The sequence below is a fragment of the Clarias gariepinus genome, chromosome 6 (genome assembly GCF_024256425.1).
Source record: "Clarias gariepinus isolate MV-2021 ecotype Netherlands chromosome 6, CGAR_prim_01v2, whole genome shotgun sequence".
Taxonomy (NCBI): domain Eukaryota; kingdom Metazoa; phylum Chordata; class Actinopteri; order Siluriformes; family Clariidae; genus Clarias; species Clarias gariepinus.
Genome location: NC_071105.1, coordinates 32,058,668 through 32,202,846, shown reverse-complemented (window position 1 = coordinate 32,202,846; position 144,179 = coordinate 32,058,668). Strand labels below are relative to the sequence as shown.

The 144,179-nt window shown below is 37.4% G+C and overlaps 7 protein-coding genes and 1 long non-coding RNA gene across 14 annotated transcripts in view; 7 read left to right on the top strand and 1 right to left on the bottom strand.

Moving 5' to 3' along the window:
• Positions 1 to 5,796, top strand: part of LOC128526534 (inactive rhomboid protein 2-like) — a 32,123-nt gene extending 26,327 nt beyond the window's left edge. For 4 of the 6 annotated variants that reach the window (XM_053498473.1, XM_053498471.1, XM_053498472.1 and 1 more), the window contains 3 exons: positions 89 to 189; positions 541 to 694; positions 4,941 to 5,796. In XM_053498473.1, coding sequence (XP_053354448.1) covers positions 89 to 189; positions 541 to 694; positions 4,941 to 5,360 — 675 coding nt within the window. In that variant the 3' untranslated portion in view covers positions 5,361 to 5,796. The other 2 variants (XM_053498476.1, XM_053498474.1) reach the window with 2 other exon arrangements.
• A 4,783-nt stretch (positions 5,797 to 10,579) lies between these two features.
• On the bottom strand, positions 10,580 to 13,454 carry aanat1 (arylalkylamine N-acetyltransferase 1). Its single transcript, XM_053498974.1, has 3 exons — positions 13,181 to 13,454; positions 11,743 to 11,897; positions 10,580 to 11,081 (listed from the first exon to the last, which is right to left on the bottom strand). The coding sequence occupies exons 1-3, from the start codon at positions 13,326 to 13,328 to the stop codon at positions 10,776 to 10,778; spliced, it is 609 nt and encodes a 202-aa protein (XP_053354949.1). The 5' UTR covers positions 13,329 to 13,454; the 3' UTR covers positions 10,580 to 10,775.
• A 5,071-nt stretch (positions 13,455 to 18,525) lies between these two features.
• On the top strand, positions 18,526 to 54,698 carry ube2o (ubiquitin-conjugating enzyme E2O). The gene is made up of 20 exons (XM_053497821.1): positions 18,526 to 19,216; positions 31,260 to 31,319; positions 31,598 to 31,708; positions 31,894 to 31,991; positions 32,336 to 32,399; positions 33,117 to 33,260; positions 33,508 to 33,617; positions 39,077 to 39,227; positions 39,421 to 39,523; positions 40,702 to 41,032; positions 43,193 to 43,347; positions 45,485 to 45,597; positions 45,689 to 45,811; positions 46,285 to 46,374; positions 46,599 to 46,848; positions 49,207 to 49,659; positions 50,236 to 50,372; positions 52,925 to 53,128; positions 53,417 to 53,474; positions 53,904 to 54,698. The coding sequence occupies exons 1-20, from the start codon at positions 18,722 to 18,724 to the stop codon at positions 54,560 to 54,562; spliced, it is 3,909 nt and encodes a 1,302-aa protein (XP_053353796.1). The 5' UTR covers positions 18,526 to 18,721; the 3' UTR covers positions 54,563 to 54,698.
• A 15,025-nt stretch (positions 54,699 to 69,723) lies between these two features.
• LOC128526155 (uncharacterized) lies at positions 69,724 to 72,885 on the top strand. The gene is made up of 4 exons (XR_008360774.1): positions 69,724 to 69,801; positions 71,232 to 71,257; positions 71,389 to 71,455; positions 71,637 to 72,885. It is a non-coding gene; the product is annotated as an uncharacterized LOC128526155 (long non-coding RNA).
• A 3,935-nt stretch (positions 72,886 to 76,820) lies between these two features.
• On the top strand, positions 76,821 to 84,935 carry pnkd (PNKD metallo-beta-lactamase domain containing). The gene is made up of 9 exons (XM_053497835.1): positions 76,821 to 76,984; positions 78,818 to 78,933; positions 81,175 to 81,287; positions 81,542 to 81,600; positions 81,845 to 81,937; positions 82,065 to 82,231; positions 82,966 to 83,052; positions 83,248 to 83,363; positions 83,573 to 84,935. The coding sequence occupies exons 1-9, from the start codon at positions 76,821 to 76,823 to the stop codon at positions 83,744 to 83,746; spliced, it is 1,089 nt and encodes a 362-aa protein (XP_053353810.1). The 3' UTR covers positions 83,747 to 84,935.
• A 1,368-nt stretch (positions 84,936 to 86,303) lies between these two features.
• Positions 86,304 to 93,831, top strand: catip (ciliogenesis associated TTC17 interacting protein). The gene is made up of 9 exons (XM_053499167.1): positions 86,304 to 86,497; positions 87,844 to 88,029; positions 88,570 to 88,625; positions 88,816 to 88,902; positions 89,054 to 89,221; positions 91,228 to 91,352; positions 91,491 to 91,567; positions 91,663 to 91,751; positions 92,278 to 93,831. Exons 1-9 carry the CDS (start codon positions 86,419 to 86,421, stop codon positions 92,482 to 92,484), a joined length of 1,074 nt encoding a protein of 357 aa, XP_053355142.1. The 5' UTR covers positions 86,304 to 86,418; the 3' UTR covers positions 92,485 to 93,831.
• Positions 93,832 to 101,688: 7,857 nt separating this feature from the next.
• Positions 101,689 to 115,885, top strand: LOC128527111 (caspase-8-like). 2 transcript variants are annotated; one of them, XM_053499415.1, is made up of 9 exons: positions 101,689 to 102,028; positions 111,334 to 111,675; positions 112,119 to 112,218; positions 112,318 to 112,578; positions 112,790 to 112,817; positions 112,939 to 113,039; positions 113,140 to 113,257; positions 113,470 to 113,962; positions 114,154 to 115,885. In XM_053499415.1, the coding sequence occupies exons 2-9, from the start codon at positions 111,377 to 111,379 to the stop codon at positions 114,281 to 114,283; spliced, it is 1,530 nt and encodes a 509-aa protein (XP_053355390.1). In that variant the 5' UTR covers positions 101,689 to 102,028; positions 111,334 to 111,376; the 3' UTR covers positions 114,284 to 115,885. The 2 variants fall into 2 exon arrangements, with proteins under 2 accessions (XP_053355390.1, XP_053355391.1); XM_053499416.1 differs by lacking the exon at positions 101,689 to 102,028 and having other exon boundaries at positions 111,335 to 111,473.
• A 4,473-nt stretch (positions 115,886 to 120,358) lies between these two features.
• LOC128526714 (uncharacterized) lies at positions 120,359 to 131,843 on the top strand. The gene is made up of 8 exons (XM_053498847.1): positions 120,359 to 120,410; positions 125,886 to 126,182; positions 126,285 to 126,310; positions 126,761 to 126,875; positions 127,019 to 127,405; positions 128,466 to 128,765; positions 129,335 to 129,575; positions 130,371 to 131,843. The coding sequence occupies exons 2-8, from the start codon at positions 125,888 to 125,890 to the stop codon at positions 130,510 to 130,512; spliced, it is 1,506 nt and encodes a 501-aa protein (XP_053354822.1). The 5' UTR covers positions 120,359 to 120,410; positions 125,886 to 125,887; the 3' UTR covers positions 130,513 to 131,843.
• Positions 131,844 to 144,179: the final 12,336 nt, after the last annotated feature.

Sequence of the window (144,179 nt, the reverse complement as noted above, 5' to 3'; positions counted from 1 at the left end):
TCTATTTTAGTTATTCTAGTTTTTGTTTCTCTTGTCAGAGAGGGGTATCTAAAAATGAATCTGTAATGAATGCAGTGTTCATTTGCAGGTTCATTGTCTGGATGAGGTGTGTGGGCTGTTGCCGTTCCTCAACCCTGACATTCCGGACCAGTTCTACAGGCTCTGGCTCTCTCTCTTCCTACATGCAGGGTATGTGGGCTGCTGATCCCAGAACTGCAATTAAAAGGGGAAAAAAAGTTTATTCCTAGTAGACTGGCAAACATGATTATTCTGTATTTTCTATATCAGTAGCATTAACTTCTACCTCGGTCATTAACAGGTGTGTGTGCTCAGCATTCATATTTTATACCATTAGCGTTGGTATTCACTACATCAGAATCATAAGATTTTATATTTGATAGCTCGGAGTAAAGAGGTTGTGATTGTTGCGATTGGTTTATGGCATTGTTTTAGTTAGTATAAACGTCTTTCTATTGTAAATTTTTGTTATTCATGGTGGTTTATTGTCACGAAAATTGTTGTTTTTTGTGTGTGTTCTAGCCTCCTGCACTGCCTTGTGTCCGTAGTCTTTCAGATGACTATACTGAGAGACCTGGAGAAACTTGCTGGATGGGTGCGCATCTCCATCATCTACATTTTCAGTGGGATCACAGGAAACCTAGCTAGTGCTCTCTTCCTGCCATACAAAGCAGAGGTAATGGCATCGTGCCTACTTTTTAACTTTTAGTTATTTATTTATTTTTTGCTTATATCATATATTGAATAACAGTGGTACACACAGTATCTAGTAAATTTTGGCCACCCATAGACACATAGAGAACAATCTAAAGCCTTTACTTTTTGAGGTATTATTTGACTGATAGTTCATGTGGATTCCAAGCTTTTGCTCCAAAGAGTGCTTATTTAGATTTGAACTTTTTATTACACAATTCCTTTTTCTGCACACACTTTATGCAAACCTCAGACTATTGGTACAGATATAGCCTGATTTTTTTATTTTTTTTTAGGTAGAAAAAAAGATCTTTTTCAGATCTTTGCTGAGCTCCTTGGATATTTCCAAATGTACTGTGCAAAGTCACAGGTCAAACCCCTTTATGAAGGCACAGAAAAGATACCAGCTGTGGTCATCTATGATCACTAGACAAATGATGACATGTCAGGACTTTCAACATAAACATTTTGGTTGAATCTTCAGATGTTGTTTTATAGAAATAACATGCGTAATTAATTATCACTAGCAGATGTAATCATGGTATCAATTGCATATCTAATATGTGCGTATCCACATTAGTTTTTAAAAGGGAAACGGATATACGTAGATTTACATAGATTAAGTCCTTAAGAGTCTGCACGTGTATGCTACTTCATCCCCTAGTTAATCCTGTTCATCTGTTGGCCGATGCGCTGATGGAAAGAAGCATGGATTAGTTAGCATGACTAGAGTTAAAACGGTGTTGCATGCTGAGCAAGCAAATTCTATTATGAGCTAGAACAGGAAGTGAGGTCATTATACCACTCCACCCCCATCCAATTCCCATCCAATAGACCCTTATTTTCAATCAACATGAACAAGTTTCTGAACATTGGTAAAGCATTACAGGCACACTTTTAAGGTTTTGACATTTTCAGATCCAGAGCACTGTACGTGATGAAATGCACAACAGTAACTTCTCCTACTGTGTCATTTCCCTACACGTTTTGTAGTTGAGACGGATTACCCAGTTAGCACGGACCGGTTTAGCCTAATTTGACCTGCTGAGATCCTCTTACTCTCGCCTCTCGTGTTTCCTTCCCATTTATGCAAGTGTTAGGAACTGCTTACCTTGAGAGGAGCCTTGGTACATTTAGGAAACTTCTTAAGTTTCACTTATGAACTGATCTCCATAAATTTGCTTCCTACATAAAATACATAAGTAAGATAATTTTAAGAGAACAAAATTGTGAATTAGCAGGAAAAGTCTTTTATTTTTAAAAGATGTAAGAGTGGCTGTTATTTACTGTTTTATTGTACAGAATTATACCATAGTGCTGTTTAATCATTGAGTCTCTAATTCTCAAAGTTGTTTATATATTTTCCTTAACAGCAGCTCTGATAGCAGTTGTCTGCTATAACTCAGGGTAAAGGTTTTTATTAATTTAAGTAAAGCTAACACACTCAAATATGTTATGGTTTCTATCTTCATATAAGCTGAGACTAGAAGTAAACTAATTAAACAGTTATTTAGCAAATTTCCCCATATCAGCATTAACTTTCAGAAAAACTCTTGTGAGTTGTATTAAGTGAAGCATTTGAATGGTCCAAGCATTTTCTTTTCAACAATATTTTTATTGATTTTAAACAGGGATATAACTGAGTAAACATGTGTTGTATGAATGCATATTTTATAAACCACTTATAAACCCCTGTACTACATTAGTATTAAATAATTATCCTGAAGCAATGATATATAGACCATTTATATCCGTAATAACATAATGATGCTCAAAAGAGATGTTTGGATTAATAAGAATTGAGACGCTTTGGCCTGAAGGGTATGCGACATAAGGCGAGAATCATCAGAACTGCGAATGTGAGTTTCTTGTAAAAGGGCGATTGCAGTGTTAAGTTGTTTAAGGTATGCGAGCACCTTCTTCCTCTTGACCGGCTGGTTTAAACCCTTAACAGTCCAGCTCACAAAGTTTAAAGAACTATTTATTTTCCGTGAGAAAAGATATCGGGAGATAAACATACACTTTTGATTTAAGGCTGACTCTAGGCATTTTAGTATTAAAGATGCACTGTGTACACAGAACTAACATAATACTGGCTTTGGAGATCTCACACCCCTCTACCCCCAAACAAAACAAGATAGCTGCTAATAAACAAAGCAGCAAGCTCTTTCATCCTTTCATTTTTCACCCGACAAATCTTCCTGCCGCTAACCACACAATCTTCAGCTTCGATGCAATTTACATAAACTAAGAATTAAATATATAAATAAAACATTTCAACACTCCAATACTGAAATCTCTTAATGAGAGAAAAACACACAACAACCCTCCCCCCTTGTCACATTGTAATTCTAAAAAACAAACATGTAAATCATGGATGCAGGTATACGGTGGGCTCTATCAATCAATAGGGAGTTCACCTTCAGTAGCTTCTGGAAGACCTAGGATACGCAGACTTTGTCTCCTGCTCCGGCCTTCTAGGTCTACAACTTTGCCCGTTAACTTTGAGTTGTTTTGGGAACTGTACACACATCCATTCAACACCACTTACAGGAACTTTGCTGGGAGTTATTGCCACATCCCCTGTATAATCCTGACCTTGCTCCAAGTCATATCCACATATTTGGGCCATTAAGAAGTTACTTGAAGGCTAACGTTTCAGACGTGAGGCAGGGAGTCTGGTCATGTGTCCGGCATGTGGGTTAAGTGTATACCAGGGGATTGTATAGAGGGAGAATTTACTCACTTATCTTCTATACCGCTTTATTCTGTATTCAGGGTCACGGGGACCTGGAGCCATTTCCAGGAGGCTTGGGGCACAAGGCGGGGTACACCCTGGACAGGGTGGCAGTCCGTCGCAGGGCACTCACATAACCTTTCTTTCATTAGAGAGTGAAAAGGAAACAAGCTGTGATGTAATATAAAGTTCTTGTTAACTCAAGGTCAAAATAAGGAATGATGAAAATAAAGGGAAATAATGAAGGTAAAAAAAAAAGGACCAAAGGAGGAAAGTAACAATAAGAAATATGGGGGAAATGAGGACTGAGGAAAAATGAAGACAAAACAGCAAAGGACAGCAAGAAGGTTTTAAAAAGCAAGTGTTGAAAATAAGGATTAATAGCATCACTAGTGCTGTTTGATTTATGCAGTAGTGGATAAATTTTCCATTAAGCAGATGTTATTTCCATTTGCATGATTAGTGCACATGTCAATTACCTTATGTTCAGATTTTTTTCAATGCCGCCATTTCCATTTGTTTTCATTTTAGGATGTAATTGCTGTTCTGTTTTATCCAGGGGGAAAAAAGCAAATTGACGGTCATCCATTTGACCCTTCAACCCTGTGCACTATCAACAAAAGATTACTGTTTTTTTTTTTGTGTCCCATTTGTGCAGACTTCAGAAATCAACAACCTCTGCATCTGTTTTTTTAATGTAACCCTGTTGGCTTTGTGCTGTTCAATTATCACAAAATACTAACGTTATAAACATTAATGACATAAGCATGATGTCATGGTTATTTGCTTCAACATGCGCACACCTGCAATGTTGTACACAAGGTTTTGTCGGTAATCTTTGAAAAGAAGGAATGAAGAAATAAGAATTTAAAAAAATCAAAGGATGTGAGGACAGTTAAATGATGAGAAGAAGACTAAGAAGGTAGAAGCTAAGGAATATGAGAGATTTAGTAAGGAGGGAAGAGGTGAGGAAGAGTCGAAAGAAGAAAGGAGATGTCTACAGGGAGAAAGGTGGAAGTAGTTATGAAAGAAGAGGAAGGCTGAAGGAGAGGAGGAAGGAGAGGAGGAGAAGGGAAGCAGAGAATGTTTAAAGGAAGTTAAGAATGAGTGAAAGACAGAAGGAGGTTTAAATGAAAGGTGATGAGGAATAAAAAAAGAAGATGGAAGACAAGAAAATTAAGGATGTAAGGAGGGAGAGAAATAGTGAGAAAGCAGATGATAATAGAGAGGAATAAGAGAAAGAACAAGGAGTTCAGAAAAAAAGAAAGTTGGGAGACAAGTAGTTGAGGAAGCGGAGGAATCAATGAAGTAAGGAATTGCACAAAAAATCATGAAAGGAAGTAGATAAAGCAAAGAAGATGAAAATGGAAGAATGGAATAAAGAAAGGCATTGTGAAAGAAAATAATGTGGGGAGAAACAAGAGATATAGAAAGAAAAAAAATACAAAACATCAGGAAATTCTCATTCTCTGTTTATTCCCTTGTAATGCAGGTGGGTCCAGCAGGCTCTCAGTTCGGTCTGCTAGCGTGCCTTTTCGTAGAGCTCTTTCAGGGCTGGCAGATGTTGGAGAAGCCATGGAACGCCTTCCTCAAGCTGCTCGGCCTTGTTCTCTTCCTCTTCCTCTGTGGTCTGCTGCCGTGGATAGACAACATCGCTCACATCTTTGGTTTCCTTAGTGGCTTGCTGCTGTCTTTCGCCTTCCTGCCCTACGTCACCTTTGGCACCTTCGACAAGTACCGCAAGCGCATCCTCATCATGCTGTCACTGCTCGTGTACATGGGGCTTTTCTCCTCACTCATCGTCTGGTTCTACATCTACCCCATCGACTGGACCTGGCTCGAGTATCTTACCTGCATCCCCTTCACCAGCAAGTTCTGCGAGCGCTACGATAATGACCCTATTGGCCACTAACCCGCGAACGTTTTTGCTCATATGATCAGAGGACAACTAACATGTGAGTCCTGGCCACTACAATATTGACTGTGTGGTGCACTGGTTGCCATGTTCTTGTGGTCATGCTAATCCAGCAAATGGTACGAAATAATGCATATCTGAAAGCCAAGTACTGAACTAAGAAGTGATGGGTGAGAAAAGCCGAATGACAAATGCCACATCAAGACTACTGATAAAGTTTTGGGCATTATTGCAGTTCTCTTGGGATTCACTTCTACTGCAAGAGTTTTTAGGTACAATATTTATAATCATGCACAGTTTCATAATGACACTAAATACTACGTCCAGGTTCATCTTGGACAACCTTGCCTTAAGCTAGAATTTTCTTGATTTGGCTTGTGGGTGCCATGTTGTTACACTGTAGATGATAATGAATTTATGCCTTTTGTGTCTATTTTTTCAGGATTCATTCCTGATCTCATGATGGAGATTAAGTTAACACTTCAGGATTATTTAACGTAATCTCTAACAAACCTATATTGAGTTGTTAAGTGGTATTGCATTAATTATGGACTTATCTTCAGTAATGTCTGCTGATTAGGGTCAGGATGAGTTCAGAGGCTATCCCTGGAACACACTCTGTGAGGCAAGTGCACATGAATACATTCTGGTTCATTGGCTGGGGGTCACATCTACATTTATTCATAGTTTTATTTAGAGTTAAGGGATACCAGTCTGTCAGTGAAAAAACTGAAGGCCCACAAGAAACATTTTGTCCATGTGGAGAACAGGTGAAACAGTAACCCAAGTGCAGGATCCAACTGGGTAACCTGGAGATGAGAGGCAGTAATGGGGTGGCACTCTCATTGGTACATCTCTTATACGTAGTTTACTCATTAAAATCCAATTCCAAAACCTGATGTAAGATCCAGTTATATATCTAAAATTGCTTAAAATGTATCCTCCCATAAAAAATAGAAACAAAAGGTACAAAGTATGCACTCTTGAGTGTACAAACTCAGTGACAAGGAAAGTTGCAGAATACTTTGTATGCCTCTTGGACTAGTGGTGGATTTTGGAATTGATCCAAACTACGTCAAGGTCATAGCAAGGAAAAATTCTAATCCATCTATTTGAGATTCTTGTTAGTGTGATATGTTAAGAACAAGCATCTGAAGATTTATATGGAATCATCACTGTAACCTGTGAACTGTGAACTAAACGAGCAAAATCATGACATGGTCTGAAATAAGTGTACTTTTATGTTTGTCATACATTGATATTATTTACATATTAACATTCAGGAACTGAAAGCTTGTCCATGTTGTTGTGAGGTAGAGCCCCTTGCGGTACATGTCAGTGGTCTGAGATTGAATTGAATATGACCAGTGTGTCTATAAGTCACTACTTCCGTGTCAATTGCTTATACTGTACCTATTAGAGTCTTGCCTTTGCATGAACTTCAGCCCAAGAAATGTAAAGATTCTCCTAATAGACATGCCAGTTTATTAGGTACACTACAGTATGTGGTACCAAATGGAGGTTTGTGGACACCTGATTATCAAACTAGTATGCGATCAAATTACAGATTTCAGTTTAGTGGGGTTGAGGTCAGAGTTCTGTCCAGGCCACTAAGCCTTCACTACAACCTTGGCAAATCATGTTCTCATGGTCCTCACTTTGTAGACAGGAACATTATCCTGGAACATGCTTGGTACCATTAGTTCCAATGAAGGGGAATTTTTAGTCTCTTGGTGGAAACAGTCTGAGGAGGAACCAACATATGGGCATGATGGTCAGGTGTTCACATTTTTGGCCAACTAGTACCTTTATAGATAAAAATTACTTATCACAGCCTTTTCCTTGTGAAGCTGATAAGAATTTGTTATGCTGGCTGCATACGTACCCCAAACTAAACATTTCATATTATAGTAATGGTACATTTCCTCAGGTTTTGATATTATCATAGTGATATATTTTATATATATGAAAAAACCTTTGTTTGTTTTCGAAAGTAGCTTTTAAATTGGAAATTAAGCATTCCTTTCAGGATACAGGCTTATTAGCCATCATTATTTAACATGCTGAGTATGAGATTTGTTCATTCCCAATTGTTCCCTAGGTTGTCAGATTAAGTAATAAGGCCTTAAAATGTTCACTTCAATATTATACTTTCCCAGAATTTGCTGAAACTAATGTCAAGCTAATTTTTGACTCAACTCTGACATTAGTTTTGGCTGCTAGGTTTATGTAAATGCTCATGTTCTAATATGCTTATGTTGAACATCCATAGTAAAGACTTACACAGGGAATTGTATGTGGACACACCATACAAATAATAATAAAAGTTGAAGTTTGTTTAATGTTTTGTAAGGAGTCTCCAGAGTCAGCACAAGATTTGATGATTATACTGTTTATTGAAAGAGAAAACAAAGCAAGGTCTGATTAAAACTTCCACGAGTTAAATGTGACTGAGTGGATAAAAAGTAGCACTTGTTGATTATTAATAAATAAAACATTGCTAGCTTGATCAAAACACAATGGGATGTGTTATTAGAAAGTGATCAACATCAGGGTGGTACCACCACATGGCCGTTGATTATTTTCCTTTAACAGCATTCCGAAATCTAGTTAATTCCTAATCAGTTTTGTATATTTAATCATAATTTGACTGAGCTTCAGCAAAATCTTAAAATGATGTTATGATATGAGGGATTCCTAACTCTCAAAGTACTTTATAAAATTTAGTCATTGCAAGCATTTTAGAAATATTATTAGCTGAGCATAGAACATTCTGGACAATATTCTCACTCATGTCTGGTGATGAAATGTTGCGGCTTCAGTATGCGCCTGGCTTAGAAACATAGAATCCATTGACCATAATGAATTATAATCTGATTGTGATGATCCCACAACAGCAGGCTTTGATTAGTCATGTTCAATCACCAGCTCGATGCAGCAAAGCTGGATTAGCGTCTGCTGTTTAACAAATCCGATGACAGAAGACACACTGCGAACATTTCTTTGTCACATGGCCGACATGCACAGCACTGTACTGTATATGAGAACTGGATGCTCCAGCCTGTGTTGTACAGGTTACTAATTATATCTGCAAGTAACGGAATGCCCTCTTTGTGGCCTAACAAGAAGCACTTGACTTCCTGGATGGACACAAATGTTTACATAACTGTGTTTCTATTGTTTTATATGTCTAGTAATCACTTTTGAAAAATATACAAATCAACCCGCTGTTATGTTTTTAGTTTGAAATCATTTTTCTATTTTAGTAAAATTGTACTGTGCCTTATAAATGCATAAAGACAAAAAGAATGGATGTTTTTTTTGTTTTTTGATAACCTGAAAATGTAATGTTGTGCACTAAATGTAATGGACCAAATTTCTGTACTTTATCAACTGATTCATGTAATTTGTCATATTTATATGAACAACTAAACATTAAATTTTCTTAAAATAAATGTCATTCCAATATTTTTCTAAATTACATGTGTGGACATCAAGAATAATCACTAATGCTTAATAATCACATATGATGGTTAGTTAAGAATTACCCACAGTCTGGGTAATGATTTTCTTAAAGAAAATTTTACCTTCCATAGAGTATTGGTCCAAAAAAAACAAATGAACGAATTACTGCAAGCTGCTCTTTTTTTGTGCGAAACACAAGTGGGCCATTCTTTTTTTCTTTACACCACAGTTACAGATGAACTGATCTAACATGTTCACACCTGCACAGCGGTGACTGGGGAGACGGGAGCCTTGAACAAAAAATGCTGGCAAGGGAAAAAGTTTTAATATAACCAGAGTGTAGACTCACCCTTGTAATATTATTTTTTTTAAAAAGTCATGAAATGTTGGAGATTTTATCAGTTTTTTTGGGGGTGAGGGGATTAAGTATTAATTTTATGGGAAGGTTTTGGGGTATTTAATTAAGATATTTTGAGCTAAAAGAAACATTATTTGGCCAGGGTTGTTCACCAGAGGATATAAGAGCCAATCAGGTTTCAGTATGCCAATGAAGGCTTAAATATGTTTACTAAGGAAAGATTATATTTACTAAGGAAAGGGTGTCTAAACTTTCATTTGTGGATCTTTTTATTGTATCTACAGTACATGTCTGGTTTCTATGTACTATGTTGAATAGAGGAAGTTTTTTTAATTTTTCAATATTTCCATTTATTCACTATTCTACAAAATAAAAAAAAGAAAGCAGCAAAAACATTGAAAATCTGTTATTTATTTATTTTTTATATTTACAAAACATTTACAAAATCATAGATGTCTTGATTCAAGACTTCAACGAGGCAAAGGTGGTGGATGTCTACTACAAAAGGCAAAATAATAAAATAAAAAAAATGTTTCATATATATGCACAGCGTGTGTATGTGTGCATGGGTGGGAAGGGGTTAATAAATTCTGTGACTTTTAAATATTGGATCACATAAACAGGCTACCTGAGGTCAAATCCCCTTGTAATGCTCCTTAATGCAGATAAAGCTGTTTACTCTTAATACAATGTATGCATGTGTCCTTCAATCAAAGAATTGCCTGGCATTTCATTTCTTAACTTTTAAACAGAAGTAAATATTAATTAAGTCATTTTTTAGAGTCTTTTAGATGTGAGGAAGGGAAAAATAATACTAAGCAATTCCTATGGGTCTGAAAATATCTTTCATAAGGACAGGATTTGTCCTTTGCAGAGCACATGTTCATTTGTTCAGATCAGTCAATCTTGGTCTCTATTTAGTAGAGATCAGTAAGAGGGTGTCAAGTCAATGCTGCTTTAATACGTCTACAAAACATCTAGAGCAAGCACAAGACATTTAACAACAAGGCTGAATAAACACTACAGGTTAACAATCAAGGGACTGTTTATAACCACACAGGACACTACGTAGGGCAGGGGGACACGACAATACAATACTAATATGGTGATCAATTGTTTTAACTATAATTAAAACCATACCATATCAACCACCCCAATACTGTTTCATTAGATTTCTATTCTGTTTCTTTTTACCAACAGGTTATTTTAAAAAATGTGATAGAAAAATAAAACATAATACTTAAATAAGATAAACATTAACATTTCTAAATGTAAACGACACAAAAACATATTCTTCTGGATAATTTTAAAGATATGAAATGATCAATATGTATTTCACAATATCAAACTTAATCTAGCCTTTACGAAGGTATAATGTATTGATATTTTTTTATTTATCATTTACTTTCATCCTTTCTTTTTTTTATATCAACTTTACATTAATTGCAGACAAACACCTAGTGACACCACAGACGTAACCCACACTTGAAGCAGAAGCCGCAACAAAACTTCCCCAGCAGAATAAGCCTCCTGCTCGACCCTGCTTTGTCATCTGGGGTAAGGAGAGGAATAACGTTAGCCGCTTGAACTCAGCAACCGCTGTTGCGGCGCATGAAGGCATGACCGTGCACGGCATACTGCATCTCCATGAAGGTCAGCGGCCCCACAGTGATCTCACTTGGGCCCTGAACCTTGAAGCCAGATTTCTGGTAAAAGGGCACAAGGAAATCCTCACACATAAGGACAGCACGGCGCACGTATGGAAGACAGCGCAGGTACTGCAAGTAGCGCCACATCAGGATGGAACCTCGGCCCTGCTGCCGGAATGTACGGTGCACCGCAAGCACGTGGATGTGAACCGTGGTGCCATGAGGTTTGTGAAGCGTCAAAGCTTCCTGTAAGAAGCGGGAGACACGAGAGGATATGGTTACTACCTAATAGTATCTTAAGATGAGTGACAGAGTATGTTAACAATGCAAGATGATGTCAGGGTGGTGGACTTGCCTGTATTAATATTAAATGAAAAAACAGCTTGGTCATAAACCAAAAAGTGGAAACATTTGTTACAAATTACTGATACTGGATACTTCTTTTCTAAATGTCCGTAGACATCTTTCCCAAATCATTAATTATGTAAAGTGGCCCAAAAATCTTGTTCCATGGTCATTCTTCCTCATATGGAATTTTATTTCTCAAGACTTAAAATTGTTTCAAAACTAACAAAAGAGGTATGCAAATCAATAATTATTTGTATAGCAAGAGGTTAAAATCAAAAGTCCCAGTTTGACTTGAACATTCCCTGTACACTGCTTAATTCAAAAAGAGACTACCTACAATTTTACTTAAATACAATTCCTCAGTGTTTTTTTTTTTGCATGGTTGGTTCTATGCAGAATCCTTTTGGGAAAGTGAAACCATGACTGATCGAGGCTTAAATTTCTTACCCTGGTCATCTGCAGTGGGTGCTGTAATCCTAAAATGTTCTATTTCTGTTTAAATACAGGCTTGACAGTTTTAAATTTGCTGCTTTTTCCTGTAGTGGGAGTGAGCACTCACTGTGGTAAGACGATCCTGGTCCCAAAGTGAGCCAATGATGAAGGAGACGAGCCTGCCTTCCACGAACCACCCGAGGGACAGCTCTGGGCAGAGGGTGAGAAATTGACGCACCTCGTCCAGATGCAGTGGACACTCACCAGATACTGAGATGAACGCTAAGGAGAGCACATAGCTTAATGAGTGTTTTAGACAGGGAAAAAACACATATGTTTATGTTGTTTGTATCTTGCAGAACAAAAATGTGCTAAGGCAATGTGTTTTGTTTGGTTTAAAAGAATCATTTTTACTTTATTTAAATGTCTTTATTTAGTCAGAAAATTTTGAGAAACTTGATTTTTGGAAGAAAAGATATTTCTGTTTTGCATTTTAAACAACAGGTCGTTTTTACACAAAATAACAAAAAAGCATTTACTTATTTTTGTTATTTCTTGCTCCTTCTCTATACTGTTTCCTGTAGAGGATAATTTATAAATTTATAAATAATTACTTTACACAATTATTCTTGCAGTGGTGGCTCAGTCATTTGAGGCCCTGGTTTTCTGATGGAGGGTCAGGGGTTTGAGCCCGGCCACTACTGGGTTGGCACTGTGATACAAAATCACTCTGCTTTTGCCAGTCCCAGATTATAAATTATTAGGGTTGGGTGTTGGGCTAGCAATTTGACTTTGTAAAAAACACCACTGCTACAGAAAGTATTTATTTATTTTAAAGTATTTGTATAGCTATAAGTATTTACTGTATATAGCAAGTATGTATATACTTGTATAATTTTTTTCATCTCATGCTGTTGAGCACATCGGGCGACAGGTTCCATATATGTTATATGCTTGTTTTTTGTTGTTGTTGTTTTTTTTAAACAAAGCCAGGTTCCCAGTTCCAAACCCCGGGGGGAGAAATGAGGAGGGTTGGTAATTGGGCTAGCAATCTGGCCTTGTTTTAAAAAAATATATATATATATATAGAAATGATGGAAACTGCCGCCTAATGAACTCAACAACATGGATGGGGATCAAAACCAAAACCAAACTAATATATACTTTGTAAAGCGAAAATTTACATTTTTAAAGATATGTGTACTTTTTAAAAAGTTCATACTTTTTATACATTTATACATCCTTTAAATCATATTAAATGCATTACTTAATATATAAAAGCATATTTAAAATGTAATCATGTTTAAATGTGTCTGAAGTGCATTTACTTTTTTTGTTGTACTCAGGTAGATTAAAATATCAATATTTTAAGAAACATTTATTACAGCTATTACAGCATTTTTTTTTTTTTTTACTTAAAATAAAGTTCAATCCTTTAATAACACCTCAGGTTTGTAACTTGGATGAAAAGTAAGATAAATGAGGAAACTGGGTGTAATATATTTAAATGCCTATGAAGCTATAATACTGTGTGTGTATGTGTGTATGTGTGTGGTGTAACTCACCCTCTCTCTCGATCTCGAACACACTGATCGCATCCTCGGTGTTCAGGGAGCGGAACTCGCTGGCCGGAAGTGTGTGACGCCGCTGTCTCGCGGGAGACGCGGACGCGTGGAGGGGCTTGAAGAAAGGCAGCGCGCTCACCGTGGACATGATGTCAACTTGACTCTTCAGCAAGCCTAACTAGTCGTACAAGTTCTCGACGTGTATCGAGTGTTGTTTTTATGTTGTGTCGTATTGCAATCTGTGTTGTATAGTACGGAGATCAGGAGCGCGTGACTTAATTGTCTCGAGCGCCGCGCGTGTTGGAAAGTGAGCTGCGGCGCGGCGCGTGAGCGCATTTATAGCCGCTAAACCGCGCTTAGTCACCGCTAATAGCCGGCTTAGGCTTCCTGGCGCGGCTGTCACATTGTGCGTGGGTGTGCCAAATGTTCGATGCAATTAAAACTGAATAACTAAACAAAACAAACCTTTTTGCTGTATTTTGTCTGTTACATATTTACACTGGTGTGTTTTTTCCCCACTAGGATTATGCTAAATGGTAAAGTGTGTGAAATCTCCTGGCAGGCTTACTGCAAAATGGTTAAATGGATGTGAAATGTTTACGTATAACTATTTACGCATAGTAGAATATTAATATACTATTTTAAAGCACAATGGCTGCCACTTTGTCAATAATGGCATTTGGGATTAATTTTCATTTGTTTAGGCTTTAATTTTCATCCCCAGTACACACATTTACATTATTTGTAGATAGTGAAATTTGTGATGATCATCAGAATATACTGTTCTATACCAGATAGTTTCAACCAAGTAATTTAATTCAATTTACTTCTATTGTATAGTGCTTTTAACAGTTGAATTGTCTAGAGCAGCTTCACAAAATCAAAAGAAAATTAGGGAAATAATAGAGAAAATATGTATCAAAATGATCAAAATGATCAGATTGTCCCTGATGAGTAAGCCAAGGGCAACAGTGGCAAGGAAAAACTCCTTGAGATGGAAATAGCTTAAAAGGATCTAGACTTAACAGGGAAGCCATCCTCATTTGGTTGATAACGGATAGCAGGAATTGTTTTGCAGTCATGGTGTGCGTTTAAGACCTTTAAGTTAAGCCTTTAAGTTTACAGTATATGCACTCCAATTCGTTTTCAAAGGCTCTGGTACAAAACTGGAGGAAATTGCACTTCTAAACTATTGAGCGACTGCAGTCACCAATCCTCAGAGAACAGCTGTCTGCATGAGTCAAGGCCCACTGATTGGACGAGAGGAATTGTTTAATTTTATATGTTTAATTTTATATGTGTATATATATATATATATATATATATATATATATATATATATATATATATAAACTCACATTCAAAACCAGTCACAAAAGCACTTTTAGCAAGAAAACACATCTGACAATGTTATCACCTCAAAACAACACTTCTCATATTTGTAATTGTCTCTGAACCGTTTGTGTTGTATTATTTATTGGCTAAGCCAAGCCACACAGCAAACTACCTTCTGGGTCCCAAATGCATCTGTAACTCCTAATCAAGGGCAGTACCTGGTGTGTTAAACAAGTGATTTTACAGTCTAGTGTACTACCTTTCCATTTAACGCTTTAAACCCCAGAACACAAAAGTTAATGGAATCGATATTCTAAAGCAAAATAAATGCAATATGTTTTGGCTACATAGTACCAGTAAGAATTTAAAACTTCTTTTACCCGTTAATTACACTGACAATCGCAAAATAACTAAATAACTAAATAACGACTGTACTTAAATAAACAAACTCATAGTCTGTTGATATAAATGGTGTTTGTGGACCTGTTGCATGAAAGCAATTTCACACTTGAGGTTTTGCTCAGTTGCTGGTTATCAGCTGTGGTGTCTATGATTGTATCACAGCCGTGCTGACATCCAACAGAGCAGCACTCCGTCTCAAGTGATGTTGCTTAAATATTGTATATACAGTAATCCTGTGTGCTGGCCTAAGTGACAGTCTATGATTAATTTTTAAAAGCAGTATCAATTCATAACCACTTTTTTCTAAAAATCCAGTAATATAATTAAGCAATAACCGCAGTAAAAATATCATATGGAATTAGGTAATTACGTAACAACAAGAAAAACAACAGTTAGTTGTTATTTTAAGACACAGAGGTCAGCCTTTCTGTAATAGTTCTTGCAAGAACAGTATTGTCAAGTGCATTTGCAAAAACTGTCAAGCACCATAATAAAACTGGCTCTCATGAAGGCCATCCCAGGAGAGCAAGACCAAAACCTACCTCTGCCGCAGACGAGAAGTTCATTTAGAGTTATCAGCCTTAAAAATGACCAATTAACAGCACCGCAGATTAGAGGCGTTATGAAGTCTTTACAGAGCATAAGTAGCAGACACATCTCACCATTAACTGTTCAAAGGAGATTAATGCATTTTTTGGACGCCTTCAGCATTCCTTTACAATGTAGAAAGAAATAAAAATCAGGAACCATCATGGAGTTAGAAAGTGTTCTAAAAATTTGAACGGTAATGTATGTCAATATCAATCTATAAATTTAGTTGAACACATTATGCAAAATAGCAATGTCTGCATGAATAGCATGTGTAAGTAGTATTCTATATTTTCCATCTGCTTTATTTCCCTGCTTCTTACGATGCTTTATAAAAGCACAATTTAATGCACATAAAATCCATCACTGCATCATGTGTCACTTCTTGTCCACATCATGTGGCTTCTGGATTACATTGTACTGTACACCCATGCAGTATATGAAGTCACTTTTCCTCATTCCACTCAAGACTGACCCAGACTGTGCAAAATGTGATAATCTGATAAACCTTGAGAATGATTGCATTTTAAACATCTACATGTTTTGGTTATTTTGTTACAGTAATAGATTTTATATATTTCTTCAGCTTTGTTTTTATGAAGGAAGACCAGGAAAGTGGCTTGCTGGTGGCTGTGAGTGGTCTGGTCACGGTTGTCTTTTGATGTCTTTGCATGGTTATTCTGCCTCTTCTCTTCCTTAGTACTGGCTCTACAGGTCATTTGAATGGAGGATACAGCCTGCTGAACAGTGTGTTTCCAGCCCTCATGATTATCAGCTAAAGCAGATCAGTGGCAAAGATTGGTGTAAAAACCATGCATTAAAAAGGTCCTTGAATCTCTTTTTTTCTGTTGGCGGTGCTCTAGAAGCATAAAGGAAGGTGTCAGCGTGACATCATGTACACATTAATCTTGGTGTCTTTGTTGTTCTAGACTAATTTTTTGTTGAAATCGCTAAAAAGACCAATTTACTGTACTTTGGACAGTTTCAATTTCAGTCTTTTTCATTTGTCTTCTGATAACAAGTTTCAAAATGCATTTTACCACTGCCAGTGCAAAGGCAGAGGTGACAGATGAAGTAGGTACATAATTTCCATAAATCCGCCATAAATTTTTGATCTTTTGTTTGCTTTCATCTAAACAGTCTTGATTGTGCTTGAGTGTGAGACCAAAGACTTTTTTGATGTCTGCAGAATAGAAACCTTCAAGAGTTCTTAGGGCAGTTAGAATCATCAAGACCAGACTGTAATGTTTATCAAGAACCCCTTTCCAACTTGTGCTCTACTGGGATGCTCTTTACCTAAATCTTTACCATGCTTCTGCTGGTTTCTATTGAATGATTTGGGCATACACACTACCAAGCATGGCATGTTGATTGTTTAACAGGGCAAGTGACACTGTGACACAGTCAACCTACTTTGCTGCTTGCACATTGCAGAACTTAAATTTAGTTGGAAGAGGGATGTTAATATGTTCTGGACCTAACCTTTGAAACCTCTCTCCATCTGCCTTCCCTAGCAATTTATTTTGCAAGTATATTTTTTAGGAGATGTCATCTACACTGGAATGATGGACTGCTGAAAGACGATGTCCAGGGTTTATTTTTCAGGGTATAATTGTGAACTGTCAACTTTTTGAAAGAAATGTGTTTAAAAAAAAAAAAAAAAAAAAAAAAAAAATTATCATAAATGGTGCATTTCATAAATAAATTTAAAGTGAGCCCATTGCCACACAACTCATTTTCCCACACAAACTGGTCTTAATCAAAGTTATATGCACTCGAACAAAATCTTAGCATAAGCAACTTGTGATCCCTTTGCTGTTACCTTTTACGGAATAAGGGGAAACAATTACAATCTGGCAACTCTAAATTATAACGAGACCAGTACCCGCCGTTATAGCATACTGCTCGTCATGGTGTAACGTTACTGCCACCCAGCGGCCGTGTTGTATCTTCACGGAATAATATTTCTCGATATCCAGAATTAACTGTAAGTGTATTAGTATATTTACTTTGGTCTAAATACCTTTACATTTTTTATTCTTTGAATGTATTGCGTTGACTTATACGGGGGAAATATACTAGAGAATAGGTATGATATAACGTTAGCGTCTGTAAAATCAGCATAGGTTAATAACGTTAAGCAATACATTCAGAAAGATATCTTTAAATATACATATTCGACATTTAACAGTTTTCTACTGTACAAAAAAAAACAAGCAAGAAAATAAAACATTAAACAAACATACAAAAAAAGTAACCTTAACTACTGCGTTGACACTGTTGTTAGGTAAGTTACTCTGTACGTCATAGGCATTAAATCCTAAATTCCTCATTCAAATAAAATATTTTCTATACAGTCGTTCAGAGATTTTCTATTTAAATGTAACAGCTTGTTCCTTTAATATGATAAAATGCTGGGCAGGGAAAAATAAGTTTTTGCTCGAAATCTATTTCTATTCATCATCGTCATCTATACAACTTTATGCTGTATACAGGGTCACGGGAGAGGGGCGGTCAAATGTCCCCTCTCGGGGTGCAGGGCGACAGTGCGAACCACACATTTCTATTCCAAATGATCTGTCTGTCCAAGTTAACCCCTCCAAGATGGTGGATTCGTTAGCGTATCCGTTGTCACCTAACGGGGTTGTGAAAGGTCGGAAGTGTTAACGCCTGCACGAGACGAAACTGACCAATTAGACGCACGTGATTTGTCCAGGGCCGTGTTTAGGAGAAAATCGACCACAAACGTATTACACCTAGCGTTCAAATCAGAAGAGATAGATATGTAATGATATGTATGTGTAATGATAATAATAATAATTATGATAAACGCAAGATAATGATTGTACATTAAAAACAACAAATAACAGCAATACAAGAATAGTAATAATCATGCTAAATCCTACTTTATTGTAAGTATTTTTATGCATTTGTTCGTTTAGGTTCTAACAGTATCTGATGCGAATAAATTACGCTGCGAGTGTTGTGCGCGCGCATCGTGGTGGCGCCGTTGCTTGTTTTGTATTAAAGACGCGTGCCGGCGCGCGCGCCCCCAACGCTCGAGCCTTTACGTATCGGCGTAAACACGTGCCGGTCCCCTGGTTACGGGTTTCTTTTGGCATTTCCCCCCCACAATCACCCATCGATCCTGTTCTCTCTCTCTCTCTCTCTCTCCTCACTCTTTATTCTCAGCCAGTAGCAGCAGCAGAGGCCGTGATGGCGGACCCCGCAGCAGCAGACGCAGCATCCTCTCCATGTCCGACTCCGGGCCTTTCTCCAGCCGTGAGCCCGGGCTCCGAGCCTCCCTCCGCGGCTCTGTCTCCGTCGGCGGGCGGCGCGCAGAGGCTGCTTTTCTCGCATGATCTGGTGTCGGGTCGGCACCGCGGTTCTCTCCGCTTTGGCCTGGTGCGAATGATCCACGGAGAGGAGGACTGGACCGAGGACGAGGATGAGGAGCTTGATGGCGGCGGAGGCAGAGACGGTGGCGGTGGAGACGGCGGTGGTGGCGGCGGCGGCGGCGGCACCACCGGCACCGGCGGTGGTGGAGGAGGAGGAGGAGGTGGAGGAGTCGGGGGAGGCGGCGGCCGCGTCCACGGGAGCTCGGATACTGAGAACGGCGGACCGGAGCCCCGGACATGGCCTCTCGGTAGGGGCTTCGTGCGCGTGCAGTGGTATCCCGAGGGCACGAAGCAGGATGTCCGGGAAACGAAGGTGAAAAAAAAACAAACAAAAAACATCCGATTATTTTATGGTATTGTTTTCATTGTTCGCATTATCGATGCTTTGTTGTTGCTTGGTATCATCATCATTGAAACCACATATATTGGCACCACTTTTAAAATTAACATGCTTTATTTGATTATTTCATGCTTAAATTGAGTAGATTATTAATCTACTCAATTAACGATTAATTCGCAGGCAGGCAGCAAGCAAATCATTTTGCATTTTATTCGACCCACCCTAAGCTGACACTCCCCACCTTATGATGTGACTCAAAGCCCTAGTAGGCACATAGTAGCTGTACGCATTTCAGGCTTGGTAAGGTATCTAAACAAACAAACAACGTGAGAATATTACAGATATATATATATAATCTTTGCCTAGCACACTACAACCTACAAACATTCCAATATAGCTAGCATAATTAGGGTTTACACCTCATAAACTAGATTAGCTCTGGCATGTGGATTTAATTCTTGAATGCGTAAGTAGTGCAAATTGCCCCCCATTGTCTTCCTTTTCTAGAGAACATGCTTTATGTAAAGAAAAAAAGGTTCTTTAACCCTGTTGTTAAGGGGAAAGGTTCAGTAAGTCACCACCCATCCCCACTGTGGGCCTTGGTATTATATTATTGTGATCACACTGTTGGATGGTTCTACCTCCTTCTACATGTTCTGGACATCCAATTCAGTCTAGATTTAGACAATGCAATAGGCAGGTTGTATGTTTTCACAAGCGTTGTGCCTTTTGTGTCCCACACACAATAGGATTGATTATTCAAGGCTAGGCCCGACCAGAAGCCATCCTTGTTTCGGCCACGAGCACACAGCCCATCATTAGCACCGAGGTGCATGGTGCTAAAAGAAATCTGCTTTACTGGTTTATATAAATGTTTAACTATGCCAACAGGGTGCATCATATGTTTGTTATTGTAATATAATTGGCTTTTGCTATGCTCACACGCTAAAAATGCTGCAACATGCAAACCTATCCCTAGACATATTGAACCTGGATTTCTTCATGAGGTTTGCTCACTGCAGCATTATCCGCATGGCAGTCCGGGTTCTGGGTGTTGTCATCTTCGGTCCATGGGGACTTATTTCCTCAGAGCCAGCAGCCTGATTCTCAAATGCTTTGTGACTCACCATGCTGGAAAAATGACGTGCTGAAATTATTGACTGGCTGAGGTTACCATGCAATAGTGTGGAACTATTACGCCAAATCCACAGGCCTGCAAACAAATATTATTTAATTCGACACATTTGGAATTTGTTTGAGCAGAAAATGTAGCAAATGTTATGTGCAGGGGTCTGTAAAGTAGCATGTTTTTTTTTTTTTTTTTTTTTTTTTTGCTGAGTTCACTTGATAAGCTAGATTCCATCTGTCTGCTTAAGAAGCATCACATGATTTTCACAAAATCGTTTGCAGGTTGATCTCTAACTTCGAATATGATAGTTTTCTTTACTGCCATCCTTATAAAATAGTGATAAGAAATCCAAATTGTGCAACATTAAAATGAACTTTTCATCATCTACATAATGAGGATGGCCTTGGGGAGCTGGATGTTGTTCAGCATTGATTACTATTAGCACTGATTATCTCTGATGTCTGATTCATTATACAGTTTCAAGCACTCTGCTTACTAACACAGCATGCTGCAAATATAACATAAAATGCTAAATATGAGAGTGCTGTAATGTACATCTGAGCCCCTTAACCAGTTGATACGTGTTTAATTTTGTGTTGTATTCAGCCTAGGAAAAACTAAGATTATAGAGATTATGGATTGCACACAATCCAGAGATTGTTGCAGATAATGCAGGCCATTTAGGATTCACCAATAGGGCTTTATAAGTGTGATACCGATACTGCGAGCCTTGCAATCACAAGATAGAATTTTGTCCATATTATAACCTCTTGGGTTTTTTTGTCAAACCCGAAGAGTGCCATTATTTTTCATAAAAAAAAAAAAAAAAGATGTTACATTCTGAGTTCTGGGTGTTGAGAGCATTTTCTAACGATTCGTAAAATGCTGCTGCAAATTGTTGAGGTTATGTTCACAGTCGGCATTTTGTTTAAAAAAAGAAAGGGCTGACTGGAGCAGCTTTTTTTGCTGATATAAAAGCTGTTAATTAGGAGTCCAAGCACCAAAAGTGCTTATTATTCTGATGTGTTAGTCTAATGCTACACCAGAACACAAAGACCATGATGAGTTGTCCAAGAAATACCAAATTGTTCAATAACCTTTTTTTTTTTTCTCTCTCTCTCTCTCTCTCTCTCTTTTTTTTACCAGCCTGGTGACGTTAACATTTTTGAAAGTGCATTTATATTTCCCTCTGATTCTTTGGCTAATTCTTGGAAACCAATTAAACCGAAATTAAATACTAGTATACATTGCCCAAAGACACCCGCTCTAAAATTTCATTCAGTCACCTTTGATTACAGCTTTAATTACAGCACACAATATATTTGCCAGTTCATGTAAGAAAGTGATTACTCACTCTTCCAGAACCATTCTTTCACAATTTGAGTCCTGGAATATGCCTGTGCCGTCAGGAAGGGAAAACTCCATAGATGTGATAAGCTGGTCATTCATTACATTCAGGTCAACTGCTGATTTTAATTTTATTGCCATGCAACGTTGTTGAGCCTAAACCTAACCAATTAATTAGTACGTAGCGTCCAAAGGCTTGTACAGTGGCCACTATGCAAGGTTGGTGCAACCTTCTAACTCTCTGGAATAGGGTCGATCTGAACTCATCAGACCACATGACTTTTTTTTTTCCATTGCTCTAAAGTCCAAAGATTCTGTCAACTAGTGACCGAACCAGCAGCTGAATACAAATTTGCATAAGGAGATCTATGCATATTTTATTATTATTTATTTATTTTTTAATTTATTTTATTTTATTTTTTTTTTTACAGCAGATGTGTACAAATGACAGGTTATCAAATAACATTTATAAAACCAAACTATTTTTAATAGTAGTTTTGTGGCCGCACAAATTTTTGTAAACAAAATGTACTTAATTTTTTTTTTATTAAGTAATTAAGTTTTCAAAAAAATTGATAACATACAGTCAGCTTAACACTGTTATTTTTTCATTATTTAAAAAAAATAAGAAAAAAAAATAAATAGTTTGACATCATGTCTGGCCCACAATGCCTTGCATCCATCTAGTGCATTGCATTAGCATCGGCACAGTTATCCTTTTTTTTGTCTGGAGGTCTGTATTTAAGGAATGTAATTACTTTGAAAGTTTCTCATCACAGCCTCATCAAAACACTGCTCTCGAACCTGGAAGTCGTTGGTCAGGCTCAAGGGCAGATGGCGTCTATGCTAATGATGCCACTTTTGTCCTTGAGTGGTGATTAGCTCCTGTGTTATGTTAGCCTCTGTGCACCCAACATCGTGTTCGGTTTCTGAGAGGTAGTTAATTCAGATGTTGTTCATCCTACATTGAGCTGCTCCTTACAGATAGATGAACAGATGTTAACGCTGTATTGTTTGTCTTTGAATTGACCTCTTGTTTGCAAGCTGCACTAAATATAGTAATTGTGCAATTAAGTGATTAATATATGTAACGTGGTGGGATGGATGTCATGCATTGCTCAATTAGTGATCATGTTCAACAGAGGAGGGATAGATGTCATACACTGAAAGCAGGCAAGAGAGTGAGAGAGAGTAATCAGACTGTTATTAGTTTCTTTTTCCTAGGCACAGAGTAGAGATGAGTGGTTAAGGACCCGGCGCCCTGCCCTACACACCACTCTCATGCAACAGTGTCTGAGAGAACATCGACCCGGGTTGTTTGAGACGTGACGATGGCAAGTCAGGCTGTTCTGAACTGCCATGGAGGTCTCCTGTGCTTTTTAAATTAGACAGGAACCAAGAGCGAGCTAGCTCAGGGTCATTGTTTGCTGTGTCATCGCTCCATTGAGCTGTATGTGCACTGAATTACAGACCATCCAAAGCCGACGGATCAGTGTAAACCAGAAATGGTGTGTTGCCCCTGGTTTGTATCTATTAGTATTCAGTGGTATTCAGTTTCTTATTGAGTAGATTTAACTATTGTTTTCTTTAGTTCTTTTAGTAAATTAAACAAATAAACAAGTGCCAGCTTTCAATAAGCCTTACGTATTATTATTATTATTATTATTATATACAGTGAAAATGAGTATGTTAAAAAACAGGTTATATCCAGTGACATAATGAAAAAACAAAATGTTAGATTGATAGTACTATACAAGTACACAATAAATAAGAAGGATGTTCGTAAAAATATTCATATAAATCTTGTGCAGCCTGTACTTTTTAGTATGCTTCCGTCCGTGGCGCTGAGATCATGTGACCTGAGACCTCATTATAACTTTCTTTAAAACAACCATCATGGCGGAGTCAACTCGCAAGAAATAGACGGAATTTTACTACTAATTATTTCTACCAAGAAAAATGTTCACTTGTTTGGATTTCCGACATCTTATTTGTTTTGTCATCTTGTCACATGACAATTTGCACATGTTACATTTGCATACTCATTAATATTCATTAGCACCTGCTCCAAGATAGGTGTGTACACAGGATCAATTATTTTGATCTTTATGTAACACATTGTATTTTCTGTAGTGACTTTTATTCTATAGTGATTTACATTTTATTTCCATATTTTTAACATAGATTCTCACACGTAATATAAATTTTGAGAAGCATGTATGGTCTGTGTCGATCTTTAAAACGGGTAAAATCAACTGTCTGGTAAATTCCTAAAAGGAAAGAAATCTCGTGTTAGCTCTGGAACTCCAGAAAAACCCTGATGGAAACTTCCAACTTCTGCGGATTACACAATAATCCCTTCCCTGGAGAAAAACATCTCCCAGATTCCCAGATCAGAAGGTGGGCGTTTCTATGTTGAATGCAACAATGAAGAGAAGACTTCATTACAAAGGGTTAAACATATTGTGATAAACATCCTGGAATACCATCGTAAGTTGATGGGAAGGGAACAGTATGAAGAAAATGCCCTAATATTTGTGGACCTGACTGTTTTTCTGTCATATTCTTCAGTGATGAAGGTTTGTTACGGAATGGTTATATGATGGTATGGTTAATTCGGTACCTTTTATATAACCTCAGTAATCAGCTGACTTTCAGCAAGGGTTTGTTCTGAAAAAAGTCAAACCCAGGACCAAATTTTATCGCCAGGATCAGACCACAAATGATAGCAAGGTTCACTGAGTAAAGTCCATGGTGTTAAATGAAGTGGAAAAACAAACTACAGTGCTTCAGTCTGGTTCTACAGGAGCTACTGTAGGAGGCATGTAGAGCAGCATAGTCGTTAGAAACGTACTATTCGCCGATGTCAGCGAGCGCTGTTTGGAATATCATATCTTTTAATGGTCTTTAATGGAATTAACTCGTCTGGGCTTCATGTTTTTTGTCTCAAGTTTCTCCTGTCATGTACTTTAATTTAGTTAGATTGAACAAAGTTGAGCAGGTTTGAAGTGACGCACCTACCCAGCTGTGTCAGTACTGTGTGTGTGTGTGAGAGAGAGGTAGAGAGGAAGATATTGAATTTGCGTGCTCCAGAAGCAGATTTTTAATCAGCAGCAGTTGACAGTGATGCGGAGAGAGCTGGGGTGTGTACGTGACCCCCTCTGCAGACCTCATAACCTGTGTGTAAGAGCTCTGCATTTTAACTTGTTAAGCCGGTCAACAAGTGAATGTAGAATGATTGACAGTTGTGTGGATGTTTATCTCCCCGATGTTAAGGCCCCGGCCCCTCCCCACATTATATTCTGCCAGGGTAAAGGGAGAAAGTAATAAGTTAAGTATTCTACCTATAAAATGTCATTTTGACTGAAAAGGGACACTGTTTTTGCTTGAAAAACAGAATATTCATAAAATAAAATTTAAAATAAAATAGATTCGAAAACATTTGAATGGTAGTAATGCATGCTTCTCTCTCTCTCTCTCTCTCTCTCTCTCTCTCTCTCTCTCTCTCTATCTTTCTCGTTCTGTTTGTTCCCCTGTGCGTGGTTGTGTGGCTGAATATCTCTGTGCGTATGTGTGTATGTGTCTGTGCAGGTGTGTGCAGACATCTGTCTCCCACTAGTTACTTCACCTTAGTTCAGACCTTACATAAGACAAAAGAAGAAGCTCGTTGAGGTGTTTGTTGAGTTGCACTACTTGAGTGGATGTAAAATATGAAAACACAATTAGTGTCTTGATTAGCTTGCTAACACAATTAGATTTCTTTCCATGGAAAATGGTGAATTTCCCCCCACTGACTTTGCCACCCGCTTTTGGCTGTGATGTCATTTTCAGGACATCATGTCTCCTAAAACGTCTTTCGTAATAAATATTTCATTTAGTTGTTACCTCCAGCTTGTGCACTTTTAAATGCTCAATTAATACCATGATCATTCCAAACCACAACACCTTTTAAAGTGTGTAATGCAAACATAAAAGCCCCACTCATTTTATCTGTCCAGTACTCAAGCTGTGGACCTGTATATTATTCATGCGTCATATGACTGCACATTGTGTACCATGGTAACAAGTGTTGTGGGTTTTTTTTTTTTTTTTTTTTCTTAAAGGCACATCTTTTGTTTATACCCAGAAATCTGGCTTTTGTTTTTGGATTTTCTTTATTTTTCTTCAAGATTGTAGATTGTTCAAGCCGAAATATTTTAAATATCATGCAATATACCTTTTTTTTTTTCCTCCCGCACATGAGTGTTTACTATGTTGGATTACTTATAGGCACCTCATATGTTAAATGAGGAGACCTAAAGAATTAAAGGAATGGAAATTGGTGTGTGTGTGTGTGGGCGTGTCTGCAGTTTAAGGCGTGCCTCTTCCTCTGCTGCAGTCCACTGCTGCAGCTTCTCCCTCTGCCCCTTGTCTTGCTCAGGGATCTAGGTAGCGCTCTGCTCATTAGCACTAGCGAGTCAAAGCAAACACGATGTCCGAGTAGATCCGTATCGATTCGCTGTAATCAATCCCTGCCTCCTAATTTTGAGCTCAGCCAAGTGAAGGTTGTTGTCCTAAGCTAAAACACTTCACCTCATTCCTCAAAGCAAGGCTTCTACTATTATGCATCACATAGCAGTGATGAAACACGACATTTGTGTGTGTTTTATGCCTTTTGCATCTTTTTGAAGAATGCAGCAGGTGTGGTGTCAAAAGAAAAAATAACAAGCTTAAATCATAAAACCCATGGGTGTGTGTGTGTGAAAGGAAGATGATGTGATGTTTCTGGCGATGCTTAAATTTACCCGACACTGCTGTAAAATGTTATTGTCTATAGCGGCGGTGGGATGTGATATTTTAGATAAATTGATTATATTTAATTACTGTGCAGTTGGAGTGATGCAGCCTGACTTAGTGTTGCCACCTTGACGTTTGTTGTTCATGAAACAAGTTATCACATGCGTCATAATACCTTGCAGGACTGCAGAAATGCAGCATTTTAATTGAGTAAGTTTGTGTGACCGAATTGTGTCATTAGGTCATTGTTGGTTAATTTTGCTTTAAGGATAAAGATACGTTACATGGCAAAAGTTTTAATGCATTTATTGCATTTTAGTGCTTTAAACTGCTTGGTGATGGTAATGGGAGTTGTTGGTGTTATTTTTGTTACTGCATCTATGTTCCATGAAAATTGCCGGATTCTTAAATGTCGGAAAAAAATCTGATTTCCTCTATAGCATGCCATGTTGATGCAGTAATTCGTGCCAAAGAATATATTTTTTTTGTAAATCTTTTTTTTTTTTACTGATTTAAAAAAATATTTAAATATTTTTAGAAACTGGAATTTTCATGAGTTGTAAGCCACGATCATCAAAAAAAGCTTATAAATATTTTAGTTAACATGTAATTAGTCTAGAACATGAAAGCTGTAGTTGTAAAGCTAAAATAAGTGGAATGGCGAAGCTGAAGTCATTCGACAAGAAACAACTGTGACACGATCAGAGTATGAGATCACAGTATACGCCACCTCACAGTCACTCCCGGAGCAAAAGTACTGACTCAACGTACAGTACAAGCACCGTTTGTGACGGAGGATCGCCACCTCAAAGTCTCTACGCCTAAGTAACTATAAGGTAACAAACAGTATGGGGTCAGTGTATAAAAACCTGCATGTAAGTCAAGAATTAAAAAGTGATTCCAGAGTTGATTCTCGTGTCCCCTGTAGTTGGCTAATGGCTTTATCAAGTTTAAAGCAAAAGTTAATGTGCAAATTCCCAGAAAACTCATTACTAGTGCCCAAATTACTACATTAATGTTTTCCTGCTGAGGTGTTGGTGAAGACCAGGTTGCTTTGATAGGAGCCTTCAGCTCATCTGTAAAGGGGACCTAATATCCAAAATTCACTGTTCAGGCCTTTAAGTTGTTCATGTGTAAAATGTTACAACAACAAAAAAAGACAAATCATTCCATGCTTTTTGTCCTTTTTCGATCTTATGTTGTCCTGGGCTTAAACAAGCCAATTAGACTTGCTGAGTTGCTTAGTTCCGTAGTTCCTGGTGGGGTTTGGCCCAGCATGAGTTCATTTACATAGATATTGACATGGAAAATTGGAGGAGGATTGAAATAATGGGAGTTTGCTGTATGAGAACTGCATTATCTGAGGGGGATTTCATCTGGAGGGTTAACAGACGCATTTCGGGAGACCTCTGAGATGTTTGTCAGCCTGTTAAGAAAATAGTAAGATATGAAACCTTTTAGTGCTTTAAATGTCTTGGTTTTTGTATTTAAACCAGAAAAAGACGTGCTAAATCAGTGTTTGACTAAAAAGCTATCGTTGGATTGGTGTTGGCATATCTGTTAAATAATGCCATATCGATCGGTCAAAATTTGAGTTTTTGCTGTGACACTTTTGGGAAGCTCGGATCCGTATCACAGGCCTGCATTACCTAATAGACAAGCAACGGCAAAACAAGCAGAGATTGTTGTGACTGTCCCTTGGGATTTTTACATTTGTTTTCCTGAACCAAACGGACCTTTTTGGACTCTGTATGCTCTCCAGAAATGAGCCATAGACAGTGCGTCTGGGTCACTTCACTCTCACTTCAGTATGATGAGTAACAAACGATACTGTAAGTTATTTAAAGGATGATTACATCATGCACTTTATAAAGAATAAACTTGTATTTGTTCTTAAGTTTAGATACAAATAATGGCAAATAATTTCAGATTTATATATATATATATATATATATATATATATATAAATCTCCTTTGAACAGTTAATGGTGAGATGTTTCTGCTACTTCTGCTCTGTAAAGACTTCATAATGCCTCTAATCTGAGGTGCTGTTAATTGGTCATTTTTCAGGCTGATAACTGTAAATGAACTTCTCGTCTGCGGCAGAGGTAGGTTTTGGTCTCGCCCTCCTGGGATGGCCTTCATGAGTTTCATTATGGTGCTCGACGGATTTTGCAAATGCACTTGACAATACTGTTCTTGCAAGAACTATTACAGAAAGGCTGACCTCTGTGTCTTAAAATAACAACTAACTGTTTTATTTTGTTGTTGTTACGTAATTACCTAATTCCATATGTGTTGTTTTATAGTTTGGAAATCCCCAGTATTGTTGTAGAATGTAGAAAATAAATCACTAAACAAAAACAAGCTACTTGTTACTGTACCACACACCCACCAAGTTTACCTTCGTAATTTATTCCCGTTTCAAAGGTTATTCTTACTCAGAATGAAATTATATGTTCATTAAACTTGTGGTTTAGAAATTTGTGTTATTAAAGTTTAATCCCTATATACAGTGCCTGTTCGAAGGAGATTAGTGTGTCTCCTTGTATCTAATTAATAAAATAAAAACAAATGAACATCAACTTTCTTTGTGTAAATGCTCTTGCAAATGATTTACAAAAAGATTTCTTCAGATCACGTTATAATTAAATGACACCCACAGTTGAGTACTAATCAGGCTGCATCCTAAATACTGTAATAAAAATTTTGGGGGATTCTTAATTAGCAATTTCTTGAGAAAATCGCAGTCTCACACTCCTCCTAAATAGTACACTACTCAGAGATTGCCTGCCTGACTGTCTTACTGCAGATTTAGTTTTAATATCCATGTGGAATTTACCTGATCATCTCATCACTCTTTATTTATTTCTCCTTCTGTTCCGAAAAGTCGTCCTTGTAGGCTTTGTAACTCTCCCCGTCTCCCATGGCAACAGGCTCCTAAGGCCTCCGAGCATAACATATTCAGTTTGGTCGTGGTAACTGATGAAGCAAAAAAAAGGTAGAGCCAGATGAATGAGAGTTTTTTTTTTTTAATCGTGCTGTACAACATTGACCTGAAAGCAAAAGTATGTCAAGGGTGTCAACTGTCCCTGATTCTATCTTTAACTGCTGAGTTAATCTCTTTTTTTCAATCTTAAGCCCTTCTACAGGCTGTTAGGGTGATGTTTTTCCCCTCTAAATAAAGATGGTGTAGTCAAAATTACCTAAAGACTGAGGACTTTTCATTATGTAATGGAGAAAACACGTCAAGGTGTGCTGTTACAGGAAAGCAATTAATAGCAGGATGGTGCGATGTGGCCTGATGTGAAACAAAGTGAGTTTTTACACCTCAGACATGATTGTTTTATTTGAACAGCAGGTTCCAGAATGAGCAATTTGCAAAACTATGATGGTGTGTCTTGAACAATTAGAATATTGTGAAACTTCTTTATTCTAAAGTCATTGCATGTAAAGTAAGATATTTTAAGACATTTTTGCTTTTTGTTTCATGAACACCAAAAATCCAGTGCCGCAAAATATTAGAATATTTCATTTCGTGTTTGAATAAATTACTGTTCATACAGTATAAATCTCTTGGTCTGGTTCAATAAATGCATGAGGAAGACTGCTGACGTAACAGTTGTCCAGAAGATGATCATCGACACCCTCCTCAAGAAGGGAGAACTGTAGAAGAAGCTGTATTGAAGCATATTGATGGAAAGTGTGGTAGGAAAAGGTACACAAGCAGCAGGGATGACCGAAGGCTTAAGAAAATTGTCCAGCAAAGCTGATTGAAGATTTTGGGAGAGCTTCACAAGGAGTGAAACCAGAGACATCAGAAGCGTCTTAACTGGGTTAAGAAGAAAAATAATTGGACCGCTGCTCCATTAAAATAAATTCCCTTATTAAATGAATGTCATTTTTTTATTTCATTTGGAAATCAAGGTCCCAGAGTCTGGAAGAAGAGTGGCGAGGCAAGGAATTCAAGTGTAAATCAAAGCTCGCCTGACCTGATTCTCTCTGGGCTATTGCCAAAAAAATGAGAAACAGATGAGCTGAGGGCTGCTATCAGAGCAACCTGGTTGGTATCCAGGAACGCCTCAGCAGTGCCACAGGCTGAATATCTGCATGCCGTTGGTGCAAGGATCCCCCACTAATATTGCATGCATAAATGAACATTTTTTTTTTCAACATACAGAAATTCTCTACTATAAACCTTTTTTGATATTGATAAGCAGGAAGCCATACTCATTGAGGTAGAACAAAAAAGGCTTAAAATATTTCACTTTGCATGTAATGAATCAAGAATGGGTTTCACTTTTTAAATTCCATTACAAAGTAAAAATCATATTTTAATAATATTTAATTTTTTCAATATGCACTGTACATTTTATAGTTTAGTCACAAGATCTGTTTCGTTCCATTATCAAAATAGTTTCTTCACCAGCCGTTGTTTTCTTCTTCCTTTTAAAAGAAGAATAAGACAAACAATGCAGCGTTTGTGCATTATTGCACAGTGGATGTGCCTTTAAAGTAGCACTTTGTTTCACCTACCAGATTTTCATGATTGGCTTGTAGTACTATCTCATTGTTTTCTGTCATGCGTTTGTGTGTGTGTGACATCATATCCTGTGTATAACAGCAAAGACGTTCCAGGTTCTCGTTTCTTCACTGCTGGTTACGACTGGGAGCCTCACTGAAAAAGATTGTTATTGGTCTAAGTGGACGAGAGGCTGCCTTGTGCAATTATCACTAACTCTACATTCTCTCTCTGTTTCACAGTTGAAACTTGAAGATCGATCCATTGTGCCTCGAGACTTTGTGCGTCGAATGAATTCAAATGTAAGTCGCCCACTTATCGCCTTGGTTTGTTAATTGCACAGTGCACGGTATCCCCCTTCCACCCCTCCCAAGCCTGTGTCAGGTCTGACCTCCCGCTTCACGCTTTATTAATCAAATCGTTCTCAGTTGTCAAATGTTAATAGACCTGATTTAATCCACTTGAGTTGGCGAATAAAATTGCTTGGAACCAATTTGCAGCCGGCTATCGGAGATTAAAGCCTGTGATGGCGCTGGCGCGACAAGGCCGGGAGTAACCATGTGTCGTTTGGGTCCTGCAGGATAAGCAGTGCGGTATAGTGACCAACATTAACACGGAGTGCGCGGTGAAGCTGGTGGGGACCAACTGCTGTCTATATCCTGTAAACAGTCGAGACCTGCAACACATCTGGGTAAGTTTTTCTATATCTCTACAGCATCCTTGCTGCAAAAAAATACATTAAAACATATGTTTTTTTTTTATTAGACCACTACACATCTTTAAAAAGTAATGTGATTTATTTAATGCTTTCTATTATTTAATTCAGTTATTGCCTGCTTTTGATGTTTCTGTTTCCCTCTTCTGATCCCGCTGTAGTCTTTTATGTATGGTGATTACATCGTGTACGACTTCTGGCTGGGGAAGGTGTACGATCTCAGCAACCGCATCATCCTGAAGCTGTCCAATGGAGCACGGTATTCTCGTTTATTCTTTCTCTTTTAGGTGTAAACAGGTGCAGCGATGCCTATAGTTACTGGACGCAAACACTTTATTTCTTTGTCTTGGAGTTAAACCTTTAATGAGCGATTTTTTTTTTATTTTTATTTTTTTTTTCCATGAAAATGCAAATTTGTCTGAACACATTAGTGCAGGTACAAGTCCTCATCCTGTCTGCTCTGTGTATAGACACGTTAATATTCCTTTAATGTGGTCGCTTACTGATTTAAATTAGTGTCAATTAAGCCGTGTTTTCAGTCTTGCGTTAGAGATTAAAGATGTGGCTTTCCGTGTGATCGTTTGCTTTATCATCTTTGTGCAGATGTTCAATGAGTGAAGAAGACGGAGCCAAACTCTACGATGTTTACCCACATGTCAGCGATTCGGTAAGATCTCATCCGGCTCATTTTTCAAAGACAGCATCCTGATGATTTCAGAGTGTTTCATGTAAAGGCATATTCTGCTTTGTCTTTAGACTGAATAGATGGCTCACTGTTTTACATAGAGATGCTTCAGTACCCTTTTTTATTTTTTTTTAAATATGGTGCTGGATTTACATCCAGACTTCTGTCTGCCTATTGACAACCCCTGCTGAAGAACATTATGCTCCCCTAGCAGCTTCCATCCCTTTGTGCTGGTTGAAAAGCATAAGCCATCTGTTGTCATTTCCTCGCTTGCTGTCCTCCAGCCCAAACCATACCTTTAGTCTAATTTTGGCCCTTAAGTTACAAGGATGTGATGTGATATGATGTATATTGGTGTCTCTTGGTCATTTTGTATAAGAATACTTGATTGGGACATTTTAAAATATTTCACCTTGGATGTTTGGATCAAGTGGCCTGTGATCTCAATTTGGTTCAGCTGCAACATTTTAATTCAAGTGTGTTGCAGTTTCTTCTTTTAATTAGTCAACAAGTCAAAATATAATAAATAGACTATGTAGCTATTTTACTCTATTTTGTTTTAAACCAGGGGGAATGTCCACAATTTGTCCATATTTTCTGAACTGGAAAAGATCGAAAGCCTTTGGATTAAGAGAGCTGGTTCGGGTTTAACTCGCTAATCCGTAGCTTTCATCGTTTTCCTCCTTGACTGTGTGACAGGGGCTGTTCTTCGACGAGGCATACGGCTTTTACCCGGGTCAGGTCCTTATCGGTCCAGCTAAAGTCTTCTCCAACGTGCAGTGGCTGTATGGCGTGAAACCCGTCCTGAGCAAAAAGAGCAAATTCAGAGTGGTGGTAGAAGAGGTAGGTCACGTCTGGAGACGTATTCATATGTTCACTTATGAAGGAAGGTACCTGGGATAACGTGCCATTTAACAGCCTTAGTTTTGTTTTTTAACTGGGATCGAGGCCAGATTTAAAGGTTAATATCAAAAACATGAACATTTGTTTTTGCTCGAATCTTGTTAAGGTATGTTGGCTCTTGAGATGAGCATCAGTTTAACTTTAAAGCAGCTAACATTCTTGTATCGTCGTCATTTGTCTTAACCAGGTGCAGGTTGTGGAGCTCAAAGTGACGTGGATCACAAAGAGTTACTCTCCTCAAGGCTCGGACAGCGTCTTTCCCCCTCCATCCACCATCACACAGGAGAACCTCTGCAGGTACGTGTACAGCTTTACATAGTAATACCGTATAACTAATCCGCTAAAGATGTCCAGCAGTGATGGGGGGAAAATCACTGGGATATTATAATGTATGATGAACATGATCTGTCGTTCTTAATTAGCATTAGAGATGGAAATCACCAGGAAGCCCCTGATACTGTAAGATATTATCATGACACCGATGTGCTAAGTCGATTATATTGCAGTTTCATAAATATCTGTCTGATATTAAATATTTCTCAGATTTATTAACATTTTAAACAAACTTTGCAAATAATTTACTCCTTCCACAACAGGATGCTGTGCGGCCTGTCTGTGAGAACAGTTTAGAGTGCACCACCTGTAGGTTCATAGTGGAATTGCAACATATTACCACTTCAAACACGCACACACACAAATCTAAAATAATTTCAAAAAATTTTGAAGCCACATAAAAGAATTCTGATGCAAAACTAAATCGATTTCCTCCGCCCATCTCTAATTAGCAATGTTGGTGTAACACACTTATGTTCATCTGGCAGCTCTAAATAAACCCCTGTTATTGTTGAAAGGCACCATTTTAAATCTTTATTTTTAATTCTCATATTATGCTTCAGTATTATCCTAAATTATAGAAAAGTGTGACATTTACAGAAAAACAGAGCTAGTCTGCATGTCTGTCTATCTATCTGGTATGTAACCGAATATGAATGCATTAATCAGGTTGAACAGATAATGCTTGCAGAAGCGTGTTTCTCTCTGCCTCGCTCCTATTTTTTTTTTCAGCCTTTGTCTATGCCCTTCTCTAGCCGACTCTGAGTCTCTTTCTACCTACATGCTTTTTTGTCTGTTTGTCTATATGTCTTGCTCTTATGTCTGTCTGTCTCTCTCACTCAAGCCCCCTCTCTATCCACCTCCATATTTAGCTCCCTCTCTTTGTTTGTTTGTTGCCTCTGCCCTTCTCTTTAATGTGTCTCTCTGCTTATCTATCCATCTCTCCATCTCTCTATCTATCTATCTATCTATCTATCTATCTATCTATCTATCTATCTATCTACAGTATCTATCTATCTATCTATCTATCTATCTATCTATCTATCTATCTGGTTTTAACTGAATATAAATACATTATTCTGATTTAGTTTTTTGGAGATGTTGTCTCTCCGTGTCTGTCGCTATCTTTGTTTCCTTTTGTCCACCCATATGTTCTCTACCCCCTCTATATTTATCCACATCTTTGTTTGTCTTTCTGTATCTTAGTCCTGATCTGATGTCATTTTATTTCTCTCTATCCCTCTCCTTATTTCTCTGACTGCTGCATTATCTGCCTGTTTCTGTCTCTGTGCTCCTCTCTAGCTCCCTCTCTGTCTGTTCATTTTGTCTGGCTGGTTTTCTATCTTTTGTCCTGTTCGCACAGGACTAGTATTACCTGGGACTGAGCGATTTAAAAAAATGCACACTTAAACAAGATTAGATTTTAACCTGGTGAAATGTAAATGACACCAGGCACGATAACCATATATATATATTTTTTTTTAATCCATCTAACCAGACATCCATAAATTCTGTCTCTGCCTCACAGACAGTCTGCGCACGCACACACACACACGCACACACACGCACACACACGCACGCACACGCACGCACACGCACGCACGCACACGCACGCACACACACACACACACACACACACACACACACACACACACACACACACACACCCCCACCCACCCACCTCTTTTCATCGCAACACACACTTAAGAGACACACTTTGGGATATATACTGTATATGTGAGGGGGATCATTTTTAACGGGTGCACGGATGTTGATTATACAAGTAAGAGACGCGCACTAAGACCCAGCAGGGGAGACGATTACCCACAATTCCGCAGCGCAAGAGAGAGCAAAAACATTGGCTCAGTTGTGATCACGTGATGCTCTGCGTCAAAACAAGAAGCACATGTGTGATACATGATACTCAGTACTCGTAAACCAAGACTTGTTCGTTTTCCAAGTCAAAATTTATTAAAAATCTTTGCTGGTCTTGCGGAACACTAGCAAACCGCATTACTCGCAATCCGAGGTTTCACTGTATGAATGTTATGTTGCATTGATAAGTTTCTGTAAGCTTCCTGTCTGTCTGCTTTTATCCCCTTCTCTCTGTAGCTCTGTCTATCCCCTCTTTCTAGCCATCCTTCTGATGGTCTGTCTGTATTTTCCCATCTCTATCTATCCATCAGTTTATTAGGAATTATCATTATATTTGCAATTTCATGGCAAAGCTTGCTGTGGTGCTCATATAACTGTTGATCAAATATTAACCATAAGGATTAAGTATGATCGTGCTGGTTTTCTCATGCAGAAATAAATTTAGTAATATCTATTGGCAAGTTGTTACTTTAAATGAGCCCTTCAGTAATTATAGCAAAAAAATGCAATTAAAAAAGTGTCAGTCTTCCCCTCACCCTTTAAAGGACTTCACTGTCGGGTTGCATTTCAAAATAATGTTGCTGCTTTGCTGACAAAAAATGCAAATGGAAGCCTTAAATGCAACTAATCGTTCAGAATATTCACAGTTTTGAGGGTTTCTAAATATTTTTTTTAATAATGTAACAAATACAGGGGTAGATGTACAAACTGCACCTTTTAACAAGCTTTATTATCTATTTTTGTAACTTTAGTAATGGTTCTAAAGCAGTGATGAGCAAAACGATTTATTTAAGAAGCGACAACACGGTTGCATTATTGATCATCACTATCGGCCTGCACGTCCAGGGTACGTGGGCCTGATTATTCGGGGGCCGGACCCCGCATCGGGGTCCGTGTGCATGGGGTGCTTGGTGGGTTTTTTCCAGGTTACCTCCCACAGTCCAAAGACATGCAGATTAGGGTCATTGGCATTCCAAAATTGCATGTAGTGTGTGAATGAGCGCAAGTGTGTGCATGTGTGGACCCTGCGATGGATTGGCATCCTATCCAGGGTGTACCACGCCTCATGCCTTAAGTCTCCTGGGATAGACTTCAGGCCCCCCGCAATCCTGAATACAAGATAAAGCTGTATACTCAATGAGTGAGTGAGAGTCTTTGAAATGCATACTTACTATGCTGTGCTTTGCATATTCTTAGTGTCCCACAGTGCACTCTTAGGTTCATCCATTTCTGTATCCGAACGTGCATTGTGCTCTGCAGTGTTGTATTGTTTACAGTAAAGCTCTGGTATTCTGCTGCAAAGTATCTCTCTGCAGCAGTGCAGTAATACGTGATCATCTCTTTGGCATATGGATTTTAGCTATTCAAGACTTTCCACTGCAGTTACCTTTGAGCTGAATACATCACCAACCCCAGAATTGTTACCACCCAGTAATGGGAATAGGGAAATTAAATAAAAATAATAATAATCCACATAATTATTAAACGTTAATTCATCCTAATGAGAAATTTATAATGCAAAGTGTTATTGTATTAACTTGTCGCTAAACCTTTTGATGTTTACATTTTTGGAAAACCAATAAGCACAAAAAAAATGCATATAAATGCAGTAATTTGTTGCAGGTAATGATCTGGGACATTTTAAGTTTTATACCAGTTAATTAATATTCTATGATAAAAAAAAACAATATCTGATGCTATGTACTACCGTATGACTGAAGAACACGTGACACAAGGCGGCAAACTACATGGTGTGAAGGATTTAAGAGGATAACCTTCCTACAATACCAGTAGCATAATTAAACATCTTAATGGTATTTAAAAAAAATCCGTAATAAAAAACACAAGGGCGGCTGACAAATGAATGTGGTTATTTAAAGTGATTGCAAAGTTTAAAAGTGAGCATGCACAGAAACTACACAACATTATAAAGAACACACCTTGTAACTTAAGTAGCTATAATGGCCATTTTAATGGCCACTGGGGAAACATTTGACATGTTTTAAGTAAAATGAACTATGAGGTTGTTCTGTTGGCACTGTTCATTTGAACAAGTGTGAACCTTGTCATCCGAACTGCAGTGAACAGAGACCGCTTCCTAACTAACTCTGGTGCGGTTTGATTGAAATGTGAACGCATCACTGACCATAGATACGGTACGGTATGTATCGAAGTAATTTGCTTTGCTGGCAAATAAGAAAGAAAATTCCTAAAATTATGACATTTTTCTTAGAATTTCCCCCTGAATTTAGGACTAAAGATAAAAATGATTCACGAGACATTTTATCCCAAAAAACAGCTCCTAAGGTAAAAGTTAAGAGTAGAGAGGAGGACTTTTAAGAGGCTTAAGAGTTTCCATAGCAGAGGACAAAACTGCAGAAAGAAGAAATCTTTTCCAAACACTGAACGTAAAGCTAAAAGTAAACACTGCTCTTCGGTCCAATTTGGTTTTCTTGTTCTTTTACTTCCTTCCATCTCTCTTGTATTGTTGGCTACACACCATCCAAAAGTACAGCTTAAACAGACTGTCCTGCAATCATGTAAACTGGTAAAATATGAGACATTTATTTTCACAACAAGCACATTTTAAGACCTTTACAGATTTTTTTATCAACCAATCACAGTTCTTAAATTGCTGCGTCGTCCCTAGCAACGGGGTCAACCACAACCACACCTCCTCACTAAGATAAAGGTTTTTGTACTTTGCTTGCTCAGAGTTGCTCTAAGAAGTTTCCTAAATCACTATTAGTCTAGGACTCCCAGCTAGGACTTTTTAGGCTAGGATAGGAGCTCTCTGAGAGAATTCTAAGAAGCTTTGTGAATGACACCCTTATCCTCCCTAATTGCTTCAATGCTAAGATGGTTACTCATTTCTTTATCAGTCTCATTAAAAACAAGTACCAAAAAAAGACATGTACTAATACTCAGTCTAAATAAAAAAAATAAATAAAAAAAAGTGTGTATGAGTTTACACAGGCTTTGCCAGTTCTTGTTACTCTATGGTCGACGACTCGAGAATTTCCAGCTCACTCTTTCATCATCTCCAAGGCTGCATCAGGTCGCAGTACAGCTAGATGACCTTCAAAGCAAGCAAACTGTTTTCCTTTCTGTGTTCATTCTGTATCATGCTGTTAACTATTAAACTCCACTTTGGGCCAGGTTCATTTGCATTTCATTCCGACAGTTTGACATTGTCTCCTTGGTCTCAGCTAGAATGACCCAGGTGTCATGTTAAATCTTAATTACTTTAAAAGTGAACTCTGCTGAGACGGGACAAAAAAAATCTCACTACTCAGGAATTACTGACGATTGAAAAAAATAAAGCAAAACGATTTCAACAATAAGTATCACTCAGTAATAATCACTCGATTAAACATATGCATCGAAAAAAGACATTTAGATCTGTTTGGTAGCTACTAGGCAGAATGTTTTCCGAAAGGTGCCATACAAGCAACTACCAAGGCTGTAATGTATTTTACAAGAAATGGAATATTAGCAAGGCTAAGGAAAGCTGTGTTTTGTGATCACATGTTGTCTGATATGTTCAGAGTGAAGCGTCTGGGATACTTTGACCACACACAGAGGCAGCTTGGCGAGAGAGCTCTCTACGTCTTTCCTGCTAAAGGAGACGCAACAAGAATCACCTGCGAGGGCCCAGAGGGGGCGCCGGTTTTACCCGAGGACCCAGTTATCCGAAAGGTAAGGTGGCTTGACGAGCACTAATGTTTATCACAAACTTTCCTTAAAGAAACGGTGCAACTTCTCAGTAACAGACTGCCAAATCCGATTTCGACGGCTTCCTGATGCGGCGAGGGTGCGAGTCAAGCATGATCAACACTTTTTGTCCAGAGCATGCTTCAGAGTTAGTAATTTCTCCGCTCCTGTTTTGCAGGTCAAACGAATGTTTAAAAAGCACCCAGGAAAGAAGGCAACAGAGAGCACGGAGTCACAGTGCAACAGTGTGCAGGCATCTGGGAAAACAGATGAAGCTGAAGGTGACTTTGAAAAAAAAAAAAAAAAAAATTATATAATAGTTTTTTATTTAATTTTTTTCTGTATTTGTCTGTGTGGAAATCAGGCTGATGAAGTTTCCCAATTGCTCATATATAACTCTAACTTAACTCTTATTTTTATTTTTATTTATTCTTTTAATCCATCACATTAATTGGCTTGGCAGATACTTTTATATACAGTCATTTAGAAATAAATTGGAGACGAGTCTGTCTAGAGGGTTTTATTCAAAGACCCTAAAGTGGTCTGGGGTTAGAACTCACAACCTTTAGAACGTCTATCCATGACCTATATTGCTTCTTTATTAATCTTTGCTGTGCAAGTTACCATGCACATTATGGGTTTTGACATTTGTGCCAACAAGATGCTGGGATATTATCTGCGTATGAGATTATGCATCTCAATCTTAACACTGCGACTGTGTTTTTTAAAAGCATATATTTTTAAATAAAATATTCCGCCTTTTTTTTTACTTAAACTTGTGAATTCTGTTGCTGTGGGTCATCACATAATTATTCTAAATATAAATGTGCATATAGCTGTACGGGGTTACACAAAATAACAAGTGCTGCATAAATGCCTTAAGCAGCAAGCGGTGCATAAATGCCACATGTTCATGTGACGTTATTCCCGCGCGAGCTTTGTTCCTGCCGTATCTGGAGGAGTGAACACGAAGGTTGAGATCCCACTTGCGGAGAAAACTTAGATTTATTGTGCTGTATATTCGTTTAAATGCTTCAGGGGTGGATGTTTATGTTGGGAAACTAATGAGGGCAGAGCAAATTGGCATGGAGCTGTCTGCATGAGTCACCGAACACCAGTCCTGCAGTCTCCACCATGGCTCATAGCTTCAAATATGGATCTTTTTTTTTCTTTTTTTTCTTTTTTTTTTCCCAGCTGACTTTTTTTTTTTTGTCATTGTTCCTGCTGAAATGAAACTTTGCTAGTAAACTTATGCTTAATAACCCCTGGATGCGCCAAGCGGGTTGCATCAAGAATTTAAAATTATAAACAACCAAGCATACTTTAATGTGTAACTTGTGTACAGTTTGCAAAATTTAAACCCCTTAGGAGTCTGTGATTTCTTTTTGTAATTTTTTAATTATTATTAAAAATGTTATCAAAAACGATTAACATTACTTATATTCTACATTTTTAATAGAGCAACAATCGGTAGCACCTCATGACCATACAGAGGAGCACGCCGTGCCACAGCGCTCGAATAACGGCCCCGTTCCAAATGAGGAAGGGAAGGAGGAAGAGCCGACAGTACCCCAGGCACAATGGCCTCTTCTCGGAGAGCTGGAGTCAGACGAGGACGCCGCAGAGGACACGGACGACACGAGTTCGATCACGTCCTCGGCCAGCTCCACGGCCTCGCTGCACAGTGGTACGAGCAGGAAGAAAAGCATCCCTCTGTCTATCCGCAACCTGAAGAGGAAACACAAGAAAAAGAAGACCAAGTTCTCCCGGGAGTTCAAACCAGGAGACAGGTCAGTAGAGACTTTTTTTTTTTTTCAGGAGATTGGACCGATTCAGGTATACAGATGTGTATCAGTCACGCCTGCTACATCACCACATGTGAACAAAATCTAAGGCTAAAGATGTTCTGCCCAGACGAACCCAAAGCTTTACATGTTAGCCATCGAACTCAAATTAATTAGGCTCAAAGTCACAAACTATTTAATGCACAAGTAAGACAGGCTAATTATGTGCATGAAAACAGCACTTGAATACCTGAGAGGGGTGACTTTATGCAGATAGTGTGTCTGGTAATGAGGCATCATGTTTGTGCCCTCGACTAAGAGGAAACTTCTCTGACCTTTCAGCTACGTGGTGTTCTTTTGTTGCACAGAGAGGCAAAATTTGAGCTCGCATTCTTCATTTTCATTTAATGATTTTAAGTGTGACTGCATGGTGTGCTATCACGTTATTTTCTTCTCCCATTTCTTCACAAGAAACTCATCTCTTTATCCTTAGGATCCACACAAACTAAGGAACAGACACCGTGTCCCTGAGCACAGGCCAAAGAAATGTACAAAACACTTTAACAAAGGAAAAGCTTTTTTTTTTTGTATACGGTGTATATATATTTGTAAAAGCCAGTTGAGTTTTTAATGATTGAAGTTACATTTTTGTGCATATGTATATATTTTTTCTTAATGAGCCTGTTTGTTCCTTGAGCAACTGTAATAAAATGCCCGGGTAAAATGGCAGGGAAGAGCAGGAAGAGCTGTGTGCGCGGAGCGGATGGTCCATTGTGTTGAGCAGACAAAAGAACAATAAAATTTATTAAATTTATTGTTTAATCATTAATTAATTAATTGATTTTGCATACTTGTCACACTTAAATGATTAAGATCATCAGATAAATATTAAAATCCCACAAAGATAACCTGAGTGGCACACACAATCCAATTTTTTAATTATGTACATAATTAAGAGAAAAAGATGTCGGAATGTACTTGGCCCTGTGTGAAAAAGTAATGACCCCCTTTCTAAATCATAAATGATCTGTAATTAAACTATAATTAAAAAGCCGAGCTAATTTCACTTGCCCACACCCAGGCCCTACTGCCAGACCTGTTGAATATAAAAATAAAAAAAAAAACACCTGTCAAAAATAGAACCTGTCTGATAAAGTGAAGCTCAGCACAAGATCTTGAAAAGCAACACATTATGCCGCAATCTTATGATCAGTCAAAAACAGATGAGACTTTTAATGGCACAGTGAGAGCCATTATCCAGAACTTGGAAGAGTGGTGAACCTTCTCAGGAGTGGCTGGCCAAGAGCACAACAAAGATCCAGGAGCTTATAAAAGAACCCAGAACAGCATCTAAAGAACTGCAGGTCCCTCCTACCTCAGTTAAGGTCAGTGGTCATGATTCAACAATAAGAAAAAAGACAAAAATTGGCAGAGCAAAAATGTCATCCGTGGAAGAGTTTCAAGGGCGAAAGCCACTGCTGACTAAGAACAACACAAAGGTGCGTCTCACATTGGCCAGAAAATATCTTGATTATCCCCAAGACTTTAAAGCAGTTTTAGATTTCAATAGTTGAGCTGAACATATTGAAAGGTTTGAATGCGGCGTCCGTGTCTACTTCAGGTTTGTGGTCTTTGAAAGCTGTGGTCTCTCCTCTCTAAACAGTGTGTATTCTCTTCATCAGCTGCAGTCGGGGATATTTAACACCCTGAACACACACACACACACACAGATGTGTTTATTGACTGCTCCGTTGTGTTCTGGGTGTCTTACAATGTCCCTGGCCTTGTTTGAAATATTAGTAAGTGTCTTCACACACACACACGCTCTGCCTGTTTGGGTTTCGGTGTAAAGCAAATCACAGCAAAACGTGCGAATATTTTTGTGTGTCCTTTTTCTGTTTAGTGGTGATCACATTTCCAATGTGTAAACGAAGGTCTAAAAAGAGCACTTGAAATAGAAAGAGACAAAAAAAAATAAAAATAGAAAACCAGCAGCTAGGCCAGAGCCGCTCCTCTTCGTCTGTGCCCCAGATTTCATCTCGGGTCTGTCTCTCGGAGGAGAGGAACTGTCTGCACAGCTATGCTTTATATGGCAGCAAGCGTGGATGGTGTGTGATGACGTGTAGAATCAGCTGTTCTGAAGTTGTTGCAATTTAATGTGTGCAGAGTGGCTGTGGAGGTCGTTTCCACGGTTACCTCAGCTGATGTCATGTGGAAGGACGGTCGTCTGGAGACAGGAATCCGTTCAAACGACCTCATCCCAATCCAACACTTGGACAACCACGAATTCTGCCCTGGAGACTATGTAGTCGACAAACGAAGTGAGTGTTACACTCGGAACATTTATGTCATACCTGTATTTAAGGGAACTACTGATTACTCATAATGTTAGACTGGTGTGACGTTTTCTGCCTTAAAGGCCAAAAAAAAAAGATTCTTGCACAGAAATATATCCTTGCCAATATTATTCAACATTTGAGTTTTATGGTCATATGTACTAGTACAATTAAATTCTTATTTTGTTTACTCCTCACGAGGATGATGCGGGGGAGGGGAGGGGACACATCATTTACAATACAAAATATGTTACAAAAATATAGTATGTACAGTAAAGTGTAATAAACTAGCTAGTGGAGTCTCGCACACAAATTTTATACATATGTGCCTTTTCAGTAATGTCACAAATACTGGTTCAGGACACTTTGATTTACTGTAATCTTAGAAACGTATTCAATTCAATTATTTTTTTTATATAGCGCTTTTAACAATGGTCATTGTCTCAAAGCAGCTTCACAAAAATGAAAGAAATTCATTAAAAAATAATAATTAATAAAAAAAAAATATATATATATATATATATATATATATATATATATATATATATATATATATATAATAAATTGTGTATGTGTGAGAAAAATGTGTCTAGATAATAATGATATGAATGAACGTATAAACATAATGAAAAAACAAAACGTAAAGAAACAGTCCACGTAGTGACTGGCATATTAATTATTATTATTAACACGTGATCCTTCGTGGTATCTATGATTTATTTATTTTTTTTCTTTGTTTAAACTTTTTTGGTCTATTTTCACTTATTTTCACAGTTCGTTAATGCTTTTAGTAGTGAAGTGAAAAAAATACATGACATTTTTATTAATTTATTATAAATTAAACTTGCAAACATTAAAACCTGGGCAAACAGGTTTAAACAGTGGCAAACCTGGCCATAATTCCCTGAACATAGAAATGCACCTAACAGCACAAAGCATTTTTCATGAAATAAATAAGTAAACAAATGCATAAATAAAACATGGCAATATCCAGGCACCTACTGTAGGTGGTAAGTTATTTAAGAATAGTAATAGCTCTATCTATTACAAATATTGCAGGCAATAGATCTTTTAAATAGGGAATATTTTAAGGCTATTTTTCAAACATTATTTGCCCTATTTGCTATAGAAATCTGTAAACCTTTTTTTTTTATCAACAGATTAAATGCGGAGCACGGTTCATATCAGTCCATAAAATACCAAGTTGTGTTCTGTTTTTTAGGGTCTTATTCCCAAATAACATCCGAAACAAAGCTTTTTCCCGGTTTACAAAGTGACATGTAAGCATGTTTTTAGGCAATACATATTTAATCACGTATATAAACATTTTTTATCATGTCAATCACTTTTTTAAAACATATATTCATCAATCAAATACTAAAAAATAACCAAATAACCTACTTCAAGAACTCCTAAGGTTTGCTGCTAAAACTAAAAAAACTAAAAGCGCATATGGGATGAAGTGTAAGACATGAAGGGCTCAAGAAAACAAAGTGCTTACGCACATAAGATCATAGTGAGCACAACACTTACACTGCAGGAGGAGAAAGGGTGGCCTTGGCCGACTCAGATAAGAAATCTACACACTTGAGGAGAGATGCCACGCTGAAGCCTAGTGGGGTGAGGAGAAAGAACTCCGAGTATGAACTCAGCTTGAACTCGCTCGAGAGCAGGGCGATCAACGATTGGTTGATTGAAAGCATGCCAGAGCGAACTGCAGAAGTCTTGGGGGGCGGGAAATAGGGTCAGCACTGCAAATATTGAGTTCTTTTGTAAACTCTTAAACAAATAAATTCAGATAAATCTGGCTATGCAGTTTGATGTTTGAGAAAGGAAATATACATCACTTATTAATTAAAGGTGGAAACCCGTGATTCTGATGAGCGAAATACCACTTGGCATAGATCGCTGAATTATATTTAAAACGAAAGTGTTTGTCTGACTATTTTAAACCCTATAATAAACCCATTACTAGATTAATTACATTAATCTAGTAATGATTACACTGTACTGTTAAACCCTTCGTGCACATAATTGTACTTGTTTATTTCCTTATAAAAGTACGCATGTTTTTAGTTTTTCTCATAATTGTTTTGTTTGGTATAAAATGTTTGATTTGAAGGCCAAGCTCTGCAGGATCCGAGCGTATATGGTGTGATTCAGAGAGGAGACCACAAGGCCAGGACATGCGTGGTGAAGTGGATCAAGCTAAACTCTACAGGAGACGATGTGGAGGTAGAAGCGTTAACCCTCCCAGTCTTTTCTTACTTTCTTCTGTATGTATGTTTTCTATATGAAGGCCTTGTTTTTCTCTCGCGTTCACCAGGTGCTCGGTGTGGAAGAAGATGTCAGTGTTTACGATATATCCGATCACCCCGACTTCCACTTTCACACTACGGATATCGTCATACGGATAGGCAACTCGGGCTCTGAGGAGTTCAATGATGAGGTACAATACCTCCTGTATTTATTCAGCTCTTCAAGCTTTGCTTAAAAGATTAAAGTCTAAACTCCCTCACAGTCTGTTCATAAATCACTATTTGCTGTGCAAATGAGCTGCTTGTTTCTAGAGAGTGATTTTCTGCCCTGCTAGAGGCTTTAGAAAGCTAAAGGAGCCTCGTGTCTGATCTGCTTTATTACTCTTAGAAGGTTTGTTCATGAGATTCTGGTATTTTGTATTAATCCGTGCGTTTTTGCCGACCGTGATGAATGCTGATCTACAATTTTTTACATCATGTTCATTATCTAAATACTTAGATTACCATATTACTGTAAATATCATAAATTTGATCTGAAAAATATTTTAGGGAGACAACAATGCCACACAAAACAAGTTAGCGTTAATATGTTTTCTTTGTCAGTTTACGTACTCGTTTCTGTTATCGTGTATTATACATAACCTGCGTACGTGTGTGTGTACAGAGGACTGTCGGCCAGGTGTGCAGAGTTGATGTCAGCAGTAAAGTGGAGGTGGTCTGGGCTGATAACTCGAAATCTGTTGTCTTGCCTCAGGTATCCATCCACGTTACCCGTTACATTATCTTTATAAGTTGTCAGCAAAACTTTTTTTCTATTTCTATAACACTATATTATGTACTATTACAGTGTCGCTATTACAAACATTTGGTTAACAGTTGCATTCCTTCCCTTTTTTTTCCCTACACTTTACATACTATAATGGTCTTATTACCATCTATGAAGTGCATATAAAACATTTGAATGAATTGAATTTTCAGCATCTGTACAACGTCGAGTCAGAGATTGAGGAGACGTACTACGACTCGGGCGAGGGCAGTACCAGCGGCGCCTCCTCTGAGGAATGGGAGGACGAAAGTGACAGCTGGGAGACTGATAATGGCCAGGTAGAAGAGGAGGCGGGGACAGGAGGAGAAGACTCCACCCCTAAAACAGAAGCTCTGCCTGAGGTCAAACCCATGACGCCTACAGACACACAGGGGACCCCTGCGACACCTGAAATGCCAACAGGTATGAGAATAGAGAATTCACTTTGACATGTTTAGCCTAATCAGGGAGTAAATGTCACATTTATTCTAATATTCCTACTGGTATCTGTGGTACTGGAACAACTGCAGAGAGTAAGACAGATTGAAGTTGGTTCTCTCTTCTGCACAACCTTGCACAACCAACTACAGATGCTGACGGCTTTAGCACTAACTATCGTCATTTCATATAATCTATGTTTTAGTTTTTAATGGAATCCACTGAGGCATAGTTTGTGGCTGTGGATTCAAACTGCAGTCCTGCAGGGCATTGCGTTATTTTTAAGTAACAAATCAAACGGCCAATTAGCATTGGTCTTTTCTAACGCAGGTACTATCAATCCAAAATGTGGTGATGCATTAAATTAAAGTAGTAATCAAGGACATTGCGAGAAGCCTGCTGTGGGTAATGCAGCAATACAACTTTTAGGTCTCCTTTATAAATGCAGCAGCAGCTGCTAAAATTAATTTCTTTTCTTAAATTATTTTTTTTTATTTATAAGCTATTGTGCATCACTTCAATTCATTTGTTACTGCGGTGTGAGCAAAAATGGACATCGCAGTGATTTGTGGTCTGAAGGTGTACCTGGTCATGGCATTTGGACCGACACTCTAAGGAAGGTAAAAGTTTTTTTTAAAGAGAATCATAGACATGGATTTATCACTATGAACCTGAGACTGCGGAGTTTGGAATAGAAACGGTTTAACATGCAAGAGTGTTCATTGCAGTGAGATGATTATTAAAGAGCTGAAGCCTAAATTTCCAGTTAAACATGGATGACTGCTATCCAAGGGTGTTGTGATCCTACATAACAACGCATGTCAAGACCGCACAAATACTGCTTTACGGTGTTAAAGCCTCCTCCCCATAGTCCTGATGTTGCTCTTTAACGTGTTTGTTCCCCTGAACGCAGCCGTATGAGGACAAAGATTCACTTCTGATGAACATAAGACAGCGGTGCATTCGTGGCTCGCAACTCGGCTTTAAAAAATTTTTAATGAAGGAATACGAAAGCTTGTTGACAGATGGACAAGGTTGAACGATGTTAAACGATTATGTATTTGTCTTTTCTAAAAGTTAATTAAATTCCACCACCAGAGTATGGATAACTTTTTTTTTTTTTTTTTTTTTTTAATTAAAGGTTTATTAATTTATTTTTAAACTATACAGAAAAAACTAAAGAGAACACAAAAACAACCCCCCCCAAACACCAGACAAACCCTAGGATGCCATAACAATCAGATGTCCATAAAAAATGAAATAATAATAATAGTACTAAGTAATCTTCCCCACACCCTTCCTTTACAGTACAGTATTATCTGCGTTCACGCCCTCAGCAAAGGTTAAGAAGGACTGCCAAATATTATAAAATGTGCCAGTAGACCCTCTTAACTGTATACCTAATTTCTCCAGTTTAAGGCAGTACATCACTTCCCTTATCCAGTGACTAAATGTTGGTGGATCAGGTCAAAATTAATCTCCTAGCCAAAAGGGAACAGAAGGCCAATATTTTTATTTTCTTTTGATTAAAACTAGTGTTTTCTGGAGGGACACCAAACAATGCAATAAATGGAGTTGACTCTACTGTCTCTCCAAATTTTCCAGAAAAAGTCTAAAAAATATTGGTCCAGAACATGTACATGTTGCAGGAGCCTGCCTGCATCTGTCACATATCAGTATCTATATCAGTTTTAATCTTAGAAATTTCAACTTTTGACCAATGTAGACGATGCACAATCTTAAATTGTATTACAGCATGTCTAAGGCAAATGGATGATGAGAAAATTCCCTATATTATTTTGTGCCAGGTTTCCTCTGAAATTGGTTCACCTAAATCTGTCTCCCATTTATTTCTGAGTAAATCTAAGGGTGTTGAATCATACATATTGAGTAATTCATAAATCCTGCATATAGTTTGTTTTTGGACTGATTTACATTCAAATATTGAATCTAATAAAGAAAGTGGAGGGCATGATGGGAAATTATTAGAATTCAATGCCACAAAGTTCCGAAGCTGCAAGTACCTATAAGAGAGTATGGATTACCTTTTAACTCTCTTTCACATTTAAATGAGCATTAATATAAATGTATATCAATATATCCGTAATTTAGGTTGGTTATACATTTTCAGATTTACTCACGCGTTGTCTGATAATGTACCCAGGTTGTAGATTGAATATTATGATCAATGTATTTTATGAATGGAAAAATGTATTCTATTTCACCAGATGTGCTATTCATGTTCACTCCACTTTCAATTCTAGCACTCTGGCATTATTATAAGGGACCCCATCTGTGCAAGAACAGTTGATGAGAACATTAATCTTTGTTTATTTTTTTGAGGTGGAGCCCCAACAAGTGAGGAAAAGGCCAGCAAGGAGACACCGCGGCTAGCTTTCCGCGAGCTCAAAGAGGCGCTGAAGATTTTGGAAAGCTTGAAGAATATGACAGTGGAGCAGCTGTGGACCGGCTCGCCCACCTCACCCACTGCCGAGCCAACAGGCGCCACTGGCACTGCGCCTCCACCTGATGCCAAGCCCACGAAGGAGAAACGCTTCCTGGATGACATTAAGAAGCTGCAGGAGAACCTGAAGAAAACACTAGACAATGTGGCCATCGTGGAAGAGGAGAAGATGGAAGAGGAGCGGGCGTCAGTCCCAGCTGAGCCCCAGACACCGGTGCGTTCCGAGTGGCCCAGCGATACGCCCGTCCTATGCCAGCAAAGTGGCGGTAAACCTGGGGTCACGTTCACCAGTGCCAAGGGAGAGGTGTTCTCTGTGCTCGAGTGGGCGCCAGGTACGAAGTCAAAAAATGTATTCTTTACAAAATATTGTAGTCTAAAAGAGAAAATGATCAGTTTTGAAAATCTAACTACTTTAAAAATTTGGCATCAATAATGTATTAAATTACACTAATAATCTAAAATATTACATTAATCTATTGAACTGTCTATCCTCCAAATAGTAACTGCGAGATGTTTTTAAATAATCAAAATATACTTTTTATTTGAAATATTTCGTAATTATTCAATGAGTACAATTTATCAAGGAGACAAAGAGCTTTTGCTGAAAAGTAAAATCATTGTTCCACAAGCCAGGTCAAAAAGGAAGTTACAAAGTTATTGTTCATGATGAAAAAGAGCAGCCTCTGGCTTTTAGTTAACACTGTGCTAACTGCACGTCTAATTCATCGGCCACTCACCCGGATCTGAAAAAAAAACTTTATTAATCTGTTTGATGGAAGTGAATACAAGTTAATATCACAGCAGAGGTTTGCACATGTTGAAGCTGTAATCTGCTGTAATATGCCTCAGGGATTTTAATTAAGCTTGGGCCATGCATGAGAAATATTTCCGCCTGTTTTTTTCTGTAGACACTCACACCTTTAAGAAGATGGAGTTCCAGCCGGCTGAAGCGAAGAAGTTCTTCAGTACAGTCAGAAAGGAGATGGCTTTGCTGGCCACGTCGTTGCCTGACGGCATCATGGTCAAGACATTCGAGGACCGCATGGTGAGCGCATCATACCACCATGATACACATCAACCAATAAGAAACCCTTCCTTTTTTTAAATGTTTTTTTTTAGTTATTTATTTATTTTTTACCAGTTTTATTGTGCAAAGAGTATAGTCAAGAATGAAAGAAAGGGTGTTCAAGACAGTGGTGATGTCAGCGATGCTCTACGGCTTAGAGACAGTTGTACTGAAGAAAAGAGAGGCAGAGCTGGAGGGAGCAGAGCTGAAGATGTTGTTGAGGTTCTCTTTGGGAGTGACAAGGATGTATAGAATCACAAATGAGTCCATCAGAGGGACAAACCATGTTAGATGTTTTGGAGATCAGTCAGAAAGGCCCAGATTGAAGAGATCAGAGGAGAGATTGTAAATAAATCAATAGAAGAATGCTGAGGTTGGAACTGCAAGACAGGAGGTCTAGAGGAAGACCAAAGAGGAGATTTATGGATGTAGGACATGAAGTTAGTTGGTGTGATGGAGGAGGATGCAGAGGATAGGGTTAGATGGAGGCAGATAATTAGCTGTGGCGACCACAGAAAGGGATCAACTGAAAGACAAAGAAGATTAATGAGTGAGAATTTAAATGATCTTTTTAAGCATGTCAAGGTGTTCTCTTAAATGTATGCTTTCTAGCTTTGTGCGTTATTTACAGTAGGTATGGCTTTAATGTAAATTAATAATGCTTTTACTGTACCTGTTATACAATAACAGCAGTGGTGTGTATGATGCCCTGGGCGAACTTCCTTTCCAAAAAAAAAAAAGAAACTTAACTTTGTTGCTAATGTTGTATTCATAAATTTAGAACAACATAAATAATCATAACATTTATAACTATATAGAAAAATATTTTTTAGGGCCACTCCTTCATTTCTTCATATTTTGCTTGCAAATAGCCAGACTTTCTTGGTATTTTTTTTTTTGTTGTCTTGAAGACTTCTTCCGCCTTCCTGAATGACTTTTTTGGCTCTCGTTTTCTGTCCAGTCCCTGTACCTGACCAGTATCAGGGGAATGTGTTTTGTTGAAACAAGTATACTGGTATACATTATGCTTGTTAGCCTACCGTGCCACATTTCTAACTTGCATAAGTGTTATACTCGCCTATTTCACTTCATAGCCTACATGAAGAGCTGACATCTGCATACCTTTTTATCCTTAGCCATTTTCTCCTTTTTGTTCCTCTCACCTAATTGCCTTGACCCTTATTGATTCATTTTTATTCGCCGAGCATCAGGACATTACACACCCCTGAAGAGGGGTGTAAACTGGCTATATACTGTTGTTGATACACTAGTTCACATATACTGTTCAGATTGCACAAGTGTTATCATTCTGACCTTTTTTTCTCTTTTCCCAAAACTGATGCCTCCCTGACTGGCTGCTCGCGTCACCCATAATCTAAATCCACCACTGAATAGCAAGTAGCCTAGGTAATTATTATGAGGTATTATAATTAAAATAATATAAAATCCTTTCTTTTGTGACAAATTCTCGGAGGAAAGAAAAATAAATTATTAGTGATTTCTGAGTAAATACTTAAATCACTAGGTAGTTAGTTTTGGAGCCAACACATTGTCTTCCCTGCAGGTTGTGTTTCCCTGTATATCGTTTAAATATCTTATTATTATCCTTCCATTCTCGTCTTGGTGAGGCATTACAGGTTCTCGTGTTTCTTCCCATTGTCCAAAAAAGCATTTTGGCCGGATAGTGACTCAAAATCGCCTCTAGGTATGAATGGTCTGCTATGGATGGGTCTCCATTTCTGCCTTAAGGGTGCATTTCTGCCTTACTCCCACTGTCCACAGAATAGGCACTGGATCCATTACTGACTGGGAAAATGCACACACTAAAGATGATTACAAAATTAAAACTTTATAGATTTATTTTTATTTTGTATGCGTGCATGAGGATTTCCACCACTTGTTTGACTTTTTCTCCCCCTTTTTATTTTATCTTTAAGGTGTTATATTGTCGTCCAACCCCTTCTGTTGCTGTGAAAGCACCTCTTTCATATCACCTCTGGTCTCTGTGGGAGATATTAAGATGCCTGAAGCATTTGCAGGAGGAAGAAAAGGGCGATAAAAGTATCTATTTGAGGCACAGCAGTTTTTAGCTATTTGTAAGGTAGAGCAATGCCCGAGAGCTGGGACAGATACATGGTTCATTACTGATAGAACGTCACCCCGAGGCCAAAAAAAACGGCAGAGGGGATGTAGTCATGCTCATGAAACATGCAGACTTTATTGGTTATGACTGCAGGGAAAAAGGAACGGGCGTGGCTTGTTTCTTCTGCATCATGGTGACGTTTTGGCTCGGCTGATTCTCGTCCTGGTTTTACTAGAGAACTACACCTCCCAGCATGCTCTCTATTCATCATTTCCTTATGATGTGCTGCCACCCGTCACTTTATGAAACTCGTCTTTATTTTTACATCTGCCACTGAGACCTCACTCTGTGTAGCTCATTTCTGCCTTTGTCATTCATTTGACACTTTTTGTAAGGAAAACCTTTTTTTTTTTTCACTGATATCACCCTTCATGTCCTACTTTTTTAGGACCTGTTTTCAGCTCTAATCAAGGGTCCTACACGTACACCATATGAAGATGGTCTGTTCTTATTCGACATCCAGTTGCCCAACATCTACCCTGCTGTGCCACCACTTTTCCGCTATTTGTCACAGTGCAGCGGACGTCTCAACCCAAACCTTTACGACAATGGCAAAGTGTGTGTCAGCCTGTTAGGCACATGGATTGGAAAGGTAAGAGGCATGCCATCTTATCCTGCTTTTCTTTAACAGCAACTAAACATTGCTAAACTAAACACCGCTAGTGTGTAATGCAGTAAGGAACGTGTATTATGATCAATTATGCACACAGTATAGCTACAGCCTCAAGGTGTGGTGGACGCAATTTATCAGATAAAGATTATCAAATCTGTTTTGGGTGAAAGTTTAGTGTTTGACTTTAAAAGAAATAAAACGTATTAAATATGCACCTTGTAATCCTGTTTTAATCTTTAAAAAGCTCATATTTTTTTGCATCCTCAGGGCACGGAGAGGTGGACGAGCAAGTCGAGTCTCCTGCAGGTGCTCATCTCTATTCAAGGTCAGTTACTGCGAGCTGCATTACGCAGTATGAAGTAATCATGCACAGTGTCTATCGACGACTTAGAAATATCCTCAGGAGAAACCAGCATGAACCAGCTCTCTAGTCAGCTTACTAATGTAATGTCTAGACTGTTACAGTGTTGGTGTAAGTTAACTCGATTTGCTTGCATTACATCATCCAAAGCGACGTCATCCTAAATTGCATAGTATGAAACATTGATAATATGGATATTGTAAAACAGCATTAATCCAGTGGAGATGAGCAAGTAGGTGGCGTACACAGTGTTTACATTACATGGTGTAATATGGTACCGGATACCACAGTACATATGAACACAGGATCAGACCCATACCAGCATCAGAGTTATGACCTTGCCAGGTATATTAGATGTTCCACTGAAATTGTTTGAACGATGTTTCACTCCAGGTCTGATTTTGGTCAACGAGCCGTACTATAACGAGGCAGGTTTTGACAGCGACCGCGGCCTGCAGGAGGGCTATGAAAACAGTCGTTGCTACAATGAAATGGCCCTCATCAAGATGGTGCAGTCCATGACGCAGCTCCTGGTGCAGCCCATCGAGGTCTTCCAGCAGGAGATCCGTGAGCACTTCTCCACCAGCGGCTGGAGACTCGTGCAGCGACTCGAGTCCTGGCTAGAGCTGGACTCCGCAGTGACTGAACGCGGTGCTCGGAGCTCCGGCGCCGTGCGGGCCGAGCCACTGGACGAGGAGGTTCCTGAGGTGCTGGCGCACAGCAGCCCTACGGGAAAACCCGAGTCCAGAGGTGAGGAGGAGCTTGAAGACTCCGGTCTCGGTGCCTCCAAGGACCTTAGCTCAGATTTGGACAGCTCCAGGGGGATAGAGTCTACGCAGCAGGCTGGCAAAGCGGCACAGGAGTCTCAGCCATCTGTCAGGCCAAAGAAGCGGAGGCGGAGCTACCGCAGTTTCCTTCCAGAGCGCAGTGGCTACCCGGACATTGGCTTCCCGCTCTTTCCCCTGTCAAAGGGCTTTGTTAAGAGTATGCGCGGCGTCCTCTTTCAGTATCGTGCAGCCCTGAATGCTGCTGGTATCCCTGAAGAGAAATAATCACTTATCCTCTCATCACATCTTCCATTTTTTTTCCTCTTTCCTTCACTCCCATTAAGAGCTGCACTCGAACCCTTTAACCTGCGGGTCTCTAGCAAGGCTGTGCCCCCTTCCCTAGCCAACCACGTGTTTTGACAACCCCCCTTCCCCCCCCACCCCCCCCCCCCCCCCTCCTTTTAATTTAATCTTTAAGGTGTTATTGTCCCCAACCTTTCTATTGCTGTGAAAACACCTCTTTCATATCGACTCTGGTCTCTCAGGGAGATATTGAGATGCCTGAAGCGTTTGAAGGAGGAAGAAAAAGGGCGATAAAAGTATCTATTTGAGGCACAGCATTTACTAATGTGGAATTTTAGCTATTTGGGAGGTAGAGCAATGCCCGAAAGCTGGGACAGATACACCATTTAACACTGAGACCAAACCCGGCGGAGAGGATGTAGTCACGCTCATGTAACATGCAAAGGGTTTTACGCAGAGTTTATTGTTAATGACTGCAGGGCAAAAGGAACGGTCGCGGCTTGTTCTCTTCTGCGCCACGATGATGTTTTGGCTCGGCTGTTTGTCGTCCTGTTTGTCACTGGAGAACTACACTTCCCAGCATGCTCTCCATTCTTTATTTCTTCATGACATTCTGCCGCCCGTCACTTTATCATTGGAGCTCTTTTAACATTAGTGTTGCTTTTGTCATGTTTGTTCTCCCCACCCTACATATGCTCACACACACACACACACACACACACACACATACCCTTACTTGCATACTAAATGTCACAAAACTGCCCAAATGAGGCTGTGAACCTGATAATCAGTCAGTATGTCTGGTTGCCAAATTTACATGCAAAAAACAGACACGGTAAACTCGCAGGAGTTTTTATTTTTACATCTGCCATTGAGACCTCACTCTGTGTAGCTCATTTCTGCCTTTTTGTCTTTCAGCTCACTTCATTCATGTACGATACATTTTACACTTTTTGTAAGGAAAACCAGTTTTGCTACCCAGTCTGTCTTTATAATCTACTATAATATATATAGTTCAGACATGTGGTAGACCTTTCAGAAATAAGCTTTTAAAGATCTGGGCTTGAACAAAGCGCATAGACACGATCCTTATCTCTCTCTCTCTCTTGCTCGCTTGCTTGCTTGCTCTATCTGTTTATCTCTTTCTCCTAGCCATCTTTAAAACCATTATCCAGTTTCTGTAATATACACTGCTCCACTTTAAGATGCCATATGATATGCACTGCACAGTATTCTTAAGAGAAGGAATTATTTTTAGAAGCACAATCGCAAACCTTTGTTTATGCTGTGAAATACTACTAAGTTTACCCAATTTCATCTGTTTTTTTTTTTTTTTTTCTTTTGGATATGACTGCATTTTGCATTTCATTGCATTTATGGAACAACCAGTATTCTGATGTAGCACAAAAAGGGAGGCTAATCTTTTCTAGATGCTCCATCATGACCACCAGGGGGTGACGGAGAACTTTTTAAAGCACAGTGTACATGGCGTGTGTAGAAGTGACCGATAACAGCATGGCTCCGGCCCACGCCGCTTGTCTGTCCGGCTGCTGGGAAACACTGGCTTAAATCTTAAACATGATGGAAGGACTTTGGAAGGGAGAAGGACATTTTTTTTTTCTTCCTTGTTTACACCAGAAGAGCTGTAATTAAAGTTGTAGTAATAGTGTACTCGTAATCTTCTGCTCGAGACTCGGTGCTAACTGCTGCACGGGTTTCCGTCTTGAGTGCTGTAGCAAGCCTGAGCCGACGTCGCACCATATCAAAATCTCTGTACATATCTTCTGGTACATGGCCTGTACATATCCTGTAAGCCCACTTTGAAAGCTGTCATTTATTTCTTCAGTGTTCATCGACTCTTTTCTTTATTGACTTGAATGATCGATCAGCTGCACAGCTTCTAGTCAGACATGACCTGGCTATGCTGAGATCCCTGTGTCTAATTTACAACCAACAGTTTGCATTTTGCCAGCTCTGTTTATGGACACATTTCGATTTTGCATGTAGGCAAATACATTCTAGTATTAATGCGCACAACACAGCACATTCAGCATATTTCCTTTGTTCATTTCTTCTTTTTCTTTATTTGCTAACCTTTCTTCACTTTCTTTGTGAATCTTTGCTGCCTTTTCATTTTTTTTCATCCTGATTTAATATGAATTTGATTCCGACTTGATTTTTCTTCTTCCATTCCTTTATTCTGATCAATACATGAATTGCTCTGATCTCTGTGATTCTGCCCGCTGAGTGAACATGTTTATTTATGGTTGGCGAAAGCTTTACGCAGCTTACACAAATGTATTCGAACTGCATTTCCCTCCCTATCATCCTGAGCATTTTTTTTTTGTCACACTGTACTAGGATGCAATACTAAGATGCCCAGACAAGCACTGTAAGACTGGATAGAACATTTCTGCCATGCATATTTAGGACTTTATCCTCAACATCAGTGATGGAGCATGCTCTTGCTGACCGAGTGCATGTTTTAAGACAAAGACTAAAGGTTTGTTTACACTCCTATGCAGTTGAATCTGATGCGACTAATATTTTGGCCTAAGGTTTGCACAGCGTTTCTGTGTTAAAGCAAGAAAATGCATTCAACTGTCGAACAGAAAACTAAATTTTTCTTAATATAAAGATCATCATCCTCTGACGTTTCCTGCAGTGCATCTTTGCTTCTGCTTGACCTGTGCAGCATTATTTTTTCTTCCCCCCCCCCCCCCATTTATCATATATTTGGGATTTGGTTTAAATGCTGCTTCTTTTCGGCCCTGTGGAACTACACTAATCAGGCCTGGGTTCAGGACGTGGCCCGTGCTATTTAAACGCCTTTTACTGTGACTGTTTCCTTCTGTTATTGTACTGCTTACCTTTAACCGCCAACTCTTTCCATTTTTTTTGCTTCTATAAAAACAAATGTGAAATCAAATCAGACATCAAGCACATGAAGCTCTGATCACTTTTCTCACATCCATGTATAAAATCCACCTTCAGTCCTGTTGATGAGAGACAACAGCCAAAGCATGTAAACATGCCGCTTTAAGCCTTATGGCTGCTCACAAGACTTGACTGTATGATAAAACATTTCCACAGTGGCCTGTATTGGTAAACTAACGAAAAAAGAAAAAAAAAAGAAAGGGAAACACGATTTGTAGCCTGATTTCCTCTGTACAGAAGTCATGACTATATATAAATACATAGATTATATATATATATATATTTAACAAACATGAGTTCAAAGTGATTAATGTGAATGCTTGGGGCATATTAATTGCAGAGTGTGTGTGTGTATTACTGTATTTTCTTTTTGTTCCTTTGTATTTTTTTAACAATTTATTTTGGTTGCATTAAAAATTCAAATGCATAAAGTGAAGCATTAAACTGTTGCCGAGCAAAACAAGTTTCTTTTTCTGTTATTTAAGAGTTTGCACACAAACACACACACACACACACACACACACTACACAAGAATGCAGGTTATGTTTGAACTGTATTTTAGGTTAAAAAAAGTTTAAACCACATTCTAACATCGCTTGTCTATTCCTTTTAGTTTAAAATAATTTCAAACTATAAAATAAAATAAACTAAAGTTATTTAACACTCCCCCACGTTACTTGTCCTGTCATGAATCCTGGTATAAAGTACAAACATATGTACATAAATACTCATACTGGATAAACAATAGCTTGAGAGTAATTCATTTGAGCAATATTGTACTATGAGGGTTTTTTTTTTTTACTGCAATTAGGGCTAGAGCGTCCTGTCATTACCCCACTGCATGTGTCCATGTATGTCTCTACTTTTCCAGTAATGGTAACGGGGGGAAAAATACCAGTGGCAAGCACAACAATGGTGAACATGGCTTTGCAAGCAGTTCTGGTGTCATCATTACTAGAAAGCATTCGAGCAGCCCATTGCATACAGAGTCCATTTTTTAAAAAAGGCAGTCACAAACTTTTAGTTGGTTGTGATAATCTTGGTCTACAGTCCCTGATGTACAGTAGTGTTCAAAATAATAGCAGTCCAACATCAGTAACCAGATCAATAATTGTTTTGGGGAGAAATAATATTTCTTTATGGTAAATATTTTACTTGTAGGTGTAGTGAAGTAATAGAAAACCAACAGACCCAACAGTCATGATTGGATGCACCTGATCCTGTGTAATTAAATCATAAATTGAAAAGGGGCGTGTTCAAAATAATAGCAGTGTGGAGTTCAATTAGAGAGGTAAATTATTCTGTGAAAAACAGGTGTCAAACTAATTCAAGGATAAAAGCAGAAAAGGTTGTCCTGTGCATTTCTTTCTGAAAATAAAACGATTCGTTGCAGACATTGTTCAGAAAAACAGCGTACTTTGATTCAAAAGTTGGTTAGAGATGGGAAAACATACAAAGAAGTGCAGAAAACGATAGGCTGCTCTGCTAAAATGATACCAAATGCTTTAAAATGGAGACCAAAACCACGATTGTCACAGATGTGAAGCAGTTTTCAGAAAGCATGGTTATACAACTAAATATTAGTTCAGAGATGCACAAGAAAGATTAAACTTCAAGCAGTTTAGTTTAAACAGTAAATTCATCACTTTGTAAAGATGAATGATGACACAGCTATTTTTTTAACAGGCTAATATTTGTTTTTCTTCACTTACATTAAACTAATAATCCATTCAGCACATTTTTCTTCATGTTGTGATTCAGAATAGAATATTCAGGCTGATATGTGTGTGATTTAAAAGTTATTATATGGATATGGAGCTTTACTCACTTTTTTCAACAGTGCTATTATTTTGAACACGACTGTATGCAGTTGTTTGTTCTAGCCCAGCAAAGTGTTGGTGTCGCCATGGAACAGTTTTATCTGTCCGATGGTCAGTGCATTGGCTGACTTAAAAAGATAAATAAATAAAAACCTGGAAGCCCTGGAACCGCCTTGGTGGAAAAAGGGTATTAGTGCTAAAGTTATTCCTCAGCCAGAACCTCCCTAAAGGCAGCTTGGGAACACCCCTTCAGCTGTCCTTAGAAATTCCATGGACAACAAGCGGCACATGTGGACTGCATTTGGATATAGAGCAGTAACAGGTAATGAAGATGCTTACGGAAAATGTATCAGCATAAAAGTGCACATTTTTATTTAGGAAATGTGGAGTGAAAATTAAAAGTTGCCAAAAAATAAAGTAGGTCCCCTTAATTTCACCCATTTTGCCCAAATTCTGCATCCTGATATAAAAAGGAAACCAACATAAAACATGCATAACAATACTACTTGATAACCACTTTGTGTTCTATATGAGGACAAAAAGCATAATTTTATAAAGTGATGCTTTTTTTTTTTTTTTTTCTTTTGGGGCCAAAATCATGAATCGATTCCCACTCGGGTATGTGTGTGTGGAGGTTGCATGTTCTCCCCATTCTTGGTGGGTTTCTTGGTGAGTTTGTGAATGAGTGTGTGAGTGTGAATGCATGCCTTGCGATGGATTGGCACCCCATCCAGGGTATACCCTGCCTCGTGCCCAAAGTCTTCTGGGATAGGCTTTAGGCCCATACAGTAAGTGGTATAGAAGATGAATCAATGAATATATAACCCATGTTAAATGTAAAAGTAAATAAGCAATCGATTGTATTGAGCAAAAAGAATTTCAAAATGCATATAAAGACAATAAAACAATAAAAGACCACATTAGGTCACATGTTCTCACCCAAGTACTGAAATTAGGGGGAAACTTCAGGCTCATTAAACTGCACCATACCCACACTTATAAAACTGTGGTAGAGACAAAACACTTTCTACATGCTGTTGCAGACCACTGCTCTTCCAGCTGCAAATGCTCGCAAAGCTCAACAAGGTTGGCCTCCATCCCTACCTTCATATGCAGTCATTTAACATTAACACTATTTAACATTCTACATATGATATTGATTTGTCCCAAGCTCTGTAAACTGTTGGTTTCCAGAAATAAACAATCAATCAATCAATCATAAAACACGCGCCCTATGGGCAATTTGAAAACGTCAATTAGCCTCACGTGCATGTCTTTAGACTGTCGGAGGAAACCGGAGTACCCGGAGAAAACCCACCCAGCATGGGGAGAACTTGCAAATTTGGGAATCATACCCGGACCCTGGATGTGCAAGGCAAGAGTGATAACCACTAACAGATCATCTAATTGTTTTTGAAGCTGTTCAACATAATACTGTACTATACAGTATTTGATCAACTTTGTTCTGTGTAATTCTTCTTGCACACCAGTAGGTGGAGGTAATGCACTAATATGCAGTTTTCACAGTGCCATAAAACAACACGAACAAGAAAGAAAAAGCAGACGCTGTTTTAAAGGAGGTGAGTGTTTGGATAATTTAATATAAACAGTACTGCATGTAATTTGCTTTGTTAATTTCAAGCCATTAATGATTTTTTTGCAGGCTTAATTATGTAGAGCAGATTATGTGCTGTGGCTTGTGGTGGCGAAAACAAAGCTTTCTAACGCAATGAACCTGTTTTTAAAACAGCTCATCTTCAAGCATCTTAACACTGCACATTAGTGGCCTCTGCTGGTCAAAACGATGTAGTGCAGAAAATAATCTGTGATAATGATTAGGTGAACTAATGTGTGTGTAGTAACTTTTTAAAAATGAGTTACTTTGATGTCGTAACGTTCTTTATAAACCTGTTTAATTTTTCATAGTAAGAACCAGACAAAATACACACAATGGTCAAAAACAGTTTTCAGTCACAGTTTTTCTGGCACCTTACAGTATACAGTTAACTTATAACTTATAACTTATTTTTAAGGGGAATATTTATTTAGTTTGTCTTTCCTTACTCTCCAGACAATTGATAGGCCTCCAGTTGACATGTTCTTAATAGGGTAAACTAATTATTTGTATGTTTGTGTGCCCGTGTACTCCAGAAAATTAAGTATGTACTAGTTATTTATTTTTCATACATTATGCTTAAACTCTGTGCATCATTTAAATTCCAGTCTTAAACAAATTCCAGTGGTTCCTCTGCATACAAATTTAATCCGTGTGCCGTTTCCAACACTATACTAAGTAAAATATAAAATAAATAAACATTAAACCTTACTTAACTTTAACTTATAATTCCTCTTGGCACTGGCTGCTTTAAAACATAAACTGAAAGTGGCTCCCCTTTATTCTTGTTACCGTACTTGCTAACATTCTTGGGACCCATGGTGCTATATCTGCACTAAATCTTTTACAAAATGCAAACAAAAAATCCACAAAAAATACATAATCTCACATTGCTTGGCTTTCCACTGAAAAGTTTTTAACGGCTCCCAGACGCGTGCGGAACTTTGGGTGCGCTCAGTTCGTTCGACAAAAATGCTATGCTTGCCAAAGCAAATTTCTTGCAAAATTTCAGTTCTTAAGGTGAAAATTTGTGAGGCGGGGCATTTGTATGCTGAAGTACCACTATATTTCACAATTAGCGGGATTGTTTACCATGTATCTACAAATATGTATGTTTTTCTTTCAGACCTATAGCACCATGTACCCTAAAGAGTAACAGTCTGTGAGTGAGCAGTAGCATGTGGAATAAAGCCCTGTCTAAGCCAGAAAATAAGAAACGACAGAAATGTAAACTGGTTATCTTAACTATGCAGAGTAATTCTGCAAAAATCATTCCGGCATTCTTGTTGATGATTTGTAGCAGATCCTTAGACTAGCTCAGACATAGTGTTTAAAACATTATTCATTTTTGTGACCCCAGGATGGGGAGAAAATCTGATCTAAGCGACTTTGACCGTGGCTTGGTTGTTGGTGCAAGGCGAGCTGGTTTGAGTGTCTCTGAAACCGCCCACCTTCTGGGATTTTCACGCACAACAGTCTCCAGAGTTTACACAGAGTGGCGCAAAAAAGAAAAAACGTCTAGTGAGCGGCATTTCTGTGGGAGAAAACGCCTCGTTACTGAACGAGGTCAGAGGAGATTGGACAGACTGGTGCAAGCTGACAGGACAGCGACAATAACTGAAATAACCATGCGTTATAACAGTGGTGTACAAAAAGGCATCTCTGAAAGCACAACTCGTCGAACCCTGAAGTGGATGGGCTACAGCAAAAGATCATCCACTACTCTTGTAAGGCGGGTTCAGGAAATCCAGGCCTCAGTGGACACAGTGGTATTACAGTCTTCTACATAGCTGTCGAAGGAGAAACTATTACCTATGATTGTGATCCACTTGGCCTCTTGGAGTGAGAGATCTGAGAGAGAGGGAATTTCTTCTAAAGGAAGTCATGAGGTTACATATAGCTATCATCAGCTTAAACACATTTTTATTTTTAATCATGTTTGTTTTTTCTTGTATTGCTGCACTTATGTTATGTAGTATTAAGATAAAAATAGTAATTAAATTGAACATGTTAAGAATATTTAATTATCAGTTATATGCCAACAAAACTACCAAATCAGATGATGTGCACTTTATAGAAACAGAATATGTGATGATGCTTTAACTTCCTAGTTAAATGTATAACCAAGTGAAACACTTTGCACATGTGTAGTTGCAATCAAAGTCACGCTTAACAGAATGTTAAGTAAAATGATAAGTGTAAATGAATTATTTTGGCTGTTTTTACCTGTGTTTTCCTTTTGTCGCTGCTGTTTCTTTTGTCAAAATAGAATTTGTCTGTTTAAATAAAGCGAAATATTTCATTGAATCCAAAATTGAAGAATTCACTAAATGTTATAGGATGGTAAGGGAAGAAAAGTATAAACATGAAGCTTCATTTATGAGCTTAATGTACTGACAGTGTAATTAATATGTACATGTAGCTTCAAGTTATATTGCATGTATGTGCAAATATTTGTGCGTATAACTACCATCTCTAAATATTGGAAAATTAGGTGGAGAACAAAATAACCCTCTGATTAAGTTCTAGCAATTTATTTGTTAGAAGAATGGTAGCTGGAGAGTGGATGGTAGACCCCGATGCAAAGCACCGTTTCTCATACCCTGACAAGTTTAAAGACCTGTTTATATTTTAATAAGCGCTTACAAGCTAAAAACTTTTAACTTCCCGCCGTCCTGAGGAAGAATAGTCACGTGATTGCAATCAACCCGTCAGAAAACTACATAATGAGCGCGGCTCATTATTTTTTTCCTCCAGCCCACTTGGTGGCAGTCAAGCACCCTAATGCTTCTAAATTGAGAAACAGAAGAGCAGTGGTGAGTGTTTGGCTCGTTTAATTTAATGTCAATTCTTATTTATGTACTTTGTGTTGTACGTTTTTAATGTTTAATGATTCATGGTTATGCATAAGTGTGTATCATTTTACCCGACAGACTGTGTAGTGTTCGTGCATCAGTAAAATATGAGTCTGTAATGTGACAGTAGCTGAGGTTGGCGCTAGTCGTCTATGTAGCTCGGAGCAAACGGCGCGTGCGGTACGCAACACGTCAGGGTAGTGGGACGCTGTTACTGACCCCAGGGTTATTATTTTACTCAGACACTCCATATCCGCAGTGTTTCACTTTAATATAAACCACTGGAACTTACCCAGGTTACTTTTCAAACAACAACAGGTTGACACAAGTCTCTCTCTTCCCTGTCTCTAAGTTAATTTTTAAAATATATTAAAATGCAGCGTCATATTACCAAAAAAACCAAAAACTTCTGTCTGAGGTTAAGTGTGTGTTTGTGTATGTGTGTGTGTGTGTGCGCGCGCACCGTGAAGCATTCCGAATTCATGAAAATGTCTAATCTCCTTTATTGGGGAGAGTATGGTCTACAGTTAGTATAGTAATTCCTGTGCAAAATACTTAGAATTTGGCATATCTGTTAATATAAAAATAAACAGACTAAACATCCCAGGATATTGTCGATCACTGAACGATTAAAGTTGTTATATCACACAAACCTGATTTTTAAACATGTAGAGATGTCTAACCCGGTCATGTTATACCTACAGTACATCAGTACTTCTCCAAGAAACCAGATCATCATGAGACCAACAGGTGTTTGGATACAGTCCCTGCACTCCTATCAGAGATGTTGTGTTGAATTTTATTAAATCTGGAGAGATGTATGGTGAGGTGCAAGGAACCGAAGCACAGGGCTTCTGAACCAGCATGCTTCTCAGTAGTGTACCCTGGGAATGCATTGTGCAAAATGATAAAGGATTCTATGACCAGATAGCTGATGCGCAACTTAAATAGCTCTAATAGCTTCACAAATTTAAGATAAATTGCGTTAAACCTTTTTCATTTACATCTTAGTCTGTTTGTCAGTGTATCGGAAATACATATTATAAATTAGAAAACCCTGTATTCATATCAGTCTTAAATCCGCAAAAAGCATGTTTTCTTGCACGTTTACATCATTTGATTTAATTCCTTAATTACAAACTGGTTTAAAAGGCTTACCTCTGAAGGTCCCTTGAATGCCAGCTAGATCTGGAACAGTCCATAGTGGGCTGCCTACCTACGCTGGTAAAGAACCACCTACATCTATGTGATTAAGAATTGCATTTAGGAGTATGATGCAGTCATCAGTGCACAGTGTTCTGGAAATACAACACATGCCCAATAATCAAGTATTTCCATTTCATACCCTGTATGAATGAATTGGTTGTATTACTAAAATATTGACACATTTTTCTTGCACTTTTGTTTGACTTCACTAAAAGCACTGCAAGGTGAAAAACAGCTGCCTGAGCTGCAACTCCATGTCTGTGCAAGGGAAGACTGTGTAGTCCATTATTTGTTACAGTAGTTTGGGTTCGTATTTCTGAAAATCATATCTTTATTAGCTAATGTTATTTTAAATTGTACATTGTTTACACAGCCAATGTTTCACTTTTAATTTAAATATCATAGTTAAGATAAAGTCCAGGTGGGCTCCGATCAGGGTTTTTGGGCCACTAACCGATCACATAAATTTCAATTGGCCAATATCGATCTCTGATCACGGGTGTGTGAGGGTTATTAGGATCTTTGATTTAAAGTGTTCTATTTATTTTGTAGTATTATTGATTTATTTACTGTTCATGGCAGTAAAAAATTACTATTCTAAACAGTAATGCTAAATATGATTAAGATCTGAGAAAGTATCATAAATTTAAGACAATTATTTATTAAAAGGCAACATATTCCATGCTCTTATTTTATGTAGATTATAAAGAAACTGAAACCAATAGACTAAAGAGCATCAGCATCAGGGGGCTCTCACACACGCTAAAATGCTTCTCTACAATGGGACTGGCAGAATATGTGCAGCCATGCTAAATAGTCGCTTACTCCAAGCCCGCATGCATGGAGCGGTAAACCCGGGCTGCCCCAGCCAGAGCTGGGAACCGGTCTTCATTTCCCTTTTAATAATTTTTTTTAGGCTTTTCACTCTCTGCAGAATAAGAGGAGGGTCAACTTTCAAGATTTTGAAGTTGCTGCCTTTGTGGATAACTTTTCATACTTGAATTATTCACACTGCATTGGTCACAACTGGCGAATGAGGCGTGTTGTGTTAACGCTTTTGGCAGACTATCTCCCACGTGGTTTTGCTTTAGAAAAAAAAATGCATATTGCAAATTTTATGTTTTGTAAAGTGACCTGGTAATATCCCAGTCTGGCGATGGCATTGCAAATGTGGCCATCAACTTGTATATTATAGGTCATCACGTCAGTTTGTGATTGGCCAATTGAGAGACAACCTTTTGTAAAGATTTAATAAAAAAATAAAACAGATTTATTTTTAACAGAATTTATCTACTATTTGTAACAAATAATTTTTTTGCTTTCTTTTTCAGTGTACATCACCAGTGCCCTGAAAGGAAACCGACGGAGATGAAGCAGAAGAACATGAAATAAAGATGGAGTTTAATGACTGTATGGATCAAGTCAGATAATGATGCATATTTCAGTCCCTCTGTAAAAGACACAAAAGTCTCCTTTTCATCTCCGTTTAAGGTCCTTGTAAGAAAAACCAGTGATAAATCTGCTGGTTATTTGCACCAGGTCCATTGACTACCCTTCTCAGTATTACTGCTTAATTACTTCTCCATTTTCTGGACTATAAATTTCAGAAGAAAATCATCAAGATGGGCAAGAAATCTGATCTAAGTGCCTTTGATCGTGGCTTGGTTGTTGGTGCCAGGCGAGCTGGTTTAAGTGTCTCTGAAACTGCCGAACTCCTGGGATTTTCACGCACAACAGTCTCCAGAGTTTACACAGAGTGGCGCGAGAAAGAAAAAACATCCAGTGAGCGGCATTTCAGCGGGAGAAAACGCCTCGTTACTGCGCGAGGTCAGAGGAGATTGGACAGACTGGTGCAAGCTGACAGGACAGCGACAATAACTGAAATAACCATGCGTTATAACAGTGGTGTACAGAAAGGCATCTCTGAACGCACAGCACGTCGGACACTAAAGGGGATGGGCTACAGCAAGAGACCAGCAAAAGGGATCAATTGCATCATTGTTGGGTAGCTGTATATGGACAACGTTCAGAATTTTTTCACAAAGTTGTCAGTTATTTTTAAAACTACTTCAAACCACTGATTCCTTAAAGGTTTAGCCTGATGGTTGTGTAACAGTGCAAAGAATGTTTTTTTGTCTTGGACCTTGCAATATGAAATAAGCAAAGTTTTGTTTTTGACAATGTGCTTTTAATGCAGGTTAGCCATTTGCTGGTATGTTTGTTCTCCATCTGGCCTGTAATAAAATCCAACTGCAAATCAATGCACATTTTGTCTATTATATGGCGGTGTACTGTATATACAGTGCATCTTGAAAAATGAAAACAACATAAAGTTAAATTTTGTATTTTTACTTAAAAGGTGAAACTCATTTTTGGTTTATTACATGCAAAGTGAAATTTCAGGGATTTTTATATTTTGATGATTACAGCTCATGAAAATCCCAAAATTTAGTATCTTAAAATATTAGAATAAATATATATATTTTTTAATTTACTGAAAAAAGTTTAAATAGATTATCATTTATACATAAATAGTATAAATACCATCTTTTGGTCTAGTTTGGTATACTTATGGGGAATACTGCTGACTTGACAGTTGTTCAGAAGATAATGATCGATACCTTTTACAAGAAGGGTAAGCCACTTAAGATCATCGAAGAAAGGGCTGGCTGTTCGCAGAGTGTTGTGTTGAAGCATATTCATTGAAGGTTGACTGGATGGGGTGACTGCAGCCTTAAGAAGATTGTTAAGCAAAGCCGATAAAAGGACTCGGATGAGGCTGAAGTCAGTGCATCAAGAGCAAACACCCACGTACATCTGCAGGAAATGGGATAAACTGTTGCCTTCCTGGTATTAAGCCACTCCGGAAACGGAGACATTAGAAGCTTCTCTTACCTTAGGATGAGCTGTGTAAGCCACAATCATCAAAATTAAATCGCAATAGGCTTGGAATATTTCTCTTTACATGTAATGAATTTAGAATATGAGAGGTGCAATTTTTTTATTAAATTACTAAAGAAAATGTACTTTTTTTTATTAAAATTTTTGTAGTGTATGTGTCTTTATTTTTGTGCCTTGTATGCTCCTCTGCTGGTGGTGGAAATGGCATGTTATTTTTCTCTAGGTCCAAACCAAATCCGAATCACATGCCATCTCTACACTCATTGCTCCCATCTTGTTGGAAGGAGCACCTGGAAGAATATATAAACCTCTCCTGTCTGCACTGCCATGGACCTGTGCCTTTGTTTTGCTATGTAGACATGCCACGTATGACCCTTTGCTTGTGCTTTCTGACTGTACTTGTGATTTTTCCCTTTGCCCTGTTTTCTTCTAGATATTTTGTTTACAATCTTTCACATGTTCACGTTGTTTATGGTTTGCTTTTCCCAGTTTGGTTATTTGATCTTTCGTAAAAATGTGTCCTGTACATAACTTGTAAATATTGGTTTGTAGAAAGTTCGCACCATTTGATATATGCATAGTTTTCTCTTGGTTCTAGTTATGCAGTAAGAGATGGTTGCTGTTTTTGGGTTAGTACTTAATTTTAAGAAAAAGTTAGAAGGGAATTTTTGTTTATTTTAGCTTTATCTGCTTTTCAGCTCTCGATTACTTGTGGAAAATTTCAAGTTTACACTGTAAATAAACACCAAAGCGAATAGGCTATTGGTCTCACACCCTTTTTACATTTACATTTGCTCAAAGAACCTAATAAAAATCTCGAAAAAAATTGGAATATCACTGAAAAGTTAATTAATTTCAATAACTAAATTGAAAAAGTTCTTTCAAAAAGCATTTTAATTTTTATTATGGCTTACAGCTGATGAAAGCCCCAAATTCAGTATCTCAGTAAATTACACTTCTTAGAATAATACTTAAAAACCAAAAAAAAAAAATAGTTTAACACTAGTGGACTAGTGCAAAGTATGAACATAGCACTCAATATGTGGTTGGGGCTCTCTTTGCATGAATTACTGCAGCAACGCATCGTGGTATGGAAGCGATCACTCTGTGGCACTGCTAAACTGTTATGGAAGTTGTCACTTTAAAAGTAACCAAGTCAAAAAATATGGACATATGAATTTGCAATCCAAGTGTATACAATTTTCTCCCATTCTTCTTTGCAAAATAGTTCGTCGTCTTCCTCCCTTCTTATCCTGATGCACCAGTCACTCTGAAACAAGGTCAATCTGTGCTCATTAGACCACATGACCTTTTTCCAACGCTCCACAGTCAATTCTTAATGTTCCATAAATTGAAGCCTTTTTTTTTTTCGTCCCTGATAAGCCTCCCTATTAAGAGATTTTCCTGAGGCCACAGAGCTGTTTATTTCCAAGTTCTATTGGCAATGTGTAAAAATGCTCTTGTTTGCTAGTTTGTAATTTTTAAAGCTGGTAACTTTAAATGAAAAACTTCTCTGCAGCAGAGGTAAGTTTTGGTCTTGCTTTTCTGGGAAGGTCTTCATGAGAGCCAGTTTCATAATTGTGCTTAATGGAATTTGCAAATGCATTGACAATACTGTTCTTGCAAGAACTATTCCAGAACAGCTGACCTTGATAACACAATTCCATTGACCTTGACCTTACTTGATAACACAATTCCATACTTTATTTCATCGTTTTCTTTCCATACCGATAGGTGGCGGTAATGCACCTTCATTGCAAATCGGACATCAGCGTCAGGATATTTAATATTTAATAATACTCGTGTACACTCCAGCCCACTTGGTGGCAGTCAAGCACCATAACGCTATTAAAATGAGAAACAGAAGAGCAGTGGTTTTTAGCCGTGGTGAGTGTTTGGCTAAATTAATTTAATGTCAATTATCATTTATATAGTTTGCGTTGTTAGATTTAAAGCGTTATTGTTTAATAGTAATACATAAATGTATAGCATTTTAGCCGATATACTGTGTAGTGTGTGTGTATTAGCAGAATATGAGTATTTAATGTAACAGTAGCTGAGGTTGGCGTTAGCCATCTGTGGAGCTAGGAGTCAAACACGGCGGCGCGTGCGGCACGTAATACGTCAGGGTAGTGGGACGCTGTAACTGCCCCCAGGGTTATTATTTTACTCAGACACTCCATATCAGCAGTGTTTCCCTTTAAAAACACCAAGGTAACGTGGCCACGTGAACAGTTTACATATTAAACAACGACACGTTGACACGACAAGCCTTTCTTTCGCCTGTGTCTAAGTTAATAAGTAAAAATGCAACGTCTTGTTTCTTTTTTTTTGTTTTACTTTAAAGTCCTCGAGCATGAAAACCTCTTCATGTTGGGAAACACGAGATCACATCATTTTCACAAACGGCAGATGACCACCAGGAGTCCTACACATGTGCCATTCTGACTTTCTTCTGCTCTTGAGTTCCCATTAAAACACACAAATATATTTTACAATTTAATCATAAAAAAGTTTAAGTATATATGTGGACGTGAATTGAGTTAATGTCTGCACATTTTAAATACCTTTCCGGATTCATGACAAGTGTGTAATCTCCGTTTCATTGGAAAGAGTCTGATTTTGACTAGTACAAGTCTTAAAACTAATAAAATCACTCCTGTAAATACTTAAAGTTTGGCATGTCTGGTAATAAAAAATAAACAGACTGAACAACCCAGGATATCGTTAATCACTGAACGATTAACTTGTATCATGCAAATCTGGTGTGTAAACATGTAGTGTATGACATGACGGTGTTCGACGTCTCTACATCAGTATGTCTCAAGGAACCAAATCACATGAGACTGACTGGCGTTGGGATATTTACAGTGCATTCTTTTCAGTGTCTGGAGATCTTTCTGTTGATTTTATACTAGGTGTATGGTGAGGTGCAAGCAGCCAAAGCACAGAGGTTGCGGAGCAGCGTGAGACTCTGTAGTGTAGCTTCGGAAATTATTCTATGACTAGATAACTGATTTAGAACTCGAGTAGCTTAACAAAGAGAGAAATTGTCTCAAGGCTTGTTCTTAATTTGTGAATGAAGGGATTTACATTCACAAATCAATATGATCGTCATTCTGGATAAGGACAGCTACGATGCATCAGAGAAAGAGGTTTTGTTTCTCTGCTCTGAAGTCAGGGAATTAATGATCTTATATGATACAAAACAGGTAAAAAAACGCATTATGAAATATAGCACACTTGTCCCACAAGATTTTTATTTTTATTATTGGCTATGATTTTATTTATTTATTATTTTTTATTGTCTTGTCCAGGAGTAAGTTGCAGTCATCAATGCACGGTACGCTGGAAACACAACACGTATGCAAGAATCAGCAGTTTTATTATTACAGCATTTCAGTTTCACACCCAGTGTGTTGTTTTACTTGTATAGTGGATTATTGACTTTTATATTTTTTGTGATCTCTCCAGACATTAAATATAATATCAGTTGACTCCACCAAAAGCTACCTAAGCTGCAACTCCATGCCTGTGCAAGGTAAGACTGTGTACTCTATAATTTGTTACAGTCATTTGTCTGTGTATCCATGAGAATCCTATCTTTATTAGATTTATTGTTATTAAAAAAAAATAAGTTTAATATCACAGTTAAGGTCAGATTTATTTTTTAAAGATTTTCATTAACTGTTTGTAAAAAACAATGTGTTTTGTTTTTTCAGTTTATCACCAGTGCCCCAAAAGAAGACAACAGAAGGCGATGAAGCGAAAGAATGTGAAATAAAGACCTGTCTGGACCAAGTCAGATAATGATGCCATTTCAGAGCCTCTGTAAAAGACAAGTCTGGCGATAAATCTGGTGGCTATTTGCAACAGATCCATGGACTACCTTTTCAGGGTTATTGCTTAATTGTTTTTTTATTTCCTGGACTATTAAAAAAACACCAGGATGGGCAAGAAATCTGATCTAAGTGCCTTTGACCGTGGCTTGGTTGTTGGTGCCAGACGAGCTGGTTTGAGTGTCTCTGAAACTGCCGAACTCCTGGGATTTTCACGCACAACAGTCTCCAGAGTTTACACAGAGTGGCGCGAGAAAGAAAAAACATCCAGTGAGCGGCATTTCTGCGGTCGAAAACGCTTAGTCAGTGAAAAAGGCCAGAGAAGAATGGCCAGACTGGTACAAGCTGACAGGAAGGCTACAGTAACTGAAATAACCATGCGCTATAACAGTGGTGTAGAGAGAAGCATCTCTGAACGCACAGCACGTCGAACCCTTAAGTTGATGGGCTACAGCGGCTCAACTCCTGTAAGCCAAGTACAGGAAATTCAAGCTACAATGGATATGGACTCGCCACCGCTGGATAGCTGTAAGGAAAATGTCACCTCATCGGACAAATCTTAATTTGAAGTGGACCTAAATAACATGGTTAAAGGTTAATGGTTTGCCTGATGTTGGTGCAGTGCATTGGGTAATTGGATGATTTAAAAAAAAAAATTTAACATACCTCTTAATACCAAATTAACTTGATAGCACTGTGCACCACCATCCTCAAAATGCAAATAGTTTAAAATGGACAAAAAAGGACATTATTTATCTCTCAGACACAGTTCCAGAGTTTTGTAGACTTCTATGCCAAGGTGCATTGAAGCTCTTGTGACCCAAAACCTTACTAAAACACCTTTTTGTTATTATTTTCTTTAATTTATGTGAATTTGTGTGTGTATATATACACACACTCAGTTTCCACTTAATTATGTACATCTATGTATCTACGTGCCCTGATTTTTCTAATTCCATAGAATTGTGATAGGAGTAGCCACAAATTATCTGATTGTGGGCATGTAAAAATCCCAGAAATTATGCAGAGCAACAGGTGATCTAATAGTAAGTATTTGTATACTGTATAGGTGAACCATAAAGTAGATAAACCTGGTTTATACTGACAATAAATGCTTGTGCATTATGTACAACGTTTATCATTTAGGTTATAAAATCTGATGGTTTCTGCAGGTTTTGTTATTCAAAAGTAAAATAATGTGACATTAGCAGTAATATAACTTGTAATATTGTACCAATGCAGGAAACAGATAAGAAGTAAAATGGAATATTTTTAACTAGTAATTAACGAGAAAAAAAAACCCTCCATAAACCAAGCCATATATTTCCTTCTAAATTAAATTTTTCTAGGTTTTATGGTGATTTTTTTTTGGACGTATGACATATATACACCGGTATAAATGCGTACATTTCATATGTTTCTCATTCAAAGGATATGCTAAGTTATGGAATATGCAAGAAGAATGACTATTATGGTTTATTATTGATTGGTTCAAATTGACAAATTATGTGAGCAACAGTAAAATAATTAAATTAATACTAAATATGGTTATGTTGTAAAAGTCATATTTATATATTGGCATAATTTCTTAAGTTGGTGGTTTATGCAACCTCGCTCACGCACCGTGTGAGAGGTTACAGCATCACCCGGGGCTCGATTCAGCGATCTCCAGATGATAGGGCGAACACTTTACCACTAGTGATGGGAAGTTTGAATCATTTTAGTGACTTGGTTCTTTAAATCTCGTTCATTAAAATGAACGAATCTTTTTTTGAGTCATTTCGTTCTTTTGATCAGAAATAAATTATGTTAGGTTTTTTTTTTTTTTTATAAAAATACCCCCAATACGTCTACATGCACAAATTTTGGCTATAGTTCCAGTTATGAAAATATTACAATGCAGCCAAGGACATATTATAATAAACAGAATGAGCAGCTCACCTCTCATATCTTCCAATCTGAGTCGTTCGTTCTTTTAAATCTATTGCACTGCATAGCGTCTTTGGGAGACACGTGTCAAAGGAACGAACGACTCGAGACTTGAAGACTCATTGCTGTAGCACGTTGCTGAGAAACGTTCAATACTGTTTCCTGTATATAACATGATATATACAGGAAATAAACGAATCACTCTCCGAAACGACTCATTCATCTGAGTCATGTTAAAGGTTCATTTAAAAAGAACGAATCGTTCATGAACGACCCATCACTATTTACCACTGCGCCAGTCGAAGGCTGAATGCAACCTTGTTTCACACTGTAGTGGGAAACTGTTTAAACTTTCTGTTAAGTGCAAAATAATGTGGCATGTGACATATTGGATAAATTACAACAAGAAAATATAAAAATACCAGTACACTCACTCTCTGAGTCACTCGATCTCAATACTGCTTACCATGTACAGGGCTACAGGAAACCTGAGGCCTTTCGCTGGGAACTTGGAGCACTAAGCTGGGTTTAGCCTGGATGGAGTGCCAATCCATCGCAGGGCACACAAGCGCACACACCTACAAATTCACACCACAGGCAATTTGATAACACCAATTAGCCTAATTAGCATGTCTTTGGGCTACAGGAGGAAAACCACCAAGCACACGGAGAACCGAGTAGAGAATTGGACCCTTGACCCTCGATGTGCAAGGTCACAGTGCCGCCTAAGAAGAGTTTCAATTTTCAGGAATTTAAGTATGTATAGAAAAAGGAAAAACATGTAATCTGTAAATGTAATACAGAAAACAGGCAACAACAGTTATGACTGTCATGACAATGCACAGATATGTCTGTGTTTCATTATATGTGCAAAGAGATAAAGAATTGTTCAGTAACATCGGGTTAAGGTATAGTGGTAGATCACCAACAGACATTTTAAGTTTTATAAACCATTTATACTTGATTTATGATTCTAATAAGTTCCTGAAATTTAATCCTAGTAAATATGCTCTGTCTTAGATCAGTCAGGATCACTACTTTTATTTTAAGAATGTGAAATGTCAGAATAATAGTAAAGAAATATTTTTTCAGCTTTTACTCCTTTTATGATATCCTAGTGGATCGAAGTTTACATATACTTAGTATTCGGCAGCATTGCCTTTAACTGGGTTGACTTTCACAAGTTTCTTACAATAAGTTTGCTGGAATTATGACCCATTCCTTCTGATAGAACTGGTGTAACAAAAACAGGTTTGTTGATCTTGCTTGCACACACTTTCTCATTTCTGCCCACAAATTATCATTGGGTTGAGGTCGGGTCTTTGTGATGGCCACTCCAATACCTCGACTTTGCTGTCCTTAAACCATTTTGCCACAAAGTTGGAAGTATGCTTAAGCTCATTATTCATTTAGAAGACTCATTTGTGACCAAGCTTTAATTTCATGGGTGATGTCATGAGATGTTTCTTCAATAAATTCACATAATGTTGGTTCCTCAAGATGCCATGTATTATGTGAAGTGCACCAATCCCCCTTCCAGTTTTGGAGTTGCTCTGACCCAGTCCTCTAGCCGTCACAATTTGTCCCTTGTCAAAGTCACTTAAATCCTTATGGATAGATACTAAATATTAGGCAGGTGGGCATAATATCATGGCTGATCAGTGTATATATTACATTTATATTTTTAGCAATTTTTTTGGTCTTACATCCGCTTTATGGCAGCTGGTTTCTGAAAGCTACAAAACAAATTTTGCTGTATTACTACAATGACAAAGTCTTTATAATAATGAACACAGGTGTACAGTACTTTTCAGTAGAACTTGAGCACTATGTTGGCTATTTTAATATATTCAAGAGGATTATAATGCAGAACCTAGATGTCTAATTTACCTAACCTTATATCTAATAATCTATACCTGTAGTAGGACTGAACTGGAGTTCATAAGGGAGCTATTGCATTTAATTTATTGTTAGCTTTGTGTAATATGTCAGGTAGAACACCATCCTGAGCTACCAAGCTTCATCACACTTTGTCTACCAAATGAAGGGATGGACGTTACACTCCAAATGACATTGTGCTTTTTACATAAGTGAACTGCGTTATAGCATGGATGGCATTGTGGCTTAGTGATTAGCACTGACGCCTTGCACCTCCAGGGAGTTCAGGTTCAATTCCTGTCTTGGGTCTGTATGCATGGAGTTTACATGTTTTCTCAAGGTTTCCTACGGGTATTTCGGTTTCCTCCCGCAGTCAACACATGCAGATTAGGCTAATTGGCATTCCCAAATTGCCTGTAGTGTGTGAGTGTGTGTGTGCCCTGTGATGGATTGGCACTCTGTTCAGGGTGTACCCTAAGTCTATTGGAATAGGCTCCAGGCCCGCTGTGACCCTGTATAGGATAAAGCGGTATAGACGATAAGTGAGTGAGTGATTACTACAATGAAAATAAAGACTCTTAATATTTTACTGCCACACACTGCATGACCACACAGGTGTACTGTAGAACAGTTTTCAGTAGAATTTAATGCACTATGCTGGCTATTTTGATATATTTTATCTGTAAGATTATAATGCAGACACGATGTCTAATTTACCTGAGCACTCACTCATCGTCTATACCATTTAATCCTGTATTCAGGGTTGCGGGGGGCCAGGAGACTATCGCAGGGCACACACATACACACACTGGGGGCAATTTGGGAACGGCAATTAGCCTAATCTGCATGTCTTTTGATGGTGGGAGGAAACCAGAGTATCCGAAGGGAACGCACCACGCATGAGGAAAACATGCACACATAGGCAAGATCAAACTTAGCGGTGCAGGGCAACAGTGCTAACCACTAAGCCACTGAGCCACTTGTATCTTACCCTGCATTGAATAATCTATGTCTGTAGTAGAACTGAACTGAAGTTTATAAATGAGTTATTGTACATTAGTTTTAATATTATTATTATTATTTTTTTTAAATCGGTGTTGTGTTTGTGGTAGAACAGCATTCAACTAAAAAAAGAAAAAAAAAAGGATTATGGTTTGTGCACAAGTGAACTGAGTAACAGCGCGTGCTCTACTGCTCACTATGTAGTGAGACTTTAGTGTACTTCCGCACAGTGACGTAAGCGAGGCCACGCCCATTATCATGGCGCTTCCGGACTGGACTGTGTGTTTACTTGGTGTTGCTGCCTCGGTTTGTGGAGGTTTTTGCATTTACCGCCTGCTCAGAAGTCCTGCGAGAAGTTCATGGAAGAGAGGTGTTGTTGCGGATTTGATGGCTCGCACGGAGAAACCGCTGTTCTGGATAGCGTGAGTCTGTCTATGTGATGTTTAATTCATTGGCTAATTTTTATTTTTTGTGTGTCACGATTTCTCTCCTCAATAGTAAGAATTCAGGGCGAGTTGCTTTTTTTTCAAATGTTTTAACTATCCTTTGTGTAAATGTTTCGTTATATTATAGCTTTCGTGCGCGCTGGTGTTCGTGGTTTCATTCCTGTGAGCAGTGTTTCCAGAGACAGGCGTGATTTAGTTCACAGCTCACTGCACATCCTTTGTGTTTTAACTCACAGTCGTGCAGGGAGATTTAAGGGTTGATTAGTTTCAGGGGAGAGAGCTCGTACAAACTGGTGATAAAATAAAAATCATAATTAAAAATCAATCATTAAAATGTCTGCACAAGAGCCTTTGGCTGTCCTTGTTAGATTTACAGGTAGATTTATCTAATCTTATCTTATCTAATCTTAATTCTGATCTCAACAAATCACAACAAATGTATAATCATTTTAACAGCAGAACAATAATTAAATATTTTTATCCAGGTAAATCATTTTTATGACATGCTAAATCCACCCAAAAATGTGCTTCAAAATTATTTTTATATTTAAAAAAAACATACAACAAACTGGAGGTTTATCCGGCAGCTCCGCCTACATACATCTCTGTTTTGAGTGCAAAGGAAAGAACAGAATGCGTGGGATATAATGAATTCCCATCGTGTGCATTTTGATTAGCAATGCCTTATTCCACCTAATGTTGATCAGGTGGTAATCAAACGAATTTACAGTGAGCAACACCTGTGATGGAACTACCTGTTGAAACACCAGGCAAATTGAATTTGTGTTTTATATCTTAGACTAATGGGTAACCTGTGGCCCCGCCCAAGTGCAGATCCTGATGTCTGCATGCTACCTTACTCCTCATGCTAATCCAATGTTTCGGCAGCCTGTTGTATTTGCTGAGTGGGTCGCAGCCTTGTCCAATGTTTGTGAAAGTCTAAAATGTCTAAAGTCCGGTACATTGAATGTGTGTGGGGGTGCGGGTGAAAAGAGTCGGCCTCACCGGTTTAACTGAATCGGTCCGGGATCACAATGGTAGGAAATGGCTGTCCTACAAAGCTGCTCTGATGGTGAATAATCTTAATTTTGGAAAATCCTCAAGACAGTGTTCACAGCCCGAAACAGTTCTGAGACAAAATTATGTCCATTCAAGTGCGCTTATGAACGAATCCGATTTACAATTGTTCTCTCGGAACAAAATTGTTCATAAGTCGGAGACTTACTGAATGTATATATATATATATATAGATATGTAGACACACACACACACACATATATAGATATATAGATATGTGTGTGTGTGTGTACATAATGTGTACATTACTATTATTTATTATCCTTTTTTTTTGCCAGCATTTTAGAACGTGTCTTAAAAGTGTACTTGGAGCACCAAACTATTTCAGTCAAATACGTTTTATATGTCAGCAATATATTCATTTTCTACAATACCTTTAAAGTGTCAAAATGTATGTTTATGTTGTATCTCATGTTTACACACAAATCAAGGAAGGTAAAAAAATGATATAATATAAGACAAGTACCCATAAGCTTATGATGATAATGTAAAAAGTACTGGAAGTTACTGGTACAACTAGTAATGTACAGTAGCAAGGGGCAATTTGTTTAAAAAAATGGAGTATTTTTATTTCCGTTCCTACCTTGCCTTTTTAATGACTTTGGTATTCATAGCAAACATAATCTGCATTTCCCAAACTGTTAGCTACTACAGAAAATTTTTAACAACAGTTTTACTAGAAGAATTTTTAACACAGCATTATAGTCATAAAGGTTTGTTTTTTCTCTCCAGTTATTCTCTATACACACGGACCAAACTTGGCTACATGTTCTACAAACGCCAGATGAGAAAAGCAAGAGAGAAATATCCGACTGGCCACTCGAGAACTGAGCCTACAATAATTAACGGTGAGGAGTAGCATCTGTGGCGGCCCATAATTTTCTCAAACTTAATCTCTCTTTCTACTCTACCAGTTAAAGTTTAGAAACACCTTCTTATTCCACTCTCTTGATTTTTTTTTTTTAGATTCCCTGATTTTCTTTCTATATTGTAAAATTATGCTGAAGGCTTCCATAATGTACAATAATCTCCTCTGATCAGTTGATATTGAGTTGTGTCTCCTACTTATGATTTGTTTAGCCTCTAATCTGAGGTGCTGTTTGTTAATTGGTGATTTTTAAGGCTTGTAACTCTAAATGAACTTCTCCTCTGCAGCAGAGGTACGTGGTCTTCATGAGAGCCAGTTTCATCATGATGGGTTTTGGAAATGCACTTGACAATACTGTTCTTACAAGAACTGTTCCAGAACAGCTGACTTTCATGTGCTAAAATAATGGTTTCCTGTTTGTTACTTAATTACCTAATTACATCTGTGTTATTTTATAGTTAATGTCTAGTATAGTAGTATTGTTCTAGAATATAAACATTTATAAAATGAAAAAAAAACAAAAAACATTGACTTAGAAGGTGTGTTCAGACTTTTGACCAGGATAGATAGAAAGATAGATAGATAGATAGATACTGTAGATGGATAGATTGGTTAATTGATTTTGGAAAGATAGCATTTCTTGGCATATGGGGTTTGACAAAAGTGTGGCATTTAGAAATAATGGCTATTTATTAATTTATAGTCATATACACACACATTTTGGGGTTCATAAATGATGGAACAATTGGCTGTCAGATGCATGGACAGATGTGGCCCTCATTACTCTGTGACTATTGAAGCAGATAAAAAGTATACAGCTCGTTTTGAATGTTACATTTGGTAGCTGTTCACGTGAAAAAAAACAGTGGCCAATACGTCATGTTTGGAACATATTTAAAAAGAAGGACTTAAGTGGCACGCTCAGCATCAGCAAAATGCCTGGAAGACAACAAAGGCAACTAAAGTGGATGACTGCAGAATTCTTTCCATGTTGAAGAAGAACCCTTTCGCAACATCTAGCAAAGTCATTATTACCCTTTAGGAGGTAGGCCTGCCATTTTCAACGGCTACAGTTAAGAGACAGCTTTATGAAGTAAAGGTGCAAACCACTAGTAACTGTAAAGAACAGAAAGGCCACATTAGACTTTACCAGATTCTTTGGACTGATGAAACAATTTCATGATCCAAACCATACCACACCATCTGTCAGACATGGTGGAGGCGGTTTTATGACTTAAGCATACAGAGTATGACTGCCAATGGAACCAGGTCACTAGTATTTATTGATGACCTAACTGCTGACAAAAGTAGCAGGATGAATTCGGATGTGTGTAGGGCTATACTTTTTGCTCAGATTTAGCCATGTGCTGCAAAACAGATGGATAATGACCCTAAACATACAGTAAAAGCTCCCTAAGCATTTATCAAGACAAAGAAGTGGGATATTTTTGGCTGACCAAGTCAGTCAATCTGAATAGCATGCTTTTCATTTACTAAAGGCAGAAAGCCCAAAAACAAGGGACAGCTGAAGGGAGCTGCAATTAAGGCCTGACAAAACATCTCGAGGGAGGAATGACTCAGCATTTGGTCATGTCCATTGGTTCCAGATTTCAGGCAGTCGTTGACCGCCAAGGATTTTCATCAAGTATTAAAGGCAGCCTTTAAGTTTGTAATTATATTAGTTTGTTCCATTATTTAGGAGCCCCCAAAATAATGATGTATATGAAAATTGCTGTAATTTCAGAATAGTTTATGCCACACTTTTGTCAAACCTCTTAAATTAGGACAATTAAGTCTTGACTTCATTCACATTATGAGTTTTTCATATCAAATTTAATGTGGTGGTAGAGGCCAAATAACAAAATCTTATTTTGTTTCTTGTGCTCTTCAATTATTTTTAATTAAATTTAATGTTATTGAATGTCCAAGACAGGTAGTTTCCTGACATTATTTACATTACAGCAGAAATCAACTGTTTCCTCATCAGCCCCTTTTTTTTTTCTTTATTAAGTTTAGAAAGAAGTTAGAGAAAGCTTTACCAAATCAACTATTAATGTATTCTCTTTGACAACACCTTTTTAATCCTTTTTTTTCTTATGCTAAGATTACGAGGAGAGTTTGTCATCCAAATCCATGCTAATTGGTTACCAAGGAAACTGTGTATTAGAACGAGAACATTCGTATATTATTTTGATAATATAAGATCCTTTTGTTATCCTAGGTATCAAGATCATTCCATTACCCATCCTGTCTGACAACTACAGCTATGTGATTATAGACAAAGAATCTGATCTTGCCGTGGTAGTGGACCCTGCTGATCCTCTGTCTGTCCAGGTAACTGAAACTCGGTTTGGAATTAAGGTCGCCCGATTTCTCACAATGGTTTTCCTGGTTGATTCAATTCATATGCTTTAATTTTAGTGTTTGGAAGTCCATAATGAAATCACTTTCTCCTTACTTTATTGTAAGCCTGATTAAGTCTTATGGTTTTTCTTTTAAACATTTTTTGATACTCTTTAATGTAGCATAGGCACATAGATGATTTTTTTTATCAGAATTTTGTGATCTGCTGTTTTAAATCCACCCAGAGCTGTCTGGAAGAGGAAGGGGTGACTTTAGAAGCTATTCTTTGCACACACAAACACTGGTGAGTAAAGAAAGGAACCGCTGTCCTTGTATCTGTTTACACAGTGTAGTTTTTAAGTCGCCTTCTAATCTTGGCCATGATAAGCCAATTCAAGGTTGAGGAAATAAATACACATTTCATCTGGCCTTGATGTGCATGTAATACAGTTATGTGGAATGTTAACTGAGGATCTCTCTTACACGCTTACATTTTATATGTGCATGATTAGCTTATGTAAACACCCTGTCGCATGTTTATTTGTCAGGGACCACAGTGGAGGAAACAGAGCTCTGAAAAGGCACCACAGCTCATGTAGGGTGTACGGAAATGCTATGGATAACATCCCTGGTCTTACACAGTAAGTGCATTTCACCAGTGGACTCTGACATTCAGCCTCATACTACTGCTTTAATGATCACCACCAAATTTATAGCGGGCATTAACAATTTATAATGGGCATTAACAATTTTTCCTAAATTGCCTAGCCCTCTGTCAGATAAAGATGTCATAGACGTTGGGACACGGATGCAGTTTAGGGCTTTCTACACCCCTGGCCATACTGTGGGTCACATGATCTACCTCCTGGATGGCAGAACGTTCGGAGGTCCCAGCAGCCTCTTCTCTGGGGACTTGCTCTTCCTCTCAGGATGTGGTAAGTCTGAGGATGTCCAAATACAAACACCCTTGTATTTGGATATACCAAATGGGCCTCATTTATCAACCCTTTAGTACAGTTACATGTAAATATTTATGTAGGCTTAATCTCATTTGGTGACATTCACAAAATTCCACAAAAGGCAAAACACAGAGCTGAAAATGACAAAATTCAAGCAGGACCTGCACTGAATATTCCAGTCATTCCACATACCCTTGCAGCACTTCTCCTACCACCGATACACGCTTACTGACAGCATTTCTGTTGTACTAGTCCTAGTTTGTCGTCTTATTTTTATATATTTTTTTAATCTGAAATGACTATTTTAGAAATAGTTGCATTAAATTACCAGGTGCCTTTAAAACAAACAAACTTAATCTAAAAGCATAATGTGTATATAAAATAGCCTTAACTCACTCCAGTTATAGAGGTTAACATGAGAAGGTCTTTTTAATTAATTGGGGGAGTATCAAACACGTTTTTGGACAAACAAGATTTTTAAAAATATAAAATTTTTGTGTAAATGTCAACAGAGATAGATTTTTACAGATAGATACAGTTGGGGCATATGTATACAGCATATGCATGTTTTTTGTATTTAGCCATCATATTGGAGTTTTTGGTTACTAGTAGATTGCATGCTTAGAGTTAGAATGCGATGTAGAATTGCTAAAGTTTTAAGCCAGTGTTGAGCCATGAGTGTTATTAAATTATTCGTTTCCTTTTTTTAGGGCGAATGTTTGAAGGCACTGCTTCAACAATGTTATCATCGCTGGACACGGTTGGCACACTGAACAACGACACTCTGCTATGGCCTGGTAAGGCACTTATATTATATACATAAAACATTTTTACTTTCCTGGTGATCTGTCCTAAGTGTTGATGACAATGGACTATGTAGTGTCCAGGTTATACCTGACCCCTAAGATAGCTGTAAAGGGGCAAGAGAAAATTGCTGTGATGTAATTTATATTGCAAAGCTAAGATCTTGATTCTTGATTTTATTTTTTTAGGCCATGAGTATGCTGAAGATAACCTGCTGTTTGCTGCAGTGGTGGAGCCTGGTAATGTGGTGCGTGAACAGAAGTTACAATGGGTCTTGCAGCAACGAGGTCAACGATTGTGCACAGTAAGAATCTTTTCCAGTTCTTTTAGCTCGACTCCTATTGTCTCTATTTTTATTTAATGCATAAGTATAAATATGTATGTACGTGCACATGTTGGATATACATTGTATTCAATATGTGCTTTATGTGCCCTGTGTAGTTTAAGGAATGGAAATCCTTGCCTTCTGTGTTATCATGTAAAATATAATTACTCATGCTTCCCTCATGATAGAGCCCATCTACTCTGGAAGAAGAGAAGCAGTATAATCCGTTTTTGAGGAGTCATGCTGTGGCTCTTCACCAAGCTCTGGGCCTGCAGCAGGACCAGGATGAGGACTGGACCGCGTATAGGGCCAGAGTCTTGGAGGAGCTACGCAGACGAAAGGACATTTACAAGGGCCGATAGACGCTGAGATGGGTGACCAGATTTGGAAAAGAAACCAATATAAATCCATTCCAATCATACCTGTTGTATTTCTTCCTCAGAGTGGTATTGATCCATAAGGAGATATCGCACAAATAAAGACTGTGAAGATTGTAAAGCTGCAAGCTTGTACACTGATAATAAGCTATATATGGGCATTATTGGGATACAGTTGATTGAGCACTGTGGCTGAGATGACTGTATCAGAGTTTTAGACTTCGAGTGGTTTCTATTCTAATCTAGAATAGTTTATTTAAAACATGTAAATATGAATAGCTCTGCACAGTACACAACATTTTTATTAATGTTTCCATATGAACTGATTTGTATAACTACTAGGAACTTTGTATTGTGTAAATCTGTGTATAACCTAGCTTCACAGGCTATTTCATTAGGAATACCTAAAATATATTGCCACTTTGTCTGTATACACTGGAGTTGCACCATTTGATAAAAAAACAACAACACACACACACACACACACAGTGATTATTTTACACATATTGGATTGTGATTTAAGATGTGCTATTTAATTATTAAATGTTCCATTTTGCATTAAAATGTATTTATCTAGGCTAACACCAAATAATTGGACGAATATTAATAAGAGAATGTTAGCCAATATTTATTTGTAAGTACACTATGTGTATATCACTTATAATAAATTACAGCCTTTTGCGATTGAACAATTGCTCAGTTCCATATTGCAGTTTACATTTTTTATATGATTTAAAGTGCAGACATCAAACCAACAAGAGATACCAATACAGAACAGTGGTAAATCGTTCTTTACACAGCGGGTACATGACCAACGTTACAAAATTTAAAAGTAGGTGTAAATGAATTTAAGGAGATTTTAAATTAAAGGAAGGTCTCGAGTGTCAGCATGTTGTAACAGTAAAATGATTCGTCATGCAGAAGTCCACAAGATTGAAGTCTGTTGTCGTACCATGGTGCACAGAATGAATTGCACAAAAATAAATTAGGTACAATAAGAAACTTTACAGCCAAAGGTATGTGAACCTGACTAACAGATATATTTGTATAAGAGCTTGATGGATATTCCATTCCAAATCTATGGGGGTTTGTTATAGAAACACATTTCAGGAAACTACTAAGGCAGTTTTTGTGTTGATGTTACTTGCAGAGACAGTTTGGAATTTTGTTGAGAGTGATGCAATAAAAGTTAGACAATGTTCACATGGTTTAGTATTTAGCAGCCCTGGTCTGTGAGTTTCACCATAAGAGGTCCTATAGTTAACCAGAACAGATCTAGAAATCAGAAACCAACAGAGCTATGTTTAAAGTCACTGAACTTACAATAATTCAGGCCTACCAATCTTACTGTCAGTGATTAATTATGGCTGTGTGCTTGACTTTATATCCTTGTTAGCAATTCCTGTATTCGGACTGGTCAAGCAGTTTTTAGCTTAGGATAATTATCTTACCAATCATTGACCAGGAGTGCAAATGAATTTTGGCTGGAAATTATCATTTGTTAGGTTGGATGAGGACATTCAGTGTTGTAAAATCAGTGGTAAGATAAGCTCTTACAGTACCTTACTGCTGACAACTCAGGAGTTTGAAATGAGAGCTTATCAGGGCGGACTAAGGATCTTACCACTAACAGTCGAATCGATAAAATAAAATGAACACTTCTTTTGAGTTAAAAATGCTTGGACATGTTTTTGCTGTATTTCTTCACATATTTTTCACTATTTAGTGTACAATAACATCTCCAAAGTGCACCTATTGAGTAGGTTTTGATTGGAGTCCTATTGTTCAGTGCAAACCTAACCTGGAACTGTAGCCATGGTAAAAGTAAACAAATGTAATATATATATATATATATAGATGAATATTAGATGGAATGATTTCCTGATTTTTTTTTTATATCTCTACTATGTACTTGAAAGGTGTGACTTTGAAACGAAACATACATTTTCTTTTAATAATAGTTGGGATCAAGTCATTTATACAAGATGCAGAATAGGGCTCTCAAAAGCTACACACAAACCTTTACTATCAAGAGAAAGTTCACCACAGTGTTCATCATGTAACCTTTCTGTCCATCAAACATATATTATTTAACTGTAATTATTTTACTCCTGTGAGGAACTTGTTTTATTCTGTTGACACATTTAAAAATGTAATGTAATTAAAAATGTAAATCCAAATTTTGTTCTTAGACAAAATTAATTTAGTTTTAATATTGAATGACAAAAACCGACTCTGGCCACGAATATAGCTGTAGACGTGGACATGGCGTTAAAATAAGAAATGAAAAGGAAGGTGTGGTAACAGCATTAATTTGGCTATACCGTATAATGAACCAATGTACTGGTTAATGGTTTACCGTAATAATATTATAATTTACTTATGAATGCATGAAAGCAACATGGTCTATAGTCAAACTCGCTGTTGTGTATTATTGTGTCGTTATCCTCTGAGCAATTACAACCAGACTTACGGTAAACTACGTGTTTGCTTTACTGTTGCCATGGATACCAAGGGCTCGAGCGAGTTTGGAAAATGAGCGCAACATCTTTGCAACTTCACGCATCTTGCTAACTTTTATTACCATGTGTGCTTAACCAGATACCGGTATTTTGGAATGTTAATGCCGTTTTGGATTCGTGATTAAACTGAAAGATATGAATGAAACTACAGGGCCGCTTGAAATGACAGAAATAAAAGCCTCGAATGAAGCATTAGAGTTTCTTTCCAGCATCGGTAAGTGACATTATCTTGATTATTTGACCCCGGAATCCTGTTTAAACTTATAGAATTTTCTTTGTATTCTTAATCAGAGCTGTCTGTTCTGCCTGATCTGGAATCAGTGATTGTTAGTACTAGTCTGCACTGGTTACCATCTGGTTATGACAGAAATCACTCTAATCATCCTAATTAGGTGCAGATTTCTCCACTGTGAGATGAATGGACCTTAATAATACTAATAAATAACTTAAATATTGTCTATTCATATCAGATTTGTGTTTGTAGCTACATTTGTACATTTGGCAAAGAAATTAAGTTATCCAAGCAAGTTTGGCCCTAAGCTCAGTTACAAAGTGGAGGGTCAGGAGGGGCATTTGGCGTAAAACCTGTGTCCACTATGATGACCCCTCAATGGGAGCAGTCGAAAGACAAGCAAGAATTTCGGATTTTGAGGCGGCGTGATGACTTAGTGGTTAGCACTGTTACCTTGCACTGTTGCCTTCCAGTTTCCGGGTTCAATCCCCACCTCGTGTCTTTGTGCATGTAGTTTGCATGTTCTCCCTGTGCTTGGTGGGTTTCCTCCCACAGTACAGACATAGAGATTAGAATAATTGGCTTACCCAAATTCCAGGGTAAACCCTGCCTTGTGCCCTAAGTCTTCCGGAATAGGCTTCAGGCCTCTGTGACCCTGTTTATAGGATAAAGCAGTATAGACGATGCAGCAAAATATTTCTAGAAAATATTTGGGGTTCTTAGTTGTGCTTCCAACTTTGTGGCAGAAGGCCCACATATTTGCTGGTAACATCGTTTAACTTAAGGTTTAAGTCAACTTTGCATCTCATTAAAATGTTATTTTCCTCAATGCTATATGGCCATTGGTGTTTCCAAATTGCCCATATTGTATGATTGATTTTGTGCTTGTGCAATAGGTTGGCCTTAGGATAGGCTCCAGATCCTTTCTTACCCTGCACAGGAGAAACAATGTACGTAGATTATGGATTAATGAATGGTTTTGGCATGGCATGTTATATACTCCATACTCCATTGTTTCAATTCTATTTGCCAAGTGTTAGATAGATAGATCATGTAAATTAAAATTCAACCGCTTCAGTTTATTTGGCTTACACATGTTTTTGTGGCAAGGATTTAGGAGCACTGAAGGGATGGGCTATATTTGCTTGGGTTTTGAGTTTCAGGAACAGCTAATTTCCATAACCCTGGTACTAGATTGTAAATGTTGTGAGTGCTTACATTTATATTAAACAGTTAAATCCTCTAAGCAGGCATGCAATACAAGCACAAAAAATGTGCTTATTTTGATCAGAATGTCTAAATAATATTCAAATTATTACGTCTTTCAGGACCTAAACATGTAGATCAGTGCCTGTTTGTGGACTCCATGGTGACGGTTTCAGAAACTGGAAAAGAGCTAGGAGAGTTCTGTGTTAGTGTACAGAAGGCCAGCTACAATGACGAACCTTGTTATTTGGTACACGCTAATAGCCATGGAGCAATCGACAACATCCCGTGCGGCACTTCTATTACGGGTAATAGAACCATCTTCATTGAACATGAGCTTCTTCCCACAGGCGATAAGGTCTCTCAACCACAACACCATATAGAACTAATACAATGTTTCTAACATCCATGGACATTATGGACACATTCATGCACACCTACACTTACATATTCATGTTTACATTCTGGACCATTGCACACCCTCTTTCTTTCACCAAATTTAACATTTTTTCAAATGTTCTAGTGTACAGTACATTCTATTTTTATGTACAGTATATTTTAATTTTTATTTCTATTTTTATCCTAATTAAATTATTGTTTTTAATATTTTTCTATCTAATTTCTTTAATTCATATTTATTTCTTATTATAAGCTTTAATTCTCTTTTTAAGGTCACCGGGCGGTCGTATAAGCATTTCACTGCATATCATACTGTGTATGACTGTGTATGTGACAAATAAAATTTGAATTGGAACATGGTTGTACAAATTACAAGCAGCTGAGTTATTTTATCATTCAATGCAAATTGATTTACTGTAACTAAGTGTACTTGTACCTATCACTGACAGCTTATGTATCCAGTAACCTTGACACACTCGAGGAGAATCATGATGAGTATATGAAGGTATTATCTATCTATCTATCTATCTATCTATCTATCTATCTATCTATCTATCTATCTATCTATCCATCTACTACATTTATGCATCATATAATTTCATATGTTTATAAATTCACATATTTATAAATTATAGATCCTAGAAAATATTTAGACATTTTTTTTACTATGCATTGTTGTGTTTAAAATGCTGCAGCTACAGGAACACACGCTGGACAAGAAGGTACACATAATGAGGCAAGGCAGTCATCTAGTGGTGAACAGAATCATTACAGAGAAAGAGGTAAGAAAACTGGTTTTACTTTCTCTGTCCTACGTAAATACATTGTACAATGTATTTGCATGAGGCCTGAGCAAAACCATACAGTATGATTTGATAGTATTAGAAAACATCAATCAGTTAACTGTTTTTGTTCTTTCCTGCTTTCTTGTAGGAAGTAAAGAAGCAAGCATTTACATTCCCTCTGAATTCTCTACAAGGGTTTGTGTCTGAGGCCTCCAACCTCCTTATCCTACGCATTCTGGCTCAACAGAAGAAAGTTCCAAAAAATTTGACATTCCTTTCATTTGATGCTGATACCCAGATTGGCATATCAACATATGTATGTATTATTTTTTACTGCCTTTTTCATGAAAGAATATGATGTGAGAATATTATATTTTTACATTTTCACATTTTGCTGGCATACAACTTAGAACTAAAATATAATCATTCATAAAGAATAGCTCTGTGAAGTGTTCAGTTTACATATATTTCTCCTATGAACAGTTTCTTCCAGCAAAGCTGTACGTCTCTCCAACTACAGGTGTCTTGTATTTCTAGTATTAAGGTCATTATCCTGGTTCTTGTACACAACACTTTATTAGTATATTATTGTAAATCCACATGTCCATTATGATAGACATGTACTCATGTTAAGCTTGCACAGTTGCACAACTGTTTTAAATAAACAGCTGCCAAACTGGACATTCCACATGAGGGGCGATACGGAAGAATGGTGAAGTGTAAAAAAATCCCACTTGGAGGTCCAAATAACTTACCGTTGTCCTCTAAAGTATAATATATATTTACCCTTAGCCTCTCTCTCTCTCTCTCTCTCTCGCTTCCTCTTCTCTTTCTCTCTCTCTCTCTCTCTCACTTCCTCCTCTCTTTCTCGCCTTCTCTTTTTCTCTCTCTCTTTCTCTTGCTTCCTCTTCTCTCTCGCTTCCTCTTCTAGTTCTCTCTCTCTCGCTTCCTCCTCTCTCTCTCTCTCTCTCTCTCTCTCGCTTCCTCTCTCTCTCTCACTCGCTTCCTCCTCTCTCTCTCTCTCTCTCTCTCGCTTCCTCTCTCTCTCTCACTCGCTTCCTCCTCTCTCTCTCTCTCTCTCGCTTTCTCTTCCCTCTCTCTCTCTCGCTTCCTCTTCCCTCTCTCTCTCTCTCTCGCTTCCTCTTCTCCTTCTCTTCCTCTTCTCTTTCCATCTCTTTGTCTCGCTTCCTCTTCTCTCTCTCTCTCTCTCTCTTAGTTGTTGGACAATGAAACTAAAACACCTGGTTTTAGACCACAATAATTGATTAGTATCAATTACTCCTTACAGCATCAATTTGTCTTGGGGATGACAGATACAAGTCTGGCTCAGTGGCCAAAGGGATTTTGATCCATTCTTCTTGCAGTATAGTGGCCAGGTCACTATGTGATGTTGGTGGAGGTAAACGTTTCCTGACTCGCTTCTCAAGTTCAAGTTCAAGTAGGCTTTATTGTCACTTCAACCATATACAGTTAGTACACAGTGAACCGAAGCAACGTTCCTCCAGGACCAAGGTGCTACATGCAACATAAATTTACAACATAAATTAACAGAACAACTAAACTAGCTAACCCAGAGGCCTAGTTAGCTGGCTAGCGGAGACAAGCCAGATTGACCTGACAACATAAATTAACAACATTTTGCAAAAAACCCCAACGTGGCTCAATAGTATTTATATCTGGTGACTGTTCAGGCCATGGGAGATGTTCAACTTCACTTTCATGTTCATCAAACCACTCTGTCACCAGTCTTGCTGTGTGTATTGGTGCATTATCATCCTGATACATGGCACTGCCTTCAGGACACAAGGTTTGAACCACTGGGTACACATGGTCCTCCAGAATGGTTCGGTAGTCCTTGGCTGTGTGCGCCTATTTAGCACAAGTATTGGGCCTAGGGAATGTCTTGATATTGCAGCCCAAACCATTGCACCCCCATGCCTACTGTGGGCATGCAACAGTCTGGGTGATACGCTTCTTTGGGGCTTCTCCACACCCTAACTCTCCGGGATGTGGGAAAGACAGTGAAAGTGGACTCATCAGAGAACAATACATGTTTCACATTGTCTACAGCCCAAGATTTTCGCTGCTGGCACTATTGAAACTGACGTTTGCCATTGGCACAAGTGACCAAAGGTTTGGCTATAGCAGCCTGGCCATGTACATTGACCGTGTGGAGCTGTTTGGTTTTAGCTGTGGTTTTATGTTTTTTAGATACAATCCAGGGTATCTAGGATTAGTTTGTTAAAGCAATCTATGTCTTAATTGTCTACTCTTATAATTGACTTGAGTAAGAAATAAAAAAACAGTTTAACCCTAATTTAGAGGGAGCTGGAGGTCAAGAACCAATTGATTGGCAAAGAGATGGTGGAGGTGTTTGGCATTGAGAGGACTGTCTCATCAGCGGAAAAACTCCCCGCAACCTGGCACTGCTACTTCCTGCCCGATGGGTAGGACCTCTTCTTCTTTCCTGATCAAGGAAAAAAACCCTGATTCTGTTTAGTCAGTTAAACCGTTACTGTTTAGTGTGGCTGGTCACATAAAAGAGTCATGATACTTGTGTTATCAGTGTTTTTTCTTTTTACTAGGCATTTAGCCAGCAGAGTGCAGGTGGGCTCATTAGTAACCATGAACCTCCTGCAGCTACCTCCTGTAGTCAGTGAAGGTCTGTATATTGTTCCATTTTTTCCAATAATTATACATTATATATGACAGGAATAAAAAAACTAAACAAAACTGGTTTTGTTTGTTTGTTTGCAGATGAGGGAAAAAGCAAGTCATTGTGTGAGAAGAAGCCGTTGGTGTGGGAAAAAGACATTGAGCTGTATTCAAAGTTTCTTGACAGAAAGGTAGATATCCATGATCTCACATCCCCCCCCCGCCACCCCCGTAAGCAGTCCCATAAGACTCAGTAGCATTTAATAGCATGCTAATTAGCAAGTCATAAGTCAACTTATCATCAGTGTCATGAACATTATTCTAACTAACATTTTGGATACTGATATTTGCCTTTGGAGCAAGTACTGCTCATCAAGTCTATATTTATGTTTCACCGTCATCACATCAGGTATACTGCACTTAGGTGACTGGGATTTCCCCAAAAGGGAATCGCTGGGGAAGTCGGAGAGTTAAGTTTAGAAAGAGTATTCGAAGCTTAAATTTAAAGGCATTTCTGTTGTCGGTAATGGGTAAAAGAATAACGTAAAAAAAAAAAAGTCTTCATGAACAGATTATAAAAACTGTGCAGAATATATTAAAACTGTGTCAGAGGCTATCCAGCAGAGGAGAATAGCACTATCCCAAAAAATAGTAACCGATTTGCATGTTAAGAACACAGGATAATTATTTTTACTCCTTTTAATCTTTTCATTGCAGGAAGAGCTGAAGGCTGATCACTCCTCCTATGTTAGACAGCACCCTGAGCTTAAAGCTCTACTGGCTGACTTCCTACAAATGCTGTTGTTGAGAAAGCCTCAGGATGTTTTCTCTTTTGCCCGCGACTTCTTTATTCCTTTTGACTTGCAGTTCCCACCAGACTGCACTTTTAACTCATCACAAAAAGTTAACAACTGCACAACATAACAAATGCTGCATTGTTCACTTCGAACATAGCAGGTGATAGAAGGCCCTTCCTTCCTTCCTAGAAAGGGTTGTTCAACCAATGTTACAGTTTCTGGTTATGAGAAATCATTATCATACAAGATATGACTTATCACTATTATTGGTCTCACACAGTTAATTTCTTTGTTTTTAACTTTCATCTTGGCTATACTAGTAAGTAGTAAGTAATTAATTTTGTTTAAAAAAAATACAAACATTTTGTAACCCTAACCTTAACCCAATTTTATTTCAACCCCCTTTAGCTTTGATTATGCTTATGCTCCCAGAACCACACTTCGACAGTTTAAGTACTAAAATATGCCCGTGCAAAAACAGTCTTGGTTTCTTCCCTCACAAAGTGCTGCTAAGCCTAGACTCAGATGAGTCACAAAGACCACATGACCGTTTTTCATTGCTACCATGTCTAATGTTTATGCTGACTTTTTTTCTGATTAGCATCACCAACAAGTGTTTTTTGTCTTGTGAGTTCTTGTCAAATTTTGTGTTTGAGAATTTTTCATTTTTTACTATCAAATATAACTGTTCTTTCTTTTGTCAATTTTTTATGATTTAACTTTACCAAAAGTGATTAAGGTTTAAATATTTGTCACATGTAGCTACTGTACCTTTTTTCCTGACCACATTACTTCTGACAGTCCACTACTATTCTTTCAGGTTTTAATAATGTAACATACATGTTTTATCCCATTCCATGTTCAGTGTTTTCTTTGCTTAATGCAGGCTTATAGAATATGCTGAGCATTATTTATTTACACAACCTTCAATCGTGGTCCAGCCGTTTGACTTGAACAAGCAGCATTCAAGAGAGCTTGTATTTAGACCAGTGTTTGGCAACCTTAAACACTCAAAGAGCCATTTTGACCCGTTTCACACAGAAAAGAATAATAATAATAATAATTATTATTATTAATATTAAAATAGAATTTTTTTCTTGCATGCAACAAAGACATTTAGAACTCAGGAAAAAACCGTAGGAAGATTTCTTTCAAATAAAATACTCAGTGTGTATTTGAGGAGTCCTCGTATTTTTGAAATAAAAAGCCGAACTTAAATAGTCCACCTGCAGCAAACCAAAAGTGCCGTCTGTTTCTTTGTGTCGTCATCATCTTTATCGCGTGCGCGTGAGCATGCAGTCAGCTGTCAATATAAATAAAATCGGGGGTCGAAAAGCTCGATAAATCGCGTGACTGTGTTATGTTCTAAAATGCCCCCTGCCAGTGATTGCCCCCCACGGATTTCTATCAAACATTAGGCTATATGATAACATAAATTCATAGGTTTATGATATTACTATTATAACGATCTCTAGGCACGTGACAGCCGCCGAGACCATTAATAGAAATTCGAATATGTTCATTTTGTGGCAATACAAAAATGTTTACACTAAATAAATATTGTTTATAATGAAAAATTACACGGAACGGTTTTTTATTTTAGAATAAGCAATATAAAAATATGCATGTTGTATATGCTTTTTTTAATTTACAACATGTATTTTATTTTATATTGCTTATTTTATAATCAAATTCGTTTGGTGTAATTTGTAAATCATAAACCTATGAATTTATATCCTAATATAATATTTGAAATGATGTAGGGGGGGAACCAATCCGTGGCAGGGGGCATTTTAGCGCATATCACCCCGGCAGGTGCGGCACACATCGGATGTACGCATATTTTAAGCGACAAAATATTAAACACGGTTTATTTTAAACGTTACAAGATCGCCATCATTCAAAAAAAAAAATTACGTATAAAAAATTAATTTAAATTAATAATTCATTATTTATTTCAAAAGCCACAGGTAGCAGAGGGATGAAAGAACAAACACGTGGCTCCAGAACCGCGGGGCGCCGGCCGAACCCCTGATTTAGACTAACAACTGTGGTACATTTCGCTGTTTATATCACTCAATTTGCCTGTATCTACTACAAAAGATTCCATTTTTTTTTTACATTAAAACCTTTACTACACTTACTCTAGGCTGTCAGTAAGTCTTTAAAGCGCAGTGAAAAACTATTTGATCTTTCCAGTTTTTAAATTATTATTATTATTTTAATTATTATTATTTATCACTTAAATGATTAAGGTCATCAACCAAATTTTCAATATTACACAAAGATAACCTGAGTAAATTCAGAATGCAGTTTTTAAATTATGATTTCATTTATTAAGTGGGAAAAGCTCTCCAAACCTACCTAACCCTATGTGAAAAAGTAATTACCCCTGAACTTGGTGACTGGGTGTGCCACCCTTGGTGAAAAGAACCGCAATCAAGCGTTTGTAAAAACATGAAACTGTATATTTATTCAGCCACAGTAAAGTGTTTTCGAGCTAGAATGGCCTGTTCAGGGTAATGGCACAGCATCACAATCGGATTTAAGACTGCACTTTGACTGCTGCTTTCCTTTTCTTCATGTCAGAGTTTCCAACAGAATCAAACCCCCTGAGCAGACTCCATTCTTAAAAGAGACATTTTACATTTTTACAGCAGGTGTTAACAGCGTTCCTAGGAAGGGTTCTTCACCCAGTGTCAGTTTCTGGTTATGAGTTGACAGAGCAGCTGACTCATCATTAAACACCATTATCGTGTATAAAGCATGGTTGATTTGACCATTGTTGGTCTCACACATACTTTTTTTTTAACTGTCACCTTGGCTATACTTACAACTAATTCAGTTATTATTTTTTTTCTTATGTCTAGCTATGTTTTTTTCTTAAATGCTCAGTGCCACTGTTTTCTCTGTGTTCCTAAAACAAGTCACAATATTTTGTAAATATGTATATAATTATTTTGTGAGGTGACGATCAAAGGCTTTATATAAAATGGGCATTTAAGAGGGTCATTTATTTGCAAACTGGAACTTGTAATGAAATTTCTCATGAATAAAGACGTGAAACTGTTTAACATTACCAGAAGACTTACAGTATGCTAATGAGGTTCCTAGTCACACTAAAATGAATGGATAACTTGTCACTGGCTTGTTAGTTCGCCCTCTATCTTTTGGAAATGGACACCACTTGTATCTTCCAGGACCTTGTCTGGGAGTTATAGCCACATCCCCAGTACAGTCCTGACTTCGATCCAAGACATTTCCACGTTTGGGCCGTTAAAGGAGTTCCTGGGAGGCCAGCATTTCAGATGTAAAGCAGACAGTTCGATCATGGCTAAAGTGTCCTTAGAAAACTTTGTAACTTGATGGTATCCAAGCATTATTGAAATGCTACAATAAGTGCATTAGTGAAGCAGGGGATTATACACACACAAAAAAATTATTTGAATTTATTTGATTTTAATGTGTACATCGGTCCCACATCATCAAAATGTGGCCAAATTACACAAATTTTGCCTGCTAAACCAAAGTATTTCATTCATGTTAAACTTGTGTGAAAGAATCATGTTGACTTAACATGATCTTTATCATTTACTGTAATAGCAATTGATTGTGCAATTGTAATGTAATTTAATTGTCTATGATACTCCATTATCATTGAAAAGTCTAACAATTTCTTAGTGCTTACATTATTCAAATATTTAATGTAATTTTAATAAAAAAATATTGATCAGTCAAATAAATTTTATTAGGTTAATTTAACTTATTTACCACAGCTGCGTCCACCATAATTTAATCCTGTTAAAATAAATGAATAGGGTTGGTGCAACTCAAGTAAATTTAAATTTCAAGCCCTGGTCAATTCTGTGAAGGAAGGAAGCATAAGACAAACGGGATAAAACGGAGATTTTATTTTATATATAATAAAAAACATGTTTTACACCAGCAGCAACTTACAAATAAGGTCTCAATTTGAAAAGCTGTACAAAACATAAAACACCACAAATAAGTATTAATCATAGAAAAAAAAAAAACACCAACAGAAACGTTTTGTACTTTATAACTGTACGTTATGACTTTTAAATATGACCGTTAGATACTGTACGGTTGGTCAGGAAACTCCTAAAGTCAGATGCAGACGGGACACTTTTCAGTCACAAACTGCTGTGAAAAAATACAGAGAGAGATATTCAATTAAAATTCATTATACTTAAATTAGCAAATAAACAATATTTATACTTCGTTCCTCTCGCTTCACAACTCATGAGAACAGACCGAAACCAGAACCGAACTGCAGATTAAGCACGCGCATATAACCGTCGGTATTTTAAGTGTGATTAAAAATACAAGAAATAGCTTAAACCAAAATAACGTGACTAAATATCGCTAAACAGCAGGTGACATTTGTGTTCAGTATTTTGTTTATATTTAAAAAGATGGGAATTAATTCCTGCTTACTTTTCCACACGCCCGCCAAACGTTTGTCTTCTGAACACGCTGTGTTCTCTTCTCGCGATATCTTCTCGCGATGTTTGCTTTGATATTTCCAGTTTTCATAGTGACAAGATCTCTTCGGTTTATCTCAACATGGTTAAATCTAATAAATGTTAAGTTGGTAAATTTTATGCAAATACAACATAATTTATTCATGTTCATCTTGGAAACATGAAATTATTATGTACAAAACACATATTACATTTTAGTACATGTAACAGGTGGCCATGTTAATTTTTTTTTCAGAGAAATAAAGGTATTTATTCTTTATTCTGTATTCAGGGTCGTGGACTCTTATAACAGTGTTTTCTTATTTTGCACAATCAAAAGTTGACCAAGAAATAAGTGTAAAATATATAAAAAAATAAAATGTACAAAGCATAACCAAGAAAAATCACACTCTCTAATATTTCTTTCAGCTTCCTTTACCTTTGATTATGGGAAACAATGTGGTGGTCAATTCATATACAAAAAATAGTCCTTATACTCCCAGAACCACTTTTTTTTTTTTTTTTTTTACAGTTTAAGTACTGAAATATGTCTGTGTCGCCAGAAAAGAAAAGAAACCTTTATTTTATTGCCATTTAACATATGAGCCTAGACTAATCTGAGTTACCTTGACTCATCTAAACACATGACCCTTTTTCATTCCAATCTTTATGCTGCCTTTTTCTGATTAGCTTCATTAACAAATTTTTCTTAGTCCCAATCTTGTGAGTTCTTGTCAGATTTTATGTGTGAAAATGCTTTTACTTTCACTATCAAATATAGCTGTGCTTTCTTTTGCTGATTTTTCCTATGGTGCAAAATCACCAAGTGCTTAAATGATCAATAATTTATTACCTGTCATTTACAGCAAAGTGAAATTATTATTTCGCATATCCCAGTAATAAAGGACCTTTTACTGTTTAAGTCCCCAATGCCCCTTAAGTGATTTCTGATCACAGTTATTCGTGATTTTTTCTCCTTGACCACATTACTTCTGTGCTTTTGACAGTCCACCACTATTCTTTTAGGTTTTAATAATGTGACATGCATTTCTTAACCCATTTCAGTAATTTTAATGTTTTATTTGCTTGATGCAGACCAATAGAACATGCTGGGCAGTATTTACTACATGACCACTAGTTTGATTTAAACAAGCGGAATTCCAATAGTGCTTGCCTTTATTCTAACAACAATGAAACATTTAACTGTCTGTATTACATGTGTCTGAAGGAGAATGTTCTGTATTTGCTACATAAAATTCCAAATCTTCCATTTTTTCAAAGCATCAAAACTCTACTCTTACCACACTTACTCTTACTGCACTTACTCTGGGCTGTAAGTAAGCCTTTACAGTGCTGTGAAAAAGTATTTGCCCCCTTCCTGATTCTTTCTCTTTTTCTTTGACTTGCCATAATTGACGGAACAATGAATTCTGCACTCGACCAGAAAATTCTAAAGGAGATTGTTTGGCCATCAGTTTATGACCTCGAGCTCAAGCACACCTGGGTTATGGAGCAGGACAATGATCCGCAACACTCCAGCAAGTTCAACTCAGAATGGCAAAAAAAATGTATCAAGGTTTTGGATTGGCCTAGTAAAAATCTGACTAAAATTCCATTGTAAATGAAATTAAAAGAATAGTGGGAAAAAATTCCTCCACAGTGTTTTGAAACACTTATTGTTATCGCAAACGCTTGATTGCAGTTGTTGCCTCCAAGTGTGATGCAACCATTTATTAGTAGTAATCAGAGGTGTATATATATATATATATATATATATATATAAAATGTAACTTGAAAAACGAATATTGTCTTGGTTTACAAGCACAGAGTATCATGTTTCACGCACGCGCTTCTTGTTTTGACGTCGAGCGTCACGTGATCACAACTGAGCCAACGTTTTTTCTCTCTCTTTTTTAGAGTGTAGGTGCTGGGTCATTTGTTTGTTTGTTTTACTTTACAGGAGTGATTCTGTTAGTTTGCGCTCACATGAGTGTCATTAGCGATGTTTATTGCTTTTTTTTTTTTTAGATAAAACAGTGTAGCAGGAGAGAGAGACGTTGATTTATGACCGCTGTTTACGGAAGTGTAGTCCAGTGTGGAAGATGCATTGTGGGTAATGCAGTCCGGTGTGTGTGAACACGAAGGCGAGATATAAGCTAGGATATAGAGCCTGAGTTTTGTTCTTCAGTAGTTTTTTTTGGTGGATTAAAGTGCAGGATCCACCCGAAAGTTTGTACTATAACTTGACAATGCAGCAAAAAAAAAAGAACGGGCATCGACCAGTTTGTCCATCTCATCATTACACGAGCATGAATTAACTGGCTGTTACACTGCCGCGAGCAACATTAAAATAAAGCGGAGAAGCTTTAATAATTTAGAAGAGAACAACAGTCTTTCCGTTAATGTGTGTAAGTGTGTTTAAACGAAAGAAGAAAGTTTTAACGTGTAAGATGAGGAGGGGGAGACAGGAGGGGTTGAAAGCAAGAGTCTCCACTTACTCTAGCCTCACACACACACACACACACACATACACACGCACACACGTACACAGCGGCTGCATGCACAAAGGGAAACGCTTATCTGCAGGGATTTATTTTTTACTTTTTTGAAAGGTAAAGTGCAGGTTGATTTGTTTTATTTTTACTTAATATTTTGTATTAATTATTTTTATGTATTAGTTTTTTTTGGGCTGTAGAATGAATAGTTTAAGTTTCCTTAATTTCTTATGGGAAAATTTTATTTGGTTTACGAGTGTTTTGGAATACGAGCCCACTCGTAATCCGAGGTTACACTGTGTATATATATATATATATATATATATATATATATACACACACGCACACACACACACACACATATATATGAGATTCAAAGAACTGAATATATATATATATATATATATATATATATATATATATATATATATATATATTTGTTTATTTATTTCACTTTTATTTTTTTTATTCTGACAGCACTAATGTTTATTGTAGACAACCATACAAGGGTAATTGTTACTAAGCCTGCCTTACTAATTTTCTTGTATGTTGCCCTCACAGATTCCTGCAGCTAAGCTTGGATGTACATTTACATTCCAATAAAGGTTACCGATGACATACCTCTGAAGTTTAACTTTTTGCACCATTAAAATACTTATGGGCAACTAGTTATCATATCTTCTTCTCCATAAAACGTGTTAATGCTCAGTAGTACACATATATGGTTCTTTAATGTATTTAATGTATTTGCATTATACAAAAATGCATTCTTTTTCAATTGCCATATACAGTATCCCAAATCACTATGGCTGTTAAAAAATACAACAAAAAAACAACACATCGTTTTTTTTTATGAGGTGTTAGTGCAGTATATAGGCCCGTGGCACAGCCTAAGCTTTTATCCTTAATGCTTTTTTCCCCCTCACATTACTTTTACTTTTATACTTTAAGGAGTTTTGAAACCAGTACTTTTACACTTTTACTTGAGTAAAAAGCTTGGGTTGATACTTTAACTTCTAAAGAAGTCTTTTTAAATCCTAGTATCTATACTTCTACTCAAGTAATGAATGTGAATACTTTTAACACCACTGGTAGTGATGGATCATTCATGTACGATTCATTCTTTTTGAACGCGTCTATAACGTAGTCTCAGAGAGTGATTCATTCATTTTCTACTGGGCGCGCATGTGCAAAGCATTGCTATACCTCTGTAGGCTATGTAGAGAAAACAGAAATGAGTAGTTACATCTCCAATCCTTTGGTCTGAATCATTCGTTCTTTTGTCACGTGACTCCCATAGCTGCTATGCAGTGCAATAGATTTTAAAAAACAAGCAACTCGAGCTGGAAGACTTATGAGAAAAAATTCTCAATTCTATTTCCTATATAATGCACTGAGAGTCATGTGACAAAAAAACGAACGATTCGGAACAGAAGATATGAGAGGTGAGCTGGTCATTCTGTTTATCATAGTATGTCCTTAGCTGCATTGTAATATATTCATTACTGGAACTATAGCCAAAATTTGTCTATGTAGACGTGTTGGGGGTTTGTTTATTGAATATTTAACATTTTATTTTATTTCTGATCAAAAGAACAAAATGAACTAAATGACTCAAAACAGATTTGTTCATTTTGATGAATGAGATTCAAAGAACTGAATCACTTAAATGATCCAAACTTCCCATCACTAGTTATTATGTGTAGGGCCACTTACTTTTTCACATAGGGCCAGGTAGGCCTGGAGAGCTTTTTTTTTAATTTTTACCTTAATAAGAGAGATCATCTTTTAAAAACTGCATTTTGTATTTAATCAGGTTACCTTTGTGAAATATTAACAATTGTTTGATCTTTACCATTTAAGTGTGACAAATATGTAAAAAAAAAAAAAAAAAAAACTATAATAAAATATATATTTTTTTTTCCATAGCACTCTATATTCTTCTGCAACATAGATCAACTCAAAGTCTATTCAGATGTGGCTTTTTTGGGAATTGTTTGCTGCTAAGCATAATCTTTGATCAAATTGAGACTGAAAGTTTTTAATTACTTGATATATGAGCAGTATTGCATTCACAGTCATGTTGTTGTACTGTATATCAGCAACACTGTGATGATCTGTGATCCAAATAAAAGCCTGGTTGATATTTACAACACCCGGGCTTTTGTATACTGTATAAACTCGTTAAAAAACATTCTAACACTACTCCAAACACTATTCCAAATTCTAAATGCATTATGAAACAACCTCTATGTTACACGGATTCGTGACGCACTCATGAGTATGCAAATATATTCGTGGCGTCATCTGGGGAATTTTTCTAACATGCCCGAACTACATTCTCTTAAACGAGTTGTTAACGCTTATAGTGATCTATATGAAACTTTGGCTAAATGTAGTGAAAGTTTACTGTAATAAAGTGCACTGTAGTTAAGGTGCAACGAAATATATAGTTCCCAAAACCTTGACAACAGCATGTCATGAGGTCATGTGCTTTCCGGTGTGAAGTCTCTTTGAAACTTCCTCGTTGGAACCGAAAGCATTTCCGTTGACCTGAGAATAAAACTTAGCAGCGCTCAAGAAAACCCCGGGAAACTTTGTTATATTTTGTACCTTTAACTAACTGAAAGCAGAAACTAAGGAGCTGCCTCGAGATAAACCGCTTGGCTGTCGCCCTTGTCTAAATGTAAAGGTAAGAAAAGTAGTCAGTTTGTATTCGCGTGAACACAACTTTAATTCAGCTTTCAGTAATATGTTAGCTGGTTAGCTGCTTTATGTGTCACTCGTCCTGGTCGACTAGAATATTACAGGGTTTGACGTTGTTGTTTAAACCTGTTGGCGCAATATTAATTTTTATATAATTGTGTGGATTTGGGTTTGTGTTAAAGAAAAAGCGGTAATGTTTTATATTCGCATAGTCATCTTTCCGTCTTCAGAGTCCGACCAAATGAAGTCGCAAACAAGAAGACACTAACATACATATCTTCCCCTCTCTTTATATAGCCTTTTATAATCTTTCATAATTTAATATATATATTTATTTTATTTTTTTAATTTTCTGAAAGGATGAGTGTTCCCACATATACTAACATATAGAGCTCCCCTGCCTGCACTTACTACACTTATAAGTTTTGTAAAAGTCATTTATTTGTATAATTCTTTTATGTTAAAAAAAAAAAAAAGTAGCTTCCAAACTGGATGAGAGAGAAAGATGCCCCTCATACCATCATGTAGGACTTCTCCTAATACACATTTGTAGTATTAAGTTTTTTTGCTTCAATTTTTTTAATAGAAGCAAAATTACAAAATGATATTATAAAGAATTATAGAATATTTTATATATATATGTATATATATGTGTGTGTGTGTGTGTGTGTGTGTATAATAATTAAAATTCATTAGTTTGTAAACCATGAATGAATGCGAGAGATGCCATGCATATCAATGTTTAGTTCCCCCCTCTTGCACTACACATTTAGGTTTTATAATATATATATTTTTATTTTTCTAAAAAAAAAATTACAAAAAAACATCTGTAGCTTCTAAACTGGATAAGTGAGAGGGATGCCACTTATGAGAACATATAGAACTTACACTTCTGCTTTTAATTGACATTTAAGCTATACATTATATATCTATAAAACACGATAGTATAGTCACATTTTATATATATTTTTGTTTTAATTGTTTTAAAATTCATTAGCTTCTAAGCCAAAAAAAATACTAACATGCATACCAAGATTTAAAGGTGCTTTATGTAGCGCTCCCTCTCCTGCAGGCCTTTAAGTATTGTAGTATAGCTAGTTTTAATAATTTTAAATTTTTATGAATATTATATTAAATTCGGTATCTTTTAAGCCAATAGAATGATTGTTGCCACACATACAGTACCAACATATAGAACTCCCCTGCCTGCGCTTACTACACCTTTAAGTATTGTAATATAGTCATTCTTAATAATTTTAAAATTTTATAAATATTTAAAATTCACTGTCTTCTAAACCAGATGAATGACAGATGTCATGCAGATCAGCATGTAGAGCTTTTACTACAGCTCCTACTACACATTTAAGCTTTGTATATGGGTTGTTAAGGTTGTAGTATATAAATAATATTTAAAATTTAGTAGCTTTTAAAAAGCATGAGTGAGAGAGATGCCACTTGTACCGTCATGTACCGCTTACCCTTCTGCTTCTACAACACATTTAAAGTGTTGTATTATAGTCACATATGTTTTCTTCCTAGTTTTTTTTCTTTCTAATTAGATGAAGAGTGAAATGCCATGCACATCAACATGTAGAGCTTCCCTGGTCTCTTATTACACTTTAATCTTTTGAAATATAGTCACGTTTTATATTCACGTTTTTCTAAATTTATAAAAAGTAGTTTAAAATTCTGTAGCTTTCGAACAGGGTCAGTGAGAGTGATCCCACTTATACTGTTATGTATGGTCATGATTCTACTGCTCTTACTTCACCTGTAAACTTTGTAGTATATACACATTTTACTATTTTTTTACTTTCTTTTTTTCATATTTAAAATTCAGTAGCTTCTAAACGGGAAAAAATAGAGTTGCCAGACATAACATCATGTAGAACTCCTTTACTAGCAACTACTACACTTACTAAACCTTTTAGTATAGTAGAATTGTAGTACAGCCATGTAGTACTTATTTCATAAAATAGTTTTAAATACAATAGCTACCAAGCCAGATGAATGAGAGAGGTGCATATCAACATGGAGCCCCCTCCTCAGCTCTTATTATACCTTCTTATGCTCTTACTTCACAGATTTATAAGTAATTTTTTTAAATTAGAATTCAGTACAGTATCTTTCAAACTGCATAATTGAGAGAGATGCTACTTGTACCGTCAAGAAGCACTTACCCTACCGCTCCCAGTACACCTTTAAGTTTAGTAGTATAGTGATCTTTTATTAATTTTTAAATTTAATAAAAAATTTTTTTAATTCAACAGCACATACTAACACGTAAAGCTCTACATTTATACACATTTAAATATTGAGGTACAGTGATTTTTAAAATGATTAAAAAAATGTAGATATTTAAAATTCAATAGCCTGGGTGCGGCACAGGAGCCATCTTTGTGATGTCAGCCTGTGAAAGGAACAGTGGCACGCTCCTTCCCTCCGTAGTGCTAGGGTCGTCTTTTGGGCAAGAGAGACTAACTCTTGAGCCCCCCTTACGAGGGTCACATTTAAACCTTTCTACTATTCTATCCATTCCTAACATTCTTGGTAGAACTTCTATAACTCTGTAGGGACCCGGAGAATAATTGATCCCCATTATGCCAATTCTATTATAAGGGACAACTTGTTTGGCGTGGGTTGCAACCTGTGTCGGTGGAGAAAGAGATCCTGGTTTCTGTGAAATATGGTTTTCTGCGGCTTTCATTATTTCAACACGACACTTTGGCTCACACTTCATCTAGACGGGAGGTTGGAATAGGTCAATCAGTTACTTATCATTGAAGCTTCCTCTCCTAATCACCAAACTTTCCCATTTTGCTATACAAAAGGGTATTGCAGGAATGGTAAAAGAAGTAAAAAAAATTACGAACTGGACAAATTCTTGTCAAATGTACAAAAAAAGACAAATGCTTAAAATTTATTACATGCCAACATGTTAGCTGGGGTACATGTTAAGACATTACCACATCCAATGCTGAACTACAGGAAAGAGGTAATCCGTACCAGAGAAATGGATAATGTCGATGAAAAAGAAATAAAAAACGAACTTAAGACTCAAGGAGTAATTAATGTAAAAAGAATTACAATTAAAAGAGAAGAACGAGTAATTAAAACAAATACAAATAATACAAACAAGTATTACGTTCAGTGAACCAAAAATCCCAGAAAGAATTCTGATTGGGAATCTAAGGCTACGTTTACACTGTCAGGTAAATGTGACCCAATTCCGATTTTTTGCTCATATGACACATATCGGATATGTTCTATGTCCGTGTATACAGAAAAAAAACGCATGCTTTCCGATATTTCGAGCTCGGTTTAGGCCTCCTTCATATCTGGAAATAAATTAGATATAAATCAGATATGTGCTAATGTGATTGTCGTGTAAACAGACAGATCGGATTTCCTGAGTCATCGTGTTCTGTACATCATTAAAACTGCGACTTCTTTGCAGTTTAATGATAAAGTTATTCTCTGGTGGAAGCGCGTGTGAAATTATAACATCGCAGGTGACCTGGAAAAGGAAAAGCACCCAGCCACCCATCAGATATAGGCAACAAATCAGAATTGGGCATCAAGACCTGCAGTGTAAACGTTGCCTAAGTGTTCCGGTAGATCTCTTTTTACCCAATCCCCTTAGGTGTTTTAACTGCCAAAAATATGGTCATGGATCGAATGGCTGCAACAATAATCACATCTGTTGTAATTGAGGCGAAGAAGGCCATGACAAAGAGAGCTGTGAAAGACAATCCAAATGTTGTAATTGCTTACACGATCACTCGACTGCATCAAAACAGTGTCCCATGTGGATCAAAGAAAAAGAATTACATAAGGTCAGATGTTTAAAGAGGATCAGATACCCTAAACAGGGAAAATGTTGGCTGCTGCTCCTGTTTTTGCTTTAAACAAAATTTGTGTCAAAAAATAAATGTGTGGTCAAAAGACTGTGAAGACAATTGATTGCCAGACAGATATCATTTGGATGCATAAAGATAAACCCCAAACCATTAACCATAATAATCCCCTCCCAACGACAAGGAATACACGAGTCCAGACCGGATCTTCTTCTGATGACCTTCATCTTGACCAGAGTACAAGCAAGAATGAAAAAGAAAATAAAATTAACAGGAAGTCAACTATTACTCATTCAAAGGGTAATTCTTAAAAAACAAGACAGATTAAAGATGCAGAAATGAAAGACAGTGAACTTTCTAGCAGAAGCCGTTCCCCTAAAGGCAGAATAAGGACAACCGTCCCTGTTCTTCCTAATAGATGATGGAAAATGTTATAATTCAGTGGAACTGTCGCGGTGTTCGGGCTAATTTAGCGGTGTTGCAACGTCTAACTACAACCATCAATCCGATTGCTGTATGCTTTTAGGAGACACAGCTACCATCGGCTTTCACTTTTAAAATTTTTATTGCTTTTAATACTTTTGGCCTCAATAACAAGCAGGCTTCAGGTGAAACAACTATTTTAATTAGAAATGATATAATTCACATTCGTATCAGTCTTAACAGCAATTTACAGGTAACAGCAGTACGACAGAAACAGAAAAAGTACGTACAGAAACCATCACAATCTGTGATGAGATTTTCAGTCTCTCTGCTATGAAAGATTTGCTGAATTCTCAGATTATAGCCCAGATGCTATGCAGAACTTTACAGAAACTCTTATATCTGTAGCAAAAACTACAGTCCTACAGTCCCAAGAACATCTTCAAATAAAACATCTCAACGAATCCAATGGTTTAATGAGCGGTATAAGGAGGCTATAAAAGAGAGGAAAAAAGCTGAAAGACTTTTCTTCGGATACCCAACAACAGCGAATCTTATCAAACTTAAAATGAAGAGAGCACAAGCAAGAAGAACCATAAATGAAGTAAAAAAGGAAAGATTTGTTTCCGACATGTCAATAAATAATCCATCAAGTAATATATGAAAGGAGAAAACAATGGCCCACAAATACAACACATTAAACAGAATGATTTGATCTTGACATCAAAAGAAGAAATTTCACATACATTAGTGAAAACCTTCGAAAATGACTCGAAAACTGCATTTCTGCTTGTAGAGCCCTCCATGATAACCAAAAAAAAAACTCGTATCTCTAGTAATATAGAGCTGTACAGCCAACTTTTTTTAATGGAAGGACTACAATGAGCCATCAAAAAATCCAGCGACACAGCCATTGGACCAGATATTATTCATTATCAATTTTTAAAGAACTTGCCCCACCTTTTTCTTAAAAAATGTAAAATTTTTAACTCTGTCTGGATATCAGGAAATATTCCTTTTGCTTGGCATAAAGCAGAAATAATTCCTATCCCAAAGCCAGTAAAAGGCCATCAATATCTTTTTAATTATCACCCTATTTAACCAGTTGTCTATGCAAAACAATGCAGCGGATGGTCAATGACTGCCTGGTCTGGTTACTGAAATCCGAACATTGCATAAATAATGCCCAGTGTGGATTTCAGGAAAGGACGAAGCACTACAGACAACCTGATGTGTCTTGAAGGCTACATCATAGCAGGATTTTTTGATCTAGAAAAGTCCTACGACACAACATGGAAACAAGGAATTTTAAATGATTTGTATCAAATTAATTTTGGATGACGTTTACCTATTTTCATTTAAAGTTTCTTATTTGATAGATTTTTTTAAAGTAATAGCAGCAAACACATAACAGAACTGCACAAACAAGAACTTGGAGTACCTCAGGGAAGCATTTTATCTGTAACACTTTTTAGTATCAATAGTATTCTATTAATTAAGATTAATAGAATTGTTAACGTTGGTTCAGACATTCTTTGTAGTCTATATTTAGATGATATCTGCATTTGCTACAGAAGCAAGAATATGATAACTATTGCACGGAAAATCCAACAAAATATAAACAAAATACAATCTTGGTCAATGCAGAATGGCTTCAAGTTCTCACAAACAAAAACTGTCTGCATGCATAATGAACCAATGAGTAACCAATAATGAGTTGTTTATGGACGGAACCCCATTAAAGTCTTTAAATTTCTTGGCGTCGCCCTTGACAACAAACTGTCTTTCATTCCACACATTAAACGAAATGTTTCAAAGCCATGAATATTTCAGAGGTTTTATCCTAAAGAGCGGACAGTTCTTTGATAAATATACTGTATTTAGAACTTTGATTCGATCAAAACGATTCGATGGATTATGGAAGTATAATTTAGGCAGGAAATCATATATACACCTTCTGGACACTGTACATCACCAAGGCATACGATAAGCATTAGGAGCCTACAGAACATCACCAATCCAATGTCGAAGCTAATGAATCGTCCTTGGAAAACTCAATTAATATTGCCACTACAATATACAATCAAACTGAGAACAAATAAGGAAAATCCAGCGTATCCAGCAGTCTTCACAAATCAACATTCAACAGTCTATCAAAAGAAACCAAACTATATCCGTCCACTTGGTTTTTGTATTAAAACACATTTAGAGAACCTAAAAGTTGACTTGAACATCTTTGACATCTTCGAACAGACACATTTTTGCAGAATTGCTCCATGAAATCTCAAAAAGCCTAACATCTATCTGGATCTAGGAAAAAAAAACAGAAGTCTAAAACCCATCCGAACGAATATCACCAGCAGATTCTGGAAATGAGGAAAATTAACACAGCATACCCCAGTATACACAGATGGATCAAAATCAGGAAATAAAGTGGCAGCAGCCTTCGCAACAAATCTACTACAGCAGCGTTTACACATCCCAGACCAAAGTTAAATTTTTCCTGCAGAAGCAAATGCTCTGCTTATGGCTTTGAAATTAATTGAAAGCACATCACGAAAGGATTACCTAATAATAATGGACACAAAATCTTGTTTCCGAACATTAGAAAATATATAAACAGATAATCCAACAATCGTGGAAATCCTAACCAAGTTATCATTCTTAGAATCCAATAATTTTCTGTTGGATACCTGGGCACTCAGGAATCCCTGGTAATGAGAGTAGACAAAACTGCCAAAGAAGCATTATATAAAAACAACAATCAAATGCTTTATACCTCTCTTATATTTAAAACCAATTTTAAATGAATACATCAAAAATAAACGCCAATTAGAATGAGAGCAGTGCCTAAATAATAAACTATATGAAATAAACCTCGATGTTGGACACACATTTCCTTTTAAAAATTGCTGGGATCAAGTGACTTATACAAGATGCAGGATAGGACACTCAAAAGCAACAGACACATTTTTACTGTCAAGAGAAAATCCACCAGAATGTTTATTATGCAGAACCCTTCTGTCCATCAAACATATTTTATTTGACTGTACATTTTTTACTTTTTTACGGAACTTGTTTTATTCTGTTGACACTTATAATAAAAAGTTTTTAAACAAGTAAATTCAAATGTAGTTTTAAAGTTTTTAGAAAAAAATAATTTTAAACATCTTATCTAGTTGTAATGTTAAATAACAAAAATGCTTCACGCATAAATATAGCAATAAAAGCTATATGTGGTGTTATAGTATGTGGTGTTATAAAGCATGGTGTTAAAAAAGAGAGAAAAATTCAATAGCTTTTAAACTAGATGAAGGAAAGAAATTACATGCATATTAACATGTAAAGCTTTTACTAAACCTTTAAGTTTTGTAGTATAGTAATTCCTAATAGTTTTCAAATTTTATTAAAATATATAAAAAATTAATTTAATGGCTTCTAGGTCAGATAAGTAAGAAGTTAAGATAAGTACTGTAATAAGAAATTCCTCACACAGGATTAGTGAGAGAGATGCCACTCATACTGTCATGTAGAGTTTTTACCCTACCGCTCCTAGTAAGCTTTGTTTTATAGTCACTTTTTATGTTTATTTTTAAGTAATATATAATATTTTCAAATTAAATAGCTTCTAAACCAGATGAACAAAAGATATGCCATGCATATCAACATGTTGAGCTCCCTCACTTTTACTATACCTTTTAAGTTTTGTAATATAGTAATTTTTATATTTATTAATAAAAAAAATAATAATTGCCTCATGACACACACTTTGATCATAGACACTTTGAACATGGACATCAGTTTAAGTTTTAGGCTGAGTGTAAGTAGTGTTTTACACTTTACTGCTTCACAGCAGGTAGTCCACAAGCATGTATATATACTGAACTTCCAGTCTCGCATATTATTATGCACATCAATCCCTGCTATCTGTTTTCACCCAGATGAGGATGAGTTCCCTGTTGAGTCTGGTTCCTCTCAAGGTTTCTTCCTATTACCATCTCAGGGAGTTTTTCCTTGCCACTGTCGCCGTCGTCCTAGGGACGCTCATCAGGGACAATCATATAATTTTGATTCATACACATTCACATTTCATACAAACTTAATTCTTTTGATTGTGTAAAGCTTCTTTGTGATGGTGTAAATAGTTAAAAGCGCTTACAAATAAAATAAAATTGAATTTAATTGAAATGTATCATTGATAATATGGTGAAACCTAAAGAACAAAAAGTCTAATAAAAATTCATTAACTTTTTCACTGTCTTAAGCTTTGAATTATATCTACAGGGATTGCATTTAAGAAGACCATTTACACTTGAGCAAGTTGCCACAGGCATATTTTTGTTTGACTGTGGTGGACTAAGCATAAACTTTTTTTTATATATTTTAATTTGGAAAACCTTAGTAAACTTATTAGCTAGCCAAAAGTATGTAGACACCTGATTTCCATTTATTGGAACTAGCAGGCTTACATATGTTGCATTATGATAATAGCCCTGTGTGCAAAGCAAGATTTGTAAAGCGATGGTTTTCAAGATCAGTGCCCAAACTAACTATTGCTCCCATGGCTGAATGGAAATATCCAAACAGCTGCATTGCAAAAGTTAGTAGACCTTCCCAGAGCGGCAAATGAGAATGACTTCATGTTTATTCAAGTTTGAGAATGAGATGTTAATTGGGCATATAGGATAATTTATCTATAGCATTCACATCACAAATGTATATACATTTTACAACAAAATTTTTTTTTTTTGTTTTGAGATGAATTATATTATTTCATGATAAAACGTACCAATTATGTGGTTGCAAGGATGGGTAGCAAGACCTACACTAATAATAATATGAGCATATTTGTGTAGCGTATTTGTGTAACATTAAATATTAAAATTGCAATTTAATATCTTGTTGCAGTCTGAACATAAAATAATGTCCTCCACCAAACACATCAGTAGAATCATCAGCAGGTGACTCTAAAATGTCCTAACTTTTCTCTTACTATGACTTCTATATGCAGGTGTGCAAGCTAGGACCAACAGGTTCTTCTTGATCTGCTCACCATGACCCCAATAAACCTCAATAAACTTCATGAGATTGATGAGGAGCTGACAGTGTCCGAGGTTGCAGCACTGAAGTTTCTCTGCATGAATCACCTGGGTAGGAAACGTCTGGAGAGCGTGAATGATGCAAAAGACCTGTTCCTCCGGCTCTCAGAGCAAGCCTTGTTTGACAATGAACTCTTTCTGGCTGACCTGCTCTACACTATTGCACGTTATGACTTGCTTCCCATCATGGGCACTAACAAAGCTAATGTCAGCAGGTTGTTAGAAATTCAGTGCTCTGGGGTTTCAGTTTACAGGTAAAAACAAGCAATAATTTTTAATGTTGAGTCGTACATCTTCAGTATAAGCATATTGAGTAATCTGCTTTTATGCTAAATTAAAGTTAGTTTGTTATAAAATGGTTAAAAAGAAATAAAATGCAACAGTGGCAGCGTAGTGGCCTAATGGTTAGCACTGTTGCCTTGCACCTCCACGTCCTGGGTTTGATTCCGGCGTCGTGTCTGTGTGCATGGACTTTGCATGTTACTTCTGTTTAAACGTTTCTAAGAAAATGTTGTGTTTTACATAGTTTGTTCCTCAAAAATAAATTAATTAATTAAAATTTGCACATGTTCTTATAATAATGTGGTATTAAATATATAAAATATTTCTAATCAGGTTGTAGTATTCTATAAAACATATGTATATTCATTGTGGGGGGACTAACTGCTCTTTGACATACTGCTCCTGTGTGTTTTAGAAAGATGCTTTATAAACTATCTGAAGACATAACAAACGAAAATCTTCGTAACATAAAGTTCCTCCTGGACGGCCTGCCGAAAGCAAAGCTGGTTTCCGCTGTATGTATAGCAAGTTTAAATTCTGTTGTTTGAGATCCTGAAGTTTATAGATTAATAGTGCCATTATATGAATACTGAATATTCCTAAATATTTTGCAGACATTTCTAGATGTTTTGGCTGAAATGGAGAAAATGGAAATGCTTGGAGAAGACAACCTAGACGAACTAGAGAATGTTCTAAGTAGGTGCAGTAAAGAGCTAGCTGATAAGGTACGGAAATTCAAGAACACAAGTAGAACTGGGCAACGTGATCGCATGGCAATACAAGATCAAGAAGAAAATAGCATTCTGTCCATACCCTGTCAGGAGGAAATCAGAAGTCTGGCTCTACCACTTCAGGAAGAACCCAGCAGTCAGCCTGTAAGTGCATGAACACATGACTGGCAAAATAACATAACCAGAAAACATAGCTAAGCTTCAATTGCAGTGGTTGTAAGGATTTTACAGTTTTAGATTTTAATAGCAGCAAATTCCTGATTCTGTATGTTTTTTTATTAATGGAATGTTTAGCCTGTTTTTCTCATGTTTATGTCTTGTTTCTCCTTGGTTTCTTCACTGGGACTGGATGCAGAGCATGTCCATAGCAGAAACGAGCTCATGTATGTGTGACTCCCATCGTTTCAGTCGTCTGCAGTTATTTAAGCATGCATTAATATTTTTGCGACAGTCTCAGATAATCTCATGCTATCCCTTTGTCTCTATGCATTTCCCCATCTTCAGTCTCTACAGAGTCAGGTTCCGTGTCTGGGAGCGAGATGATGGTGGACACAGATTCACAACCGATGCCACCCTCTGAACCTGCACCAACAAATATGAATAATGTTTGTCTAAAACTCAATTTAATAAAGCACAATATTATATCATTAAATGTAACTCAAATAAATAAACAAAATGACTATAACAAATTTTGTGTTCTCCAAGGCGGATGAATGCTATCCCATGAACCAACGACCTGTAGGACACTGTCTAATTATTAACAACTACAACTTTGAAAATACATCTAGACTCTTCAACAGGAGAGGGACAGATGCAGATAAAGGTAATTATTGGCATGTACGACAGAGCTAATGGTTTTTTTTTTTTTATCACATTTTAAATGCCTGATTTTATGAAAGATTGTGTTTCTGCACTATCGGGCTCAATGACACATTATAGTAGTAATGTAATATGTGGATCTGATTTATTTCTTGCTTATAATTTAAGTTTTTTTTTTTTTTTACTGAATTTCTTTTCTTTGTTCCTGTTTTGTAGATACACTTACAGAAGTTTTTGAGAGAATGCATTTCTCTGTAGACGAGAGAAGAGATTGTTCAAGCACAGAAATGCTGAAAATAGTGAAGGAGTTTTCAATGGAGGACCACTCTAAAATGGATGCCTTTGTATGCTGCATCCTTTCACATGGTGAGAAGGGCACAGTGTTGGGGACTGATGGCATACCTGTTCCCATCCGTGAGCTCACGCTACCGTTTGCCCGCTGCTCAATGCTCACAGGCAAACCCAAACTCTTCTTCATCCAAGCCTGTCAGGGCAATGATCTGCAGGAGGGTGTGTGGAGGCCTGATGGAACTGAAGAGGATGAGTATGAGCATGATGCTGAAAAAGCTGATGTCAACCGTTTACCGATTGAAGCAGACTTCCTGATTGGGATGGCAACTGTGGAGTCCTACAAGTCTTTCCGTCACACAAAAACTGGATCCATTTACATCCAGGAGTTGTGCAAACAACTGATGTTAGGCTGCCCCAGGTAAGGAACAACCTGGATTAATTTGTTAATTAAACAACATGCATTTATTTGCCTTCTAATGGTTTTGAATTTAATTGATGCAAATACATATTCAATGCAAACACACATTTTACTGGGTGTTTAAAGATATTTTTCACTGCAATATATTGTTACATTTTAAATACCAAATGTTTCAAATCATTCTTTAACAGAAATGAAGACATTTTGACAATTCTGACACGGGTGAACCGCAGCGTGAGCTCCCAGGATTTAAAAAGCTTCAAACAGATGCCTGAGCCTCGCTACACTCTTACCAAGAAACTGGTGCTACCAATGGACTGAGCTAGAAAGCCTTTGTGATCAGTTTCTGTCTTCCGTTACACCTGACTAGCCATTCAATTAAACCTGGTCATCATGGTAGAGCATGGTTTTAGAATGCCTCTATTGATTCAGTTCATCTGCAGTGTAAATTTCCACCATAGGATTAAAAACTGCTACATGCAGACTACTTTGCAGACAAACATCTCTTCGTATGTCTGGCAGTTTTCAGTGCATTCTGTAATTATGATGTTCTGTGCTTTTTGTTCTTAGACTACAGCTTCCATCCTGTCAGGTAATGGATCCTGTGATATTCCTGAATAGCACATTATCTTACCTAAAAAATTCTGTATGTGGAATTTACCTAGAGGTTATGACACGTACAGTCTTTTAATGTTTTAGCTGCTGTTCCAAATAATCCCATAAGTAATTATGTGTGATTCATTTTAGGGGATTTTTCCATTGTTTCATTATGCTGGAATATTAGTGTTGTTTTTTTTGGTTAAACATTATGCAAAAAAGCACTTCTGACAAAAAAGCCAGCAGTTTTGTTGTGAACTACATTCATAAAGGTACAAACCATTTGATATTAGGTAATGCACTGCTGCCTGTGGATGTAACTAATGTTTCTTTCAGGGTGTTTCTTTTGGGCGGTAGTCCAATAATGTTTTTCACATTTATTTTTAAGTCTTTAATACACACTTCTCTTATTGCCATCAATCACCTGGAAAAGATGTTTTTGGACTTGAGTGAGTGTATATTTCACGTAATCCGCAATAATGTTTATGGATTACTTATGTATCTTTAGCTTAATTTAGGTGCTTACTACAAGTGCCAAGTGAAAGAAATCTTATATTGAATTAGAAATTCTGAGTTGTTTACATGTTATATAACTTGACAAATTCAATTAGAAATTTAAACTAGACTTTAACATTTAATTGATATTTCATAAATGTAAGAGAGTGAGTTTAATTTCAGTGACTGCACATGCAAGAAAATTTCTTGTACTTTTTTTTAAAGTGTTTAAGCACTGAAATACATGTATTAAACAAAATAGTTTATAAGGAAATATTATGCACCTTCGTGGTGGTTATTTGTAATAACCAATGAGGTTATTTTACAATTTTCTAGTTTTGAATGCCATAAAATAATATAAAATGAAATGTATACATTTATATTTCTATATAAATGACAATTTGTAAAATAAATCAATAAATAAAAAATAAACACTGAAATATAATTGGTAAAAAAAAAAACCTGGAAGTTGTATTACATCCTCATAAACTGATTTAAATTTATATGAATCAATACATCAGTAGATACAGAGAATATCTATGTATATCCTTTAGGAGAATATACATTATATATTTATAGTAGCTACAGGTATTTTTTTATGCTGTTTTTTAGAGATGTTATTAGGTTAAATATTCTAATCAGTTTCACTTTTCCTAATTGGTTATATTTTCTTTATAATAAAGTGTCTAAATTATAGAATACAATATATACAATAATGGATTATGAAAATAATTAAACAAATGGAAACAAGAAAATGCCTGATAATGTCTAAAAATATCCTCTCTGTATTTTTGTATAATATTTTTTAAATTATTCAAATAAACTGTTTTGCCTTGAGACATTTTGCACTTATCTTTTTAATTTAATATAATACAACCTTGAAATTAATTCACACTTGGATGCTTCAATGATCATTTGCTCAACCTATATTTTATTTTGGGATTTAGATTTTTGTGTTTTGCACAGTTCAAAACACTGCACCTCTTGTTTCAAGCAGAGTACCTTCCAACTGAAGCAGAGCACTTCCTGTCCGAAGAGAAGCACCTCCACTTTCCTCCAGACCAGAGGACAGCGCTTGTGGTCCAAAATATATGTTAACTATTTGTGTTTATGTACATAATACTCTATACGTTTTCAAATAATGTAGCTATTTAATCTACTTTTTGTTTGTGAAACCGTTTTTTTTTTTTTTGTGATTATTGTTATTTATACTTTTCATAATTTTGGCAGGCATCAGTGGAGTTTTTTGTTTTTTGTTTTCAAAATTTATACAATATATTCAGAAGTGTCATTCAATATTCTCAAGTTTTTCATTCATTCAATATCCTCAAGTTTCATTTAATGGATTCAGTGTGCTATTCAATATATTTAGAATTTATTTAGTATTCTTAAGTTTCATTTAATATTCTCACTTTTTTCCATACAATATTCTTATGGGGAATTGACTCCAGATTTATTAAATGAAACATGAGAATATGAAACGCAAGTCTGAATATATTGAATGAAACCTGACATTATCTAAATATCGTCGCTATCTAGTGGATGGGAAGTGTATAGCTTAGGAGGCGGGAGTATCTGTAAGGTTCTACACATACATACTGTATATACACACACAGATATACATTTGTTTTCTATATCGCTTTATCCTGTATACAGGGTCGCGGGTGCCTGGGACCTATCCCAGGAGACTTAGCGCACAAGGCGAGGTACACCCTGGACAGGGTGCCAATCCATCGCATACACACACTACGGGAACGTCAATTAACCTTACCTACATGTGTTTGGAAACCGGAGTACCCGGAGGGAACCCACCAAGCACGTGCAAACTCCATGCACACAAAGACGGGAATCAAGCCTGGCCGGGAATCGCACCCGGACCCTGGAGGTGCAAGGCGACAGTCCTAACCACTACACCGCCTTTCTCATAATTTTTATTTAAAAGATTAAAGATTTTTTTGTTTGTTTTCTCACACTCAAAGAACTAATGATGAACATCTAATGTACCACAGAAAGAACATTTATTCTCTACCACCAAATATCTAGATAAAACTGAAATCACTGGGTACATTTTGTCGAGGATCTTAAAATAAAACTTTTTTAATTTTGTTAGAGATGCAGTATTTATTAGGCAAAAGCCAGGCTTTATGCCATTTTATATCTTGAGTGTAGGATCTCTAATAGAATTTCCCTCTCGGAGTAATTCTTCTTTGAGTTTGAAAAATCCTGCGAATGTGTTTATTATTGCATTTTTTTATCAGTTATATCAATACCTGTAAAGGACCACCACTAGAGGTCGCTGTTTGTTTTTTGTAGTTTTAGTTTGCTGACTCAGTTTCCCAGAAGGCACCTTGGTCAGGTGATGCGAGTGCACGCGAGTGTAGCCCATTAGACCATCTATAAATAGCTGTTTAGTCTGGGAAACTGGGTCGAGTATTGCTAGTCTGTACTACTGTCATGTATGTGGGCATTTTGTTTTGTTTGGGTCAGTTTGTATTTTGATTAAAGTTTTGTTTTGTTTGGCTCTCATGTCGGCAAGGTTTACTGTTGATGTTCTGTGTGTGTCTATGTTTGTGGAGCTGATTCAGTCTTGTCAAGTGAGCCTCTAGTTCCTCCCCTGTCTCTAGTCTCCTGTGTCAGTGTAATCCGTTTGATGTGTAGCTAGGTGTTTTGTTAGACTAAAGGCATTTTTAGTTAAATGAATGTTTAGCTGACTGCCATGGCTTTAGCCTAATCCCGTCTCTAGTCCTGTCTCTAGCCGTTGTGTCTCTAGCCTCTGTGTTTCTGCCCTCGCCTTTGGGTGTCTCTGGTCCCCCTCGCCTCTTGGGGTGTCTCTGGTCCCCCCCCCCCCCTGCCTCTTGGGGTGTCTCTGGTCCCCCCCCCCCGCCTCTTGGGGTGTCTCTGGTCCCCCCCCCCCCCAACACCACCACCTCTTGGGGTGTCTCTGGTAAGGGGAATAATTACATTTTAAGACAAAGGGGAGACCACCTATCATGTTAATGATATTATTTGAAATAACGGACCAAGGAATTACCATGTGTAAGACATCTTTTAATCCAGTTAACTCTAAGAGTATTGATGGTGTCAGCAAAGTCTAAGAAGTCAAGGCCCCCTTAAGTTTTACAGCCGGAAAGCATATCCTTTTAAAGTTTTTTTGTTCTGTTTATTTTCCCAAACATAGATCACATGTTTCACTAGAATATTATTGAAATGAGAAGCATAACATTCGTAAAGCGGCAATAAATCACATTTTTAATACACATATTTTAATTTTAGACCAGATGCACCCGAGAATTATTTTACTAACTTCAACAACAGCAAGAGTCAATTAGGTTTTGTCTTTTAAAAATAAAGTAGTTTCATCTGCCAGTTGAGCGATCTTTATTTTCCTATCAAGAACAGTTATTTCTTTAAACTCTGGATCATGCAAGATACTTAATGATAAAAGTTCAGTGACCAGCAAAAATAAAAAAGGAGAAATTGGGCAGCCCTGTCTCACTCTTTGATTAATTTCAAATCTATGGGATTTTTTCGGTTAATTATAACAGAACTATATATTCCTTTGTAAACAATTCCAATAGTCAATAAAGAAGTCACCAAAACCAAATAATTTGAAAGCTTGCAGAAGAAATGGATACTCAATAGTGTCAAACGCCGTATAGAAATCAATTTTGTTTATTATATTTTGTTATTTGATATATGTCGATTTTTAAGGAAGTCTTACTGCGTTTCTGAAATAATACTGTCCAAACCTGTTTTTAACCTGAGCATAAATCAGCGCCAAAATTTTATAATCAATGGTCAAAAGTGTATAAGTCGCCAGTTTTCAATTAAAAGTTTATCTTTTTCAGGTTTTGGGATAAGAGAGATAATCCCCTGTTTCATTGTACAGTAGTTATCTTTTCTTTTCTTTTCTTTACATTTCTATCATTACATTATTGATTATACATACCAAATAAGAAAATTAAGTTTTACCTACTCAAACCAAGAACAGGATGCACGTCTAAGTTATTACTTTATTTCATAATGTTTCATTAATGAACTTCGCCGAAAATAATTAACCACAGCTAACCACTTTATCATCTTTATAAACACTTCACCCTCATTACATGTTTTTGAACACACACATATATATGCGACTTTTATTTTAATTTATTTGGCATCAGCCAATATATTTTGGCATCAGCAGAACTAAGTGACAGCAGTTATAATCATCAAAATGTCAAACTAACTTAAACCACTGCCTAAGGCACACAATACACAATGAAAACTCAAACTAACTGCACGTGCGGACATGAATCCAGGTAAGAACGTGATGATTTTACACATGCGCAATGAAACTAAAATGAGGATACAGTGTTGCCAACTTAGCGACTTTGTCGCTATATTTAGCGACTTTTCAAATCCCTCTAGCGACAATTTTTTTAAAAAGCGACTAGCGACAAATCTGGCGACTTTTTCTTGTGTTACTGGAGACTTTTGGAGACTCTGATGTGTCTGTACTGACTCTTCTCAACTTGCCACAGCAGCTGCCGCCGCCGGGCCCGCCCCCGTCCCAAAGCACTCACAGACAGGCCTGTCCTCTCGCAGGAGTCCCCCCCGCCGCTGCAGTTACAGCAGGAGATGCTCACTCCTACGAGTCTTGACTGCAAATTAATTGCCCATGCGCGAATCCGCCGTTAAGTAATCCCGCCTTGACGACTTTTTTTGATGACATTTTTTTTAAAAAGCGCCTAGTGACAAATCTAGCAACTTTTGGACAAACCTTAGCAAGTTTCCAAATGTCGCCAATACTGTCCTGTAAGCACGAGGTCTTGCTCTCCCGGTACAGTTACTCATCTCCCTGTGTCTGCCCTGATCAGTGAGCGCTAGCTCCGGCTGAAAGGAGCAGCATATTCCCATGACTGCACAGCAGCTAACATGGATGTGAATGAGCTGCACATGTGCAAACGGTGTTGCAACGGACCTATCACTTACCTGCTCCTCCTTTGCTTGAAATAAAACTATTTAATTTGATCATTTTTTTTTTTATTATTATTTTTTTATTTATTTTTTCTTCCGATGCACTTATATTACTCACTGTTACAAAGCTTAAGTACATAATTATATTGGACACATGAGGAAGGATTAGGGAAAACACGCAAAATGCAAATACGACGTAATTACGTCATCAATATGCAAATATACGCATGACGTCATCTAGCGACATTTGGCGGCTTTTCGAGCAGACTTTAGCTACTGTCCGTTGAAAATAGTTGGCAACACTGATGAGGAAGTGTTATAGGAAAGGCGGCGATACGGGATTATTTCAGTGTTGTTTCGTTAAAGGCTCGCGAGCCATTCTGTCCTCGCGACGGAGGTGAGTTTGTTAATGTGGAAATCAAATAAGTAAATATCGGTAAATAAGGAGGGAAATAGATTAAATATATATATTTTTAAAAGAACAATACTAATGATATTTCCCCCGTGAGTTGTAACACTTTTTGTGTAACCGAAAAACGACCCCTGTTTGGTTAGTTGGTAGTTAGAATGTTATTACTATGTGATTAATGGTGGTGTAAAGTTTGTTGTCAGTAATTGTAAGAAGTGCTGCTAAAAATGATAACTGAATGAAGGACTTTACTGTACTTCAATAACTGAATTCAGGCCTCTTTAAATCGGCACCACTCTGTACAGTCATAGATCAGTACATATACTCAGCAAAAAAAGAAACGTCCCTTTTCAGGACTGTGTATTTCAACAATAATGTTGTAAAAATCCAAATAACTTTACAGATCTTCAGGGTTTAAACAATGTTTTCCAAGCATGTTCAATTAACCATAATCAATTAATTAACATGCACCTGTGGAATGGTCGTTAAGACCTTAACAGCTTACAGAAAGTAGGCATTTAAGGCCACAGTTTTAAAAACGCAGGACACTAAAGAGACTTGTCTACCGACTGTGAAAAACACCCAAAGAAAGATGCCCAGGGTCCCTGCTCATCTGCGTGAACGTGCATTAGGCATGCTGCAGGGAGGCATGAGGACTGCTGATGTGGCTAGGGCAATAAATCGCCATGTCCGCACTGTGAGACGCCTAAGACGGCGCTACAGGGAGACAGGAAGGACGGCTGATCATCCTTGCAGTGGAAGACCACGTGTAACAACACCTGCACAGGATCGGTACATCCGAATATCACACCTGCGTGACAGGTACAGGATGGCCACAACAACTGCCCGAGTCACACCACCAGGAACACACAATCCCTCCATCAGTGCTCAGACTGTCCGCAATAGGCAGTCCATGAGGAGGAGATGCACTGCAGTACTTTAAGCAGCTGGTGGCCACACCAGATACTGACTGGTACTTTTGATTTTGAGCCTCCCTTCATTCAGGGACACACTGTGAAACATTTTTAGTTTATGTCTTGGTGTTGACTCTTTTAGTGTTCATACAAATATTTACACATTAAGTTTACTGAAAGTAAAAACAGTTGAAAGTCAGAGGACGTTTCTTTTTTTGCTGAGTATATAAGAGTACTTATTAGGCTTTATTACACAAGCAGGCATATTTTTAACTTCCAACATGCAGTGTGTGATTGCAAGTGTCCACAGTGTGAGCAGAATGGTATGGACACTCGGACAGCTGTCCTTTGGGTTTAACCTGATGTTATGGCTTTAGCTCTTCAATAAGCATCTCATTGTAATGAGCACTGTTGACGGTTAAACTTTTTCCTGATTATGTTCCAATACTGGCCCTTGAGAATCCCAGAAAAATGTAAGCATCAAGTTTGCCATTTACTCTCAGACTCATAGTGATGAATCCATGTGTCTTTAACAGTAAAGATTGTCTTTAAGAAACTTTCACTTATCTTAGAATATAAGTAGTCTTGAACGGAACATGCTTATATGACAGTGTGGATAACAGAAGTTTTAAAATAACTAGTGCAGATAATTTTTACCTTACCATTATACAGTACATTGTACTATGCTAATAAAACAATACAAAGTAGGGTTTATTACGGTTGTAAAACCTACCATGCAATTTTATATGTATGTGTATGTATGTATGCAATTGTAATTGTATGTGTATACTGTACATACATATCTCAACCAGTAACACTGGGCTTGTTTCAGAGGTCTTATCATAAATATCATACATCAACACAACTTTATTGGGGTAAATTAATCCTACAAAGCAATCTTTTCTTGCCAAGTCTCCTGTGCTTGTGCATCTCCCCCCAAATATTTCACGTTTCTTTGTATTTCCGGGAATGTCACCTCTAATGAAACTTTATAATACTTTTGTAGTGCTATCAGCATACTAACAAAATCTGAAAAAGAAATATTGGATAAAAAAAGAGCAGGCTGATAGATATAACGAAAATTATAATACTAGTAGGAAATTCCTAACAATTTATTGGAATATAAAACCTAAAGCTGAAAAATCATGGTCTCCACCAGTCTTTTTTCATCAAGCACCACAAATAATTTTATAAAATAAACAAGATAGATTTTATTTTAGATTTAAAGGGTAATATATAGTAAGTGAGATTATTGAAAGGAGTTGCATTAACATGATCTAAACCATACAAAGCCTAGGTGACAAAATCCATATAACCAATAAACTGAATAAAAATAAATAAAATGCATAGCCTCAAACTGTACAATTTGTACCTAATGCAGAAGGAATTTCTTTATGCTTTAACAACAGATAAATATGGAGATTTGCAAATTGCTGTGCAACTTTTATAACATTTTTAAGCCCACCTGTGCATCCGTCCTAAATACGCTCACATTTCCGCATCTTTCTCTAACTTTCTAACGACCCATAACCCCATGCTGCCACTAGCGGAAACTCATGCGGTTAGTGTACAATCTTGTGTTAAGTATAGAATGCTTTTTTTTATGTTTGTGTGATTATATGTTAACTTTAATTGTACTTATAATGTTACTTTAACAGTCTGTGAATATATAAGTATATTTCAGTACAGAATTAATCGGCAACACACATGTATGTTTTATGCATCCCAAAAAATATAATGCATCCTCAGCAGTTCATACAAAGCATGTTTTGCTTGCAAAAGAACAACTTCATACTGCGGTGTCTTCGCTATCGGCCAAAACAGACACACACTTCAGCACATATACAGGTCCTTCTCAAAAAATTAGCATATTGTGATAAAGTTCAATATTTTCTGTAATGTACTGATAAACATTAGACTTTCATATATTTCAGATTCATTACACACAACTGAAGTAGTTCAAGTCTTTTAATTGTTTTAATATGGATGATTTTGGCATACAGCTCATGAAAACCCAAAATTTCTATCTAAAAAAAAAAGCATATTTCATCCGACCAATAAAAGAAAAGTGTTTTTAATACAAAAAAAGTCAACCTTCAAATAATTATGTTCAGTTACGCACTCAATACTTGGTCGGGAATCCTTTTGCAGAAATGACTGCTTTAATGTGGCGTGGCATGGAGGCAATCAGCCTGTGCCACTGCTGAGGTGTAAGGAGGCCCAAGATGCTTCGATAGCGGCCTTAAGCTCATCCAGAGTGTTGGGTCTTGCGTCTCTCAACTTTCTCTTCACAATATCCCACAGATTCTCTATGGGGTTCAGGTCAGGAGAGTTGGCAGGCCAATTGAGCACAGTAATACCATGGTCAGTAAACCATTTACCAGTGGTTTTGGCACTGTGAGCAGGTGCCAGGTCGTGCTGAAAAATGAAATCTTCATCTCCATAAAGCTTTTTAGCAGATGGAAGCATGAAGTGCTCCAAAATCTCCTGATAGCTAGCTGCATTGACCCTGCCCTTGATAAAACACAGTGGACCAACACCAGAAGCTGACATGGCACCCCAGACCATCACTGACTGTGGGTACTTGACACTGGACTTCAGGCATTTTGGCATTTTCCTCTCCCCAGTCTTCCTCCAGACTCTGGCACTTTGATTTCCGAATGACATGCAAAATTTGCATGTGCTGCTTCTCTGTAGCCCAGGTCAGGCGCTTCTGCCGCTGTTTCTGGTTTAAAAGTGGCTTGACCTGGGAAAAAACGCGGCACCTATAGCCCATTTCCTGCACAGGCCTGTACACGGTGGCTCTGTTTGTTTCTACTCCAGACTCAGTCCACTGCTTCCGCAGGTCCCCCAAGGTCTGGAATCGGTCCTTCTCCACAATCTTCCTCAGGGTCCGGCTACCTCTTCTCGTTGTGCCGTGTTTTCTGCCACACTTTTTCCTTCCCACAGACTTCCCACTGAGGTGCCTTGATACAGCACTCTGGGAACAGCCTATTTGTTCAGAAATTTCTTTCTGTGTCTTACCCTCTTGCTTGAGGGTGTCAACAATGGCCTTCTGTACAGCAGTCAGGTCGTCTTACTCATAATTGCGGTTTTGAGTAATGAACCAGGCTGGGAGTTTTTAAAAGCCTCAGGAATCTTTTGCAGGTGTTTAGAGTTATTTAGTTGATTCAGATGATTAGGTAAATAGCTTGTTTAGAGAACCTTTTCATGATATGCTAATTTTTTGAGATAGGAATTTTGGGTTTTCATGAGCTGTATGCCAAAATCATCAATATTAAAATAATTAAAAGGCTTGAACTACTTCAGTTGTGTGTAATGAATCTAAAATATATGAAAGTCTAATGTTTATCAGTACATTACAGAAAATAATGAACCTCATTACAATATGCTAATTTTTTGAGAAGGACCTGTAGTATAGGGGTTAGACAATGAAACTGAAACGCCTGGTTTTAGACCACAATAATTCATTAGTATGGTGTAGGGCCTCCTTTTGCGGCCAATACAGCATCAATCTGTCTTGGGAATGACAGATAAAAGTCCTGCACAGTGGCCAAAGGGATTTTAAGCCATTCTTCTTGCAGAATAGTGGCCAGGTCACTACGTGATGCTGGTGGAGGAAAACTTTTCCTGACTCATTTTTCCAAAATACCCCAAAGTGGCTCAATAATAGTTAGATTTAGTGACTGTGCAGACCATGGGAGATGGACAACTTTACAAGTTCACCAGCTTTCCTGTGTGTATTGGTGCAGGATACAATGTTTGAACCATTGGGTACACATGGTCCTCCAGAATGGCACTGACATGCCCATCTAGCATGGTATTGGGCAAGTATTGGGCCTAAGGAATGCCATGATATTACAGCCCAAACCATCAATGATCCACCCCCATGCTTCAATGTGGGGATGCAACTGTCTGAGTGGTAAGTTTCTTTGGGGCTTCTCCACACCGCAACTCTCCCGGATGTGGGAAAGACAGTAACCTCATCAGAGAACAATACATGTTTCACATTATCCACTGCCCAAGATTTTTGCTGCTGTCACCATTGAAACTGATGTTTGGGATTGGCACGAGTGACCAAAGGTTTGGCTATAGCAGCCCGGCCATGTACATTGACCCTGTGAAGCTTCGGACGAACAGTTTTGGTGGAAACAGGAAAGTTGAGGCACATTTAAGTCTGCAGTGAGTTGGGCAGCTGTGGTTTTGGCTACAATCTGGGTTAACACCTGGACATCCCTTTCAGACAGCTTTCTCTTGCTGTCTTGGTCACAGATGCACCAGCGAGACACACACCAACAATTTGTCCTCTTTTGAACTCTGATATGTCACCGATAATGTTGCATACATTTGTGTTATTCTAAAAACTTTTAGCCATGACTGTACACGAGGTGAGCCATCATTTCTGGTAAAAATTTGCTTGAACACAAGGGCATAAGGAAAAATTAGCTAAATTTGCTTTAAAGACAACATTGAACACTGAAGATATTCTTTCAACAGCAATGCATACTTCAGAAGTTAATCAAATGTACTGTCTAATTCTGTCTTACAGCCATGCAGACTTTGCGCAAAAATAAAGTCTCACTCATCAGAACCCTATCTACTGATGCCAGATTCATCTTGCAGTATGTACAACAGGATAACATCATCACTGATCGTGAATACAGCAATCTTAATCATGAAACCAACACAACGGAGGAGATTGTCATTAAGCTTCTGGACACTGTGATGAACAAAGATGATGAAACATGTTGTAAATTTGTGGATCTTTTGCAGCAAGAAGATGTTCAGGAGACCTTTCCTGGGCTGCAGCAAGTTTTCAACCCTGCACCTGCATCACACAACCAGGGTATGAAAACATGACCTAAAAGCCATGTTAAAGTTTTTTTATCTGCAAATTGGAAAATAGCAGGAGTAAGTGACATAATGTTTTTGCTTTGTTCCCTTACAGAAAATCCAGTCAGAGCAATTGATGAGGTAATACAATAAATGCAAGAAATCCCTTTCTATGCAATAACATCTTAGCACAGCCCAGTTTGGCATAATCCTTGCTCATCCATATCAGATTGCATTTTTCTGGAAATTGTAATGTTCATTACTAGTGTTAGAGCAGCAACATCACTACACTGACCTGGAGAAATCAGTAGAGTCCAGGTGCTCTTATGATGTGCTCTGGTGATCCATCTAATCTAACACTAATATTATGCATTATAATTTCCAGAAGAATGAGATATATTTAAATTTAGGATTCTTTAATCTCGTCCACAAGGATTGTTTTCCTGTCTGGAAGTGAGAGGATGATGGATACAATCCAATTTAGTATAGTGAAATATTATAACAGTAAAGATGATTCATTAATACACAACATGACTTATTGTTTATTTCCTAAGAAGGACACACAACATGACAAATTGTTTATTTCCTAAGGAGGACGACTGTTATGCCATGACTCGGCGACCTGTAGGACACTGTCTGATTATTAACAACCACAAATTTGGAGATATAGCTCTGATGAATAGAAATGGGACAGACATAGATAAAGGTATTTTGGAATTTTTTTTTTACAGCTGTTAGGATTTTATATCACAGCACTAGTAAATGCTGGATTCTGTCAGCAGCCTTGGTATATGTATAAATATAATATAGGCTGTCTTTTCTTGCAAACTCTTTATTTCTGTTTTGTAGATGCACTGAAAGAAGTTTTTGAAAGAATGCATTTCTTAGTGGAAGAGAGAAGAGATCTCTCGAGTTCAGACATTCTGAAAGTACTGACGGAGTTTTCAGTGAAGGACCACTCCGAAATGGATGCTTACGTGTGTTGCATTCTTACACATGGTGGCAAGGGCATCGTGCTGGGGACTGATGGCAAATCTGTTCCGATCCGTGACCTCACTCTACCGCTTGCCCACTGCCCAACGCTGACGGGCAAGCCCAAACTCTTCTTCATCCAAGCGTGTCAGGGCAGCAAGATGCATGAGAGTATTTGGAGGCAAGTTGAAACTGAAGAGCAGATGAAGGCGCACGCACCTCCTGTGAACGTTGCCACCCCCTTGAGGAGGACGTGGACCCAAGGTTGGGAATCATACAAAGCCCAGGCCATGAAATCAATATATTATTACTAATAAGTAACTAAATAAAAATAAATTAAATGCATGGCCACAAACTTTAAACATTTCCAAATATAGTTTGTACCGAATGCAGAAGAAATATCTTTATGCTATTGAGAAACTATCAAGGGCACATACGGATGGAGCTATGCAAATTGCTTTGCAACATTTTTAAGCTTATTCTCATGATTATGCCCCTGTTCCCAGCCGACAGGTTGGGTAGTAACAACAGCCACTACCCTTTCATAAGGGTAATGAAACAAACTCACACACACACATGCACGTACACACACAATATTTATGATAAGGGGCGAGATGTATACCTATAAAAGTAAAGTTGCTTTAAACACCCTCAACATTAGCCAAAATCTAGAATTGAGCTATCAAGTAAGCTCTTTATTGGAACGTCTGTATTGGAAACAGTGTTAATTTTGGTAGCTTATTTATTTAGGTTCTTTTTTTTTGTTTGTTTTACTAAAATGTACAGTACGATGCTTTTAGTCTACTATAGTTGACATTATTTCATAAACAGTAACGTGGGTACTCTGGTTTCCTTCATGTTCATTCAAACTGTGACCACTCTCAGAGTTTATTGTTAGTGAGATAAAGGAGAATGCAGTAGAATACTGTCGCATTAAACTAATGTTCCTAATTCAAGAATGGCTAATACAGTGGGGAAATAATTATTTGATCCCCTAAGTTTGTCCACTTACAAAGAAATGAAGTGTCTATAATTTTTATAATTTCCCCCACTGTATGTTACAAGCGAATGTTAATAGGCTAACTTATGTTATTTACAGGTTACATAATTCTACAGATGTAAAAATTTTATATGAGGTAAAATTTTATATTATTTAAAAAAAAAAAAGGGGTTGTTTTTATGCCAATGGGCAGGTCAAAAATAAATAAATTTAAACCACCAATTATAAGGTGTGCTACTGCAGTTTTGTACATATGCGTAGATTAAAGATAATTTGATTTTAAATCATTGTCCATTTATCTGTTATCTGCTATCTGTCTTACAGCCATGCAGACTTTGCGCAAAAATAAAGTCTCACTCATCAGAACTCTATCTACTGATGCCAGATTCATCTTGCAGTATGTACAACAGGATAACATCATTACTGACCGTCATTACACCAATTTTAAACACAATAACCACACAAAGGATGAAGACATTGTCATTAACCTTCTGGACACTGTGATGAGCAAGGGTGATGCAACATGCTGCAACTTTTTGGATCTCTTGCAGCGAGAAGATGTCCAGGACACTTTCCCTCACCTGAAGCTACTTTTCACCCCTGCACATATTTCAGTCAACCAGGGTATGAGAACACAACTTAGAAGCCATAATTAAGTTTGTTTTAGCTGTGAATTGGAAAATAGCAGGAGTTAGTGACATAATGTTCTTGCTTTGTTGTCTTACAGAAAATCCAGTCCAGACACCTAATGAGGTAATTAAAAATGCAAAAAATCCCTTCCTGTGCAATAACAGTGTTCTCAGTGTAGTCCAGTTTAACCCCTGCTCATTCATATCAGATTGCATTCTTCTGAAAATTTTAATGTGTGTTACTAGTGTTACTGTAAAGCAGCGACATGACCGTACTGTACTACAGTAAAGCCCAAGTGCTCTTGTGATGCACATTTACATTACATTTTACATTTACATTTTTACATGATGTGGTGTGGTGATTACCCCAAAGTAATATTTAATATTTTTAAATTTAGAATATTTTCATCTAATTCAGTCTCCTTAATAACGGTTTCCCTATTTAGGACTTAGATAATAATGGATGTGAAAAGAAAAGTTAAGCAAGTCTCCAAAATGGCACCAAGAAGTACAGTAAATGTTAGTATAGCACAATATTGTGTGCCCACTGCTTAACACTCACAGGCAAGCCCAAACTCTTCTTCATCCAGGCGTGTCAGGGCACCAAGCTGCAGAAGGGTCTGTGGAAGCACTATGGAACTGAAAAGGATGATGCAGAAAAAGTCGATCTCAGCCGAATCCCTATTGAAGCAGACTTCTTGATTGGGATGTCAACTCTGGAGTCGTATGTGTCTTTTCGTCACTCAAAAAAAGGATCCGTTTACATTCAGGAGTTGTGCAAACACCTAAAGACAGGCTGCCAGAAGTAAGTAAGCAGAGAAGAAAAAAAACTAGATTAATTATTCTTAGAAGATATTTTTTCCATAGAGAAAAATATAAAATAATTTTGGCTGTTACCAATACATACACAATACAAACCCACATTTAACTCACATGGTTGTGTTTGTACTTTATATTTTTGTTCATGTAGGTTTTATTTAATCAGCCTTACAGAATGAGATAGCTAGCTAGTGTGGCTAGATAGATACATTTCTAGTTTTACCAACTTGAATCAATAGCATCCTGTCTGAACTGAAGTCTGGCTCGATGTGTGTTTTGTGTTCATAGCATGAGCTCAATTATTATCTGATCACTTTTACCCAATTATGCTCCCAGCAATGAACTATAAGCTCACACACATATGCTCACCTGAGCTGTATGGTCATGTTTTTATATGTTTTTATTGTGATAAATTTATTGTAACATAATTTAATGACCATTGTTAAAGCGCTATACAAAAAAATTGAATTGAATTGAATTAAATTTAATGTCAAAGTGAAGACCTCAATCCAAGTGAAATGCTGTGGCAGGGCCTTAAGAACGCTGTGCATATGTGAGACTGTTTTTTTTTTTTTTTTGCTTAATTTTTGTTAAATAAATAATGGCATGGTAAAAAAATATGGCGTTATTTTTGTAGTTGGCTAATACTAAAACACGTTAAAATCAGATAATGTTTATAATGTTTGTACACGAAAACACCGACTTAAAAGAGGAGGTAGTAACTTTTAAAGTTGTTTTTTTTACCATTATTAAAGTGTTTTTTTTTTTTTGTTTTTAACAGACAAGAAGACATCCTGACAATCCTGACAAGGGTGAACCGTGGTGTTGCTGCTCGAGACATAAACTCGGGCAACAATTGCTACAAGCAGATGCCTGAGCCTCGGTACACTCTTACCAACAAACTGGTGCTACCAATTGACTGAGCTAGAAAGTTTTGAAGCTTTGTCTTCTGTTACCTCTGAATAGCCTTTCAATTTAACTTGATCAACATGCAGATTTTAGCCGTGTTACATTTAAAGTAACAGTATGTTTAATGGCACACTCAGGTTATTTGGCATATCAGGCCAATGGATTAAATGAAGAAAAGGTTCCCAGCCACATGTTTCTTTATGAGCATGATTTCAGAATGCTGCTTTAGAATGATTTCAGAGAACTGTTGATTAAGTTTATCTGCAGTTCCGAACTGTTGTCTAATAATGTTTTTCACATTTAGGTAACAAATGTGTGATGTCCTCAGACACGAGTACAATGATCAGCTATGATATCACAACCCAAAATATTAAGCCCAATATTGTGTTGGTTGGTGGCACGGTGGCGTAGTTTTCAGCACTGCGGCCTTACACCTCCAGGGTTTTGGGGGTCGATTCTGCCTCGTAAAAAGTAAACTAAAGACGAGATCATGGGTTCTTAATACTCATCTTTGTCTGTGGTCAAGTCTAACAGAAAAGCCAACATACAACAAATTGTTAAAAAAACACAGTCATCACAGCCTGCCACATACTGTATGAGGCTTAATAGTCAAAGTGCTCAAGATTGTTAAACCAGCCTCCAAATTCCCCAGATCTCAGTCCAACCAAGAATCTGGGGAATGCACCAGACAAACATGTCCTACAGTATCTATGCAGGCCCCACCCCACAACCCACTGCACTCAAAGGATACTCCGCTAACCTCCCAGTCCTACACACCACAGCACACCCCCAGAGGTCTTAAGCAGTCATGCCTAGGAGGTCCAGAGCTGCCCTGGTGGCACAAGGGGACTGACACAATACATTTGTTTATTTTATACCTCCTACCTTGTATAGAGTCGGAAGAGGCCTAAAGTCTATACCAGGAGACTTTTTCGTAGTCTTGATCGTAGGGTATAAATGAAAGTGTGTGTGTGTGCTGTGTGTGCCCTGTGAACATGCACTCCATGCACACAGACCCGAGGTGGGAATTGAACCCTGCACCATGGAATCACTTACTGGACGTGAAATTTGATTCTCCTTCAATATTATTCAATGGGAAAGTGCATCTCTCAGCAATTCAGGGCATAAATTAAACAAAAATCTTTTTTAAAGGACCTGGTTTACAAAAATGTAAAAATAAGAAATGTAAAACAAGAAATGATAAGCCACTCACTGCATCAGTTAGGGTTAAAAAACTTGTATAGAGCAGTATTAATCAATGCAGTAATTAACAAAAGGAAGGCTCTTGCCTATTGAGATTTTTTGGCTGAGCAGTGTAATAATAATTACCATTATTCATTAACCTCTAATAAAGGTCTCTCCAAGTGCAACCCCATGCATTTGTTTGGCATGTATAATGAGTATCAAATAGGAAGATTTTAATATGTGTGCACATTAAAAAATTATAAAACAATAAATATTATTTTAAAACCATGAGCAATACTTTGATGTCAACACATTTTTCACCATTAACTACAGATTAAATTGTAGTCGTTCGTTCTTTTGTCACGTGACTTCCATAGACGCTATACCGTGCTGTACACAGGAAACAGAATTGAACGATTCTTTCTCAATAACTCTTTTACTCCAAGGAAAACATTCGACTCCCATAGACGCTATGCAGTGCAAAAGATTTAAAAGAACGAATGACTCAGACTGGAAGATATGAGAGGTGAGCTACTCATGTTTATTATAATATGTCTTTAGCTGCATTGTAATATTTTCATTACTGGAACTATAGCCAAAATTTGTGCATGTAGTCTTTTTATTGAAAATGCAACATTTTATTTTATTTCTGATCAAAAGAACAAAATGAATACTGTAAATGAATCGTTTACTGAAAAGATTTGTTTATTTGTTCATCTTTAATTAAGATGTCAAAAGGGTTTAGCGACTCGTGCTGTTTTCTGTGGAAAACGTGTGCAAATGGCTCTTTGAGTGTTTAAGGTTGCCGACCCCTGGGCAGGGGAATTCTTTGGTAAAATTGAAATAGTTGACTTATTTCTACACAATTTCGAACCCATAATACTGATTATTTTAATAAGACCAGTCCACAATCAACATATTTATAAATATGATCAACATCATATAATATAATAAAGAAGAAACAACTATTTCATCTGGTTACTAACACTGCATTGTAGGGTAATCCCTAGGTTTTAGAATAGGTATAGAATATCAACTGAAAATATCTTTCTCTTTTAATATAAATAACCCAACACATGTATAACATTTGTGTCTACATCCACTGTAAACCTGTGAATAAAAACAGACTTATGTTCAAGAGCTCCCACAATGGACCTGGATGGAAAAGGTACGTTGATAAAGTTTTCGTTGTGCTGATTGTTTGCTTTACAAATAAATCAGCATGTGGACTGTAGAAAGAAAGCTTGTGTGCTTCAGCAATTTATATTGCAAGAGAATGTTCCTAGTGTGTACCTGAGGGTGACCTATTCAACAGACAGCTTTTGCAGTACCCACGGCTGTTCCATACCCTAGTTACACTGACTGTGTTTTATAACGGTTAGGCTTTTGTTATATAGTACTGTGTGTGGGTGTCTTTAAAATATGAAGCATTGCTTTTGATTTGTGGTTCTGGTTTTCCATCCTATAGAAGGCCTGAACGATGCTTGTCCTGCAGTTTATCGTGCTGCATTGATGCTTTGGTCCCCGCAGAAACTATGCCACAATAAGTGCAATCATGTTTCTGTAAATAAGACCAAGGATCATACAGTATGATTAATGTTTCTATTGTAAAAAAAAAAACCTATATGTTTTATATGTCATTATATTCAACCAATTTAAGCTAATCGTAAAATACTGAAGATTTCTGTTGTAAACATGCGTGTGTGTTATTTCTGGTAAAATGTATCTGTGACAAAAGTCTAATTTTGGTAACTTGGCTAATATCTAACTATCGAATAACTAACCACTAATATTTTTTTATTAATTTTTAAACTTGTTTTAGTTCAATTGCTTAAATGAGCAAATTAAAGGAAAATATGAGATGGTCTGATTATACTGAACTTACTGATGTTGATTATTTTTCCGAAAGCTGTTCACAAAAGGGGGGGGGGGGACTATAGGGGGCGGGGCTTGTAGGACAACTTTCACACACACTAGAGGATTGTGAATCGTTAGATTACTCGTTACATCAAAACACTGCTTTCTCTCACTTGAAGTCAATAAAATAAAAGGGAAATAAGAACAAAACACTTGAAGTAAAATCATTTGCAAAATTAAATATAGTGGAAAATCTGTAGATTTTGGCACAGAAGAGTAGAAGTCATCTACTTGTTCAGTTAGTTTCACACTTAGCTTAAAATGGATCCAAGTCCAAAAAAGGAAAAAACCCTATTATCATTCCACACAAAATATTCCACAATGACAAAGTAGAAGCCGGTGTTAGGATTGTGGTAAATTTAAAGACAGAAATATTCCATTTTCGTTACTTCTCAGACCCATTTTTAAAGCACTGACAATCTCAACTCTTGTAAATGATCCTACAAGCTTGGCAGACCTTTCTTTTTGAAATTCTTTTCATTCCACTTGGCTGAATCCACCAAACTCTACCAGGTTGATTGGGCAGCATCGGTGCCCAGCCATTTCAGGTTTTTCCAGAGATGCTCTATTGGGTTCAGATCCAGAATTTGGCTGGGCCGCTCCAGGACTTCACAGAGTTGTTCTACATACGACGTGGTCTGTTCCAAGTGTGTCTAACATTCCTTTCAACTCTTTTATTACCTTCTGCAGGACGAAATCGTTTACCGTTTTACGTCGCACTTCATCCAAAGTCATTGCCTTTGGAACTGTGTTGTCACTTATGAAGTTGATGTAAATTTCTGCATTTTCTGAACAGTCTGTGCAGTGTCCGTCACCAGGATGCCTCAACATGTAATCAGCAGGATTGCCTTTCCCTGCTTTGTACTGGACTGTAAATGTGTACTGTTGCAATCTCAGCCTCCAGTGTTCAAGCCTGGCTGGTGGAGATGCACGAGGATTGTTAAAAATGAGCTCCAGTGGTTTGTGGTCCGTAAAGTCTGTGAACTGCCCAGACTATTGCTAGAGCTTCCCTTTCTGTTTGTGAATAACGTTGTTCTACAGATGTGAGTGCTCTACTGGCATATGCAATTACTTTGTCACCAGACCTGTCTGTGCCTGGCTGGCTCAATATTGCACCAAGACCAACTTGCATCAACGAGAAGTGTCGATGTCTTCCTTGGATTAACGTATGACATTGTGGCATTCTGGATGAGTTAAGATTTCAGCTTGTCCAGTGCTGCTTGTTGTTCGGGTCCCCAGTTCCAAATGTGATCGAGTTCACGCAGCGGCTGTGTGGTTGTTGCATAGTCCGGAATGAAACGTGGACAGTATGTTTCAGCCCACATGAAAGGTTCTTGATGGCTATATCCTTTTTGGATCTGCAAAAATTCCTTTGTCCGAAAACACATATCCAAAGAAGTCTAGTTTCTTCTTGCTGTACTGATACTTATCTTCATTGAGGGTGAGGTTTTTCTCTCGGAGTCTTTTAAATACAGCTTGCAGACTGGTGTTGTGTTCTTCTCCTGTTTTCTCGTAGACTATAATATCATCACTCATGTCCCTGACATTTGGGATGCCATGAAGGACTTGCTGAATTGTATTTTGGAAAACCTCTGCAGGTGAGCTAATTCCAAAATTCAAACGAGTAGCTCAGCAGGGAACCGGAATGACCATCTATTAGTGTATCTTGGTTGTTGGAGATTTTTTTGGCTTGAAACTTTCCTTTCAGTGGAAGTGGAGTGGATGAGCCATACGCAGAAATTTTTCGCATTCGATGGGTGATGTGTTTTAGCTTGTGAAATGCCGCGGCATCGACAATATTTACGCTTGTACCAGAGTCGATGATGACCTTCACTGGCACTCCTGCGATCTCCATTTGTGTCTGAGGTTGTTTAGTATATGTCATACACACAGTTCAACATACACGTCTTCATCTGAACTTGTTGTTGCTGCAGGACGCGTCTTGCACGCTGTGTCATCTGTATGTACAATGTTTACCTTTTGAAACTTGATCTTCGACGGATTTGACTTACTGGTTGTATGATTTTTCCTTTTGCTGGGCAATTTTTCTGTCCACCTTCATGTGGAAAATGTCCTCCACAGTTGTTGCATGTCGAGTTTTCAAACCGAGTATTTGTTTTATAATTTTTCTGCTTGTGTTGTTGTTTTACTTATTGCATGTGATGTGAATAATTTGGATGACTTTGCATGCTCCTCTATGCCTGCTGCTTGTTTATCTGCTGTTTCTTGAGCTCTTCCTGCATCTAGTAATTGTTGAAGCATCATTGTGCCATCTCGCAGAGCAATTTTTTGGAGACGCGATGAACTGCAGCTTAGAACTATTTGTGATTTGATCTCCTTGTCCACATTCAGGAACTCCTTCACCTTCGTGTTGTTTTGCCTGTCTGAATAAGTGTTTCATACTCTGGATTTGCTTTTGGACAGAAATCACGTCTAGCTTTCTTACCACAGTAGCGTAATCTTCTCCTGTTTCTGGTAGCGTTTCAAAAATGACAAACATCTCGGGTCCCGCATGATGTAGTAAGAGTGTTCTTTTCTGCTTGTCCTCTTCTACGTTGGATGCTTGTAGGTAATTGTCGAATCGCCTCTGCCATTATTTCCATCGCGAGCCAACTGAGCTGGGTTCGGAGTGTAACTCGAACATCAGAAAGGTTGGGAGAGTTGTCTTTTTTTTTTTTTTTTTCTGCTCGGTGTGATCCAAACAGCTGTTTTTTGTTATGCGTTTGGATTCAGATCTGTTTATCACTCGTCGCCAAGTTGTAACATCCTTAGGTATAGAATAAAAGAAAGATCATGTGGACAGGAAGAGTTGTTAGCGAACGTGCAGTTTACTTTTTTGTTATCATTTACATGCACCGTGGGAAATTACAAACACTTAGTGTTTGTAATTAGTCTTGCTGGACGCGCTTACGTCAGAATCAGGATACTGAACAGAAAACCTGAAACCTGACTAAGCAAACACTAGAGTTTTTACTTAGAATAGACCTTTAGTTTTTCTTCATCCATTTTTCCCACTATTTTTAATCTCCCAGTTCCAGTTGCATGATCCTGTGTCTTTTACTGTAGGGATGGTTTTATGCAGTGCCTAATTTCTTGATTCCAAATACTTTTTGTATGGTCTGAGAGTACTTCTGCGGCTTTTTTGGCAGCAGGTTGTCAATGTTCCATTTAGTAAGGAATGGCTTCTGTCTAGACAGGTTCCTACAGAAGCATGACTGGTGGATCGCTGCAGTGATGGTTGTCCTTCTGATAATCTCTCGTCTGCACAAGGAAACCCAGGATCTCATTTTTAGTGACCCTTAGGTTCTTTGTTACAGTAGCTCTCTGACCAAGGCACTTTGTTCCAATTACTCAGTTGAGCATGTTGTCCAGATTTGCTCCAAATCTCTTCCATTTCAGAATGTTAGCAATCTGTCCAAGTCTAACCTTCTCTTCGACACTTTCAATGCTGCAGAAATGTTCTTGGATCCTTCCCCATATCAGTGTCTTGCGGGTCTGTAGATAATTCTCTCTATGTTATGGCTTTGTTTTTACTTTTACTTATACTGTAAGACTGTATATACAGTAGATAGATGTGTGCCTTTCCTAATTATGTCCAATGAATGAAAGGCTTATCCCATTACAGGCCTCAGGTAAGTTTGTATGTCTATGTGTAGTGTCTGTCCTTTTTTTAAGCAGTTTATTTATGAACGAAGAGACATCACAGTGTAGGATTCATTATATTGACACTGATGCATTACATACAGTATGTGCCACATGTGTGTCATGATTTAGTTACCTGAATGTAGTTTGCACTCAGAAGTGGGAATCCAGTCCCAATACACAGCTCTAGTGCAGCCCATGCCTTCTTCTAAAAGGCATGGAGAGTTATTGTGGAACTGAAATGTCGATTATATAATGTTGTTCAACAGTAGGGGGAGACCAGGAGCTACAGTATGGAATATCCTAAAAAATGTGTCATGAGTAGTAAAAGGGAGAGATGGCAATTTATAGGGAGATATATTTCAAGGCACTATTGTCTTGCACCCCAAGTGTCTGGGTTCGATTTCTGCCTCATGCCTGTTGCATGGAGTTTGCAATGTTCTCAGGGTACTTCTTTCGAGGTGTTTTCAAAATGCCCATAGTGTGTGCCCTGTGATGAATTGTCACCCTGTCCAGGCTGTACCCCGCCTCCTGCCATAAGTTTTCTAGGATAGGCTCTAGGGCCCCATGACCCCATACAGGATAAAGCGGTATAGACAATGAGTGAGTTAATAACAAATCATTGTATCTATGGTCTCCCAAACACCAAACTAGCTTTGAAACAAATATGAATTAATATAAAACTTTTTTCATTGGGTTTATCCTTATACAGTGTGTACTATGAATGTTTTAATGTAAACAATAAGCATGCTAACAGATCTGTGCACATCATACTGAACAACAATCTAAGTTGTAAACTTCAAATGCATTAAAACGAACCAATCTGCCTTAAATACATGGTAAATTCTACATGTTTAAATTAGGAAAAATTACATGCTCAACTTTGCTAGCTTGCTAGATTTTTAAGCCAAGAACAATTTCCAGATAATTAAACAAACAAACAAATAAATAAATATGCTACAATTGTAGTCATGTTAATCATCACTTCATAATGGTTAGCATTGTGTCCTCAGACCTCCTGGGTCAAAGGTTCGATTCCATCCTCAGGTCAGTGTGCATGGAGTTTGCATGTTTTCCTTGTACTTGGTGGGTTTCCTCTGGGTACTCGGGTTTCTTCTAACAACCAACAGACATGCATAGTAGTCCAACTGGAGTCACCAAATTGCCTAGAATTGTGTGAATAAAAGTCTGCTGTCGTTGGGCTCACGGCTGCTCACGACCCTGAACAGGATAAGCAGTATACAGTAGATAATGAATGAAAGAAAGTCTCTGTTTTGATGGAATCTGATGTAGAGGAGGCAGGATTTGGAAGGGCAGAAAAAAGTGAGAAAAGTCACTTACTTACTTTGGGGAGCTAGCAAGCTAAGTTATATAACGCCCGACAATTAGCAGTTTCAAAAGTTACGGAGAATTGAAAAGAAAAAAAATCTTACCGTCCTTAAAATAAATGTAATACAGATTATAAAAATAATATCTAAATAATAAATTAAGTATAAAATTAAGCATTTCACTTCAACTGCTTGTCAGTGCATGCATCCAAGTTCATTCACTGTGGACATACAGTAGTGTGAGAGTACAGGAGGGCATATAATAGTACAACTCGTCTGAGTTCAGTACCAAGAGTGCTTGTGAAACCTTCGTGAGTTTATAGTTGAACGGTCAGATCATTTAAGACTTGGAAGTCACAGCTAATATGTGACGCTCGTGTGTAATGTACCCACATACAGTAATGTGTAACTTTATGATTTATTTATGATTTCTGTCCTCGGCTTTAAAGGCTATCTGCTCCTTCATTTCTGAATGACTAAAATCTCCATTCATTACTGCTGTTTTAATGTCCCTATATGTACTGTATGCCACAGTAGCTATTGTTACAATCTCTTTGAGACCAAGATGCTTTTACTCACACAGCAGAGGCAGATCTCCCAGAAACCTCATCTACACTCCAGTACTGTCTCATTGCCCTGCACTGGTGGTAGGTGGGCTCTGGAACTGCAAATCTGCAAAGAAAGCAGATTTTATCTCTGCCCTAGCTACCCATTACTCCTTTGACTTTCTGGCACTAACTGAGACCTGGATATCTCCTCAGAACTCAGCTACACTGGCTGCCCTATCCTCTGCCTATGTATTCTCTCACTCTCCACGAGAAACTGGTAGAGGTGGTGGTACGGGTCTCCTGTTGTCCAAGAGATGGTCCGTCTCGCCTGTCTCATCTTAGTTTTTCATTATTTGAATTTCATGCAGTTAAGGTAACCTCTCCAATTGACCTCCACATCTTGGTTATTTACCGTCCTCCTGGCTCTCTAGGAAACTTTCTAGATGAAATGGACATGCTTCTTAGTATTTTTCCTTCTACTAACACTCCTCTCACTGTTCTAGGAGATTTCAACCTTCCATCCTTGGTCCTCTTCTGTTCTCCCTCTATACCCGGTCTCTTGGTAAGGTCATATCATCGCATGGATTTTCATACCATTGTTATGCAGATGACACCCAACTTACTTTCTCCTTTCCTCCCTCTGACACTCAGGTTTCCACCCGGATCTCAGTATGTCTGGCAGACATTTTGGATGGCTGCTCATCAGCTGAAGCTCAATCTCAGTAAAACCGAACTGTTGTTTGTCCCTTGTGACTCATCCCCATGTGAAGACCTTGTGATATCCCTGGACAACAACCAAATCACTTCTTCAGCCACCGCCTGCAATCTTGGGGTAACCGTGGACAATCATCTGTCATTTTCCCCACACATTGCTAACCTTACTCGCTCTTGTAGATTTCTTCTTTACAATATCAGAAGTTCGCCCAATTCTTTCTTCACAGGCTACTAAGGTGCTTGTTCAGTTCCTTGTTATTTCAAGACTGGACTACTGCAACTCACTCCTTGCCTACAAAGCTAAAAATGGCCCAGCACCTACTTACCTCTCTGCTCTAATCACACCACGCACTGCACCACGTTCCCTCCGATCCTCCAGCATCGCTTGTCTCATCCCACCCTCTCTCAGGGATCGAGGGCAGCATTCATCCAGGCTCTTTTCTGTTCTGGCAACTACTGTAGCAGATCTTTAAACGACGACTCAAGACCCATCTGTTTCTCCAATACTTGGACTAACCTAGCAAACCCCCCCAAAAAAAGAAAAAAACCTCCCAGTTGTGTTGAACTAATGGCACTTAGTTATTTACCTAGTTAACCCAGTGTAAGTATGTATCCAATGATGTAAACTTTAAAGCACTTTTTGTAAGTCACTCTGGATAAGAGCGTCTTCCAAATGCCTAAATGTAAATGTAAATGTTTACTGTGATGTCTGGAAGTGAGTGGGATATATTAGGCAGCAAGTGAACATTTTTGTCCCTTAAGTTGATCTGTTGGAAGCAGATAAAAAGGACAAGCATAAGGATTTGAGTAACTTTGACAGCTATTGCTTTGTAGGGTTTCAGCTCTTAGTCAGAGGTGTCAGAGTGGTTAAGGTTCGAAACACTTTGGGATCATTGGTAACCATCTGATGACACAACCTCCTGGATAAAGGCTTCAGTCGTTGCAAGATGACTGAAGTAGAAGCATCCAAGGATGAGAAGCATGCCATTACGTTAGACTTTAAAATACATGACCAAGACAATGAAACTATGCTACTTAAATATACACACACACACACACACACACAAATACATACTGTACAAACAGTTCAGAGGGTGAAAGTTAACAGAGTTTTGAGGAAGTGCCCAACTTCCTACTGGTTACTAGATCTGAGAAAGTCACAAGAGTTTGGGTTTTTGGATCGCACACCAATTTTCAGCAACCCCTTTACATTCAGGTGAAAGGAGTTTAAAAAACTTTGAACGTCATTTACCACTGGATGGACAACAAACAGGAATATTAAAATCTTCACAAAAGAGTAATGTGAACCAATTGGGAAAAGGCCTGATTCATCACCACCCTCGACCTTACTAAGGGCTATCAGCAGGTGGCCAAGTCCAAGACTGCCTTTTCGATGGATCACGGCCATTGGCTATTGAGGTCCTCTCATTCGGGCTCCACGGTGCCCCAGCTACATTCCAGTGTCTAATGCACATTGTCCTGAAATTTCATTGCTCCTATGCTGCTGTGTACCTCGACAATGTCATAACTCGCTTATATAGCTGAGAGGATTAATTACACCACTTGCGCCAGATCTTGGATGAGCTGTGGAAAGTGGGCAGCCAAACCCCCAGAAGTGCCACTTAGGGCTGACCCAGTGCCTGGGGTATTATATCAACATTCAGAAAGTAAGCACCGAATAACTCAATGGTTTCTCTTCATACAGGACTTCTCATTCTCCGAGATCCACTGGTCCGGCATCCAACACAGGAGCGGAGATGCCTTCTCACGACACCACGACCTGTACTGGCCAGAAGCTAGGGGAGGGAGTTCGAAGCTGGGGGAGGGGGTTTTGGGACGTTGGAACTAGGCTGGAGGCATATCGCCACTCAGCATCTTTGTCGCGCACCTCATGCTGGTGAGTATTATCTGTCTGAAGTCTGACTTATTCACATCTCCTGTCTCCACAGACTCGAGTGCTTCCCAGTCACATTCAATTAGGACGAAGCCGCTTTCTGTTGACTCACATGCTCGCTCTGCTGTCTCGAAGTACATCACACCCTCTGCTCAGCACAAGTGGTGTCACCTGTTCTGCACAAGCCTGTGCGCCTCTGATGACACCGCACCAGCTGAGGATTGACACAAACAACCGAAACCTTTACCAAGACAGCTGTAAAGCTGGTGCCTTTACTGCACGTAGTGTATTCACAAAGAACTGCATACTTTGTTGCATGAAAGCTGTAATTGCAAATCAGGGTTATTCCACTAAATGCTGATTTTGTAATGTTGTTTAACCAAAGCTTTAACACAATTTGTTTACAAATTATTTGAATTTTGTTTTGAATTATTAAAGCTCTGCAAATACTGCAAGATCTTGGGTTATTTTGATGTGTTGTGATGTTGTAATTTCCTTTAAATATTTAATCTAAATAACAACAGCTATATTTTGAATTTAGGAGCAATATTCACAACAAAAAAAAAACTGTTCATCTCACCAATACATGCACCTGTAAGAAAGAAATCATAAGAAACTAATTATGCTGCCTTATTTTTTTTTCCAGAGCTTGTCATCTCAATTGGCTTCCTTAAAAATTTTCCTTACACCACAGGTAAAAACATTAAAATATCTTGAAATTGCATTACATTTTCATGTTATAACTATTATAAATATAAACCTACTTTATTATTTTCATGTTATAATGTAATCTTTTTATTACTTCAATATATTTTTATTTCAGATAACGTAAGTAATAACTTCATCTTGAATTAATTTAAAAAGATCATATTATAACAAAAAGAATGAACTAACTTTTCATATTTTAATGTAAAAATATCGTAAAACTTAAACAACCCATCTTGTTATAACAAACTTTTCAAATAAAAACATTAAACTTTATTCTTTTTCTTCTTATTATTATTATTATAATTACATGGCAGGAATTCGCTTTCATTCATGCCACACCTTTTACACCTTCACGAGAATTTCACTCTTAACTCGAGCAAAACATCTACTTGAATCAGAGGGAAAGACTTTGTGCTGGCAGTGGCGTAGCTGCATTTTTGTGAAAGGCGCAAAAGTCAGGTTCAATCAGTCAACTAACATTTTTTTACAGTAAATAGCACAGCAACCTAAGTTGAACCAAAGTGCTTCACAACATTAAAAATGGCTTTCTCCAGGTTGCTCTGATTCAAAAAGGGCTTGACTTGACAAAAAAGGCGAGGTGGCGAAGATGGTAAAAGCCTCTGGGGGACTGGGGAATCAAGGCGAACAGTAAGAAAACTAGGAAAATTGGAGGTGCCAAACAAAATACATTCTGTTTTACTCTTATTCACGGAGACACGAATCTGTGACAGCTAAAGTTTCATGTCATGCAAACAACTATTGATCGATTTAGGTGCATCAGAAGAATTTGGCACAACTGACAGATAGATTTGTAAATCATCTGTATACAGATTAAATAATCAGCCCTAATGGCAGCATAATTGACATACTGGTCTAAAATTAGACAATACTGCAGGATCAAGATTGGTCTTAGCACAAGTACTTTATAGCTTCTATATACAGTATATATACTGCATATGTTCGTATATCATCTTAGTTTGCTTCCTCAAAAATCTTCCCCACCACTGTTAAAAACATTAAAGTATCTAACTGTTCTAACTATTTTAAGTATAAACTTTCATATTAAGTATTAAGTATTAATTTTCATATTATAATGTGATCTTTTTTAAATTACTTCAGTGAATTTTCATGTAATTAAATGAAAAGAACTCATCTTGAAATAATGTGAAAAGATCATGTTATAACGTGAAAATAGTGAAGTAACTTTTTATGTTATATGTGGCAGAATGTGTTTCCATTCATACCACACCTTTTACACCTTCACAAGAATTTCATCATAACTCGAACAAAACAGCCACTTTAATTAGAGGGAAAGACCTCGGGCTGCCGGGGTGTGGCTGCATTTTTGTGAAAAGTGCGCGAGTCAGGTTAGTAGGAAGGATTTACATCTGAAGAGTATATAGATAATTAGTTACTGCACGGAAAAAAAAAAAAGCCACCTCAACGTAAAAAAGTTTAATAATAGTTTAATAATAAGTTTAATATGATTTTTGGTTTGTAAGTGTATTATTTTTCCCTTCTAAGTGTATGATGTTTTTTCTTGTAATGGTATGTTTTTGTGACTAAAAAAGTGTGTTCTTTTCCCTGGTGTGTGTTTTTTCCTTGTAAGTGTATGTTTGTTTTTTCCTGTGTAAGTGTTTCAAAATTTAAACTTATAAAAAAACACTTTTACATGATTTTTTTTATATTTTTTTAGATATCCTGTATTTCAAATGTTACACTTATTGTTTACATGTGTATTTTAA

Bases quoted from the DNA above. Each gene is read 5' to 3' on its own strand.
- ube2o (XM_053497821.1), top strand. From the start codon at position 18,722: ATGGCGGACCCCGCAGCAGCAGACGCAGCATCCTCTCCATGTCCGACT. The intron at 33,618-39,076 runs GTACGTGTACAG...TGATATGTTCAG, and splicing joins ACACAGGAGAACCTCTGCAG to AGTGAAGCGTCTGGGATACT. The intron at 53,475-53,903 runs GTCAGTTACTGC...GTTTCACTCCAG, and splicing joins GGTGCTCATCTCTATTCAAG to GTCTGATTTTGGTCAACGAG.
- LOC128526714 (XM_053498847.1), top strand. From the start codon at position 125,888: ATGCAGACTTTGCGCAAAAATAAAGTCTCACTCATCAGAACCCTATCT. The intron at 127,406-128,465 runs GTTGGGAATCAT...TCTGTCTTACAG, and splicing joins GAGGAGGACGTGGACCCAAG to CCATGCAGACTTTGCGCAAA. The intron at 128,766-129,334 runs GTATGAGAACAC...TAACACTCACAG, and splicing joins ACATATTTCAGTCAACCAGG to GCAAGCCCAAACTCTTCTTC.
- pnkd (XM_053497835.1), top strand. From the start codon at position 76,821: ATGGCGCTTCCGGACTGGACTGTGTGTTTACTTGGTGTTGCTGCCTCG. The intron at 82,232-82,965 runs GTAAGTCTGAGG...TCCTTTTTTTAG, and splicing joins GCTCTTCCTCTCAGGATGTG to GGCGAATGTTTGAAGGCACT. The intron at 83,053-83,247 runs GTAAGGCACTTA...TTATTTTTTTAG, and splicing joins CGACACTCTGCTATGGCCTG to GCCATGAGTATGCTGAAGAT.
- catip (XM_053499167.1), top strand. From the start codon at position 86,419: ATGAATGAAACTACAGGGCCGCTTGAAATGACAGAAATAAAAGCCTCG. The intron at 88,626-88,815 runs GTATTATCTATC...AAAATGCTGCAG, and splicing joins ATCATGATGAGTATATGAAG to CTACAGGAACACACGCTGGA. The intron at 91,353-91,490 runs GTAGGACCTCTT...TCTTTTTACTAG, and splicing joins TGCTACTTCCTGCCCGATGG to GCATTTAGCCAGCAGAGTGC.
- aanat1 (XM_053498974.1), bottom strand. From the start codon at position 13,328: ATGTCCACGGTGAGCGCGCTGCCTTTCTTCAAGCCCCTCCACGCGTCC. The intron at 11,898-13,180 runs GTGAGTTACACC...TGCTCTCCTTAG, and splicing joins GTTCGAGATCGAGAGAGAGG to CGTTCATCTCAGTATCTGGT. The intron at 11,082-11,742 runs GTGAGTGCTCAC...CGCTTCTTACAG, and splicing joins ACCAGGATCGTCTTACCACA to GAAGCTTTGACGCTTCACAA.
- LOC128527111 (XM_053499415.1), top strand. From the start codon at position 111,377: ATGACCCCAATAAACCTCAATAAACTTCATGAGATTGATGAGGAGCTG. The intron at 113,258-113,469 runs GTAATTATTGGC...CCTGTTTTGTAG, and splicing joins AGGGACAGATGCAGATAAAG to ATACACTTACAGAAGTTTTT. The intron at 113,963-114,153 runs GTAAGGAACAAC...ATTCTTTAACAG, and splicing joins CTGATGTTAGGCTGCCCCAG to AAATGAAGACATTTTGACAA.